The sequence below is a fragment of the Thunnus thynnus genome, chromosome 1, assembly GCF_963924715.1.
Source record: "Thunnus thynnus chromosome 1, fThuThy2.1, whole genome shotgun sequence".
Taxonomy (NCBI): domain Eukaryota; kingdom Metazoa; phylum Chordata; class Actinopteri; order Scombriformes; family Scombridae; genus Thunnus; species Thunnus thynnus.
The window spans coordinates 32,426,291-32,568,912 of NC_089517.1; the positions used below are offsets into that span (position 1 = coordinate 32,426,291).

At 40.1% G+C, this 142,622-nt stretch overlaps 7 protein-coding genes across 15 annotated transcripts; 5 read left to right on the plus strand and 2 right to left on the minus strand.

Moving 5' to 3' along the window:
* Positions 1-2,536: 2,536 nt before the first annotated feature.
* Positions 2,537-47,935, plus strand: kif13ba (kinesin family member 13Ba). Of its 3 annotated transcripts, none has more exons than XM_067595897.1 (40): positions 2,537-2,614; positions 3,322-3,492; positions 3,716-4,051; positions 10,465-10,558; positions 21,349-21,361; positions 21,900-21,960; positions 22,276-22,368; positions 22,451-22,631; positions 23,480-23,567; positions 23,966-24,100; positions 30,150-30,262; positions 30,712-30,823; positions 30,980-31,192; positions 31,277-31,387; positions 31,603-31,737; positions 32,013-32,143; positions 32,274-32,360; positions 32,665-32,855; positions 32,947-33,226; positions 33,361-33,523; positions 33,620-33,775; positions 33,865-34,014; positions 34,430-34,552; positions 34,930-35,103; positions 35,212-35,369; positions 35,527-35,659; positions 35,861-36,016; positions 36,102-36,201; positions 36,390-36,516; positions 36,650-36,705; positions 36,945-37,069; positions 37,173-37,448; positions 37,553-37,705; positions 37,867-37,944; positions 38,052-38,102; positions 38,393-38,549; positions 39,299-39,429; positions 39,633-39,692; positions 40,287-40,881; positions 41,934-47,935. In XM_067595897.1, the coding sequence occupies exons 3-40, from the start codon at positions 3,982-3,984 to the stop codon at positions 42,137-42,139; spliced, it is 5,436 nt and encodes a 1,811-aa protein (XP_067451998.1). In that variant the 5' UTR covers positions 2,537-2,614; positions 3,322-3,492; positions 3,716-3,981; the 3' UTR covers positions 42,140-47,935. The 3 variants fall into 3 exon arrangements, with proteins under 3 accessions (XP_067451998.1, XP_067452011.1, XP_067452005.1); XM_067595910.1 differs by having other exon boundaries at positions 39,332-39,429; XM_067595904.1 differs by lacking the exon at positions 2,537-2,614 and adding an exon at positions 2,634-3,112.
* A 1,219-nt stretch (positions 47,936-49,154) lies between these two features.
* Positions 49,155-66,631, minus strand: LOC137186887 (homeobox-containing protein 1-like). Of its 4 annotated transcripts, XR_010929120.1 has the most exons (11): positions 66,450-66,631; positions 60,025-60,528; positions 59,304-59,389; positions 59,095-59,205; positions 58,101-58,257; positions 57,903-57,985; positions 57,066-57,161; positions 55,491-55,585; positions 55,068-55,151; positions 53,468-54,940; positions 49,155-53,338 (listed from the first exon to the last, which is right to left on the minus strand). XR_010929120.1 is itself a non-coding variant. In XM_067595934.1 (10 exons), exons 2-10 carry the CDS (start codon positions 60,525-60,527, stop codon positions 54,617-54,619), a joined length of 1,533 nt encoding a protein of 510 aa, XP_067452035.1. In that variant the 5' UTR covers position 60,528; positions 66,450-66,631; the 3' UTR covers positions 49,155-54,616. The 4 variants fall into 4 exon arrangements, 3 of the variants coding, with proteins under 3 accessions (XP_067452035.1, XP_067452033.1, XP_067452022.1); XM_067595934.1 differs by having other exon boundaries at positions 49,155-54,940; positions 55,491-55,579; XM_067595932.1 differs by having other exon boundaries at positions 49,155-54,940; positions 55,491-55,582.
* A 2,090-nt stretch (positions 66,632-68,721) lies between these two features.
* Positions 68,722-76,791, minus strand: tdp1 (tyrosyl-DNA phosphodiesterase 1). Its single transcript, XM_067595936.1, has 16 exons — positions 76,632-76,791; positions 75,355-75,975; positions 74,975-75,018; positions 74,591-74,646; positions 73,820-73,916; positions 73,634-73,668; positions 72,997-73,089; positions 72,615-72,785; positions 72,308-72,386; positions 71,982-72,158; positions 71,611-71,659; positions 71,325-71,391; positions 70,903-71,010; positions 70,489-70,591; positions 70,123-70,228; positions 68,722-68,960 (listed from the first exon to the last, which is right to left on the minus strand). Exons 2-16 carry the CDS (start codon positions 75,971-75,973, stop codon positions 68,887-68,889), a joined length of 1,878 nt encoding a protein of 625 aa, XP_067452037.1. The 5' UTR covers positions 75,974-75,975; positions 76,632-76,791; the 3' UTR covers positions 68,722-68,886.
* A 2,414-nt stretch (positions 76,792-79,205) lies between these two features.
* LOC137186961 (trichohyalin-like) lies at positions 79,206-85,431 on the plus strand. Of its 3 annotated transcripts, none has more exons than XM_067595940.1 (4): positions 79,206-79,302; positions 80,867-81,624; positions 81,815-82,360; positions 82,556-85,431. In XM_067595940.1, exons 2-4 carry the CDS (start codon positions 80,976-80,978, stop codon positions 82,777-82,779), a joined length of 1,419 nt encoding a protein of 472 aa, XP_067452041.1. In that variant the 5' UTR covers positions 79,206-79,302; positions 80,867-80,975; the 3' UTR covers positions 82,780-85,431. The 3 variants fall into 3 exon arrangements, with proteins under 3 accessions (XP_067452041.1, XP_067452040.1, XP_067452042.1); XM_067595939.1 differs by having other exon boundaries at positions 79,229-79,316; XM_067595941.1 differs by lacking the exon at positions 79,206-79,302 and adding an exon at positions 79,340-79,982.
* A 999-nt stretch (positions 85,432-86,430) lies between these two features.
* eprs1 (glutamyl-prolyl-tRNA synthetase 1) lies at positions 86,431-109,639 on the plus strand. Of its 2 annotated transcripts, XM_067595937.1 has the most exons (35): positions 86,431-86,646; positions 88,612-88,696; positions 88,873-88,972; positions 89,104-89,260; positions 90,524-90,660; positions 91,083-91,183; positions 91,407-91,533; positions 91,809-92,001; positions 92,089-92,260; positions 92,417-92,650; positions 92,766-92,850; positions 93,172-93,231; positions 97,093-97,203; positions 97,731-97,867; positions 97,951-98,158; positions 98,257-98,369; positions 99,064-99,181; positions 100,450-100,641; positions 100,738-100,905; positions 101,178-101,441; positions 102,652-102,876; positions 103,003-103,233; positions 103,325-103,584; positions 105,169-105,220; positions 105,392-105,601; positions 105,766-105,838; positions 106,024-106,103; positions 106,258-106,359; positions 106,543-106,698; positions 106,933-107,130; positions 107,363-107,536; positions 107,686-107,846; positions 108,007-108,085; positions 108,178-108,242; positions 108,562-109,639. In XM_067595937.1, the coding sequence occupies exons 1-35, from the start codon at positions 86,604-86,606 to the stop codon at positions 108,710-108,712; spliced, it is 5,022 nt and encodes a 1,673-aa protein (XP_067452038.1). In that variant the 5' UTR covers positions 86,431-86,603; the 3' UTR covers positions 108,713-109,639. The 2 variants fall into 2 exon arrangements, with proteins under 2 accessions (XP_067452038.1, XP_067452039.1); XM_067595938.1 differs by lacking the exon at positions 101,178-101,441 and having other exon boundaries at positions 86,434-86,646.
* Positions 109,640-110,652: 1,013 nt separating this feature from the next.
* Positions 110,653-116,817, plus strand: glo1 (glyoxalase 1). The gene is made up of 6 exons (XM_067595942.1): positions 110,653-110,810; positions 113,664-113,746; positions 113,986-114,126; positions 114,257-114,324; positions 114,795-114,884; positions 116,364-116,817. Exons 1-6 carry the CDS (start codon positions 110,742-110,744, stop codon positions 116,453-116,455), a joined length of 543 nt encoding a protein of 180 aa, XP_067452043.1. The 5' UTR covers positions 110,653-110,741; the 3' UTR covers positions 116,456-116,817.
* Positions 116,818-135,287: 18,470 nt separating this feature from the next.
* On the plus strand, positions 135,288-140,085 carry LOC137187013 (gonadotropin-releasing hormone II receptor-like). Its single transcript, XM_067595943.1, has 4 exons — positions 135,288-135,577; positions 136,309-136,905; positions 138,848-139,052; positions 139,202-140,085. The coding sequence occupies exons 2-4, from the start codon at positions 136,357-136,359 to the stop codon at positions 139,747-139,749; spliced, it is 1,302 nt and encodes a 433-aa protein (XP_067452044.1). The 5' UTR covers positions 135,288-135,577; positions 136,309-136,356; the 3' UTR covers positions 139,750-140,085.
* The last annotated feature ends 2,537 nt before the right edge of the window (positions 140,086-142,622 follow it).

A 142,622-nucleotide genomic window follows, 5' to 3' on the forward strand; every position in this document is an offset into this window, starting at 1 on the left:
GTGTAGTGTTTTTTAATGAATTTTACTGTATGTCCACACATCTACAAATTCCTGTTTCCTGTTTTTAGATGAGCCTTTAACTGCAGTTAATAGCACACAGGGTATCTCTTGTCTTTAGATTTGGCTTCCAATAAGAAAAACTGAAGAGAAAATGAGAAAATGATCCCCCAGAGTGCCTTACTTTACACAATTAATTGTTACGTTAAAAAACCTACACAATAAATCTTAATTATCAAGCAAATTATGAGACATTTGGAGGTCTCATTTTCTTTAATAAAAAGATGAGAGAAGAGACCAGTTCCTATTTGCAGTTGGTAAAAGCTGATTGAAATGGTCCTTTTACAGATTTTGGTGAAGTTCTGTTTGGTAAACTCTGATTGTCCATTCTTCCTGAAGACACACTTATACATGTCTTAGCTTAGTCTTCAGTTGCATTATAAATGTATTATGTGGGTTTCTCTAAAAGCTGTAAAAACTTTATTGAAGGTATCCGGTGTTGGCACCCAACTAATTTTTAATCACAGGTAACTCCCTGGTTTAATGGCCTTTGATCTTTATTGGATGCTTCTTACTGTAGAGAGGGACAGGAGACACAGGGGACACAGAGGAACATGGCCTGTGACAAAGGCCCATACTGATACAGTGGTCTATAATCTTTTATTATGAATTATCTTTTTACTACAGTCCAGTGCTTCTTTGGGGGGCCTAAATACAGAAGTGTATTTAACGATCCATTTAAAGTCCAAACTATAGCTGATGGATTCTATCATCATCCTTTTTTTTCATTTTTCAAACTTAATATAACCAGCTCCATCCTGCTTCACATCCAGACATTTCTAGGAGCAGCATAAGGTGGAGGTTAAGTAACAGTTAACTGTTTCAACCTTTGATCCCCAACCCCATAAATTTATATGTTTGGGCACACATGCTTTCACTTTCTCAGACACAGCACAAAATTGGCATCACTCCCCCACAAGATATTGCCTTTTGTATAATAATATAACAGTGTAATATTGTAAATAATACACCAGTTGTTACATATATAATGTAATATAAATTTTGAAGTGAGGGCTCACACAACTTTATTTATTTTTTTAAAGATGCTTCATGGCCTTTTGCTACTTTGCCTGCAGTTCCAGAAATGTCCAGCACGTGGCAGAAACCTTCCAGTCTTTAAGTCTCATGGTACAGTCAAATGAAATTGACAGCAATCCTCTGTTTCCCTGAACAAAGTGTCTCTATTTTCAGGCACTTGCTTTTTACAATAATAGTAATATAGTCATTTTTGTGTCTGTGTCTCCTTTATCACAGTCATGGCAATAAAGAGCAATAAGATTTACAGAAGTTAAATATGTAAAACATATTAAATATGTTAAATCTTGTCAACCATGAAGCAATAAATACCAATAAAGGCTTATTTGTTTATGTGTAATAAACAACACAGATGATGAACTGCTCATTTTGGTGAATCCTTGGGAGTTTTACTTGTGGTATGTTGTGCAAATTATTACATAATGTCAATATGCATAAATCTATCCGTCACTAAATCACGGATAATAATGAAGTATTCGTTGATTCCTCATAAACTCGTAAGTGATTAATCACAAAGTCATTGTTTACAGATACCAAACACGGAGTAAATATTCAAACTTGTTACTGTATGTTTTATATGGCTGCATGAAATCATCAGATGGAAATATGTGTCTTGTGCATGATTCTAAAAGGATTTCTCCAAAATCCACCCTAATCTACTTGGTATCCTTGTAAACTTTGGAACTTAATGGGATAGAGTAAGTTTGACAGCCAATGGTGCAGTATCATATTTGCTATTACCATACTTTACCATTTCAGTTGAGTCTTCTTTTGGTTGGCTTAAAAGCATATAAAATGGACTTTTGCCTAATTAGTAGACACCATTCCAGATTGTGTACTGTATGTTTAGTGATAGGCCTATATGTTGCATATTTTTGTCAGTGTAAACGATGCAATATATGGCATAGTTCATATATGACATATTTAATTGATTTGTATGGCTGCATTTATGTCTTTAAAGTAATATTGCAATCGAGATTTGTACTTGAGTGTACAGTTTTTTTGTTTTTTTGTTTTATGTTTTGTTGTACTGTAGTTTCTTGGGTACAGTGCTGGAGTGTTTTTAACTATGCACTTGTGTGAGGAGGAATATAATAAAATTAAACTGGACTGAGCTGGATTGAATGTAATTGGACTGAATTGATGTGATTTAGCAAATATAGTGTGATGTAATTTGATTGGATTTTCCGGGTTTATTCTGACAACTACAATCGGAAGTGTTAATTTTATTGTGTTTAGATTGATGGTGGACAGCGGAAGTGTCGCCTAGCTGACTGGCCTTTTGTTCCCACCTACATTCCGCGAAGACCCGCCTTACTCTGCCTCTGATTGGCTAGTACTCGTCACCTTCGTTGGTTTGGTTGGATAGGTTTAGCCACGAGGACAGTGATTGGTTAGAGTTAGGGTAAGAATATCGGGATAAACCAATCAGAGGCTGAGTAGGGCGGGTCTTCGCGGAATGCGGGTGGGAAAAAAAATATGCGACTGACTGACAGACTGACTGGGGTCTTGAACACATCTGGTAACAAGTGCCTTTTCCCTTTTTTATTTTTATCTAAAAGAAAAGTAGTTCTAGCTGTTATTTGCTGTATTTCTCGGGGATAGCCTTTAAAGTTATAAGTGGACTTCTGACTAAACTGACCGGCACTTTTACTCCTTAACTTGACGTTAACGGTCCGGCTTGTGTAACGTCCCCCTGTGGATACTGGCATAACAACCGCAAAAATAGCTCAACTTTAAGAATACGAATAACGTTAGACGGATTTTGTAATGTTTAAACAAATTGTTTAAATACAATAACACGAACAGGTTTAGTGTCTCAGAGTGAACAAGTGCTTTTTCTATAGGTGCACCCGTATTTATGGTCTGTAAAATGCAGCAGGAGCAGAAGTGAGACAACCATGCCAGTAACGTTAAATATTAGCTAATTTCGACTATTTCGATTACCCAGCTAATATAACTCTTAAAACTAGATTTAACTCTAGATGTGTGAACGCTTGAAATCGGTCCCTGGTTTACGGTGATTTAGTTTGGCTACAAAAAACACGATAGCGGCGATAAACTAACCTAAACGAAGCCATGTTTTAGCTGTAAGGCTAAAGTTAACAAATAACGGTTACAATAGAGCGTCGCCACATTTTGACACAGCTATGTGCTTATTTGTCTTGGGTAAAAATGATTGTAATGTGGTTCGCCGGGTGAGTTTGACAGATGAGTTTTAACTTGAAGGCAGGACACGGAGGCGGAAGGGCGGATGCTGCTGCCTGCTTCAGCTGGACACAGGGAGGACATTGTGGACTGCGTTGGGAGGCTGTAGATCATCGCCAGGCGGTTCTCTGGGGATCTCTCTCGGCTGTGCATGTAGGGTAACGGTGTCACCTCTGGGATGAAAGCAACACGGTATGTAGCTCGAAAGCTGGTCAGTTTGTCTGTTGATGTTATGTAGACAAATGGTAAAAACTTGTCTCTTTGCTGGCGCTGCTCCCCTTTCAGTTTGCCTGGCAAATTAGCTGGCTAGCCCCGTTTTTGTTTTTTGCCTTGCAGATAGCATATGTTTGCTCAGTCACATCCACCAGCTGATGTAATATATCACTTCATTTACATTTCCTTTTTCCATTTTCAGCCTCCACACCTCTGTGGATCCAAATTAGCCAGGAATATGAGCAGAAGAAGAGGATAAGCAGCGCGGCGGCTTGCTTCCTGCGGGATTTTTGTCCAGGCTTTTTGTTTTTCCGTGGACATGCCTGGTCTATGGAGCAAAGCTGAGCGAAGCTAGCTGGCCGACTGTCCGGCTAGCGCACCATTTCCAGGCTTTTGGATGATTGTTTAGCTGAAGAGCTGGTTTATTTTGGATCAGCGCTACCTCCACCCCGTGGTAAAGGAGTCAGCATGGGGGAGCCCAGCCTGGACGACTCCAATGTCAAGGTGGCTGTTCGTGTACGGCCCATGAACAGGAGAGGTGAGAGGGCTTCAGTCAGGGCTCAGATTTGGATTGTTGCTGATACACTTACTCTCATCTGTCTCAGGATATAAAAGACTCGTATGAACCTCATACCAGGCACCCCATTTTTGTGCACAACCCCAAAAACAATGCACTCTAAATAAGAAGGTTACAGTTCCTCAACATTTTTGAATACCCCGGTCTCATTTAAAGAGGCAATCTTTAAATTTTAATATAAATGATCCTGAAAATATTCCCACCAAGGCTTAAGTGGGACAGTGTCGCTTAACAGGTTAAGAGTATTCCCATAATAGACATTCTCTGATGAATAGTATACAAACTGAATATCAGATTATCATTATGAATACACTAAATACAGATTAACATTATTGGTCATGGGCCATCTCAGACTAACTCAGGTTAGAAACAAACTGCATCTCACAATAATGTTATCCTCAGGACACTGCCTTGGTTTAAGCACTCCTGTTTAATTTCCTGGCAGTGGGATGCCAGTCAGAAAAATCACCACCCATTAGTGGAATGAGCTGCTGCAGAATTTCAAAAAAAAAAAAAAAGCTGTAGCCTGGCTGGTCTGGATGGCACATGTGTGCACAGTGCTGCCACAGGGCTTCCCTCATGGCTGCAGGCCATCCAGCTAGATTTAAAAGCCGAGCTGCTGTGTGAGATCTACTGTAAGAATGTCTAGACGCTTTGTCTCTTTCACTGGCCGATACACATGCCAACAGCTTCTTGACTTCATGTGTCACTTACTGCAGCAGTCGGCCAAGTCAGTAGTTTTACAGGAAGGCTATTGGTTGATAGGATTTAATGAAGATTATAGCAATATGTCACAAAAAGTCTTCTCAGGGACATCAGTGTACTCGGTTACATGATGTCATTTGCTAGACATTAAATGTCACACTGATTTTGTCTGTTCTAAACAGATGCTTTCTCTTCATCGCTGCCTCTAACATTAGGCCAACATGCATGTATTGTCCTCGGGCTGCTAAATGTCCACTCACATCTTCATCTCTAATTTTAGAAAAGCCAACAATGACACACTGTTACACAAATCTACACGCTCAACTGCTCTGGTCAATTATATTGTAAATTTTCAGTGCTGTACACAGGAAGACACGGATGACATTTTCTGGTCAATCACCAAGTTGTGTTTTTGCCGTGGGAGACCATGTGTCCCATGAAAAGAGGAGGAGGAGAGCCGCTGAAGCAGAGTGGTTGACCGACAACCGGTTGTCAGAAAGAGTCACGTGTGATTTCCCCCCCCCCACCCTCACACACACACACTCTGAGCTCAAGAAGTCAGTCACAAGACCAAGGAAGTGGATTGCCACACTGTTCCCATAGGCAGGGATTTACGATGATGTAGAGAAACTCTGCAGTCAGGAAGGATGATGTTTTTCAGTGACTGCTCTGTGTGAGGTTAGACATTTGTTTTAGACACATGTGTTTCTGTGAACAACAATCATGAGTCAGTTAATGTTGTTGGGTGGCGTCAGGGTTGCTGTTATGTAGATGGTGAGACAGAACGAGAGAGTTCACCAGATTAGCTCTGGTGGAATTCCTGGATTCATAGCAGTAGGGATTTACTGTAAATACATTTCTCCACCAACATGCCATTCATTTCTGATAGGAAGTTTTTGTTTCTTTGTTCTTCTACTTTAGCTGTAGTGTGCAGCACTCTGAATGATTCATTAGGAGAGTTTCTTCTCAACTAACCTGCTAGGTGCAGGTGTTGGCAACAACTACCACTTTTTTTGTGTTTTTGGTTAATACCACTTTTAAAGAAAAAGCTTCAATCTGCTGTTTCAAAAAAGCACAATTCCAGTGTTATTTAAAACCCCTCTACATAGATGAAAAATGGTGGTCTTGAGTCTTGTTTATTAAACTGTCAAACCACCAAAAAGCTGCTTTCAGAAGTATATGTGTACATGTGCATTTATTACTGGTAACTGTAGGCTTAGCTTTGCTATTGCACAATTTCAAACATGCAAGACCTCTGTCAACATTGTAATCAAATGCCTGCATGGGTATTCCATTGCTTAGCAAGAAAAAGCAATCATGATTTTGGTGAAAAAGAACAAGCAGGCAAATTGATGGCTTGCTGAAGGCAGTGGGAATGGGTTTGGAACCAGCAGTGCCACGTTTCCAGTAGTGCCTTTCTGATGGTTTCACTGTCTGAATAGGGCTTCTGTCCACTTCTAGCAGTGTTAATGGAAGACTTCTACAATTCTTAATAGCCACCCAAAAGCCAAAGCAGCTCTTAGTGGATGAATTCTTCAATCACGTCATTTCAGAAGAATTGACTCTCAAATGCCAAATCTTACCATCCCTAAAAAAATTTCTTTTTGTTGTTGCTCACAACTTTCAGGTTCAACCACAGCTCCTCTTCTGTCTCCTGCTGTCAGACAGTTGCTTCAGGACACAGTAGCAGTAGTGAGTAGTAGAGGAGTACTCATTCAATTTCCTCACTAACATCCCCCCAGCTGGTCCAGTGATTAAGACCTGTGACACTGAAATAATAAGTGGGCTTCTCTAACCTAGCGGCCACTGTCCCTGTGTATCCCAGGTTGAGGAGGAGAGGTAGTGTAGCTGCTTAGCTGGACAAAGGCAGGAAGGGAGTGAGTCTGAATGAATATTTGCTAACGTTGCGTAATGCTCCATGTTCCCATGGCTGTGGCCTTCGAAGAACAGAGCAACCCCAGGCGTAGCAATGGCAACACCACGGCCAATCAGCTTCCTGGCTGATGTGTCAAGGCGGTTGTGCCAAACCTCAGCACCGGTAGCCGAGGGAAGGACCAGAGAGAGGGCCAGTGGAAAGTGGGAGCTGGTTATGGAGCAAGGAGAGGAAGATAACAATGGGTACATTTATCCTCCAAACCACACAAAATCACACTTTCTCCACTGCTAAGCAGGAAGTATATCTGCAGCACAAGGGGCGTGTGGGTAATGTAGGCATCAGCGGAAAAGATGGCAAAACAGAAAGTTTTTTTTTTTTTTTTTACCCCACGCCACTATGTCTGTGTCAGTCCCTTGTTTAACTTCATCTTGTTCTCTGGCTCTCACTGTCTTTTTGTCACTCAGTCTCCGTTGGCTCACCCTGCTTTTTTTGCTTTGTAGTCTCCTTGACAGCAGAAGAATTGGACAGTGATTCAGGTCCTCTGACCTTTGACACCAAGTTTCCATAGCACTACCCCTGTGTTCCTCCTGGCAGAACAGCAGTGTTGAGGCTCTCTAAACAGACAATTTAGCCTCAAATCCCCAATGTTCCTGGTTTGCACAGACACAGCTAGTTGTTGAAATTCATATTTGTATCTCAGGAAGAGAAATGATAGATTTTGAGTGGGGCTGGTAAGTTTGAGCAGTCTACTTGAGCAGCCACTGTTATAAAAGGTAACAAAGGTGATGTAACTTGTGATATTCTTTGTTCTACCAGCCATCATGGCCAGATAAAACTGTCATTTGCATGTGTGTTTGTAGCATCATCCTCACTTTATCACCACAGCAATAAGTTGACATCAAGTGGAATTATTTGCATGTTGAGGAAAGGTTTATTTCAAATTGCTCCTTCTCCTCTGTAATCCACTCTGAGAAATGAGAGCCTCGTATCATTTTTTTTATCAAGAAAAAATGGCAATGCTTCACTGTGACAAGTCAATTTGACTATATATGTGCATGCCTTGCCTGCTCCACAGTAGTCATGCTTCCATCATAAAAAGTAGCTGAAGGAATAAAGATCAGTGTTGATGATGTATAATACAGCTTTAGACGGCTGTAAAGGAAGGGAATTTAAACCACAGAATGTTTTTCCTGTCCTAACACATTTGCTGATCTTCAACATCTCTACTTGCTCTTGCATGCCCGCTGTATATGGAAAAAATGATTCTGGACGGTAATCTGGGGCATAATAGTCTATTAAAAATCTTAGCAGTCTACAGGTAAATACTTGGCCAATTGGTGATGCTAAATATGGGGATAAGATACCTATCACACCTCTGAGGTAGAGGTTAGACCTGGAAATCTTGGGAAAAATACTGGTGCGTCTTCTATATGGCCATTGAGCGGGATGGATTCTTGCTTACATGAGTGTCTGAACCATGGCCTGCAGTTGAAGGATAGTATTTACTATCAGTAAGTGTCCTCACTGCTATAATGTTCTTGAGCAAACACTGAATTCCAGCTGAAGGAGTACTGTTCTAGTGCTGACCTCTGACCTCCCTGTTGAAGGGGGCAAAATAGAAGAGGATATCCCTACCAGGGGCAACACAGGAGGGCAAAGAACCCTGAGTCCCATCCTTATCTTATCAACTAGGTTAAATAGCAAGAATTTGTCGCTGAGCTTTGTTGCCTGCTTTTACAGACAAATTTCCGGACAGCAGAGAAAATCACGTGGGTAACATGACCTGATCCTGTGTTATTGATTAGCCTGATGTTCACACCTAGATAGAGACCATTTTCATTAAAAACAAATAGACATGATCATAATTATGTTTATTCAATATTTTGTGGCCCTTAACAACACAATTTTATTTTAGATTTTACCACCATAATAAAGTGCAATAATATAGTCTATAAATTGCACTAATGGCCATAAGTGGCCATTAAAAAAGATGCAGAATTTCAGTGGCTTTGTTCCCAGCACTGACCAGCAGCCAACAGTAAAATACTAGTAGTCTGCACCTCCCCTACAAGTAACCAATGGATATATGCAGTACTGTTTGAACACACTAATTAGGTGTACATCACACTTTTGTAGGGTATAAAGAGCTCATCTTTCAAATGGAGAGTGTTTGCAATATCCCATCTCTTAAATGCCCCTGACAAACTGGCAGCACCTAGCCGGTATGTAGACAACTATCATTAGGTTTCATTGGCAAGACATATGAATGGAGAGACTTACCAGCCTCATGAATTTCCAGTGTGGTTCATGTTATTTTCCAATGCCTCTGGTGGTTACTTTCACAGCAAAGCCTCTATTAGAAAGTTACAAGACTGACTCAGTTATGAAAACAAATATACGTAGCACTTTATACTTTGGAATATTATGAGACATCTATTTTCAAGTGTTTTCGAGTAAAAAATTGGCCTTTTTTGTGATGGGACAGTGAAATTATAGTAGGCACAACTACAACCTTGATCTTGTAACCCCAGTGTTCAAAATGATTTGCTGACTTACGCGGCCTAACAACATAAATACGTGAGTGGACAAAGCATAAGGACCACTCCTTGTGCTGAGTTGGAATTGTCCAGTTGGTGTTGTGAAGGCCAAGTGTTGCATCATGAAACAAACAGGCCAGGGTCACTATGGGAGGTCCTTGGTCGTGTGTGTGTGTGTGTGTTGATGTGTCAGAGAGACTGATTGCCTGGACCAGTCCTGTTTTATTGATTACCTACTGCTCACTCCAAGGTAAAAGGTCATTTTCAGACTCTGTGTTTCCCAGTCTGCCTACACAATTGTTTGAGCTCGATGTTCCACAGGAAATTATTGAGCTATTACACTATTTAACTTCTGCTCTGTCCATAATACAGAGCAGGCAAGGAGGAAGCCTTCAAATGAATGCTTTTAGTGTCAGCAAGTTAACCTGCTCTGCAGGAAACTAAACATTTTCTGAACATTAAGACGGCTGGTAAACAGTATAAGTGTCTTGTAAATTTTGGCAGTGTAAATTCTATGCATCCACACCTGTATCAGTCTGAATCCAGTCGCTGTGTCCTGTAGAAATCACCTGAAGGTCGCTATATCTGATGTTTAACTTAAACCTGCTGCAGACGTGCTTTAACAGAGGTTGAAGGTCATAAAGTTCAGTATAAGGACAGATGATATTCCTAAAATTTCAAATCTTTTTCCATGTGTGTTGTTAGGCAACACTGTCATAAAATGTCAAACCTGCATAATTGTGTAATTACAATGGAAGGTGGCACATCTTCCTTAATTTGTTTTTGATGCCAGAAACAGGATTACTGATTACCTGACAAACATAACAACCAGTTGTTAATGAATGCACCTCCACGTGTTAAGTGCCTGCAAGGAGGACATGCGGTCAGTTTGCCAGTAATGTCACAGAAAGGAATAATCATATACAGTGGGGTCCAAAAGTCTGAGACCACTTTCCCATTCACTTGAATTGGAAAGTAGTCCCAGACTGTTAAAGCAATCCCAGACAGTTAGAGCAATCCCCAAGCAGTTGTAGGGTAAGTTAATACTGTATATTTGACAGATTATTGATACTCCTGTAGATTGAAAGGAATGATCGATGATCACAAGTGCAAGTAGACTATGAATTATAAAACATGTTCTTTTAAGATACCCATTCTAAACCGCAGCTAAGCTAATCAGATGCTAAGTGACACAGCAACAAATCCAATGGGTTTTATTGCTTTGTTTGTAACACTTTGTATTATTTGATCCACAGAAAAGGAATTAAACACTAAATGTGTCGTGGAGATGTTAAAGAACCAGACGATCCTCCATCCTGCGGGGACCAACCTGGGCAAGGGAGACTCCAGGTATGTGTGTCAGTAGTGTCCACAACACTCATTTATTCTCTTTAAACACATGTAATTCGGTGCCCATAAATGCATTTACGCTCCCTTGACTTTTTTCTGACGGGTGCAGTGTATTACAGCATGCCTCCTGTGCAGCACCACAGAAGTAAAAAAGGCAATTTCACATGTAGTTTTTTGTTAGTTAGTTTGTTTTTACACTGATAAACAGAACAAATTTTGAAATACTTAAATAAACACAAGATGTTAATCTGAATCAATTACTAATATAATCTACTAATCTACAGGATTCCACTGGTGCAAGTCCTTGATACCAGTGGAATCCTGTAGTTCCTTATCAGCTGCAATGGGCCTCTTATGACCTCCCACGCTATTGCCTTTTTCTCACATGAGCACTCCAGCCAGATTTACAGCTGTGCCATATTCTTTTCATTTTTTAACCCTACTGTGCACTGCGAAGCATTCAGTGCCTTGGATCCTTCCCCTAATTGCTACTTCTCAATATGTTTCGGATTTGTTTGGAATGTCCCTTTGTCTTCATGATGTAGTTTTGGCAAGAAACTGACTAACCAGCTGTTGGAACGTCCAGAAGCAAGTGTATTTCACCTCAAATCCCTTGTCACTTGTTTCCCCTTCTTGGCTTACATTCAGTCTCCATCCTGTTAACCAGCTGCTGTTTATGGGTCTCACTGACTGGACTGTGCTGTCAGTCTGTGTTGGGAGTCTTGAGTCACCCAATCCCTGCACTGACAGGCATTAGGACGTGTTAGCTTTGGTTGCATTGAGCAGAACAGGAATGTGTGTGTTGTCAGGTCTGTGTCTGAGTGAGTGAGGGCTGCAGAAGCAATCAGACCCAGCAAACTCTGTTGGGAGGACAAACTGTGAAGTTAATCACCTCATCTGTAATGAAAAGGCTGTAATAATTAGTTTTTTGTGTAATTTAACTCTGCAATGGTTCCAAATCAGCCAGTAGGCCTTGCTCAACCTTACTCGCCATCTTGGAGGAAGCCAGCTGTGTCGGAAGAAAGATCTACTTGTGGAGCTGACTGCAGACTGCCAGATCAGACGAAGTGTATAACGCTGCCGTCAGGCTGAGATTCAGGAGCAGCAGCATACGTTTGTCTGTGTGTGTGTGTCAGAGGTGCCTGCGCCTGGAAGAAACACAGCAGCAGCGAGACAGACGCAGACAGAGACAATCGTACATGAAAAGACAGACTTCACTCCACTCCTCTCTTCCCTCTCTCTGTCGGGTCGTAACTCCCCACCGCCTGGCTTCCTCCTTTTTTCTCGGCTCTTCCGTTTCCGTGGCAACACAGGGGGAGGTTAACTCCAGGTCGCCGTCGGTGACCGTGAAGCCCCTTCCTTGAGTGAGGGGACGATGGAATAGGGGGAAAGACCCTCATTTACTCGAGCATCTGTCGACCATAAACTTCCCTGGTGACTTTTATGGAGGACTGAACAAGAGCAGAGCTGTAGTTTCTCTCTCTGTCTCTCAGTGACAAAGGACTGAGGAAGCAGCAGGAGGATGGGGCTGACTGCTGCCCTCAGCGTGCAGATGCTATTTTCATTTTGCTTGTTTGTGTCCTGTTTACACTCACATGGTGTTTACGTTGATAGAATATGGACATTTTACTTGAGAAAGTTTGGAATGGGGAGCGTAGGAGAAGTATGCAATAAAGTGAGGATGTTGCAGGTGCATGTTGTTTACTTAGCTAACTCAGCCTCTAGGATGCCTTTAGTTTGAATTCGGGAAGACAAAGCTGATGAAGATAATCCATAAAAAAGTAAGATAGTGCAGTTACTAGGTCATTAAATTGACAAGACTTTTAACGGAGTGAATGAATGTGAAACAGCTTTCACATTCTGTTGTTGGCATTTAAACAGCAGTCTACTTTCCAAAACAACAGTTAACAGGCAAGTAGTTTATAGGGTTGCATACTGTGTATAAAACATTAAAGGAACAAAAGGAATATGAGGAAAAAGTTTGTGTTTTGAATGACCAATTACAAAAACACAAATGTGGAAATAGGTTATTTGTAGATGGGTACGCAGTCCATATTATTAAATACCTGTGAATCTTATCTGCTATAATAAACTGATGTCATAAGCCTTTTCTTGGTTTTCTCCACTTTTTCAAATTCATAAAAAATTTAGATGTTTATTGGACACTATATCTTCAATTAGTCTTCATCTCCTAGATCACTAAGAACAGACAGCTGATGTCCTGCCCTACTTTCAGGCTTTTGCTCTGATCCTGCAGCTGCCATTCTATGTTTATTTTCACTTTCATTTGCTTTCTCAATTATCTGTATTGATCTACTCTAAATTGGTATCTGCTACTGTCTAAATTGATCTACTCTAAACTCTAATTGCTACTGTCCTTGCCATAACAATCATGTAGTTTTACCAAAGATATATGAGTAATTATTTTGTTTGCATTAAACCACTACTACTACCTATGAGGTTTTGACAGTGTCAAACCTCACAGGAGCTAATATAGAAATTGGGCAGGAAGTTGGCTCTCGATGCAAATAAGCTCTAGCCAGGATGTCCTTGATCGGAGGTCATGTGACCCCAACTAATAGGTGCAGCAAATATTCCAGGTCATGAGAGTTGATACATATTGTACTTCAGGGTAGGAGAACAAAAGATAAATAGCACAAAGTGATTGTTCTGGAGGAAGACTGCTATGTGTTTTCAGTTGTTGAAAAAAGTTCATAGTCACCCTCAGCAGCACTGGACTCCTGATCTCTGTAGCCGGACATACAGATTTTAAAAACGTCTGCATTGGTATTTTTGTTGGATTTGTTGTCAAAGCTAAGGATTAGTTCTGTTTAAATACAAATGGAGGATTTTCTCTTTCACTTGGGCTGTCAGAAACAGCTTTCCATCCAAGTAAATGCCACTGGCTCTGATCTGATATCATCTCACTAAATGGTTTGCGGCAGCTGGGAAGTGTTGACTGTCTCTGCTGTAGACTCCTGGTTAGTAAGTGCATTCAGCCAAACTGAGTTATTGGTAGATTATGACTTTGGCTAAATGCCCAACAGCTAGTACATTAGCACATATTTGCTATTTCAGTTTTGCACATACAACGCCCATTTATCTAATTTTTTCTCATCAGAGCTATTTTTTTGCCCCCGTCCTTTCTGTTTTAATGCTTACAACAAAATTGGGAAATTATCCTCCACCTCCAGACAGACGCCAGGACAGTATATCTGTTGCAGTTTCCACATATTCTTCTGAAACTCTGGAGTTGTCAGGCACATGGTCGTCATGAGAAGTGCGAGACACGTGGACACCAACGTACAGTACATTGTTCTTTCCCTTACTTGTTTCATTACAAGAGCTATAAACTAGTTCCTTTTTAAAGTTGACTTATGTGGTTTTATTAACTAGCTCGACGTTAGAATAGGGCTAAATGATGGTTAGTTACCTTTTTGAAGACAAACTTTCCAGACATAGCTTAATATTTATCAGTTTTGCCCGGTGGATTATGGTTATCAGTGTTTCCCCTACAATTTTTTTTAGGCCCGGTGGTATGCACCGAAAAAACCCTAAAGAGACGAGGCGCTCACATTGTGTCAAGAGTTTCCCAGGCAACAACACAGAGGTTGACTCACGTTTCAGAACATAGCCGCACAGAGGCTCCTAAACGCAAATGATTATTGATTTCCGAATTAATGGATATTTGGCGTTATTTTTGGCATTAAAGAAAAGATTTTTTTGGCATTAAAGAAAAGATTTTTTTGGCCCGGTGGGGCCTCTCGTTGGCCTGGTGGCCCACCAGGCGTGTACAATTACAGGAGAAACACTGTTTATTTCCTAAATGGTCTATGCTCTGGTGTAATCTGATATAGGAGTCAGCAAATGTAGGGGAGAAGAACTTTCAGAGTTATGCTTATAAACATATAACTGTACATTGAGTGTACAGAATGTTTTTCTCTGTAATTTTTGTGACTTGCCTGCCTACTTAGCTGCACATCATTTACTTCATGTAGAAACCTCATCTACTCTGGTATGGGAGCAGTACTGTGTCCACCTATCCCTGAAAGCAGACAAGGCCATGTACAGGATTTGTTTAACAGTGAGCCTTGAACAACCCAACACACAATAAGAGACCATACATAGAGCTTGTCCATCCAGTGTGTAGGCCGACTTGCTTCCTCTCTCCTTTTACATTTACATTCACATATTGCCTGAGCTGCAGAACTAGAACTTATCAGCAAATTTGAATTAATTATTTGTTGGAATATTAATTTTCTTTTAAAAAAGCAAAGCTCATCCCATAACAGTGATGAACAAGTGTTTCTACACACTAATTGAATGTTAAAGTGGCATACCTAAGTTACGTTGTATGCTTTACCTGGCTATTTTTGCAGTTGATTTCCCCACTATGAGTAATTGGAAAGGACCTCACTTTAAGGTCATTTCCTTGTTGTTTTTTTTTTTTTTTTCACTCCTGTCGGTGGTGTGTTCTGCTTGTGTGTCTGATTCAGTTTTTCCACCAGCAGCACACACTGGGCAGGCCAGACTTTAGTTCCTCACATTTCCACTCTCAGTGACTCACTGTGGTGGTTACATCAATCTTGTTTTATAGATTTTGTGTATTTTGCTTTCTGTAAGCACTGCTTTATAGAGGATCATCAAGGACACATTATTGCTATGATGTAACTCTCTGACAGCCCAGGTTTACTTTTATTTTTCGCTGTCTCATACTGGGAATCTTACATTACATATTGTACAGATTTAATTTGGGTTCCTCTGTGCTTTTGCACCTGCCCTCTCTGAATCACTTTATAACCTCCAGGGATGTGCTAACCTCCATAGTTTGAACTGCTGAGTTAGGGCACTGTGTACTAGTCTGTCTGAACCTCCCTGCAGCCGTGTGTTCAGACACTACAGTTTGCATGATGACCCGAGGCTGTTTGCATTGGACTGGTGAAGCTGGATGTTGGCTCACTCTGACAACGATCTGTCTCCTGTCAGATGTCAGTGAGGCAAACACAAGCAGCTTGGTTTCCAAGACAATTCACAAAAGCGGCTGCGTGGCCCCGTATGTTGGAATGATGTTGGACATTCTGTGTGTGTATCAACATGTATGTGAAGGCAGTTTTTTGTGTATGTGTGTGTGTGTGTGTGTTTGGTATATGTGGTCTTTTTGCTCTTGCTAATATGATTCAACAATGAATCAACATAACAATGAATCAACGGTATTTTTGTTAATGTAAAAATAAAAAAGTAAAGCAAGCATTTTGCAGCACATGCTTGTAACAGTATGTGGTGCTTTCATGTGGTAGCCCGTATCAATCTATACACATGGAGAATGTGCCAAACTGTGGGTGAGCGTTCCTTTTGAAGCCCAGTATTCGTGTTAAATGTTGTTTTGATGTATCACTCGGCCCCGTGTTGAGTATCAGGCTTTGCTGTTATATATCTACTGAGCTTTCAACCCTACTCTCACCCAAGCAAAGAACAGGTACTTTGGGGCTTAACCAGGCTTTACAGTACATGTGCAACAAGGAAGCAGTCAGACAGTGGCCTGGTCCATCTCACAAACATACGAGGAGGTTACCATAGTCACCACCACCCGTGTAGTGTGCTTTTCCAACCATGGATCCATCATAGTCAGACAGCGACATAACCCTGACTGTGTGGGCTGGTACAAGTGTATGAAATTAGCATCAAGCTCAGGTTTAGCAAGGGACCGTCATCCTTATGTGTCTCAGGCCTAAACATCTGGGAAAGAGGGCCTGACTGCAGCCTGAATTCTATCCCCGTGCAGAGCAATTTAATGCCCAGTTCACACTCCCATCATTAGGAATTCCTGCAGAATTAACCATCGTTTGGCTGGTGGAACAGTTAGAGAATGTCTTGCTTATAATCTTACTTATAGGTTACATATATATTGTTTCGCTGTTCAGTTGATTGATGATGACAACACTGTAAACAGTAATCATGCAAGCTATTAATATTTTCTAGGTCAGTTCTTTTTGTCTCGTTTCTGTGAATAGCTTGAAAGAGAGCATAACTATCAAGAGATCCAGTTAATGTACATCACATGGATAAAAAAAAAAGTAAATGTATATATTGAGGTTTCAGTTCGAGGCAAAGCCTTAATGTCAAAACACACGCGCTCTTGCACGTTCCACTCGCTATCAACTCGGCACAGTCGAAATCAATTAGAGAAGGAATTACTGATAAATACATTTATGTTGTTTTTGAAGACCTTTGATATACTATTTTCGAATACATGTTAGTATTTCAATTTTGCAGTAGACTATTTTATAAACCTTGTACATACTGTGTAACTGGATTGATTTTCTGCTTAGTTGAAACTATGTTTAACTGCAGTGAGAAAACAGAAGTGAAGGTAGAAGTGAAAGAGCAGACTAGTCTTGAATTGCATTGTATCAGACATCGGCACTGCACCCTATCTTAATGCATGCAGACAAGCTTCATTTTAATTTTTTTTTTTTTTTAACTTGAATTGTGGAACAGTGAACCGGTGAATCTCACCAGACAAATCAGCCTCAGACCGGGTGGTGTAACATGGCCCTCTTGACATGACATCTGTGGCATTTGAAGTTTATTTATTTTAACCTCAGTAGGTGTTTTACTTGCTTCTAGACCACATGCAAGTGTAGCATACTGGACTTTGAATGTATGTGTCCTAAATGCAGAATGATATCTCCAATCCAGATTGTGCAGATTAGAGCAAAGTCACTGTATATCCAGGATAACATGCATGTCTATCATCTTCACTGTATGTGAGGACCAGTTGTCCTGTACCAGTCAATATGTGCTGAACTCCTGTATGTCCTGTTGTCTGTTGCCATCAGTATGTAGTGTTACTCCGATGGTGATTCTGCTTCAGCTTAACATTCCAGTCTCAGTCCCAGCCTCCTTCTTCCCCCTGGCTACCTTCAGCCTCCTTTCCATCCTCCACTCCTCATTCCACCCTACGCAGCCGTGGATGGTACAGTCCCAGAGAGAGAGAGAGAGAGAGAGAAAATGAGTGCAAGAACAGTAGAGAAAAAGAGGAGGAGGGGTGGGGAATCAACCATGCATTAAGTTATTTTTTAAATGACGGTGATCAGAGCAGAGGAGCAGGCCGAAGGGAGGAGGGACGAATAGAAGTGTTCGAGGACCGAGGGAGGCGGGTTCACGGCTCTCCTGACTGCCTCATTCTTCCCTCTCATTGGTCAGTCGGGGGCGGGGGGCTTGATTCGTTAATGGGCGTTTGAGCGCAAGATATGGGTGACCCTTCTCGCCCGCAGCCTTTGAAGCAACCATGACAGCTGTCATCACTACGTACGTCAAAACCTGCCACGCTGATTTCCCCCCCTAAAGTGTTTGGAGATATGACTGTGGGAGGTTGTAGGCATGTAGGATGCTCTAAAAGCTCCTGAGATGAGCATTCAGAGAAACCAAAATATCAGGAAATCATGGATTCACTAACAATTTAATATCAGAGCCTTTTTGAATCCAAGCAACCTCATCTGTGAAGTTTTTTGTTGATAAAATTGTTTGTACGGAATTGCAGAATCATCCTGTCATATCCTATTTTTGTATATTTGGAGAGTAAGGTGCCTTCAACTTCATTTTTCATTTCATTTCATTTTTAAAGACAGTGAAAACCCTTAAAAACACCACTAGGATCTTCTCTTCTGACACTGGAAGCTCTCTGTAAACAGTGCTCTGGATAAACAACAATGCTTCTTAGGGAGGTCCTAATTGTATCCTGGTCTGAATAGCTACTGGAATCAATTAGGCTGCAGATAGGCATTACTCTGCATGTATTTGCCTTCAGAGTGCAGCATGTCAGTAGTGGAACGTCAGTGAAATATGAAGTGTTACAGATCGGACTGGATGCTGGCTGCTTTGTGCAAGAGCTGCAGCTTTAGTGGTTTATGAAGAATGTGCACGGGTAAAAGGAAACAGGTGTGCTGGTGGGTTTGCGTGTGTGTTCCTGTACGTCTATCTTTATGAAGGCCAGTTTGAGTTTTAGACATGGTGAAGGAGGACTTTTTTTGAGGGCTTTGGGTCAAGGGATATGGTGTTAAGTCAAGCATTTACTATTGATAGTCTGCATTACTGAGAAATAAAATGAATGCAGTGGAGGGTCCTCATAAGGGTATAAGTATAAGTGTCTGTGTGTGTGTGCATGTAAACCACTAGTGGTTTCTAACCTCTGGCCTCATCATCTGACTTGAAGCAGCTCTTTGACTGACAGCTGCCCTCTTTTCATGGGTGGAGCCAGCACTGCACACATGGAGAGGGAGGATGACTAGGGATCGCCTGTAGTGAAGAAGAACAGAAAAAAGAGAGCAGAGAAGCGTGTAACGTTTTAGATGTTGCAGAAAATGTTTTATTGGAAATGCCTGACTGGCCATAAGACAAAGAAATAATTGAGAGTAATGCAAGCTTTGTATAAGTTAATGCAACACTAACACTGCCAGTGTTATGGATTCTGTTCCCTCGGGGAATGCCAATCCTAACAGTGTCATATTGCAATAAGCCTATTTGACTCAGCCCACCCACCAAATGGTTGACGTTAATGCCCTGTTCTCATAGAACATGGCTGTGGCTTGAAAATAACACATTTCAACTCTAGTCAGTGTCACTATTTTTCTATCAACTAAATGCTTGAAGCACTGGCATGCTATCTTTTTGCAGGCCCAGATTTAACTGTAATGTGCAGGTAAGATACGGTCCATGGACCATGCTGTGATGATTATCAGATAAATCATGATGATGTCGACTTAAAAAGTTGACATGTCAAAATAGAGACAACCGACCAGTATTTGTTTTGTGCATCATGTGGATTTTCCACTCAGGAGCATGATGTGACAATGTTTCCCCTATAATTGTAGTGGAAACACAAGAACAAGAAGAACCCCGCAGGGCCGGAAAATCATTTTTTTAAATGCCAAAAATATTGCCAAATATCCATTCATTTAGAGATCAATAATCATTTGTGTTTGGGAGCGTCTGTGCAGAGCTGTTCCGAAATGTAAGTTAAAGGTTATCAGTAAGTTGTTCAGTTCAGACTACAGTCAGTCAGTTAATAAATACTGCAGCTTCTCAAGACCAAGAAAAGTCTCTTCTGTATTTCCCCAACTGCTGGAAAAGTGAAGGGCGTTAGCCCTGAAGACAGTGGGTTAGCCTAACCTGACCAATCTCACTTAAAGTGGACTGACCTTTAAGGTGGACCAACTATTCTCATTTTACTGTCAAACTCAGCTGCTCCACCCCCCCACCACCCCAAAGCAGTCAACTTAGTGGAAACACTGCATCTTATATGTCCTGCACATTAAAACAGATGCTGTGTTTAAAGGCGGATTAATGCTGAGCTTGGTAGCAGAATAAAAACACTCTGTGTCAGGCTGGTACAATGTTGAAACTAATTAATGGTTAATTAAAGGTGTTGCAGGAGCCTGACCTTTGCTCTTCAAATGCACTACACAGTAACTGAGAGCTGATCATTGTGATTTGTAATATCTGTATTATCCCATCTCTTGAATACAGATCAAAAGCAAATATCAAATATTTAAGTTGTAAAAAGGCTGAAACACCCAGGCTCGAAAACAGAATATTTTTGCACTTCGTGACAGCAAATTCTTGCACACAAAGACACATACAACTTCAGCTTATTGTAACAACTTTTATAGGTTATTGAAAAACCAACCTAGTAATTTACTTGTGGCATACTCTATTGTCTCTATTCTGCATATGAGGCCTTATGTTTCTTTAATTTTCTGTTATTGTTTTATAGTTTCAATTGCTTTGTTTTTCATTTTAAAAATAGACTTGACAGAATCAGATTAGGCTGGTCTGGATGCTCTGACATTCCTCATATGCCAGATATAGCCAGATGGAGTGACCGTCTGTGTGCTGAAGAGATGAGTTTTAAAGGGCATGGCTGTTGGCTAAATGTTCATAATACTGACATGTTCATGTGTGTTCTTGTGTGTTGTGTGTTTGCCTGCTTGTACATGTATTTGCTCAGCTTTTCTATAAAGAATCAACACAATATCGGGAGCATTTTCCCTTCTTTTTAAATGTCAGTTTTATTTTTGAACTTACAGAGGCATTTTTCCCTCATGTCCCCGCTCATTTCTGAGCGTGACCTCAACCCAGTAACCTCTCTAGACCACCATCTGATTCCACCACAAACTACCTCCACCCTCTGCCAACTTCAGTACCAACCCACACCACCAACACCACCACCCGGTCCCTCACACACACACACATGCCCACACACAGACATTCCCACAACAATTCACCCAGTCTCAGTGATCTTCTTTTGTCTTTTTTGTCTTTTTTGTGTTTTGTTTTGGTTTGGTTTTTTCTGGTCACAGACACACACCCTTACCAAATCCCTTGCAAAGTTGGTTTTGACACGTGACAAACAAACAAGATGTAAACAAGCTTTACACACACACACACACACACAAGGCTGATATTCAATCGAATGTGTGCTAAAGTGACTGGTAAAAAACATGGAAAGCCTGAGGCCTTTGGCTGTAGCTCTGCCCCTTTCAACTCATGTATTTATGTCTCTCTCTTACTCTTTCTTTTTTCTAATTTGAGGGTCACATGATTATTAGAAAAAGCGTTGATAGACAGATATCTAGAGGAAGATGCCATTCTCAGCCTGGAACAGATGAAACCTGAAGCCTGCTCTGTATCCTGTAACATACTGTATTCTCTCAAACACGCACTAAATCTCATCCTTCTATCTTTCCACATGCTCCTGTTGACCTTCATCATCACCTGAACTTCATCAGGAGTCAGTCCAAGGTAACAGTCTGCACACACACACACACACACACACACACACACACTTCTGTTCTGGTACAAACAACAGTGTTTGGATTCTCTTAACAGTGGGAGCAAAGTACTACGATATATAAAATGCCAATAATATGTAAAATTATGGCAGTATTAATATACCAGAACAACAAAATCACATCCAAAATGAATTCACCAATCATAAGGTTTAGAAATTACATTTTTTGAATTAATTCCATGGTTATGAATCCTTGTTAAACAAAGACGCCACTGTCTATCACTTAAAATCCCAGAGATATCTAGATTATGTTTATCAGTTGACCTTTAAAGAATGAGATATTGACCTTTTTAGAAAGAGTCTCTACATTAACACATTAAGCTATCATTTAGTTCAAGCTAAAAATGGATTGCATTCAAAGCTGAAAATAGTCATTAAATATTAACATAGCTGGGCTACAGCTGGCCATACTGGAAAAGTTCTGTCTGCCTGTTTGTTCCTTGTGTTGTGAGGCTAACTGTTTGTGCTATGTCTCCATATCTTCTCCAGGTCTTTGCCTATGATTACTGTTTCTGGTCCATGGATGAGACGGATAAGGAAAAATTTGCCGGTCAGTTCATATTTCACATTTACAAAACGTTTTGACATTTAATCACCAAAGCATTTCAAAGATATCTTGAGATATCCACTTTAGTAAAGACTAAATAAAATAATATGTACTGTTTGTGTGTGTGTGTGTGTGTGTGTGTGTGTGTGTGTGTGTGTGTGTGTGTGTGTGTGTCTCCGTCTCCGTGTGTGTGTGTGTGTGTGTGTGTGTGTGTGTGTGTGTGTGTGTGTGTGTGTGTGAGTGTGTGTGTGTGTCTCCGTCTCCGTGTGTGTGTGTGTGTGTGTGTGTGTGTGTGTGTGTGTGTGTGTGTGTTTCCAGGCCAGGAGGTGGTGTTCCAGTGCCTTGGGGAAAGTCTTCTCCACAATGCCTTCCAGGGCTACAATGCCTGTATCTTTGCCTATGGACAAACTGGTAATTGTATTTTAATTTACCGCCACTAGTCTGTGGTCAACATGATACAAATTTATTGTGTCTGTGTGTGTGGTGTGTTCAGGTTCAGGAAAGTCATACACCATGATGGGTTCAGGGGACCAGCCAGGGCTGATTCCCCGGCTTTGCAGTGCTTTGTTTGAACGAACCCAGAAGGAACAGCGGGAGCAGGAGAGTTTTACCGTTGAGGTGTCCTACATGGAGATCTACAACGAAAAAGTCCGGGATTTGCTGGATCCCAAAGGGTATGACCTCAATCTAATCTTTCAACCCTTTCTCACATGTATGGATGTTTCCCTCTGCAGGACATTGTGAAACTCAGCACACAGCCACACAGATCTGGGTTTTATAAATCCAACATGGGCTGCTTAGATGTTTTTTTGCAATGTTAGTGTCCTGTTAATGTATATTCAGCCACTCTTACAAATGATTTACAGTGAAATGCTTCTACCGAAGCAATAAGATTGTTGCTTTTACTGTGAAGCAGCAGCAGGAAATTTTAGGTCACACTCTCAAAGAGTAGCTTTGCGTAGGTATAATTCATTATGGTTCATTCTAAAGTGGGCCCTTTGGACTCTACTACATGGTAAGTTAGTTTACTTTTACTTTTCCAGATACTGGTTTCTGTTTTAAGCCTCAACTTAGAGAAAGTTAGTGGTGGATTCTGGGTACCATCAGCTGCTGTCAGTGAATAAAAAGATAATCCTTCTGCCTTGCAGTCACTGATATAGGGCAGTTCATGTCCAGCAGGTCAGCAGTAAATCAGGACCATAGGCCTGTGTCTGCTGCCCCAGACACCATAACCTTTGACCTTCACTCACTACACGACCTTTAACCTCAGTAAAACGGGCCAAAGAAGAGCAGACCATCTGACAGCCATATGGGCTTTGCTGTGGAACAGAGAATGATGAAGTTCTCAGGCATGAAACAAGCTTGGCAAGTCTGTATGAACTGATATCTTTTAGTTGTGGCCAGAACCACTAGTATCTTTAATCAAACCAGCTGAGCTTATCTCACCACTGATGTACCAGATGATATGATGAGCTTTACAAAGAGTGACATTATTGTTTTGCTGTTTGTATTTTCTTTCCAGGGGCAGACAAACTCTGAGGGTGAGGGAACATAAAGTTTTGGGTCCCTATGTGGACGGCTTGTCTCGGCTAGCTGTGGCTAGCTACAAGGTAAAAATATTTATCTTGAAAAGTCTAATTTTTTAGTTTTTGTCCACTGACATGCGCACTCTGACCAATGAAGTCCACTGGACACTGTTATGTCACATTCTGGCTGCCACATCCAATCGCAGTCACTCTGTTAAGTGTGTCAGTGTCCAGTAGACTTGTTAGCAGAGCATCTTACTTGCATTCCTTCTCACTTTGATCATTGAGGATTTGTAGCAGTGCTGCTCACATGACGGCAGCAGTCTGCTTAGTGGTCCTACCAATCACACTGGAAGGAGGCTAGTTACAGTATAAAAATTCCTTTCCAGAAGAATCAAAGCTGCTCTTAATCAGTTGAAGAGGTCACCATGTGTATAAACAGAATAGAATCCACCAAATCAAACATCTGTTTTCTTTAACAGGACATTGAGTCTCTGATGTCAGAGGGGAATAAGTCTCGGACTGTCGCTGCAACCAACATGAATGAGGAGAGCAGTAGATCGCACGCTGTCTTCAACATCATCCTCACACACACACTAAAAGACTTGCAGTCTGGGGTAAGACACAAGTACACAGATACACACACATATGCATCTTACCTGGTTAAGACACTTGACATCAGAACACATGATTTGTTTTTATCTCTTCAGAAAATCAAAAATTCATATCTGAGATGTGGTACATCTCAACACAATGGCTGATGGCTATATGTGTAATTGATGTTGATAGCGAGTATAAATGAAAAGCTTGTTGAAGCTTGAAAAGATTTTGGATGTGTTGTGTGCTCTGCTGTCGGTATGTTCTCTGGGGGATCGGGGCCAGCTGTTGTGGGCACTTGTGTCATAGAATGACACATCTGGGTTGGTGAGGATGTAAGCAACTTCCTGGAAAGGCCGTACTTAGCCTAAAAATTTCTAGCAAGGAGTCCTAGCTTAGGAATGACTTAGGAAAATTCTCAGAGCAACTCTGAGACAGGAAGGGACAGAAACATTTACTGTATTGAGGAGGTGTGATTGACCCCGTTGCTAGGTATGACTCATTCTTTAAAAATGTGTGATTGGTTGATCAAAAAAAACAAAGAAAAATGCACTCTTAGTGATAATGGGCATGGAATGGATTGTGAAATTGTTCGGCCTTATCATAGGATTTAGTTTCTATTAAGACATGGTTTCATTATAAATACTATTTTATGTAATGAACATCTCTGTTGAATAAATTGTGAGTCATACTTTAAAAGTAGCCTATGAAATGTCAGGTCTACTTGTGCAGTAGCCTGTTCACATGCTGATAGTTGTTATATTTGTTTTCTTATGTTTATATACCGTGCTGGTTATTTTAGTACTTAATCTTTTTGTGATTACCGGGCGGGGGAAATGACTCAGCTTTCATCAATTGCTGTGATTGCTAGTCAGTCTATATAAGTAGCAGCGTTCGTTGGCATGTAAATCTTTTTTTCCAGCAGCCAGCAAATTCCAGATGTTTCCAGTTGCCAAATATCTTACTGTTGTGATCACTTTAATTTCAAGCGTTATTACGTTATTGCGTTGGATGGGAGATGTGGGTGTGTCTCTGATAGGATTGACCACAAACATTATCCTTGCACGATCTAATCTGTTTCATTAACTCATCGTCATTCAGTGTTTTAGAGAATATTCCTCCTGCCTCTTTATCTTTCTGCCATTTTCTCCTCTGCTTAAGAAACTCTTAAACCTCTTAAAAGTCCTCCTCCCTACTCTTAATAGTTTTTCACCTTAGGAGCTCTCTTAAGGACTGAGATGCTTTGTGAATAACTTTTATCTTTACAAGGATCTAGTTTTAACTGTCAGGGGAAATTCTTTGAAAACAAATTTTCTTTGAATTTCGTCACTAGAAGCAACTCTTTGTACAAGGAAGCTTTATGAGTACAGCCCCCGGATGTTTCGTGAGCTTGAGGCAAAACCTCACTTCTTCCTTTTGCTGTCTCAGTCGGCTGAAGAACTGCTCCAAGCAATGATTTTATCCCTACTGTATCCAGCTGCTGTTTCATCCACTTGCTTCTGAGCTCAAGGATATACCACAGACACAGCACACAGTTGCTTCTGAAAATGAATCCAGTGTGAAGTATCTTTAAAAAAAAAAAACAAAAGACCTGAAGACGTGCATTACTTTCTTCTTGGTCAGTGATCATGGATTTAAATATTAAAAACTTTTTTCTATATGTCGCATATCTTGGCCTCCCTCCCTACTGCACCACAGGTTCAGCCTAGTTTGCACATCATCAGACATTAAACATCATCCCTCCCTACTCTGTTGTCCCAGATCTTACCTGCTACGTATAGTACAAGTGACACTGGTGAAAATTTACCACCGTTTGTTTTAAGGTCATTTCTAAACCTTATGATTGGTGAACTCATTTTGGATGTGACTTTGTCTTTCTGTTATACTAATATTGACATAATTTTACAAATTATTGGCATTTTATATATTGTAGTAGTTTTGCTCCCACTATTTATAGAATCCAAACACTGTTGTCTGTACTTCGGAACAGAAGTAAGCGCGTGGGTGTGTGTGTGTGTGTGTCTTGCAAGGTTTTGATCAATCATCCGCTGCAGCAGCTGGCAAGTGAAAAGGCTGTTATCAAAAGGGTTGATCTCATAAAAGATCTAAATGACTAATTCTCTATCTTTAATGACGATGACCCACTTAGTCTTTCCTGCTCCTTTATTTCCAGACGAACTTGCAACCAACGAATGCTGTTAATAATTCACAGGCATGTCAGTTAGTCAGCTGATACAGCCTGCTCTGTTTTCAAGGCACACCCAGAGTCAGTCACTAAGTTGGTCAGTCTGTCAGTAGGTTCATCAGGCAGACGGATAACACACACTGTGTAGTCAGTGAGTGAATCACTTAGCTGACACGTTCTCTATGTGGATGAGTCAGTCATTTATTGTCTCTGTTGCTTTATTTGATTGTTTCCTTTTTCTAAATCAAAAAAAAAACCCAAAAGGACAATGGAGTGAAAATCCTAAATTAGTTTCCTTTCTTATAGGAAACTCCCCCTTAACCTCTGCAAGCCCCACTAAACCAGATGTCAGTCCATTTCAGAACAATTTGGGCTCAGTGGTTAGTATGCAGTATGATTACATGTTCATATGTTCCACAGTTGTGTCGCTCCGTGCTGCTCTAAACAACAAAGCAGCAGTCACACAGGATGCTGCATCTGCTCTCACTGTGCAGAAAAGCTGAATGAAAGTGACAAGCAGTGCTGTGCACAGTATGCAAAAACAACTTGACTGTTGAAAAGCAGTTGATCAGTAGACTGCTTAATAGTGTTCTCAAGGTGAGAAACGGTAATTACAGTGTAATCTAACCAGTAGGGAAGTTTATATGTAAACAGTCTGTCTTATGTTGATGTTTCCCCATTTTCTTATCTGTAAAAAGATGGAAAGCAAGGTGGTAAATTTATAATAAAGTGATAGCATGTTTAATTTTTTAATTTAAATAACTGGATTTAGTGTTAAGTTACTTTTAAATGATATGCAGACCTTCTTCAATTTTACAGTATTATCCTAGAAAACAGAAGATAGTCATCTTAAGATCTCATTACATTTGCTTCCCTGTGGCTCCATTTGGTTGGTGTTTGTCTGTCGTACATTTCTTGTATCTATTGCCAGTATCTCATCAATACAGAAAGCCTCATTTTAGTATTAATACATAGTCTTTTACATGCATATATAGGTGAGTTTTACAGTCTCCTTTTTCTGTAAAAATCTTCCCATCAACCAGCTTTAGGAATAAGGAATACTGATTGTAAGTCGTAGCGTTGGAGCTCACAGTGCCCCCTGATGGCTCAGTCTGTGTTGTGAGTAGATGAACTGCGGTAAAGAGTGTGCTTAAATAAAGCCACTTAATGACAGGTGGTAAAATACCCCGTGCTGGATGAGTCATTCTGACTTAACAGCTCACCGGATTTCCTTTGACTAACGTGGCCTGCAACAACTTGTTGTCTGAACACTTCACTTCATTGAACTTTGACCCTATTTGCAGCCAACTCTCATTGGTTTGTTCTTTTGTTCTCTGCCCAGCGTAATCCCGTCAAGCTTTGTTTTTCCCAGTCAAGTTTAGTTTTCTGTAGTGTTCCAAAGTATATTCTATAAATTCTATTGATATTTTTCTTATTCATGTTGACAACTTCTAGATTGCTTGCCATGAGTAGCAGTGTGTTGATGCCCTGACACTTGTTCTGTGCTGGTACCTTAAGGCTGCTGCCAAGTAGGCCGACAAGCTGCATGTCCTGCCTGCTGATCTGGTTACTAGTGGAGGAAAATGACCCTGGTATCGTCTCTCCTGATTACAGAATCCCTCATTAAGCAGGAAAAAGGCCTCAGCGGCTGGTATTTCCTACTTTTCAGTGTTTCACCAACTAGCTAGATGTTGAGAATTGAATAGGAAACACAGTCTGACACCACCAGGGAACAAGACCTGGCATTGTAAGTTACACTATGGTCATTGAAGTGAGGAGCTGTAACAATTGAATTACAGTACACTTGAGTAGTAGGTTCCTGTGTGCTGGTGTTTGCAGTCACCACCTTTGCCTCCTCTCTTTCTAGCTCTCGAATTTACTGCATATTCACCGCATTTAAAGACATTTGGTCTATTTTGTTCCAGATAAACATCTTGTTTGTTTTAATAATTTGATTAACTATGGGGGATTTGAAGAAATCCTGGTCTGAGGCTAATCGATCGACATCAGTGCGGTCTGAGGTTGATCTTTATCAGTTGACCAGCTTTTCTTAGGATTCAGGTCTTGGGTTTGCTGCGCCTGAGATTTTAGGATAAAGTGAGATGAAACATTTTTGAGATCGATTTGAATGTTTGAGATTATATCTGTACGTCTCTCAAGTCAATGTTTCCCTTGGAAACCCCCGTGTGCAGGTACACACATACTCATCTCAATACATACACATTCTTTTCCATCACACAAATCTCCCTTTCTAAAATTTGATATTTGAAATCACAGAATAGGTCTTTGTATGTAAAAGAATAAGGTTTGTGTGTCTGTGTCTTACAGCGACTTTTCCAGTGCTCGTGAGACCTTAAATTTCTAATTTCAGTCCGATTTTTTTTTTTTTTTTTTTTCCTCATCTTTTAATTTCTACAATCTCAAGTAGTAGTAGCTAAATGTAAAGATGTGGAGTGTCAGAGGTCACAGAGTTCTTGTTTTTGTGATTAAGGAACTATCAAGAAAGAGCAGAAACTTTAGAGAAATGCAGAATAAGAGCTAAGGAGTTCTTCAGTGGGAAAGATCAAAGGTCAGACCGCTGAACAACAAAGACGGATAAGTGTAGAATTCAGACTGATTCATGGAGGTATGAAGATGTAGGAGTAAACCTGTTTTCTCTCCAAAAAGGGCAATATCATCGGATCTGGGCAATGTCAGGCACCTCATCATTTGTCTCACACTAATGGGAAAACTATTTCCAATTGGAGTCATATCATAAAGACGCCTGGCAGAGGGAGCCTTTACACCAGACATGTTTGAGCCTCAATTTTCAGTCATCAGTCTGATGGAAGTGGTACACGTTGAATTTAACCAGTACAGCTGGCTACACTGGCTACGCAACTGGTTGTACCATACATGCATACATACATGATTGTGTATTGGGCTGTTATCTCTATCAAATCACTTCCAAGGACACTGCGGTACTGTGGCTGAACAGGTCCACTGTAAAGACTGACTGAGAACTGCATCTGCTGCTACTGCTGAGCTGCTGATGTTGTTTTCACTGCACGGCTAGTGTAGACGAGGTGTTCCATTCAGCCTCGTCAGCAGACTGACCTGTCACGCTTGACGGGAGTGGATCCGGCCCAGTACAGATACAGATTTGATTATCCACATCTTCAACAGCCCGTAGGGAAGACAAAGAGGGAAGCTGTCAACAAGAAACTGAGAGATGAGAAACTTAACTCTGGTTTCTCAGAGCATTTTGGTATCCTCTGATTTCTGTTTTGTGTCTGTGTTGCTCTGGTACTTACAAATCAGGGTAAGGCTTGGTTGAAAAGCTGCTGAGAACCCAGCAGGAGATTGCCTTGATGTGGTGCCTCCTTGTTGGTTAATATGCCATCACAGTTTTGTCTGACCTCATAGATTTATAGAAGAGCCTTTCAGGAATGTCAGTAAGTGTTGTTGATTCAGATCCACAAAAATGTTCTTGTGTACAGCTCCAGGACATTTATATGTTCCAGACAAGTTGGACATTGTGATTTTCATTGCCATATGGCTTGCTACCCCGAATGAGATGTGTCAGAAGACATTCAGGAAAACAAAAGCTGATTGCATCTTGTAGAAATAAAAATCTATGTCAAATGTCAAGTGTGTGCTTGGCTGAAATGTCCAAAAAAAAAAGGAATAAAAAAAAAATCAAGTGATCCATCAGTAAAATGTAGAAGCTGAAATTTTGCACACAAAAACCAGAAACCAGAAGGAGATTCTAAAAAAAAAACACACACACACACACACACAATAATGTTAGGAATGAATATAAGCAAGTTGTTGGTTTTGCGGTTGAATATAGTGGCTGAGATGATAATGTGGTTTTCTTTCTTTCCGTCTTTCTCTCTCTGTAGACGAGTGGTGAGAAGGTGAGTCGGTTGAGTCTGGTAGACTTGGCGGGAAGTGAGCGAGCAGCAAAAACTGGAGCAGCAGGAGAACGACTAAAGGAAGGAAGCAACATCAACAAGTACGCAAAAGCAGTTAAACAAAGATACAAACATACACAAAACCATGATTGGGTGTTTTTCCCTACATGGCTGTTTAGCTGAGACTGAAACTTACATTGTCTGCAGATGGTGTCACTCTTGCCTTGTTAGTTTCACTGCGTTTGCAGATGATTAATTTTGTTGTTATTTATTCTTGAAACTGTAAACATGAAAGAAAGCAGATACTCTGTATTTCTGGTTTGATTTTTGTGAATTTGGCAGCTTAAAAAAGGAGAAGTTTTGCAATCACACAGGCTGATGTATTTTGTGTTTTGGTCTAATTCATGCATTCACACCACAAAAACTGAGGTCATCACAGTGATCCTACATCATTGACTTTAACAAGCACATGAACAGTCATATCAACCCATTAACAGGTATATGAAAAGTGCTTGACCTTGGTTTGTTTCTGTGTATGTTTGTTTGTCAGGTCTCTGACTACGCTGGGTCTGGTGATCTCAGCACTGGCTGAACAGGGAACCGCCAAGAACAAGACCAAGTTTGTTCCTTACAGAGACTCTGTTCTGACATGGCTGCTGAAGGTACACAAGAGACAAATACATTTCCTCTTGCTTAACTATTCACTTCATGTTCTTTATTTTCTTTTAAAAGAATGTTTTTTTTATAGGAAAATATAATTTCTCCCTTCTTCTTTCCTCTCTCCTCCTTGCACTGCTTGCATGCCTGCTTGTCTGCAGGACTGCCTGGGGGGAAACAGTCGCACAGCGATGGTTGCAACCGTGAGTCCTGCTGCAGACAACTATGAGGAGACGCTTTCGACTCTGCGCTACGCCGACCGAGCAAAGAACATCGTCAACCATGCTGTTGTTAACGAAGACCCCAACGCTCGCATCATCAGAGAGCTTCGAGAGGAAGTAGAGAAACTACGAGTACAACTGACCCAGGCAGAGGTGAGACATTCAAAATCTTCAAAATCAGCCTGCAGAAATCTTCCCTGCTTTTTCCTCCTCTCATCTGCTGTTTTTTTCCTCCAGTCTTTGAAAGCTCCAGAGCTGAAAGAGCGTCTGGAAGAGTCAGAGAAGTTGATTCAAGAGATGACCATCACTTGGGAGGATAAGCTTCGCAAAACTGAGGAGATTGCACAGGTAAGACGCACGAGAGGTCTCAAAGTCTTCGTCTAATAATTGAACCAAACATATTTATCTACTGTACAGTGTCATTCCCCGCTGGAATTTCTCCTTCTGATAAAGCTGCTAAAAATGAAATTGTAGAATCGGTGAATGGAATTGCTTTTTTCCCAACATCTACCGTAGATATTGGATTTGAAAATAAGATGTTTGTCTTTGTGTCGTATTTGTAGGAGCGTCAGAAGCAGTTGGAGAGTCTGGGTATTTCTCTCCAGTCTTCAGGGATTAAAGTTGGAGATGATAAGAGCTTTCTTGTCAACCTTAATGCTGACCCTGCTCTCAATGAACTGCTGGTGTACTACCTGAAGGTAAACACACACACACTTCTCTATATGTGGCCACCTCATTATCCTTTATTTACTAGCTTGTAATAAAATCTCCCTATTTACACAGAATGCCAAACAATATTATCAAAAATGTAATTTGCCTGCTGTGTTTGACATTGCAGCAATCTTCTCTGTCCTCAAAAACATCACATAACGGATACACTTACCTGTGTGCATGCGTGTAGGCTTTACTCCACTACAAATGACTGACTCTCAGCTTTTAACTTCTTGTTAATATCTTGTATATTGTGTCGCAGGAACACACAAAGGTGGGCTCAGCAGACTCTCAGGACATCCAGCTGTGCGGGATGGGTATCCAGGCAGAGCACTGCGTCATCGACATTACAGCAGATGCTGCTGTCATCCTCAGCCCCTACCGCAACGCTCGGTAAGGAACGCCAGCAGTGACCATGCAGCTGCCATCGCTGTATTCATCCTGTATCTGTAAATGTTTTTTCTTTTGTTTTGTTTTTTTTTACAGTAAATTAATGTAGCTACTTTGTTTATTGGTGTTACAGGACATGTGTAAATGGTTCTCCAGTAACCAGCGCTCTGCAACTTCACCACGGTGACCGAATCCTCTGGGGAAACAACCACTTTTTTAGGTAATTTTAGTCAGACCACCATTGTTTTAAAGTTGTTTACAATTTTAATTATTCTAACCTTTTTATATCATAAAGTATTGTTTGTATTGTCTTGTTTATTTGTGTCACTGTGTTGTACCATATTATTTTACACAGACCAGAATTATGCTTTAAATACATGTACTTAGTGTTTATATTTAACAAACCCAGTTGGTCCTTTTTATCTTGAATTTTTCATATCCTTTCAATTGGTTCAGTGCTATTTTCTTACATGAATTATTCAAGAAATATGAAATATAACCTCATTACTGACACCTTTCCCCAGGATCAATCTGCCTAAGCGACGCTCTCGTACAGCAGAGGATGACGATGGTGAGGGTGGCGTGATGAAGAACAGCGGAAGCAGTGAGCAGCTGGATGCAGACGGTGACACGGCCAGTGAAGTGTCCAGTGAAGTCAGCTTCTCCTACGAGTTCGCCCAGACAGAGGTCATGATGAAGGCCCTCGGCAACAACGGTAAGTAGGCGTTAGGAAAATGAAATGCCTGCATGTTCTGCATAGACAGAGCATCAGTTAGTTGAGTTTCATCTCCATTGTGTCCCATCAGACCCCATGCAGGCCGTCCTCCAGTCTCTCGAGAGGCAACACGAAGAGGAGAAGCGCTCCGCTCTGGAGCGACAGAGGCAGATGTACGAGCAGGAGCTCCAGCAGCTCCGTCGGAAGTTGAACCCAGACCGTCTGTCCACAGGCCAGTCTGGAGCGCCGGCTTCTGGCCAGCAAGCACCGGGACAGCAGCCTCATTACCGCAGCCTGGAGAGACTCAGTACAGGAAGCATGTGCCATTCGACCAGTGCTCAGAGCAGACTGAGGCAGTGGAATGAGGACAGGTGTGTGTGTGTGTGTGTGTGTGTTAAATGCAGTTCCATCTATAAGCCAGTTTTGATTAAAATGCAAACTAAAAACCTCCTCTCTCATCCTCTCCTCTGTCTGCCCTTCTCTGCCTCCTCCTGTCCTCCTGCAGGGAGGTGGTGTTGGTGAGGAGTTTGCGGAGGTTGCGTGAGCAGATAGTGAGGGCAAACCTCTTGGTGCAAGAAGCCTTTTTCATCTCTGAGGAGCTGGAGCGACACACAGAGTACAGAGTCACCCTGCAGATCCCGTCAGACAACCTCAACGCAAACCGCAAGGTCTCACACATAAACATGAACACACTCATTCACCGCTCTCCTGTCTTCTGCTTTTAGCGCAACCCATTCTCTAACCACATCTGTGCATGTGTGCAGAGGGATGCTGTACTCAGTGAACCAGCGATTCAGGTTCGACGTCGGTGTCGAGGGAAGCAGATCTGGAGTTTGGAGAAGATGGAGAACCGTCTGGTGGACATGAGGGAGCTGTACCAGGAGTGGCAGGACTACCAACTCCATGACCATGACGACCCTGTGAGTCAGCTCAACAAATCTGCCATGTGAAGTCTTACAGGGACCCTGCAAGGTAACCATCTATGTATTCTCTTTTCTTCCTTGGTCAGGTGATGCGCTCATATTTCCGTCGAGCAGATCCGTTCTTTGACGAGCAGGAAAACCACAGTCTGATTGGGGTTGCCAATGTCTTCCTCTCCTGTCTCTTCTACGACGTAAAGCTGCAGTATGCTGTTCCCATCATCAACCAGAAGGGGGAGGTAGGGAGTCACACACTATTGGGGTATACATATAGTAAAACATTGAAAAAAACACAATTGAATTTCTATGCCGTCATACACTAAATAATCTCAGTCAGCTGAAGTTTGGTGCCTCCTTTTTTTAGTCCAGTTACTTCCTCCTTCATTCCCATTTTCCTGTCATAACTGAAGCAGGTTTAGCAGATAAAGCAAGGAAAAGGCACTTTCATCTGAATTTCTCTCTTCAGGTCTTCTCTCTGACACCTTTTTAGAGTGACTTTTAGTAACTTATAGTAAAATATAACAGAATGATAAAGAAGTTCAGGAACAAAAGGCAGAAAGACATTTCAGTGTGATGTTACATTCACATACGGACATCTTCCAGGCATGTTTGGGGAAATGCAGTTTATGTTATCCCTCTTCTCCTTGCGATCAGGTGGCAGGGCGTCTTCATGTGGAGGTGGTGAGGGTTGGAGGGGGTTTAGAGGACAACATGGCTGGAGGAGATGAACCTGACAATAACCAAGATGAAATCCAGGACCGCAAATTAGTCTGCATGGTAAGATGGATAGACTCCTGGATCTTTTTTTCATGCCGCAATGAGTACAAAGTGTGTGGACTTGACTAGACCAGGAAGAATCAGATTTACACGTTTTCAGCATAAATTAAAGTAAAGATATCCTGTATTTAAATGCCACTCACCTGCTGCTCCAAGCAGGGTAACATAAGAACCAAAAAAAGGATTTACGAGTACTGACTACACCAGGTCATATGTTCTCTTCAGCCAAAAAATGCAAGGTAGTCTGGCAACAAAATTCGTTTCTATAGCCAGTTTGTGATCATATAGTCATGCACTTTCATATCATTATCACACTTAAACCATGTGGATGTGTCATAGTGTTGACCTATCATCTGTGACCTGTGTACCCTCTGTAGATTAAGATCCTGCAGGCCACTGGTCTGCCCCAGTACCTGTCCAACTTCGTCTTCTGTCAGTACTCATTCTGGGACCAGACTGAGCCCATCATCGTGGCCCCTGAAGTTGACCCATCGTCGTCATCACCCAGCACCAAGGACCCACACTGCATGGTGGTGTTTGACAGCTGCAAGGTGAACCTTTGGAGGGAAAGAGAGGGAACCTATGAAGCTTGTAAGGGGGGGGGGGGGTTGTGTACGGGGATGAACCAGCCTGACACTGGTCTCTCTTGGGTCCTGTAGGAGCTGGCAGTGTCAGTATCAGAGGATTTCATTGAATACTTGACTGAAGGAGCGGTCGCCATTGAGGTGTATGGACACAGACAGGCTGATGCAGGCAGGAACCCTGCCCTGTGGGACCTTAGCATCATTCAGGCTAAGACGCGTACACTACGAGACAGGTAGACACACAGACAAACATACCAAACTCTTAACTAAACATATTCTTTGAAGTACGCAAACTATTAAACAGATATCTCTCGTGATGTTTAGCAGATGAGCTTAAATGTGGCTTGTGAGACTAACACTTTAGATGTGTTTATAATTTTCTTCCTGCAGGTGGAGCGAGGTTACACGTCGTCTGGAGCTGTGGATTCAAATCTTGGAGATTAATGAGAATGGAGACTTTGTCCCAGTTGAGGTGATTCCTGCTAAAGATGTCCGGACCGGAGGAATCTTCCAACTTCGGCAGGTAGGGATAACCTCATCCTGCTTCTCTTTGATATGATCCACACATTTCATTTCAACCAAAGTCCACCACTGGCCACTGGCAGTTTTCTAACACAGTCATCCCAGTTACAGCAGGAGGAATCAGCAGATTTCAGTTGATATCCTCAATCTTAAGAATCTTAAATCCTTCTTCTGTGTCCTACCCTGCTTCCTCCACCTCCAGGGTCAGTCAAGGCGAATCCAGGTGGACGTGCGTTCAGTTCAGGACTCGGGCACCATGCCTCTGATATCAGAGATTGTGCTTGCAGTGTCAGTGGGCTGTGTGGAGATCAGGCCCACCATAACCAACCAGGAAGGAGATGAGATGGACAGTTATCAGGTAGATCAGTCTTATTCAACTACAGAAAGTCTTAAGATCAACTTGAAGATGATGATGATGATTAAATGACTGCTTTGTTGTACAGGAAGGAGATCTGGATCGTTTACGACGTCAGTGGTTAGTTGCTCTCACCAAGAGACAGGAATACCTGGACCAACACCTGCAGAGCTTGGTCAGCAAAGCAGGTAACACACACATATCAGTATACAAATGTCCATGCAGACTCTAAACACGCATACATAATCTGTGACACTGCTCTCTGTTCCCGTAACTCTCAGGGTTGTTGTAGTCTACAGTTTGTAGGCGTCTTCAGTTAAATTCCAGTGGTTTCTAGTGTAGGAGGTGTGCAAATGTCTGAATGTTTTGTGCACAGAAAAAACAGAAGATGACATGGAGAGAGAGTCTCAGCTGCTGGAGTGGCGCTTAACTCTGACAGAGGAGAGAAACGCTGTCATGGTGCCCTCTGCTGGCAGCGGCATTCCTGGAGCACCTGCTGAATGGTAAGGCTTATCACAGGGTGCGTCTTTGTTTGTCTTTTCTTATATTTCACTCTGACTATCTAAACTGAATGACTTAAATGAGGAACAAAGGCTCCAGAAAATACACATGATCATAAAGTGTGTTTATTCACAGGGTTCCTCTGCCAGGCATGGAGACTCATATTCCTGTCCTCTTCCTGAACCTCAAACGTACGTCAGGTTTTTGTTTGTTTTTTTTTTTTTTACAAAGAACAAAGAACAGATTCATTCTGATTCATACATCAATTCTAAAGACTACAATGTTACTTAACTTTTGAATTGTGATCTCTATTGTGAAAACACAGTTGAACTTTCAAAGAATAATATTTTCATTGGTTGAGTAATTCTGCTTTTTTTACAGTCAGGCTACTTCACCATTTACTACTTTTTCATTTCTGTTGTTTCTCCAGCTGATGACCTCAGCTCTCAAGACCAGTTTGAGGTCCCTGAAGCTGGAGGTTGGGATGCCACCTTGAGTGGAGAGGATGAGGATGACTTCTTTGACCTGCAGATTGTCAAACACTACGATGGAGAGGTGAGGACAGACCTTAATGGGGTATTTTTCTAAGGAACCCAAAAAAAGCATTTGAGGAACCATTTCATTAGCCGGTAGTAGTAACTTTTTTGTTGATTCTCAGGTGAAGGCAGAGGCGTCATGGGACTCCACCGTTCATGAGTGTCCGCAGCTCAGTCGCGGGGGAGCTTGGCCAGAGCAGCGGGTATACCTGACGGTTCGAGTAGTGGTTCAGCTAAGCCACCCCGCCGACATGCAGCTGGTGCTGAGGAAGAGGATCTGCGTCAACGTTAACCCTGGGCGTCAGGGTTTTGCCCAAAACTTACTCAAAAGGATGTCCACCCGCAGCACCATACCGGGCTGTGGGGTCACCTTCGAGGTGGTCTCTAACATACCCGGGGTACGTCCAGGGATAAATGTCAGACATTCACTTTTTGTGCTCAAGAATATTTTGAGCAGGGTAAATTATTGAACACGAATCTCTGTGATGTTTTGACTCATCAGGACGCCCCCGGTTCAGAAGACAGAGAGATGCTGGCCCGGCTCGCTGCCAGCGCTCACAACAGCCAGTCAGGTGATGATGAGGCTGCCATTGAGAAATACCTCCGCAGTGTCCTCAGTCTGGAGAACATCCTCACTCTGGACAGACTCAGACAGGTGAAGTACATGAAATACATTGATTAACAGGCAGGCATGCAGTCACAGCAGCCTAGAAGATGATCGATGAAGGCCTGTAAAAGTCTGAAACCACTATTTATATTTTTTCAATGTTGCATTATCCAATACCTTGAAAATGTGTGTGTGTGTGTGTGTCTTAGGAGGTGGCAGTAAAGGAACAACTGACTTCAAGAGGGAAAAGCAACAGACGAAGTCTAAGTTCTCCATCTGTCCACAGGGTAAAACACAAATGCAATACCATCATACTGATATAATGTACTATGAGATAATATCATATAATATAATATGATTTATCTCAATATGCTCTCTGTCTTACCATCCTTAGCTGTCTGGAAGTAGACAGGACCTGTCCACAACCTGCCTGCTGGACGATAAGGTAACACACTCTTTTTTTTGCATCTTGTATCTTCATGTTGACTGTTTTTGACAACAGGTGTTCAAAATGACGAGTTCAAACACATTGAGATAGATTGTGGATCCACTGGCAAACAAAACCTACCTGTCACTGAGTGTTTAGAGCAGCAAATTTGAAATCTTTAATAAACTGTATGTCATTTATCAATCTGTTCATAAAAAGTGACACATCTCTCTTATTATATGTTGATGTATTTTTTTTTAATTTTTCACCTCCACCATTTTTCTTCTCTGTGCCTGTCTGCTTCTCAGGGTCGATGGGAGAGCCAGCAGGATATCTTTATGCCCTCTCAATTTCACCGCACCCTCCCCCGTCCCGCTTCCTCTCCTTCCACCTACTCTACCTCCCCTTCTTCATCCCCTACTCCCTTCGCCTCGAGCCCACCACAGAACCAGGAACCAGAGCAAGGTAAACCTCCCTCTGCCCCCCTCTGCCTCTCCTCTCCACTTCTCTCTACCTCCCTATAAATGCCTCTCCTCCATACTCCAACATCTCTCTCTCCTCTTTTTTCATCTGCCTCTTTTACATCCTGATCTAAAGTCTGATCTCACTGCACTACTTCATTCTGTGTATCCATTTACATTATAAAGTGCTACGTCTTCGCTGTTTCCTTCTTTCCCAGCAAACATTATGTTTAATCTCTCCTCATCCCTCCTCCTTTTAGAGTTCTTTACATCCATTTCTATAACCTGCTTTGTCTAACACAATGTGAGCTTCTCTCTCCTCTCCTCTCATCCTCATTACAAAGCTTTTTATTGTCTGGACAATTTTTTTTTGGTCTGATCAATCTGAATATTTTTCTGTCTCTGTGATTTCTTTTCCATTTTAGTCAGAATTCATGTTATTATGACATCCTTTAGATTAATTCTGTTCATTAAAGAACAGAATTAATGATTTTTTTTTATTAATTTGTGTTTCATAATCCATTGATTAGAATGCTTTTTAATCACATAGTAATGATTAAATCAATCATCTGTGTGTTTAATGGCCGGCTGATGTCTTCTTCTGTCAGTCTATCACTGTGTTTGGGTTTTTGCCATTTCCTGGACTCGCTTTCAACTTCCTGTCTTAATCTTTCATGCCTCCTCTGCCTCCCACACCTCCTCTTGTTTTCTTGCTTCCTTCCTCTCTTCTCGCCTCCCCATCCCCTCCCCCAGGTCGTTCAGGACTTGCTGCCTCTTATCTTTCAGTTAAGGCGCTGGTTCCTCAGATGCCCAAACTGCTCAAGTCTCTGTTTCCAGCGCGAGATGACAAGAAGGAGCTGAGACCTTCGCCGCACAACCAGCAGGTCAGCAAAGATGCTTTAGTACAGCTCAGAGCAGTACAGAATACTCATTTCTTTATTTAACTCTTATACTGTCTGCATTCATTCATGTATAGTATTAAATTACCGCAAGTGAATTTGAAGCTCTGACAGAGAGGCCGGCGTACGTTCATGCATATATGTGCAAGTGTTTCCTTGTCATGACCCTGTTTGTTGTTATTCAACAGCACATGCCTCGTATCATGCCATCATCAGGAGGGGACGACAACAGAGTGAAGGCTGAGACGGTGAGAATGTCCCCTTTCCCCTCCTTGGACAGTGTTGGTTGATCTAATGACACTCTTGGCTCAGATTCAGCTTTTATGTAAGAGTTGGATATCATCAGTATAGGATTTTGTTTTGACACAAAACAGCCCCCCCCAAAAGAATCTATGGTATTTTGTTTATTTATAACCACCACAGCATTTATAGATCTTACGATAAGTATTCATATTCAAGGTGCACAACATTGACCCCAGTTTCAGTCTGGAGTCTGATATCATAAACTTGTAGTTCTGGATCTGGTCAAAGTTGAAGTTTTGATGTAGTAACATAAATGTATATGCAGTATTTTTTCAAAGACCTTTACTCTTTTGCCCAAAGGGAGATTAAGTTTGTACAACCGATGTGGCTGCAAATGTCAAAAGAAAAGATTAGCAGATGGTGCAACTTGTCCTACAAAATTTATTTGCTCTGGACATAACATATTAGACTTTGTAGCACCTGATTGTATAATTTTTGGAAAGGTGATTATTTTTGCTGTTAATCGTTTTGTTGTTTTGCCTTATCTGCATGCTCTCGTCTGTCCCTCTGTTCCTGCGGCAACCGTTGGTTTCCCATAGGCTGCTATTCTACGGCCCCCAACCAAAGACAGGCGGGCAGAGTTCCCAGAAGTCCCTCCTCTTCCTGTGCATGACCCGCATGACACCACACCCCTCAGCCCCCTCAGCCAGTCGTCAAGCGGCTACTTCTCCAGTAGCGTCTCTACAGTTACCCTGTCTGACGTTCTCCAACCCTCCTCCTCGTCCTCCTCCCTCCTGGCTGCTGAGACTACGTTACCCACAAACCCCCAGCACCAGAGCGCTGACAGGAACGATGCTATGACCGCTCCTTCTCAGTGTGGCACCAAGATGGCCACCGTCGCTCCTCCCACCACTTCCCACAGCTCAGCCAATCACAACAATGTGACCGCAGAAAACTCTTTCTCCAAACAGAAGCTGCTCAACTCAGGAGGAGGAGGTGGTGGCGAAGGTTTTGAAAGGCTGGAGATCTTTGTGGACGATGAAGAGCGTAACCATGACGACGTGCTGCCTGAGTGGCTGACGGAAGGCGTGTATGTTACAGTAGGGAGCAATAAGGCGGGGACAGTGCGCTACGTGGGAACGACGCAGTTTGCTGAGGGAGTGTGGGTGGGGGTGGAGCTCGACACTCCTGTAGGTAAGTTGGCCTTTACACTCGGCATGTATGTGAGTTTGTGTATGTGTGTGCGCCTACGCCATAAACACAGTAATATAAATAAATATAATAAATAAATTGTGCAGACTCATTGTATTATTCACAATCTTAAAATGATGAAATCCACAGTCAGGGATTTGAATGCAGCATCAGGATGTTCATTCCATCTTGGTCCCATTCCTGATTCAACACAATCATGCATGTGTCTTTGATTATAATATTGTAATCTACAATAAGATGCAGCATTCCAAACAGCTCCACAGTAAAGCTCTGTTTCTATTTTACTAAATCTAAAGGTTTGTTTACCCAAATTACAAAAAAACCAAACATTCTCCCATAATATCCTTAGTGAAATCTCTCCATGCAGATAGTTTTGTTCCAATCTTGTATTGGTTGTTTTATTTGTCCAGGTGTTGAGATATCCCTCTCTGAGATTTCAGCCACCACCCCAGTACTTAATGGAATTTTGTGAGTGAAAAATAATAATGACCTAATCAATTAATAATTACATTAACAAAAAAACAGCAATTCTTCTCTCCAGAGAGAGCGTCCCGGTTACCCACAGAACTCAGTTTTTATTGACTATTTCTTATGTATCAGTTGGCTCCAATGAAAGTTGTTCACAGCAACATCTGTGGATTATCCAGAGTAGCTGGGAAACTATTCACAGAGAGATATTTTTCAGTGTATTTTTCAGTGTTGTGATAAGAACATTCCAAAACCTGAACAAATAAAACCAAACTATCTGCTAAATACAACTAGAGAGCAAGTGAGAAAGCATCAGAAATAAACAGCAGGTGTTGATGACAGCAGCTTAGTGTGAAACTGAAACTTCCTGTGACATTTAACATCTATATAATGCATGTTTTTCCTAATGGCCACAAATAAATACCATATTCAAATTAGAGTTTTTTAGGGATTGTGCTATGTGAGCTGTTATTGGCTCTCCTGTCACTTCATTGCTTCTTGTTTATCGTACGGTACTAAATGACGTCCTTTCGGTGGTGGTGACCTTCAGTGTTTCCTCCCTACAGGTAAGAATGACGGTTCAGTCGGAGGCCATCGGTATTTCCAGTGTAAACCAGGTTACGGGGTGCTGGTTCGCCCAGACCGGCTGTCTTGCCGTGATCGCACCAGTCGGCGGACGGGAGACTTCGCAGCTCCAGCCCACGTCCCCGTCCTGCGAGGAGAAAGCATTGTTGCCCGCCGGGGGGAGAACCGCAAGTCCTGGAGCAGTTGAAACAGGGAAACAAGGAGCTGGTTGGGAGAGATGAACTCCCCAAAGCCCTCCTCTTCCTCCTCCTCTCTTCTTCCTCCTCCCAGCTATGCAACTGGCTCACACATCAGAACTGATATACTGCCTACCCTCTTATAGTTGGAAACTACACTCACTACATCCGTTCACGGTTAACAGATGGAAATAAAATCTTTATGATAAAGACAGTAAAGAGACTATTCAGAGCAAATGCAAGTAAGTCGATGAAAGACTATGCAGAGTATATAGAAGTCCATGGAAGGACTGTTTATCATAATTACGGTAAGTGGGGAAGATAAATGAACAGCAGTCAGTGGGAAGACTGCTGAGAGTGAATGGAAGTCATATTGGGAGTGTCGGAGCTCTCCTGGGTTGTGGATTGGATGCCTCAGGGCTGCTTCCTATATGCAGGGATGCAAACTAGTCACGTTTTAGGCGGAACTTTTTTTTTTTCCACATCTGTGAATTGTCTAAATTTGAAGATAATTTGAGTGAGAGTCTAATTAAGAGCAGGATAACAAACATGTTTATCAGCATAAAAAAAATTCCAGTTGGATGCTGGCAGATAGACTTCTCCACATTTTCTTCATCATTCATGATGGAAATCATTCATTATGAGGGAATCATTACTAGAAAATATCAAGAATATAAAAGAGAAATCAAATAGAAAATACCTGAAAATGGATTGAACCTCAAATCACAGCAGACTGCATTATTCTGACCTGTGATGTGTTTGCATACCTGGATATGGGACACCCATCTGTTCTTCAGATGTCCCAGAATCCCCCTGCTCCTGCTGCCACTCCCCTGAACTCTGCAGGTCCAGTCTGTGGACTGACACTTTGGCTCTTTATGCGAGACCCGTCTCTCCCTCCTGGACTCCCGTTTCTTTTCTTCTGAAGATGGATCCTCCCAGAATGTGCCTTCACCACGGCTTGGTTTGCATTTGTTTTTCTTCATATTTAATTTCTATTAGCTGTGTTTGTGTTTTAAGAGAATGCCTTGTGCTAAGTGTGAGGTGATCTCAGGGACTGCAGAGGGGAAAAGGACGAGAAGGTGTGTGTGTGTGTGTGTGTGTGTGTGTGTGTATTTGTATATGTTGTACAGTGTTGCCCTGTGTGCACAAATAAGGTTTAAGTGTCGTGTTATTGTTAAAATGTGTGGAGCAGGAGATGTCGTGTCCTCATTGGACCCAGCCACTGTGGGAGCGAGTCGCTTGTACTGGGAGGCTTTAAAAGTTTATTTTTGCACTGGAGACGTCGGGAGTCTTTCCACAGGGATGTAGGATAAGAAGTGTCTGTATGTGAACAGTTTGGTCCGAAGTCACGATGCAGCGAGACAGAGAGGTGTCGGATACGTTTACAGATCCCTCGAACCAACCGCGGTAATGTGACGATGGTGGAAATAGAATAGATTCTCCATCTGTGTGTGCCATCTGGATGTTGTTTTTCTGTTCTCGTAAGCACATTTGCTGGTCCTTCATAAGTGGCTGATGACATTCGGACACAGGGAGGCTCTGTGAGAGTAATACTGTTGGTGGTAAAACAGGCAGGTGTACATGATGAGGAAAAGAAAGTGAGAAGGACACGCTGAAGCTCTGCTGGGTGCTTTATGCTGGAGAGTTAATTTGCTTCTATGCATTTGATCAGTTTTTAAAAGAATCTCGGTTTAATCTTTGATTTCTAAATGACTGACACAACTGGGAGAAGGAGCTGTACATTTTGGGAAAGTATTGATCATGAAAAGCATTTCTGACTGATTTATTCCTGACACGTCTGTTGAGGAAAATGTAATGTGATGATGATGTGATGTGATGTGGTGTACTTTGCTTTGTTTTTTCTTTTAATTAGATTTTTTATTTTATTGAACATCACATTCCAGAGGGACTTAAACGTTTTATAGTGACCTTATCCCTTTTTATTTATACATGGAAAAGCATTGGCAGTTTCTTACTTTATGAATTCCATCAATTCATAAAGAATGTAGACAGAGCGCACATGTGCCTCCAATACTTTTCCAATAGTTAAAGGGGCACTCGATTTACACATGAAGTAGAGGTTACTGTTGTGTGACGTCTTGTGTAGCTCTGGAGGGAGTCTGATAAAATAACCCTGATGATGTCATCAGGGTTACTACAGAGAATTTAAAACAGAGAGTCAGCGTTAAAAGTGCAGAGTTTGATAAACGTGGGCTTTTATCAGGTGGGGAGGATCTAACAAAAGATGCGATCAAGTTGCATCATGGGAAATGTAGGATCCAGTGTTCCCAGTGAGCTTGAGTCATATCTCAGCCTCTGCTACTTTGATTTTGACTCTTTTGTCTGTCTCTCGTTAAGTGCTATTGCTGGAGTGTCCTCTGAGACTAGACTGAGGTCTGAGTAAAGTGTTTGGTTCGAGTCGATGTCTCACCATGTGAGCAACAGGCGTGTGCTGAAAGGTTGATTTCATGGTGGAAAATGAATATTTCAACATTATTTGGGATACTTAAGTACTGTGTCCTCATATCCTGACAAACCTGAACATTTTAGCTGTTTCCATGGTGACATGTAGTTTATCTGTGTATACTAAAAAAAAAGTGTCTAAAGATTTCTGATGTGATGAGATGACGATGCATATAGATACATTATCTGGAATACATGTGCATGTAAAAGGCACTCAGTATGTCCAAACACTATCATTGGATGTTTTTCCATTCCTTATCATCACACGTCTTCTTAATCTGAGAGGCGTGAATTTACTATTTATATTTAAACGCTTGTACACATGCCTTTATCGCATGAAAATTGATAAAAAAGCCTTTTATATTTTAATAAATGTTGCACAAATGATTCCATGAAAATTGCTGCTATTAGCATTGTAAATTTACCTGTAAATGGATCAGTCGAATCATGGAGTCGTATGTCTTACTGTGTGCTAGATTGGAATTCAAATAGTTTGTTTTTGTTTTTTTTTTAATTCCCAGATGGAGAAACTAAACTTTGGTTCGGTGGCCAATGTATTTTTTATGAAGCAGTAAAATTCCTAAAAATGAGGCACTTTGTGGTTTGAGCCTTGAAGAAGAGATGCTGGGTGAAAAATCCCTCCTGCATTGGATTTTAAAGAGGAATGAGAGGAAACTATAATGTTGGATTTGCATTGAAGTCTGAGAGGAGGAGATGATATATCATCATAGTCTAGTTTATTATCTGTGTATTTATTATCCAGTATCTTCATGGCCTTAAAGCCCGGGACCTGGGAGTCCTCTGATTGGTTGGTTACTGTAGGTGGTTGTTGGCAGGTTGTGAAGTGGTTCGTTGGTTCGGGTTTTTTTTTTTTTTTTTTTTTTTATAATATTGTGGTTCATAACAGTTATGTGGTAATAAAGGAAAGGAGTAAAGTTTTCTCGTGTGTTTGGATGTATGTGTGTGTGTGTGTGTGAATGTTGGGTGGAGCAGGTTTTGAATCAGTTGTGTCCGCGCGTCTTTGCCAAGATGGGAAATGACCACCAGCTGCCACTTTACATACTTACGACACACAAGCTGGTAGCGACAAACCTCCTACACATCCTGCCAGCTGGTCAAACTGTGGAACTGGCTGCTGGTTTTGAAAACGTACCAGTTCCTGCGGCCGGTGGACTTTCCCATCCTGGTGTTTGTCCCGGGCACAGTTATAGGGGTTTGAGATCACTTCAGGCTTCTGGATGTTCCTTTATGTTATTGTGCCTCAGAAACCATGTGACCATGTATCTCCCACACACTGTTTTCATATCAACGCTTCAGTTCATTTGCACAAAAGCCTCCAGACAGAATTGAAGAGTTCATCTCTGGAAAACTTGTACATGTAAGATGAAAAATCCAACCTGGATTTTATGATTCAGTGTTCTCAAGTTACCTGTTGTTTGAATTTCACTTAAATGGTTTTCATTGTCATCCTTTCAATACAACAGTTTGACTTGTTTGGGGTTTTTTTTTTTGGTCACAACAAACACATTTGTTGTACAATCCTGCAGCAAACACTCTCCTCTGTCATTCTCCACAGTTTGCAGCATCATAAATGTATTTCTTTATTAGATGAAGTGTGACATTAGATGGAAAGCTTGTGGGCTGCATGATGCACACATGATCCACAGAGCTGTAAAAAAATAAGAAACTATAATTAATAATAATATTTTGCTCAGAACAGACTAGATTTGGTAACTTTGTTTCAGTGGTCTCATCACCAGAGATTAAAGTGATACTTTAGTGAGTGTATCAACCATCAGAACCACATTTAGTGCTATTTTTATTGATGTGATTGTGTCCAAGCATTTCCAGACTGCATATTGATCTGTACAAGTCTTCTGCTCCCAACAATGTTTCTTTTTTTTTTTTCATGGTTTTATTTTTGTCTGTTTCTTTTGTTGTCTTAAGAGTTCCGGTCTTGCTCAGAATCGGTCCCATATCTTTGCGCCTAATGTTGCATTTCCTGCAGCTCTGCCAACCTTGGGATCGCTGGTCTGGAGCTAAATATCCTCCGCCTTAACGTGGCCTTCCACCTGGAGCCAGACTGGTTTTAGCAGGAATAATCCCAGCTCTCTAACTAAACACATTACTGTTAGAGAGCGTCATTCCAAAACAATACGAATCCACTCAGTTTACTGTTTGAAATAACATAAAAATACTCCCATCTTCTAAAATAGCCATTTAGTCGTGAGTCATTCGGTCGCGGGAGCTGTCAGGTTTTATTACTGCCTTTTCAACCGGAGGGAAGGTCATCGTGTCGCTTCCCGGTGACTGCTGTCAAACCTCAGAGTGAGAAAAAGCCCGACTTCCAACGCAGGGAATTTTATATAAAGGCAGAAAATCATCCAAATCTGTGAAATGACACCCCACCACTGCCCTACAGCAGCGTGCCTGTCAGCTTCTGCCTGCCTGGGATCAGCATGCTGCCAGCCACAGATCTGAGGTTAAAATAACATAGTAACAGCAGCAGGATTTTTTTTTGATTGGCCACTTGAGAGATAAAACATTTTCCTGCCTTGGTAGTGAGTGTTTCACCTTTTTTACTACCTCTTTCTCGCCTGTTCAGAGCGTTCTGCCAACTTCTTCCCTGCGGAGGCCTTGTCTGGCTGACACCTGCTTGAAGTGGCTGCACCCGCTTCCCTTTCTGTATGTTCTCAAATATTAGAATAAACCACACAAACAAGCAATACGCAGCCTTTCTGCAGCTTCTTTTTAGCACTGGGATCTGCTTTCCAGGAAAACTACGATTCAGCTCCTCCTGTCGGTGCGTTTTAAAGGCAGTCGGTATCAGCAGTCGTATTAAAGTGCGCTGCGTCATGGTGGAAGTAGAGAGGGGTTTGGTGCTTGCTTGTCAGGGAGTTTTGTTAGAATTATGTTACTCCTCCAGTCCCTGTAACCTTTCAACTGCAGGGAATAAAGAAACCTTTTAATAATGGAGCATGAGGTTAACGTTATTCACTACGAGTCCCTGCCTCATCCTGGACAACAGTATTATACCATGATCATCCTAACTAATCGTTATCAATCATGTTTGTCGGCTCTGTGGAGCGGGTTTGTCTTGATGTGTCATTTGTATGTGTGAGTGCACCGTTGGAATGGTTCTATGTATGTATGTATGTGTATATATGCGCATATTAAGACTTATAAAAAGAAAATCTGAGCACAAGTGTGGGTTTTGATTAATTTAATTGTTTTATGTAATATGCTGCAATCCAAAGAATAAACATGTATTATATAATACATTTTTTATCATCTGAACAGTAATCTGGTAAGAAAAAAATAAAAAAGAAAGATTAACAGAGTATTTGTTCTTTATTTGTACGGAACTGATTTAGTGTTTAAAGAAATGTGCAGAGTTGTGAGACTGTAGTAAAAACTGACAAACTGACAACTTGTAGCAGCTCTGGAGGTAAGTGGTGCCTCATGTTAACTGTTAGTCTATTTTTTTTTTTTTAGCTTGGTGAGATAAATAATAAACACCTGACAGATTTCTGTTCAACATCGTTCGCCCAACAGTCCAAAACCTAAAAACATTCAACTAACAATGTTGTATATTTAAAAAAGGCAAATCTTCACAATTGAGAAGCTTAATTAGTTGATTATCAATTGTTGCAGATTAATTTTCTGTCCATCAAACAATTGATTGACTTATTTCAGCTCTAAAATTCATGAAATAATCAATTAAATGTTGACAAAACAATCAACTCAAGGTCCACTTGTCTGTACAGAAGCAAAGAAAGATCATTAACTTTGTTTTTTAAAAACGGTCTGAATTTCAGATTCCAATATGAGCAACTTGGTTTTTTTACTTGAATTTTCAGATCTGTAAATGATTTTTTGAATATAGAAACACTTAAACCTTCCATCACAATTTGTAAACCCTTAAAAAAGTAATTAAATCAAATTAAACAGAATGATGTCAGTGATTTTACATTTCAACAAATATTCAGTAAAGATTAAACTGGACAGTTTGTATTTCAGTTGCTTCACAGATTCCTTACAGCGTCTTTGTTTTTGTGTACCTTCTTTACCGGAGCTTTCAAAAGTATCACTTGGTCTTTACTGGTGGATGGAGTCTGCTCAGTTTCCATGGAGATGGATTCATTGACGTAAGCTCAGAGGATCATAGTTAGTTTGGTCATTTTCCATGGAGCTAACTTCATCCGCTGATGAGGGCTGTGTGATACGGTTGAAAGACCTAGAAAAACCTAGTAAGTGGACCTTGAGTTGGGATTATTATTCACATAACGATGTTGAAGGTCAAGAACTAAAGTGAGATTAATCAAAGCTCATTCAAGGCTGTACAGCTGACCAGATCATTTTAAAAAGCACAAAAAATATATTTTCAGCTTCTTGCTACAGTAAATGTTCATTATGTTACATGAACACAAAATTATCGGTTAAAGTTGGCACCACTTTTGTTTTTCTCATGACATTTTTTCTCTGCTTTTCTCGCGGCTTCACCAGCAGAGTTTGTGTGTAGACAAATAAATCTGAGACAAAACACCAAGACTCACTGCATGGACTCTGATCAGCTTTTATTCCCTTGTAAATAGAATATCAATAAAAACACACCTTAAAAATAACGAATAAGGTTTATCCAACAGATGAAAAAGTAACAAAAGGCATATGTAGTTTTTCTACATAGCGGTTACAGAACAGTCTACCGTCCAAAAAAGGCACTAAATCTTGAAATAGAAGAGAACAGGAAGGGATTAAAAATCAATTCAAACTGATACAACAAATATCCTGCTGAGGTTTATTTTTCATTTCATAGAGAATTATTGAAGAGTTTATTGCCAAAATGAAATACTAACCACCAAGAAAATCTAAAAGAACATTTTGAACCAAATGTTCCTTTTTTTTTTTTAAGCAATACTTCCAGTCATTGGTTGACTAAAGGAGAACATCAAGACTAGAACGTCTGCATTTTATGTTGAATGCATGAATGATAAAAGTCCTTTTTTTCTCAACTAAATAAAACCAGTATTTTGGAATATAACTCTTCAAATGTCATACTGCATTTCATGTGTTCACAATGACAAAGGTAGGAGACAGACAACTGCAACATTCACATCTGAGGCCTGAACAGACTGAAACCACGATAACACCAGATCCACAGACTTTCTCTTTGTTCGGACAGCAGATCTCAGATCAGATCAAATCATGAGCGACATGCACCCAAGCAGCTAATTCTGTCACATTAACAACCGCAGTGACAGTGGATGCATCTCCGATCCAAACAGTGTCGTTAATATTTACTGTTCTGTCTGTGTTGAGGGACAGAAACACTGCCAGAGGAGGAGACAGTACTGGCAGCTGGATTTGGCAGGAAAAAGACAAACATGATTAAGATACAGTCAACGCCAGGAGCTGCATCCACAGGTATTTCAGGTATCAAACCCAGTCTGAACTGAAACATCTGCTGCTTTGTTTCTGTGGAGAACCAACGAACCGTCCTTTCAGACAAGAACAGTACAACAAGGCAACAGAGGACAGAAGGCCGATAGTAAAACTGCATTTTAACTGATAAAAAGCAGACACGCTGCGTCAGGTCAGTGCTGTCAGAAGCAAAGTGCACATGAGTAGCCTGACACAGTGTGAATACAGCTGAAGAACAAAGGCTTCGTCTGATAACAGAAAAAATGGAAAAAGAGTGAAAAATGGTATAATTGAGTTTCTAATTCATGATAACTTTGAGTTACTATGCATTTTAAGTTGATGTAACCAGATTTTCTGGCACTCTGTTGTTTGTACAAGTATGAGGCCAATTTAGGATTAAAAAGCACTTTTCATATTTTGTCTTTAAAATGACTAAAAATTACACTAAAAAACTACTTTTTCCACTTCACAACAATTTACTGCTTCAGAACTCAGAAGTACAACTTCAGGAGAGGACCATGAAGGCAGCAAGTGAAATGATTTAAAATAATCTCAAAACAGCACATTGTCTTAAAGGAATCAATCGATTCCCTTCAGAAAGGCTTCTGCCAAGCAGATTAAAAAGAACGAAAGAAAAAAAAAAAAACATTTTCTAACCCTTACTGGGATAGTATATTTGGATATTTCGGTGTAAAGAATTTAAACAGATGACAGAAATCTTCACTAACTAGTGATGCTTAAAGCAAAGACACCCAGGACAGCTCAGCTGCCGTACAATTAAAGAGACATTCCACCACAAAACGTTAATTCTCAGATATTTAGTCTGAAACCAACATTGACAAATTTTTTTTAGTATTCCACCGCAATGAGGAGGGAAAAATATTTCATAAAAGGATTTCATGGACTCTGGTGGAAGCAGGAACTTACAGTATGTTAATAATTCTATTTTGAAGTGGAATTTCCCTTTACCTTCTGACTTGATGTTTATTGGGTGAAGTATGAGAAGGAATTTCCCTTTTTAAAAACGGACACTGACATGTCTGAAACCATCTTTACAGCCTCATCACAGTTTGCCGTCAGTGTCCTCTGAACAAATGAGCCCCACAGTTATTTTTACTGTCCACAGTCTAAACTTTGATTCACATTGAAGCAGCTGTGTAGGAACCTGCGGGGTGTAGCTTATAGCTGAGGGGGGTTAACGTGAGGTATTTGTGTCGAGTTTTGAACTCTGAACTAGTAGCTTAACCTGTAAAGCACCTGGTGATGAACAATGACAAACTGGTTTGAATGAAGCCGCTTTAGCGTCGGCCGTTGCAGACCATCATGTGTTTATCTTGCATTAGTACTGATACAGTAGTGTACAGCCACTGTAGAAGTCACTGATCCTGTTAGTTCACTGTAAAAAAAACAAAACATACTAAGGCACTTCAACTTAAAACCATAAACTACATTTCATGTGCTGAACAAAGAATGAAACATTACTAAAATGGTTCTGGATACTCTAGCTTGTGTGATATTCCAAACTCTAGTAATATTTATTTTTTAACCAGTGAAAAATGTTAGCGTCACTGTTAAAAGTGTCACAAAATGTTCCCTCCATACAGTAAAATGTATTCTGAGTGTGTACATTTATCCACTATATCGTGCCCTCGAAACAAACAAAGGAGTGTCATGTTCACCGCCCACAGAGAATTATCACCAGACTGCGGTTCCTCTGAGCTTTCTTTGCCTCTTCTAGCTCATCGTTTTGTTTTCAGAAAAAAAAAGCTGGTTAGATAATTAAAAGCAGCCAGCAGACAGCGCTAGCTAGCTTGTCAGTACTGTGTTTACAGCGAGTTCTGCTGCCCCCAAGTGGCCAAAAAAAATTACAAATAATGCAGCCTTAAGATACACATATCTCTGACTTTACCCAAACAATTGTAAGTATAAATTAAATGTATACTTACTGTGGTGTGATGTATACCAATAAGCTAACAATGTTTCCTGATAAATGATAAACTAGTGAATTAGCACTTTGTTAAGACGTTTGTGAACTTTCTTTCACATTAAAACAAAATTTGGATATTTTGAGACAACATTCATGTGTCTCTCAACCAACCAGTTATCAGATTGTGGCTAAGTATCCCGAGTCCGAGAGGCTAAAAAAGGGCAAAACCTGACTTTTAATGGTTCCTTGAGGGGATGAAGCAAAAAAAGCAGCATTAGTTGAACAGAAATGCAGGACTTCTACAGTGGCTGTACTGAGACAATATTTCTGATTTGAGTAGTGTGATCAAATTAATGATCACTCGTCGCTACGTTTAAAGAGGATCCAACTCACTCACTAAATGTGAACTATCAGCTGTTGGGGAAAACATCAGTTTCCCAAATATGTTTCTCTTCTTACTGCCTCAGTTTTACTAATTAATGAAATGCTGAAACAGCAGGGACTCAAAGCACCATGATATTGATCCAATAAAGTGTCATTTAAAATGAAAATACTATTGAAACATGACAGTAGGCTATGTGTTTACAACACATGGCATATCAAGCACAAAACAGATATACCTAAAAAGCAAAAAGATGCATTTTGCTTGCAACAATTTGACACATCTGATGTGTCTTTGATTAGCATATCTTTAATATATAGTTCCATCCGTGACTATCATACACTCAGAAAATACACAAAATTTAAACTTAATACTTTGGCTAATGCTTCACTCACCTTTCACCACCAATGAAGACTCGTACTGATATTTGTTTCTTTGTCTCTCATTTGAAGCTAATATGGTCTACAGTCTATATACTGTAAATAGAAATTAATTAGGGTACATATATATACCCTCACAGTCTATATAATATACTGTATGTATATGTGTGTATGCATACATACACGTGTAGTATATGTATGTATTCACTTTACACTTATCTGTAGTATCTTTATTACACCATTGATTTCCTCCAAGCTGACTGATCTGTATTGATAGAGATCACTCACAGTGATCAGTCGGTCTCCCTGATCACCCATTAGGTAAGACCTGGACGTCCAAGTTTCTAATTTCTATACAAAATCTGCCCACAGTTTTGGCTACCTTCAATAGTTATGTATTCAGTAACTTTTTTTATTACTTGTTATTAATATGGAGGCAATGAAAGGCTGAAAGTATTTGGATCTTTTAATCTTCATTGTCAATGAGGGCCAGCCCTCAATGATTAATCAATAATAATCTCTACTGAGTACTTATTTTTGAAACTGAATTACCAACTGAATTTAGAGCATGGACATATTTCACTCTGAAAAACATCTGTTTATGGGTTTGAACTCCTCCCATTGAAATTTCAAGCTGTGCAATTCAAAAAAAAATTTTTAAATCAATTTTAAGTTTTGTTGTTTGTTTTTTTTAAAGGTTCATAAACAAATTCCGGAGTCCGATATTCAACCAACTACATCAATCTAGCTTTGGATGCAAAACTTGGGAAGTGAAAAAATTAAGCTCATGTTTGATTGATGACATTCAGACACCAAAATTCAATATGAAAGAATCAAACTTGAATATTCAGGCTGCCTACAATAAACTATTGATCCTCAATGGAATCGATCAGGTGACGTTCTGTCAGTCACATTAATCAAGAAAGAGAAGTTCAGATGAGTGACTGAAAACCCCAAACAGTTGAGTTTTCTATGTGAATTTGTGACCCCTAAAAACAAAACAAAAAAAGGTTGAAATCATAAAACTTGATAATGTTTTCTGGAAATTTAAAAGACGACTTCAATCACGCAAATTCAGATAGATGGTTTTCAAATATTTCAGTGCAGTAACGTCAGTGGTATTTAAATTTCAACATCAAGTATTTACTGATGATTAAATTTCACAATTAGGTATTCAGCTGCTTTCAATTATTTTGGCCTTTCTTTGCTTCCATATATTGAGCTTATTTTATCAGGGCAGGGAGGGAGGAGTGGATCGGTCTATTTTTCTTTATTGTACATTTTTTTCATCATTATGAGGTCACAGGAATATTACCAACTTGCTGTGAACCTCCATTTTTGTTAAAACAAACAAACAAAAAAAAAACCTAAGCTTATTCTGCTGTTCTTCTCACTGGAGGAAATCAACAGCAAAAATAAAATTTGAAATATAAATTGACCATGATGAAATGCGCTACATTTTTTTTTTTTTTTTTTTAAACAATCACTTTCTAAATTCATGTATTATATTTGAGGCTGTTCAGTTGTGTTGTGATCACAGTGCAAGACCCTGAAACTATTTGAACCCCGCGTCAAATACAGTGTTGTCCTGCTGTGAAAATGCAGTTTCCAATGAAATCTGCACAATGCATCATGTCCTGTTAGACAGTCTGCTGGGGAGCACTGGAAACAAATTAAACTATCATTATTATTATTAGCATTATTATAATATACTAGTAATGCCTATAAGAGCGTAGCAGAGCAGGTTGGTGGTTGGAGGTAGGGTTGGGAGGTATCTCAGGGTTGGAGTTTACACGACTTTTGGTCTTTTTTTTTTTCCACTTGTTACATTGCTATAAAATCTGCTTGCATATTAACACACCTCTGATCCTGTTCATTCATCACTCTGACAACTCCAATATCCACCGCCCCTTCAGTCATCCTCCAGCGTTTCCGTCTTGATGTCATTCCCCAAACTGCACCCTGCCTCGTCCACCTGATTGGCTTGGTTGGTGTGACTGACAGCCGCCTTCTCCAAACCGATTGGGTCCTGGGACTCGGACAGCGCGCTGTGAATGGTGGGTTCGTCCTGGAGGGATGGGGAGGGGGGGGACCAGGACACGCCCGTCAATCTGGAACCTTCTGCCTGAGGACCCGCCACTGACACCAGGGAGCGGCCAATCAAAGAAGTGCCCCGTTGTCCAGACAAGCCTCCTCTGCCCAGGGCAGAAAACCAGCTGGGGAGCAGCGTGGGGACCTGAGCGAGGAAAGGAGAAAAGAGGGGAATGGTTGGTGGATTTTCATGGTTTCTAGTGTAAATTTGTCCTCTTTTCTCCTCAAGTCTTTGGTAAAGGCAGTTTAGTGCGGTGGCAGTGTGTGTGTACCTGGGTTGGAGAGGACAGGTCAGCTCGACTGAAACCAAACGGCCTGGCTGAAGCTCTTTTGTCAAATAAGGTCACCTCACAACCCTGTAACAAACCAACAGGCAGGTTATACAATAACCAGGATATTCTACTGTCACAGGAACATTTCCCAGCTACTGGTTACGTTACGTTAGTGATGCACAAGTTTATGCTTAATCTACTGCTGACCACAGTGAAAGCCTCTCTGAATAAAAAGGGGTCAAATAAATGTCTACAATGTAAATTTAAACAGGTTACACAAACAGGAAACTAAATTAAATACATTTTGTGAGGTTTTGTGCACTATTTAACTTAACTGACCAAGCCATCTAGTTTTCTCTTTATTATTCTGCAACACATGCTGAACACAGGACAACTTTTTTGTTACAAGACGTCACTGGTCACCTGGTCAGGGAAGTCGTTGCCATCCACTTCATCACTGTTGGACTGACCGCCTGGACTCTGAACCTCGATACCGTGGCTCTCCAAGATGGCTGCTTCTTCAAAAACACAAACCTCATCATAGCATATCGATCTCAAAAACAGCAACTCGCAGAGAAGACAGCAAAGTTACACACTGCAAAGATGAATGAGTTTGGAAGCTCCTCTGCTGGAGCAGAACAGCCTCTTACTGTGTAAAAGAAAACTGAATCACAGGTTATCATTTGATGTATTTCTTCAATATATCATACATGTTTCAGACAGTGTTTAAGTTCAGTTTAGTGTTAGTTAGTGTTTCACACATGTTCTAAATTCCTCTGTGCTATATATATTCTAAACTTAGTTCTTTGCTGTGTAAGATGAGGCAGTTGTGTGTTTAACAGTTAAGTCTATTCTGTTATACCCTTACCTGAGCCAGTGATAAGATAAACTGTAGTTATGTAGATGTTTATGTGTAAAACTGATAAGCTTTAGAGGATAGTGTGGTTTGTCCTTAATTTAATATAGCAGGGATGTTATTTTGTGATGCTACTTGGTGCATACTTATGTACTGTCATATATGGTCGTGAAGAAAGACTGTTCCTAGGTTAGCTGAACTTTTGACTTATGTTTCTATCTGAGGGTTGGTTGCTGACCTGTAAGGTTAGTAAGCAGATGTCATAAATTCTGTACAAGTAGTATTTAAGGGACTGGTTAAGTGCCAACCTTTCAGACAAAGAAAAGATAGTTAGGTGGTATGTATCTTTGTCTCCAGAACTATGATGCATTACACTTCTGATTGTATTATTTGATTACACTATTTCATAACCTGACAATGCTCTCTTGTGTGTTTATTGAGTGATCAGCAATTTCCCATTACAACTGCTACTGTTGTAGGAGTCATTATTCCTCTCTGGCGCCCGTGTGCATGTTTGTGTTGGTTAGGTAACATATACCCCTCTTCCACCAAGGCAGTTAAAGGGCCGTTTCGGAACCGGTATCTAATTTTGAACCATTTCATTGCATTTCGACAGCCAGACAGAGAACAGACAAAGAACTGGTTCCAGAGCAGCAACGAGACTTTGGTGGTCTAGAATGAAGAACTGCTTTCGTCAGGGGCTGGGGGCAAAATTATAGTGACCAACCAAAACCAAAATGCATTGCATCTCTTTAGACTGCACAATCGCTGTTTTATGGTGGGTGGCAACCAGCATTAAGGTGCATTCCCGCCGCCTACTATGTTGGAGTGTGAAATTCTTAAAGTTGACATTAACCACAGTTTCCAGGAAACCAGAGGTTACAGTTACATAATGACTTAGCTCTAGCTCGTGGAAAAACAAGCTGGTTCTTAGAAGGTTCGCATGTTGAACCAAACCAGCACCAGCCCAAGACTAGGACTAGGGTCACGTTGATGGAAAGGGGGTAGAGAGAGCAAAGAAAACACTGTTGGTCAACAAGGATGTGTGCTGGGGACTAACTGGCTGGAAGAGCTCCAGTAACATCCACTACTGTACACATGTAAGTCTCACTAACACGCACACAAACAGAGGTAGACATTACCGATGTTGGCACGCCTCTTGATATCTTTGCGGCGGTTGGCAAACCAGTTGTAGACCTTCAGAGATGTGACCCTCTCCAAATCAGACAGCTTCTTTCCTAAAATAATAATAATAGTTTATTTATAGTGAATTTAAGACAGCTGCATGAGATAAAAGTAGCAAACAAATATTTAAATAATTAAAATTCACAATAAAATAAATAGAAATGTATAAATAACATATAAACACACATATTTCATTTCGCTGGTCAGTAAGTATCTTGGGCAATGCAAAGTTCCTCTTTTGTCGGATATTTTTTGTTTTTTTTCTGAGAAAGGTTGACATGCTGCTTGCAGATCTCAATACTGATGCTTTGAGCTGCATTGATAATTTTACTAAAGATATTCACCATGTTATACTCACCCTTCCTTTCATCAGAGTACTAAGTAGCAATTGTAATAACTGGAAGCATTATTACACTTTTTGAGGAGCCCAATATAGAAAATACTGGACCTGCCAGGCAGAACACCACAGTTCTATGAGACCATGAGACCCATATCTCATAGTTACAGTCATCATTAATTTGCAGTTCCTATATACCCTTAATGATTACGATATATACCTCATAAGCATATGACATTAATAGGAATATCCATATACTTACATTTGCACCATGATGGAGACTTTACTTAATATTTTACTTTATTTTACTTTACTTTAATATTAATTATGTGGCCGTTTGCCTTAAGAGACGATCCCATACATAAGTTTTAGGTTTAATTAAAAAAAACCCACATTTAACAGCCAACAGTATACTGTGCATTATCATTTTATTCAGAGTGCTTCATCCTTTACCTACCTGGTTTCTGAATGACGGCATTGCAGGCAGTGGCAATCTCCTCTCTCTTCGCTTCATCAGGGTATTGGTTATCACTAAAGTAGCTGTGGAAACACATGTGAGACGTTTTGTGAAAGCATGTTTTAAGATCTGATTAAGCTTTATACTAAATATCATTATTTCTATATTTTCAACAGCCAATCAACATCTCCTTCTCACCTCTCCATAACAGCCAGACACTCCTTCCTCCAGGTGAATCTGCTCCCTCGTCGCAGGCGGAAGCCCCCGGGAGCGGGGCCAAATTGGGGCGGGGCTTGGTGCCAGTCCATCACGTCCTCCAGAGCCAATGGGGCAGCTCTCATGGCCAAAGTGGCACCTGTAGACAGGAAGACCACATAGTGTGAAAAACGATTATTTACATTTCATTATGTCACAGTTACTTGGCTGTGTGCACTTTCATTGAGCTGATGCACTTTTCTATTCAGTGTTTCTCCACTTGTGAACATGTTTGAATTATAATAATGAAAAAAAGTCATTGTATATTGTATATTTACTATGAACCTTTACTGTAGCTACACTTACATTCACATCATCATCATGTTGAAAGGACAAAGAGTAACCAGTTACATCCTGATGTTCATTTACTCAGAAGCATTAAGGCAATGAACCAAATCAGCATCAAGAGATTCCCATTAAAGCATTGAGCATCTTTTTTTTCCAACTAGACTGTACTGATCCTTTCATTCAATACATTCCACTACGTTGGTCTCAACTTAGCACAACGTAGTCATTGTTCAAAGACAGGAAAACTGTTTACTGTCTTTATTTCTGTAACCAGCGATGTCTCAAGACACCCATAAAAATGCAAACACATGCCATGGCTTTCTTTTCTTTCAAAAGTCTCTTTGATTACAACTTACTGTATGTTTTACAACCATGAGTTTAACAGATAACAAACTCTTCCTCTCATTATGTTGCCGTAGTGATTGCCCTCTTTTTAGTGGAGGTCTGAATGGCCTGAGCTTTGCCAAGTCAGTTGAAGAAAAGGACTCCAGGTGTTACTGAAGTCAGTAGTGCCAGTCATGCATTCATGCATTTAGGGCAGTTGAACGGTTATTGCAAAACTTTTTTTTTTTTTTTTTTTTTATAGATGAAAGATTGGGAGGGAGGTTGAGGTAAGAGATGTGAGTGTGGTGGAGGAGGGTGGCGTTACCAGGGTTAGTCTTCTCCAGCTGGTACCAGCGGAAGAAGGCTCGTTTCTTCTGTTCGCTGAGGTCCGACCCCTGCTGTAGGAGCCAGTGGGAGATCCGACTCTGACTGATCCCTGGAGGAAGAAGAAGAGGAGGAGGAATGAGATGTTTTTTCTCTTTTTGATGATGATTTAGTAACCCAAGTTGGAGCACTAATGTAGCTGATACTCACCCGTTACCTGAGCAACCACAGCCTGGGAGATCCGCCTGTTGGCCAGGAAGGACTTAATCTCCTCTTTGATCACAGCACTGTCTCTTCTACAGGCAGAGGGGAGAAGCTACAGTAAATGTCTGACAATAAATGTCTGACACTTATAACACATATGGCACAAAACAACAGGCCTTTCACTACACTTAACCCAGCTGTAACTTGCATATCATTGGCAGTAGCTGCTGAAGCTGAACGTGTTCAAGAATCTCAGATCCTGCTGTAATATTCTCGGCTCTCCTGCTACTTTGATTTTACCTTCACACACCCTCAAATCAATACCGCTCTGATTGCTGCTGTCTGGCTGCAGACTACAAATGAGAGGCAACAGAGGGTGTGTGTATGCGGCGTGTACAGTGTGTGTGAGTGTGTGTAAGCACTAATCCTCACATCATATTCAGATTCAGTGTGAGCTGCAGGCAAGAGTGTCGACCATCAAGCCTTCTGTATTAACACTTGTTCTCTAGGGCAGCGTCTATATGTTACTGACGGGTTTGAAAAGCATATTTATCGTTTTCATGAACAAATTATAATAATTATAATTATTAGTACCGATTAGTTTTCATAATACTCAGTGATTTAGCTAAACTCAGTCTGCTTGGAGCTGGTCTGGCCTGGTTCATTCTGGTCTAGTCAGTTCTCATCTAACTTAGTCTCCCACGAGACATGTCTAGTCTGGCCTTACCTCATCAAGTCCTCCACCTTGTCGTCAACGTCCATGTCTTCTTCGCTGGTCTCAAACCCATATCCTGGTGCCGCCACGCCACCACTAACCACACCAAGAGGAAACCGCGGCGGTGACAGCTTCCCATTGGTGACGGCAACTAGACCATTCTGGGCTACTGCTGCCATGGCGACAGGTGAGGCTACTGTAACCGGGAGCAGTGGGGAGGTGGTGTCAAAGGTGTTATTCGGTGACAGCGTTAGTCGGTTGTCGGGGAAAGTTGTCTGAGTGGCGGTGGACATCATGGAGGAAGAGGCGGCGGCGGTACTGGAGGAAGACATGGAAGACATGGGAGGCAGGTAGGAAGGTTTATGGGCCAACTTGTGTCCATGTTGGCGATCCAGGTGGTCCAGGGTGTCCAGGGCATGGAGGACCTCCGCCTGGGTGATCCCTGTCCTCCTTAGCCTCTGGAGGAGGTCAATCTGCTCGATGGTGAAACGAGGCTCCTCACACTGCTGGAACATCCTGGAGGAGATCATAACAAAACCTTTAATGTCAAAGGAAGACGTAAAGAAACTCAAAAGCTACACTTAAGAGAAACTGTAGAGGTTTGTTGACTGGTGGTTGACTTAACCAGTCACTTCACTGGTTTTAGAACATCTTGACAAAGGACTGCAGTTGAAAACGAGCCAAATGGCTGATACTGGCACATCTAAAGAAAGGTTTACTAATGTGGTTTAAATTAAATTGAATTAAATTAAGTTAAATTAGGTATTCCGACATGGTAAGAATTTGCTTCGAATTCATTTCGGTGGGAAATGTTGTTCATCTTAAACCATTACAGTCATTTGACAACTGTATTTAATAGTTACTTCGCAGAGTAGGATTTGTTGGATAGTTACATGAGCTACACCATTAAAATAATGATTTTCTCTTGCAGGGTGCAGCAATGAGAGTCTCTGGTAACCAATAACACTCAGTGTATTTCAGACAGCTCACTATAACAGACATGGTTGAGTTTTAATAATACAAGTCTGCACGTTCTGTTAGAAATAATACATATATTGACCACTGAGGGCAGGAAACAGCTGAGAGAATTCACCACATAACATGTTTAAACTAAACTCATGATCGAAAATGTTGTCTGCTGCATTACATGAAATGTGGGCATCCGTATCACATCCACTATGTGCATACGATGCTCGAAAATGTGGACTGATTACAGATTACAGACGGGAGAGCCAGCTCTATGGGGGGCGCAACTGTTCTTCTATCAGACCACTTCAACACCTTTTTCTCACTATTTGAGATCTACTCTGCCTACAGAAACACTAATGTGCCAGGACTCCAGGAACCAGCGCCTCTTCTTCCTCAGGAGACTGAAGAGGTTTGGCATGGTATGGGAGCAGCTCCAAGCATGACCGCAAAGCCCTGCAGAGAGTCATCAAAGCTGCTCAGCGCATCACCGGGTCTCAATTGCCATCCATGCAGGACTTCTATATCCAGAGGAGCACGAGGAAAGCTGGAGAAATCATAAAGGACCCCAACCACACCAGCTACACACTTTTTTACTGCTTCCATCAGGCAAACTGTATAGAGCCAGATCCAGCAGGCTCAGAGACATCTTCTATCCACAAGCCATCAGGCTGTTGAACTCTGGGACTTTGTGAAAATATTTCCTCTCCTACACACACACTCTTCTCTTCTAGGTACTATTTATATTTTTAACAGAAGTATCTATTACATATTTATCACTTATGTGCAACATACTTATTAATTATGTACATTTCCGCCCTTGGACACCCAATGTGCAATATAATGTTTATTTACTCTACTCTCTCTCTATTTTTTTTGTACAATTGTAAATATTTATTTTGGACTGACTTGGAATTTGAGCTCAAAGAAGCCAAATTTCGCTGCCTTCAATGTTGCCACCCGCTGTGTTGCTGTGACAATAAAAGCTCTTGAATTTTGAATGCCTGGTGTGTGCGCAATTTAAAGCAGCCACCAGTAAGAATGAAAACTATTATAAATGGTAGAGAGGCAATTAGAGAATACAAATACATTGAATAGTGAGTGCAGAGAAAAAAAGCCTGCCATAAGTTGTGTCAAAAAGGGGTGTGATATGGTGAAAATCTGTAACTGTAAGGATCATTTCTGATTAATCAATACATTTTAGCTCATTAGTGACCTTGTTCTACCCGCTGAGCTTCAACTCCCCCCCAAAAAAACACCACCAAGGACACAATCACTGAGCAAAATGAAAATGTACAGTCACGTCTGTTAGCTTCCTGCCTGCAGATTTACAGCACACACACACACACACACAAAAGACATCCGAGCTCAGCAGCTGCAGCTGCTATCCAGATATGAAGAGCATTCCTTCAGATTCAATAAGGCTTTTATTAAAGTGGATTTTTTTTTTTACACCCCAATAATAATATAATGTTACCCAAATAACATTATGTACTCAGTTCATCATGTACTATTGTACAATATGCTTTCAAACCAGATACACCCACTTCCTTGTTGCTTTAGTATATCAATTGTTAATTCTTATTTATGTTTCTATTTCAACATGCCATGTAGTTTCAAACTATTTGCGTAAATTCTAAAAAAAAAACTATGAACTGAGAGAGAAAAAGGGAGAGCAAGACAGGAAGATAAACAGAGAAAAGAGATAACACATCTGTCTTGATGCTTTTCTCTCTGTTGCCGAGAAGAAAAACAGGCCACAGAATCAAAGTCAGCAGACATGTCAACACTTATATAGAGAAGGCGGGTGAGGGTGCATCTGTGTGTGTGTGTGTGTGTGTTTTGGGAAAAATGCCAAGAAAAATCTACATCTCAGGCAGCCAAGCTCCATACTTTTCTCCCTCTGCTGCAGAGGATGAGTCATGCTCTATAAAGTTAGACTGATATACAGGATCGATACAGGGCCACAAAACTATGGCAGAAATGATCATATTTGTACATGTGAACAATTACATATACTGTGTTTTCACTGTTTCATTTTTTCCATGTGGTATTATTGTTTTTCATCAGTTGTACATGCTGTGGTCAAAATCATTGTTTGCTAACAGAGTGAATAACTTAATTAAGCGTGCCCACCCTGCCCTCTGCTGCCTCATTAACTACCTCAGTACCTGGCCTCCTCTTGCCCCTACTTGAGTCTAGCCAAACTGACTGCTCTAGAAAGAGAACTGATGGTTCCAAACCTCCTGCTTATAATGATATAATGATTAGGTTCACTGTAGTCCTGGAAACTTTAAATGCTTTGGTCGTTGCTAACGGCTGGGTCACTCAGTCGGTCCACCACTTTGGTCCAGACTGAACTATTGCAACAACTCTTGGATGGATTGCTTTGAAATGTTGTTGGGTCACTTTGTTGATCCCCTGACTTTTCCTCTAGTCTCACCGTGAGGTTGATGTTTGCGGTCTGATCCACGTAAGACCAGGGGCAGCCTTGCAAACCATGCATTCAAACTGTGCCTATTTGAAATTCAGGGCAGAGTAAGGAGTGCCGACTAGAGAGGTTTTAACTTTGTGAACACCCGACCTCAACTGCATTGAAAATGTGGCAACATTTGTTAACGGAAAAACATACTTACTACTAAAATGCCGAAGCAGTGGATTAACAAAACACTACAGAAATGTGACTTTCAATAAACTTTTTTTTTTTTTTAATTATAAGCCAATCAGTGAAAATGTAATTTTATTTTAAAAGGGTCATCTGACCAAAAAATCTGGACTACCTTACTAATTTATGAAATTCTAAGACTTTTTTGAGCCTCAGCCTTTATAAGTGTGGTTATTCATAAAAGACAGATTGATTCTTTACAGAGGACTGCTGCAGTCAGATACAAACACCTGTGAACATGTCAGCACAATTACACAGCCTGCCAGGTCTTAAACTAAAGCCCAGTCCACTTACACTACTTGACAAAACCTGGGCCAGGAACACAGCTTCACTTACAGGGTGAAACTTAAAAAAAGTGCAAACATTGTTACAAAACAGTCAGGGGGAGTTAATGTTGCAAATTGTCTCACTTATTTAATCTTTTTTTCTTGTTTGCTGTATTAAGCGTTATATTATAAACCAAACCTGGTATTGCAATCAAACCCAAAATTAGCTGTGAGTTAAGTTAACGAATGTTGGACCGATGTGCCACCATCAGACAGTAGATATGAAATGAATACTAGATACAGATAGATTAGTTATCATCAATCATCAAACTGTAGGAACCAACTGGCTTATCAAATAACTTCAGATTTCAAGAACACAATGACTGTTGAAAAGATATGATGTGGTCTAACTCTCCAGCTTCCTCAATGAGGCCAAGGAGGGAAATTTCATTACAACAAGCCACCAGGCAAAAACAAGAACATTTTAACCTGCCAAGTTAGTCTCAACTAGCCACTTTGGCAGGAAACCAACCTTCCTTTAGAAAAGGTGTTACTATTATAAAAAGACTTTTTTTGCCCGGATGCACAGTGACACTAAGACCAAGACGCAAACTGAACTTTTCCTTCCTGATATGATAAAAGAATCAGACAATTTATTTATAACAGGCTTGCAGACCAGAGTACATCCCACCAAAAATGCATCTCAACAGCAACTTTATCAGGGCAGGAAAACAACTCGTATGTGCTGTGCCATAAATTTATTTGGATGCCATAAAAAATTACATGGTCAAGTTTCTAATGGATGTTGTTGCTACATGGCTCCCCGTGATCAGGCCAGCACCTTGTATGACAGGTAGCTCGCTGCCATCGCTGTGTGAGTGTGTGTGTGTGTGTGTGTGTGTGAATGGGTGAATGAAAGTCAAATTGTAAAGCACTTTATAAATATTGTCCATTTAACTCTTTGAGAGATCTTTGCCAAGCAGGAACGGCAGGAAAAGTGTAGGTAGCGTGGACACACATGATAATACACAAACACACACAACAACTAGTGCTTTGACAGTTTCTCTCAAAAAGTTACTTCATGAATCCAGGTCAGCGTGTTAGTTTATAAGTTAAAGATTGCGGCCTTTTCGGTTACACCATCCTTGAGCAAGACAGTGAACCTCTACCAGCTCCAACAGTGAACTTGACCTCTGACCTCCTTAGTGGAGCAGAGAGCTCCCCAAACGGAGGTGTGTTGCAGCAGGGAAACATCTAAAACATGCAGGGCAGGAATGCCCCAGGACCAGGATTGAAGAACACTGTTCTAAAGGATTACATTGTAATATATCAAGAAACTGTCTCAATGTGTCTTGGTTTGTTCCTCAGACTTCCTGGACAAAGCACGCACCATGTCAGACAACACTCACTCTTTGTCTGTTTGTTGTGAATTATGTTTTTATCCACTAATGTTTTGTTATTTGCTGTACTTGCTTAGTTTTCCAGCCAGTTAGTTTTTATAAAGCTGACTTCTAAGAAAGGTCTGTTAAAGATAAACTGCATTACTATTACTGAACCCTGTGACCAGGAGCCTGACAAGACTCCTTACCAGGCGTGGCATAAAAACCGTATCCTAACTGTAGACATCATTACCAGCTGAGCATAAACAAAAGCCATTTTAATTACAGTAGGTCAGTGGTTCTCAAAGTTTTTCACGTCAAGGACCCCAAAACTGACACAAAGTAAACCACGGACCCCCATCTAATAAGATATTTGCTTTTGGATGTTTTATTACAGAAAGTGTGTGAACCCCATGACCAAAATAGTCATACATTTTGGCATTGTGTTACTTATGGATGAATTATAATGAAAATAAATTATTACCCTTTTGTCTGGGGCCCCCCTGAAATGCCCTCAAGGACCCCTGGGGGTCCCCGAACCCCACTTTGACAACCACTGCAGCAGGCAACTTTTTAACTGGCCTTGCAGCCCGAAATTAAAGCAGTAAACGAGCAGCTGGCCCATGACCTGAGACTTCACTGATAGCCCCCCAGTGTCAGGCACTTTGACGCTGAACCACGTTGAAGAAACTGTTAATTTTGACGCGCTTGGATGAAGACAGGCACGTCAGACAGAAGGTGGTTAAACACGTTTTGTGGATTATGAATGCCAACTCTTCGGTTCGTCGTATATCTTATAAACCAACCCAGTGTATACACAACAAAACAGTTCCGTTCACTACAAGTAGTTCGCCTCGTATTTGTCAGCTCACTACTAAAACACAGTGTGCACGGAGGGGAGAGCACTGCAGACCAACTGGAAAAAGTTGACATTGTGTTTGATTAAGTGTGTCCTGGTCAACTACGTACACGCCGAATTAGAGACTGACTCCTAATTATCGCGAAAACACCGTGAATATCAGTTTAGTGAGCATGTATCTTTCCCGCTTAGTAAAACGCCGCAGCACTGCCCAAATTTTTAAGGAGTTTTCAGTTATCAGCACACAGAGAAGGAAATGTGTCGAGCCAGCAGCACCGTTAACACAGCAGGACTTAACTTACCTTAATATCCCAGTCTAAGAGCCTCCACTGGTGTTTATTTTACCATATATCTGTCGCCTTGGGGCGCCGAAACACACGGACGCTGACAGTTTTCCCAAAATGTCTCCTCTGTTCCTAATTGGGTTTCAATCGTTTCAATCCACCGTCAGACAGATTCGCCTTTTGTCCGGCGCCATGTTGACATAATGACGCAGGGAATGATGGGAGTTGAAGTTTACAGGATTGACTGTTACTGTAAAATTAAAATTGTGCATTTTCCTTTACATTTTTTAACCCTTACTATGTTTAGCCTTTTCTACATGTTGTGTACATGTAAGCTGTTTTTGTCGGAAAAATTGGAAAAAACAGGATTGACTGTACAGTTTAGGTAGTAGTAGCAACAACAACAACAATAATAATAATACATTTAATTTGTACCGCACTTTTCATTCATAGTGAAACTGAAAGTGCTTCAGTATTAATAACATAGAACACACAACATATAATAAGAGTTAAGATGAAAAAGCCTTTCTGAAAAGAAAAGCCTTTTTTAAAAGACTCTAGGGTCTGTGCTGCCCTCAGATGGTTAAGAAGGCTGTGGTGCAGCAGAGCAGACCTCCCAGATCTTAACACATTCAGTATCCCTGAAATACTGCGTATACTTATTCATGTTTTTTGTTGAAAACATGTACTATACTCTTCTAATATTTTGTCCACCCCAAATTTATGTTCCTTAGTTTGTTTATGTCTCAGGCTGGTCATATTACGCAGCTCCAGAACCAACTTTCCAACTGTTTTATTCCAGCTTTTTCCGCACACGCTCAAAATATTCCTGTTCCTTATTTCAAGTGTAACATTTTATTTACAGTGCAAACATTTAGACGATTCTCTTTTATCCACAAAAAAGTTCATTGTCACACTAAACTTCAGAAAGATAGAAAACAAGCCACCCTGCTGAAGTTAACATTACACCTGATCATTCTTCAAAACCCCCCCAAAGTGCACCCCCTTGTACCCAACAGAGCTGCAAAACACAGGTCCTGAAAGTGGATAGTGTTGATCTTGTGACTTTTTAGTAAAAGGAACTAACATGTCACAGATTTCCTCATGTGCATCAGTGACATAAAACAGCTGGAGTTAACTAAAAATATGCTGACAATCAGTGTTGTGCACAGGCTGTCTGAAGAGCAGGAACAAACAAGTATCAGGGCACCTGGGGTGACTTATAGTTCAAATATGTCTCAATAGGCCCCTTTTAAACACAATGTATACTGGTAAATACAGGTTTGAAAAAGTACATTTCAGCACTCGGAAAAAAAAAACAAGTGCAAGGACAGTTACCCTACTTACATTACTAAGTTTAATTACTAATTACTTACTTTACTAATTACTTAGTTTTACTTAGTACTTGACTTCTTAGGTGTAGCCCTACTGGAGCTCATTACACAGAGACCTGTTGGTTTGTTCTAACTGCTTAATCAGTGACTAATTTAAACCTGAGGGACCTGAGGAATAAGATTATCAACTTGGTGAGTTTGAAAAGCTGCAGTGGGTACTGATGGCTGAGACTGAGAATCACCACTTAATGCACTTAGTGGTAACAAACTAATAGCACATACAACGGGCTATTATGTGTTTGTGTGTGCATGATAAAATATGGTAGTATGGACACATTTCAAACAGTTGTGTTCTCCATTAATTGTGACTTTAGGCCCTATAGCTGCCAACGAAAACTAACTTCATGCTGATATTAAGGAACAGCCCTTACTGCTGAATCATCATATTCAGAACAGCATTCAAAACCAATAAACTCTTTTCTCTGTCATGAAATTTGCTGTACAGCGATGTTGAACTCAAAGAGCTGGTCTACACTAAGCTGCCACTTTAATTTATTTCTTGCAGGACCTCAAAGTATCTCAGTAAGATGCTGTATTCGCTGCATTTAGACAAAATCTTGTCCTAGACCTCTGATATGAGTTTGATCAGTGGGCATTGAGTAAGCTGACTTTGTTCCTTCAAATGTAATCCTTTGCGGTTGTATCTTCAAGATTGAGGGAAAAAAATGAAGGAAAAATTACCACAAAAAATTTTATCAGGAAAATATAATGCTCGTAGTGTTGACAATTTGGTGACCTACTGTAGGATCTTGATGCTTTGTTGAACAGGCCTTAAGTGAAAAAAATGAAGAGATTCTAGTGGGATCCTAATGTGAAGTAAAAATAATACACATATAATAATGAAGTATGTCACATGACATTTAAATCCTGTTGGATTATTAAAGGAGACAGCAATATGAGCTGGAAAATGTTAACATGTTTTATTTATTGTCTACAGAACAGTAAAAAAATATAAAAAATATAATGTTAATGACAGCTAACACATAGAAACAGTACTGACAGTTACAACCACAGCAGTTATAAAGTAAGAGAGAGAAATCTGTATGTGAGTGTGTGTGCATTCAGGAGGGAACCCAGATGTTGCCGTGTGTGTCAGGGGCCTGGTTGTACGGGATGTTCCAGATCCAAGGCTGATCTGTCAACACAAAAAGAAGAGAGGTCAGTAAAATTAAGGTAAATACTTTGATTTACCTTTAGAGAGATGGACATGTCATTACATTAAATGACAGCATTTGTGAAAGAACACACCTCACATGCCTCTTTAGAGCATGCATAAAGGGGACCTACTACACTCATTTCAAGCCTATATTTTTATTCTGGGACTCCACTAGAGTAGTTTGCATGATTCACAATTCAAAAAACTCCTTATTTATCTTAACCTGGCCCTTTATGCAGCCCCTCAGTTCAGCCTCTGTCTCTAACAGGCAGTTTTTGCTCCTGTCTCTTATACACACACACACACACACACACACACACACACACACACACACACACACACATACACATATACATACATACATATATATATATATATATATATATATATATATATATATATATATGACTGAAAATAAAGAAAAGCATAATAGGTCCCCTTTAATATCGAAATGGTACCTCTTAGATCGCATCATTCATTATTAGAGTGCATTGATTATAAATTATGCCCAAATTTTCTGCTAAAAGTTTCAGAAAAAAATGTAATATATTACTAAGATATGGCTCAGTGACACTCAAACCCTCTATTTCTTGACTGGGGTATGGAACAAAAAAAGCACAACAGACAAAGAAGGTGGCCTTGACCTAAAGTCCTTCAGTATGGCTGCATTCTAGCGTCTCTGGAGAACTGCGGTGAAGTACTACAGGAAAACTACTAACCCATTCAACAACTTTTCTGTAATGTTCGTATTTCCATGATTATTCACATTGAACAAAATATAAAATATGGTGACAACTCAGCAGAGGCCCAGCAGGGCCACAGTGCCCCCTATATGTTAATTCCAAAACAGCACTTACTGATGCTGACAGTTTGGGGTACAGGTTTTGTTGATGTCCACCATGCATTAAGAAACTTTGTACAACCACTCTAAACTCATTGCATTGCTTATCTAACCATGATGAGCTTGTCAAAATGAACCAGGTTCCTTTGTGTTGTTACAGTCACTTACATGCCACTAGAGGTCACTGTGACAACACTTTAGGCTTTGCCTGCTGCACGGTAGGTTTAACTGAGGTTTAAAACAACAGAGTTCAGTATAACTCTGAAATCAGACATGAAAGACACACACATACTCCTGTACCTTTAGGAGAGTAGCGTGTAGGAGGTAGGTCAAAGGGCACAGGAAAACCAGAGGAGGACGAGGAGACAGGAAATGGATTTTTGTGAACAGGGAAGGTCTTCATGTTCTGTAATGAGACAATCATCACACTACATACACAAGCTCTGCAGAGTCATACACTTCAATAACATTTAGAAACCATTGAGAACAACCTCTGTTACTTAAAACACTTTATTTTCTGTACTGTCCTTCATATTTCTACACTTTATATGTTATAGTGACGAAAATGTAAAGAGGTGTAGATGGTTTTATTTATTATATTCTTTTCCTCTTTGCTGCAGAAGAAATGGGTATTGTGTGTCCATTGTGTGTGTGTGTTGTTCTTACAAAGGCGGAGGGCAGGTAGAGGACTCCAAGCTCATATGATCGAACCATCACCTGAGTGTTGTTCTTTTCTAGTGCACCCCATGCTGCTTTAGACAGGTTGGCACTAAAACACACACACACATACACAGAGAAGGTGTAATCTTGCAAAACATCAGCGTGGATAAAGAAAGGATCATTTTGGGATGAAAATGATCTGATCACTGTCAGTAGGGTGAAGTTTGACCTTGAAACATGACAAAACTTGTTTCTGGTTTTAGATGGTATCATTTCTCAAATCAGTTATCACAACAATTTCAGCTACAAGAGTGAGTGATAAAGTAAAAAAATAATGTCCAGTACTGTATAAATAGTATATAGAATGAAAATGTGCTACTTCTTACAAAAGAACAATGAACACATGTGAAGCACACACACCTTGTGACGAGGAACCAGGCAAGCTGAGTGAAATCTGGCGACACCCTCAGGTAGGTCTTGATGTGTGGCATCGCATGAGTCCTCCCTGTCATGTTAGCCTTCCAACGGCTACACACACACACACACACACACACACACACACACACACACACACACACACACACATAATGGTAGACTTGAAGATTAGAGGTTCAACAGAATCTATACTAAACTACAGTCATCCTGTTCATAGCCATCCAATATTAATGGTCTACCTGCAAGACACTGTAGTGTAAAATTAAATAATAACAAAAGTGTTGGTTAATCTGAAGGAGACATGATGAGTCAAAGAACTGTAGGATCAGTTAGCCTACTGGTAATAGTGTAAGTACCACTGTATCCTTACAGTAGGGCTGAATTTTGATTAATAGAAATGGACTTACTGGAAGTAGGAGTGGAGCCAGAGCTGTTTCTGAGCTGTCTGGATACTGTAGGGAAGAGATCCTCCCGCTGGAGGACAAAAGAAGATGTACAACACAACCAGAGACATCAATTTAAAGTCAGTCAGACACTTAAAGTAGATAATTATGAGGCTGATGGGTAAATGGATAAATAATAAAGAAAACAAGCTTCCAAAGTTTACCTGCATTTAATGATGGGGTGTTCCTATATGTAAGTTACCTACAGGACACATGACTTTTTAACGAATGAATGTTTCAAAATACTCACCAGGATAACCTTCCAAACTAGTCCTCACATCATCTACTGATGGATACAGCTGCAAAAGATCAACCAGTAGTTACTTGTTTTAGAAATTCAGAGCACTCTAATCTTAGTTTATACAGTACGTTATATTTACAATTAACCAGAAAGATAAGAGATCAGTCAGCAGAAACCATTTACACATTGATTTTAGGCAATCAAATGTCCAACAGTCAAAAGTGTAAAGATGTAACTTTAAAATGACCGCATTTACCGTTTAAGAATATTCAGTCATAGACAACAGTAGTAGCATTAGAAGTAGTGGAGAACTGTTTACATGGCCTTATTTTGTATGTCTCATCAAGGATCCATATAAAGTTTGTGTTTGTGGAACGTACTAAGTGAATAGGGGGGTCTGGGCGAAGAGAGGTTTTCCCCAGTGTAGTCAGGGTGCGCTGAAACTCCGCAGCCAACCATTTGGTCTTATCCAGTCCCATGGAGCCTATGCTGGAGAACTGGCCAACCACAGGCCATCGTTCCTCACCGGGAATAGGATCTGTGTGTTCATACAGCAGCTGGAAACAAAATAAGAGAAGGAGAAGAGACCCCAGTAAGAGAGTAACGTCATGAAATGTAATGACGCTTGCAGTTATCTAAAATTCATGCTAAATGAGAAAGAAGAACAGGAGATGAGGAGAGCAGGGGAAAACAGAGAGAACCTAACCTTCCTCAGCCTCAGGTGGCCCCAGCGCTCCATGTCTGCACCAACATACCTCCCTGGGGTTGAGCCGACCAAATACACCCTGAAGACAGAGGCTAATATTAGGGTAACTTGTGATCCATATTTTGCATTCACTAACAACTGCATTGTTGCAGGACCATCATATAGCAGCAGACTAATGTAAATATTACCTACTTATTTGCTACCATGTCATTATTATACCTCCTCATATTCCAACATTGCTACTTCCATCACAGAGGAGCAGAAGCCTGTATGTATCAAATATGCATGTGTGTGTAACTTTACGTGCCTTGTCTCTGACAGGTCGTGCTCTTTGATTCGTTGGATCCACTCTTCGAGCTCTGGTGCGCGGTACGACGCCAGGTATTCCAGCAGGTCTCTCTTAAAGAAGGTGGGCGACTCACCTGCGCTCGCACTGCTGCCCTTTGGTAACCGTGGAAACAGGGGGCTCATCCACATCCTGGAATGGGAAAAAAAACAGATTATCGTCCCCAGTCCTTACATCAGGTTACCATGCAACAAATATGTAAATACTGTTTCTCTCGAGTCAGACAATCTCTTCTTTTAATGTGGCTCATATTCAGCATGTTGGAGTTGTAAAACACTTCCTTGGTTATATGAAAGTTGTTTTTTAAAAAAAAAAAAAAAAAAGGTCAGAAAGACAGATTTACCCTTGTGTTTTCTGGTACCAGTCAGCTCTGATGAGGTTGGAGGTGAGAATGATGACTCTGAAGCCTTCCTCATACCACAGCAACATCATCTTCCTGTACAAAGACACAGGACAAATATCTGCGGTATATAACAGTAGGCGATGGTTCATTACAAGACTGTTAATATCTACTATGTACACTGGGGCTTTAAAACAATCATGAGTAATTGCACATTCTGCAATTAACCACACCACCGTATCTGCCAGTCAGTAAAAGTTGCTATAGAGTGCAAACAGTGAAATAATACACACACACACTGTGACTCGTTAATGACATTAACAATGGCTCAGTTCAATTAAGTGTCCCAGTAAGCAACGACAGTAACAGGAGCATTCAGTGAACTGGAACTGGCTCACCCACATGTAAACAAACGATACAACAATAGACACTAGAATAATATTAGGGATATAATTATTATAATTATATATAATATTAAGGACAGATAATTGCTAACACACCCTCCCCTTGAATGAAGGATTTTAGACAAGAGTCCCACAGACAATTTCTGACTGAACTCCACTAGTGTCAAGCCCAATAAGTTTCAGCTAGAGATACCATCAGGAAAGCAATAACATCAGGCAGGAAGAGAAACGCTTACGTGTGGTGAGTTCCAAAAGCAATATCCAGCTTGGCCTGTAAGAGAAAATCAAACTCCTTAGTCCCATAAAAGGGTGATCCAGCATGAATAAACTTTAAAATAATTTACATGTTTGAATGCTTTTTTTATATGTTTTTAATGTGTTATAATAAAAACACATGTTTCCCTGTGGTGGTGAGTTTGTACCTGGCAGAATCGAATATGAGGGTAGGGCTGAGCCTGCTGGACCAGCCGGGCCTTGGCCTCCCTCTTATCCCCATGGACAATCAGAACTGGACGATCCCTGAAAACACAACACAGAGACAAAGGGTCAGATGGGGCATGTTTCGCCTGATAATCACCTTCCTCAACTTGTATTATATGTCTATGAATTATAGTTTCCCTTGTAACTGAATATGTGTAGTGTGTCATCTTGCTTTAACATCTGCTATAAGTATAAAAGCATCTGGTTGTTGTGGTTTGCAATGGGGATTTTTAGTGTCCCATTATTGATGAAAATGTACTTTGCAGAGCCTTTTCACCCTGAGAATAAGATCTAAGGAAACATGACTAAATGTTGGGAATAAAAATTACAAAAACAGAGCAGGCTTAGATACACTATTGTGATAACACCCTTGAAAAAATCATGTTGGCCAAACCCTTTAACCTAGCCATATACACAATCTCCAAAATGTTGAACATATTCATTTTTTAACTAACTAATGTACAGCTAGCTGCAGGATTATTTACTTCATTAAATTATGTTTTAATAAGAGAGCTTGTCAAAGATGTTTCTCCATTTTTAGTACATTTGTGGTACGCATGAAATAATACACTAGAGGGCGCTGTTTACTTAAATTACATAAAATTTCAAATTGCCTTTTGTGGAATTATGGATATCAGCAGCATCCTGGAAATCAGCATAATGAAGGTATGTTTGTGATAATGTGATTGTAGCAATGACGAGGCGAGCCTTACCTAAACTCTGATGGGTACTGCTGAACCATCCAGGCAATATCAAAGCAGTAGTTAAACTATGAAGGAATAGAGCATATTAATGGCAGACCAGAGTACACTGATAAAATATATGTTAAAAAAAAAAAAAAAAGTACATAAAATTGTTTCTACAGCTTTTTATAGCACAGGTGCACTGCCTTTCCTGAAACAAACACAATCTCTGCTAACATCATAAAAAACTAATATGAAACATGAACCTTCAAGTAAAAAGAGCAGAAGCTATATTTAGGCTGTGTTCAACCAACTACGTTGCTTAGAAGACAGGATGCATCAGGATCTGGGTGTCTTGCCACCTCAGCTAAACAGTTTCCTGGGAGAAACCCTGCAGTTTACGTGATTGCTCACCTGAACGGATTCTTTCAAGGTCCCAAATAATGGGGACAGGATATCTAGATGAAAAAAAAACAAATAAAATATTATTGGATAGAACTGTGTAAATGACTGGTGACAAGAGAGGATTCATCTTTTTGGCAGTGGTGTTAGACCAATCAGCAGCCAGGGTCAGAAACAAAGGAGCTGTGGTCACTGGGGGATTAAAACTAGGAGCTTCATTTTACTGGAGGGTCTCTAATGAAATCACTCTGATGCCCTTTGATAAAAATGAACTAAAAGCAACCAAAGTATTAATAGAAGGCAGAAATCTTTGCCAGTGCATTGTCTTTTTGTTCCTCAAATGTCAAACCAAACTTTCTGCACTTTCTGTAATTAAACTGAACTCATCTCACCTCTGATGTGCAGAGCTCCATTGTTGTACTTCCTGTCCAGGCCGGTGACCTTGTTGAGGTAAAACCTGTACGTGTCATTCAGACAAGGAACACTGGATTCAAAGAAGTCCTCTGGCTCATCGATATAGTAGAGCCGGCCATGGGGGCTGGGAGGGCGCTCATTCTCCACCTTCGGTTTCTTAGTTTTGGGGGCCAGAGGCTGCCTCTTTGGTAAGTTACTGACACTCTTCCCCTTTGCTGCACCACCATCATCATCATCATCACTATCTGAGAGGGCCCAGCCTGATCCGTCTGACACCTCTTTCTTCCGCTTTCCAGCCAATGAAGGACTGGACTCATACTTTACTGGATTTAACTGGTTTATTGCAGCCAGCTGTCTGGCCTCAGAGCCAATGAGAAGCGAGGATACAGGAGTTTTAGCTGGTTCCGGTTTCACCTCCACAGTGGCTGTTGCTGGTTCCAGTTTGGAGGCAGGGGGAGAATGAGACCGGTGGGAGCTGTGATTGGATTCAGCCAGTCGGTGAGACTTTGATGCTGTGGTCCCAGAGGGAGGAAGAACGTCATCATCATCATCACTGCTGGAGATGGTCCACTTGCCGTGGTGACTGCCCTGAGACATGCCTGACCAGAGAAACAGGAGGATGGCAACCAGTCACACAAGATACCAGCCTGAAGTGACAGACATGTAAAAGGCCAAGCACACACTGATAGGACTGATTCTACCTGCTTCAGTATGTCAAACATACTGTACACATTTATATCTTTGAACTTACAAGACAAATAAGCTTTGAGCCAGGTTATTCAGCCGATCTGATGGTGATCTGTGATTGTTTATATCTATGGATCTAAATCAGATTTAATTCTGGGTGCTAGAGACGTTTGTGGCTGGAGAACTCAAACTGAAGAGAGAGATATTCTGTATTTAGGCATGTCTGACTAAAATGAACGAATCAAAATAACATCGGAGACGATGCATCAAGTTTGTTTGTTTTTAATTGGGGGTGTTAAACAGCCTAGTGCAGATGTCGAAATATGAAACGTGTGAAGATCCATAAACAAAGCCTACATGCAGATGTGCAAAAATAGCAGGAAACCATGCTTAGTAGAAAAACATTGATTTAAAAATGGTCAAAATTTGAAACTATATAGCAACAAATGCACATTTTGGATGGAAAAGATATAAGTTCTGCAATGAGTAAATAACAAATGATTGAATTTGAAACTGATTTAATTTAAAGCCAAAATGATCCGGAGGTCGAGCCTGATATTTGCTTTACCAAGTCAGAGAGGAGAGCAGCAGCAGAGTGGTGTTGTGAACGTAGAGGCTTTTATCTATTGTTGTTGATCCGACGCTGAGCAAACTTTATACAACACTCGCACGAAACCATGGATGAAACCAACCAAAATGCAGGACGTGCTCATGGTTTATACGTCCGGGTCGAAACTCCCTGTTTACTTGTAGTTCCACCGCGTTGGCGCTACATCAGGCGCTGCTCGTATCGGTGATAGATGTATGAAGAGAGTAAAATACATCCTAAAAATATGATTTAAAATATATTTTAGAAAATGTGATACATCTTTTAAGCCTCGAATGCAACAATAAATGAAATTGGCATGGCCAATAATATTGGTACCCTTAACTTAATATTTTGTAGCATAGCCTTTGATGGCAATAACTGCAGTCAATCACTTTCTGTAACTCTGAATAAGGTTTCTACACTTCTCCACTGGTAGTTCGGCCCACTCTTCTTGAGTAAACTGCTGCAGTTCTCTCAGGTTTGATGGCTGCCGTCTGCCAACTCCAAGTTTCAGCTCTTTCCACAGATGTTCAATGGGATTCAGATCAGGACTCATAACAGACCACTTCAAAACGGTCCGATATTTTCTTCTCATCCACTCTTGGGTGCTTTTTGATGTATGTATGGAGTCATAAACCTGCTGGAAGACCCATGACCTGCAACTAAGATACAGCTCTCTGGCACTGGGTTGTACCTTTCGCTCCAAAATGTCTTGATAGACTTCTGATTTCATTGTGTCCTGCACAGATTCAAGGCCCCCAATACCTGAGGCAGAAAAGCAACCCCAAAACATTTCTGAGCCTCCTCAATGTTTCACAGTAGTCATGTTGTTCTTTTCTTTGAAGGCTTCATTTTTTCTTCTGTAAACATCTGGGTTGGTGTGATTTACCAAAAAGCTCTAATTTTGTTTCATCTGTCCAAAGCACATTCTCCCAGAGGAACTGTGTGCATTTTGACAAAGTCCAGTCTGGCTTTTATGTGTCTCCTTCTTAGAAGTGGGGTCTTCCTTGGTCTTCTACCATGGAGCCCATTTTCATTCAGACAGTGACAGATGGTGCGACTTGAAACTATTGTACCTTGAATTTGAAGATCAGCTTGGATCTGTATTGAAGTTTTCCTTGGTTCTTTCTCAACCAATCAAGTAATCCTTCTGTTCAAATCTCAAGCCAATTTTCCTCTTGCGACCACATCCAGAGATGTTGGCTACAGTTCTATGGGCCTTAAACTTCTTAATAATATTGGCAACAGTGGTCAAAGGAACATCAAGCTCGTTGGAAATGGTCTTGTAACCTTTATGTTGACAATGCTTGGCTATTACCTTTAATCTAATGTCTTCAGACCACTCTCTAGTTTTCCTTCTGTTTTCCATGTTCAATGTGATGCACAAAGTGGCAAAAAACAGCAGAATGAGTAATTTTCTCCTTTTAAACTGGCTGCATAAGTGATTATAAGATTGAAAACATTTGTGATACTAATTAAAACACAATAGTCTGCTTACAGTATCACTTCAAATCAATTATTTCTTACAACTTCTAAAGGGTACCACTAATTTTGTCCAGGCTATTTTAGACTGTCTTTGTAAAATAAGCATGAATAGACATGCATTGATAATAAAATATCTTCTAATTTCAGCAGTGTTCAGGGAGAATGGTGCATTATTTTAATGAAATGCAAGGGTACCAATAATTTTGGCCACATCTGTATGTGCACTGGAGGCAGTTTGTGTTAGTTGCATATTGGACCGTGGCTGGCTCCAAACTAGTTGTGATGTCATAAATCATGTTCATAGGCCCGCTCCTTAAATTTAGATTTTCTGCGGGCAAAGAGAAACTTTTTCCTCCTTCAGCCATGGATGTATAAAGAGAACTCTCTCTCTAAATCCATGCCTTCAGCAGATTAAAGTGAAAACATCCTTCTAGTGTCAAACTCTGCACAGTGAAGCACAAACATCCAAGTGAATAAACAAGAAGAAAAACACATTTTTAAGTATGATATGAAGTAACAGCAGGCTGATATTACTACAACACTCAAGTTGAGCATTCCTTTTCTAATTATTCATTTTTAATTATTTTAAGTATTCTGTAAAAGTTTATTGTGCTATCATATTCTACTATAATGATTTTTTAATGGAGAAAATAGACTCAATAAGTTTTTTTTTAATATTGTATATTTGACAAGCTTCACAATCCTATTGTTATGATATTAATATCTTCACATAGTATTTACATAATTTCTTTATAGATGTAACTTACTGGTAATTATTTCTGCTGATTAATTTACAGTTAAGTAAAACGAAACCAAAAGCACTGGGAAAATGAATATTAATACACACACACACACACATTGTTTCATTTACATGTTTTGTTTAGCAACCAGCAGATCCTCTCAAAACGAGATTTTCTTTAACTTAAATAACACTACATACAAAACACATGACATATCTCCGGTTACAACTCGAGAGAAAAAATAGTAATGAAATGAAATGAAAAGAAATATACTAAAACATTATGTGCATAGCAACCAGAGGCTCCTCCTCCATGATTCCAGAACGGTGACGTCATCAGCAGTACAGTATATAAGTACAGCCCGCGTTAACTGTCATTTGCAACGAGACGTCGGAAAGGTAAGGCCATACTGTTACAACCCATAGGTAAGTAAGCTAAGGTAAGCTAAGCTAAGCTAAGCTAGGCTAATTAGTACTAGCATTACTTATTAACTAATTATGCTGATTAGCCTAGCATTAGCGTCTTTGCTAAATACTTTTGTTGGGGAAATATATTGTGTCGAGGAAAGAAGAAACGAATTTTACTGTGTTATTCTGTAAAAAAAAAATTAATTGCTGGTATTTAGTAGTAAGGCATTAATGTTATTGAGTAACATGTTATAGTATCACAAATGACTGATTATTTCTTCAGTAACGAGTAATGTAACTAATTACAATTTGAAATTCTTTCAGTATTTAACCTACAATAACGCCTTCTCCTACCAGGAGTAATTGTGAATGTTGATTTTAATGTTTTCCTTGTGTTCAGTGGAGGGCTAGCTAACGTTAGCTGTTAGCTTAGCGCAGGTGCTCCAGTTGAAGTTCAGTTAGATGTCTAGCGTCCAGCAAACAAGGAGGAATACCTCTTCCTATACTATTCAATTGTTTTATTTGCGATTTCTGTTTTCGTATTTGGCCCGTGAAGCTTATAAAGTATTTATTCAGGGGTCACCTGGGTTTTTTCCGGAGGTGGAAGGGTGTGAACCATGGTGTGAAGCCCGCGGCTTCACTGTGAGAATGCTGCTGTGTGCAGTCCTCTTGACTAAAGCTAACGTTAGCTGGGGATGGTAAGTAAATAACTACAAACCTCAGACTGGCTGTAGTTCAACAAAATCTCATTTTTTTATTTAATTTCTACACGTTTTAAATACAGAAAATGCTACTTGTCGGTGTGGCGGGAGGCTTTGGAGTTGTTAGATATTTTTGACAGAGCTGCAATGAATAAATAACAATAATGAGTTCAAACTAATTATTTTTACTGTTGACAAATGAGTGGATTTATGTAATTACTTTGTCAATAAGTGATAAGTTATGGATACTTTTCTGAGTAATTTGCCAAAAATGTGCATCTTTTGTTGTACATAGGGAATGCAAGTTCACTTTGTCGTGTATTACGTGTAAAATAGACTGCGCATCTAGTTCTTCCTTTGTGATAAGTGACACACTTATCACTTTCTTTGCATAGTTGTGATGTGAATAAAAGAGCAACTATATCCAAAAACGTTTTTTTTAATGCTCAACTTCTATTCATTGCTGAACAGTTGAACTCATATGTGTTGGTGTTACCATAATAGATGTGGCTCACTGTTTGACCCAGTGTAAGACGGGCAGCAGGAATTAGTTTTAATATACAGATATTGAGCAGGACTGTCACTATATACTCACTCTTCGTTTGCATGTTTAAATATGCTGAAAAGCAGCGTCCTGGCAGGAATAGAGGGTTAAATGATGATGATAGGCCAGCTGTTACGTGTAAGGTGGTGGGTGTTTTGTGTGAGGGGTCAGACCCCCACAGCTGGCCAGTCTGTTGGTACACATCTTTAAGGAGTCTCTGAATGAAAGTGATCACAAAATAAAAACTGTACATGGTAGGAATATCAAAACGTGACATTTAGTTTAAAATTCATATTGCAATTACATTAAAATATTTTATTATTTCTTTATCTTTCAGAATACTACAGAGAGTGGTAGAGCAAGAAGAACTCAAGTGGATGGACAGAGGAAGAGAGAAGGAGATGAGACAAAGGCTGAGGAAGGTTGAAAAAGGATAACTGCAAAGGATGGCGGGAGAGAGATACGAGCAGGAGAAGAAAGAAAGACAAGAGAGGATGGAGAAGAGGAGGAAGAGGGCAAAGGCAGAGAGAGAAGAAGGAGAGAGACAAGCAAGGAAGGAAACAGAAGGACAGGAGAAGATGGGCAGAGACAGACCAGAACTTGAACAGCAGGACAGGATTGAAAGGAGGAAAAGGAGGAAGGAGGAAAGAGAAAGACGGGAGAGAGAGGAGAAAGAGAGACAGGAGAAGGAGGAAACTGAAAGACAGGAGTGGATTGAAAGTAGGAAAAGAAGGAAGGAGGCGAGAGAAAGACAGGAGAGAGAAAGACAGGAGCAGGAAGAGAGAGAGAGACAAGAGAGGGAGGAAACCGAAAGACAGAGGATGGAGAAGAGAAGAAGGATGGAGGAGGAAAGAGAAATACAGGCACGAGAGGAGGAGAGAGAAAGTGAGAAAAGGGAGAGGGAGAAGAAGGAAAGACAGGAGAGGGAGGAGAAAGAGAAGCGGAAGATGGAAGAGAAGGCAGAAAGCAAAGACTCAGCTCCAAAAAAGGACCTCCTGGCAAAGCTGAAAATGCGGTTCCTCCAACACCAGAAGGAGCAAGTCAGCAAAGCCATCAGCAGGACCTACCAGAAGGAGGCTGCTGCTGATGTTGGAGGTAAGAAACTTTCATACTTTAACAAAACATTTCATACATGTTGTGTAGTTACATGCTTATTGTAATGTTTTTATTAAGTTGTCAGAGATGTTTCTTTATTATTATTCTGTGTTCTGTAACAACCTGTTCAAAGAGTTCAAGATTCACATGTTTTACTCAAAGATCAACTCTGATATTTTCTGTCTTTCAGGTGACAATCCTGAAATGGAGATGAGACAATGGAGGCAACAAGCTAAGAGGAGGAAGCTGCTGCAGAAAGAACAAAAGATTGATGAGAGAATCAGAAAGAAGATGGAGAAGGAGGAGAGAGAAAGACAGAGGAGGCAGAAGGAGAAACAGGGTCAGGAGTGTGATGCAGAGGAGCAGAACAGAGAGAGTGAGGAACATAAAGGAGAGGAGGTGGTGGAGGTCAGAGGAAGTGAAGAAAGTGATGAAGAGGAGGTGGTAGAGTACAGAGACAGTGAGGAAAGCGATGAGGAGGTGGTGGAGTACAGAGGAAGTGAGGAAAGTGATGAGGAGGAGGTGGAGGAAAGAGACAGTGAGGAAAGTGATGAAGAGGAGGAGGTGGACAACAAAGACGATGAAGGAGAGGAGGAGGGGGCAGAAAGCAAAGACTCAGTTCCAAAGAAGGGCCTCCTGGCAAAGCTGAAAATGTGGTTCCTCCAACACCAGAAGGAGCAACTCAGCAAAGCCATCAGCAGGACCTACAAGAAAGAGGCTGCTGCTGATGTTGGAGGTAAGAAAGTCAATTTTCATACTTTAACAAAACATTTCATACATGTTGTGTAGTTACATGCTTATTGTAATGTTTTTATTAAGATGTCAGAGATGTTTCTTTATTATTATTCTGTGTTCTGTAACAACCTGTTCAAAGAGTTCAAGATTCACATGTTTTACTCAAAGATCAACTCTGATATTTTCTGTCTTTCAGGTGACAATCCTGAAATGGAGATGAGACAATGGAGGCAACAAGCTAAGAGGAGGAAGCTGCTGCAGAAAGAACAAAAGATTGATGAGAGAATCAGAAAGAAGATGGAGAAGAAGAGAAAAAAGAAAAATGAAGAGGAAGGAGACAAAAGGGAACCTGGTCTGTTTTTCAAAGCCGTTACTGCGTTCGCTAGCGGGTATGGTGACTTGAACATGGTTGTTCTGTAAAGCGCAAATTATACTTGCAATTTACATCTCTATGTGGTTTGTATAGAGATGTAAATGCAAGTATAATTTGTGCTTTCATGTAAAATTAAAAAAAATAAAAAAAGAGGAGAAAAGTAGAATAAGTAGTAATACTTCAAATGGTTACTGTAATACAAAATTAAGTAATTTGTCCTCCAATGAGAGGGGTGGACGAGAGTTTAAATTTAAAAAGAGAAATGACAAGCATGTAAAATAACTAGGTAAAACACACTTAAACTAACAACCTTGAATTTAATAAATGATTTAGAAAATAAATAGTTTAAAATTCAGATTAGAGTAGAAAGAGGAGAGTTAGAGGAGAAAAGTAGAATATTTCAAATGATCATTGTAATAGAGGATAAGTCCCTTGAAATGCACCATCTCGTTTTCAAGGGGGTTTTCAAAATTAATTAACATAATTACATCTAATATATATTATAGTATAGAAAATAATATAATATAAACTGATATAATCTAATCTTATAACATCAAATAAATTATTTAGAAAATAATTATAAATAATTTCAACATCAGATTTGAGTAGTTAGAGGTTCAAATTATCATTGTTATACAGAATCAAGTAATTTGTCCTCCAATGAGGGGGGTGGAGGTGGGTTAAATTTGAATAAAGAGAGAAATGACAAGCATGTAAAATAACTAGTTAAAAAACACTTAAACTAAAAAAAAACTAAAAAAAACCCTGTAAATCTGATAAATGATTTAGAAAATAAAATAATTTCACATTCAGACAAGAGAAGTTAGAGGAGAAAAGTAGTAATACTTCAAATAATACAGAATAAAGTCATTTGTCCTCCGATGAGCGGGGTGGAGGTGGGTTTAAATTTATTAATATAATTCAATCTAATTAAGTAATGTTACACGAGAGGGTGTGCTTTACCGTCATTGTTGGCACGACAGTGATGCGGTCAGGAACGAGGCGCTTCCGTAAGCATCACTGAAGCATCACCTAACTTTTCTCCTCTCTTTGGATGAAGGTAAAAAGCTTTAGCCTCTTTAGGAATTTTAGATAAGTACTTTTCAAATGATGAAACTGGGCAAAGTTCATTTCCCGGGTCTTCAAACAGCCCCTCTTCTGCTTTGGCGATCCCTTTCATGATGGTTTTTGTGTTTTTTTTGTTTCCTCGTTGAAGGTTAGTGTCACATATTTGGTAGAAATACAGAATCATTAGGCAAGTTTGACCATGTTTCTGCAGAACATCTATTATTATTATTTTGTTATTATGCTATTATGCAAGACTTTACAAGTCTTTCAGCCTCTTTGATGTTGCGCTTTGATTAACTCACCTGTTGAATCTCGTTTTATTATGATAGATTGTGGTACAAGTTTCCTCAGACCCTCCTTTCCTCTCCTCCCAAAATGTAGCTGGATGTCGAACCACACTTTATTCACCAGGCCCCGTGGTGTGTTTGGGTTCATTGTCTCTGAGTTCTTCAGTATTGTCAGGACCTTTTCAGAGATTGCTGGATGATGTTCAATTTTTTTCCTGGCTTGCACTCCTGAGAAACTTTATGAGTCCACTAAAGACATTATTTGACGTAGTAAACTTATTGTCTTGCATGATACACTGTGCCCGACTAAGAGGAGGGTTTTTCATAAAGCAATTAATGCCAGCTCTCAACCCGACGTAGCTACTGATGGAGTAGTACTGACCCTGGTTATTTCTAATTGAACCATAAAATTTGTGGAGAATCCTACTGAGATCTTCTTTTGTAATAGATGCAAAATCCACAGCTTGCTTAGTGTTTTCCAGATAGTCCAGGAAACATTTGACAGCCCAAGAAGTTGACCGGGACGTACTGGCTTCATTCCTCGACTTCTCCAATTGACTGAGGTCTTCATTTGACAATGCCACATATCTCTCCTTTTTTCATTTTGTTTTCTTCTCATCCTCTTCCAGCCATTCTTCAAAATTAACCACAAAACGATCCATGTTGTATCAATGTTGGAAGCACCTGTTTTTTTAGCTCCAGCTTTGGCAGTTACAATTTTACAGCAGTTACAATGTTGCCGCAGTTACAATGTTACCAGGATGCGTCACAGTGTGGTGTGGCATCAAAAAAAGAGAGAGAGAAATGACAAGCATGTAAAATAACTAGTTAAAACACATGTAAACTAAAAAAATAAAAATAAATCTAATAAATGATTTAGAAAATAAATGATTTCACGTTCAGATTTGAGTAGTTAGAGGAGAAAAGTAGAATATGATAAAAAATAATTCAGAGTAAAGTTATTTGTCCTCCCATGAGGGGGTGATGATGAGTAAAATATTATTTTTAAAGGAATGAAAAGAATAGTAGTGTGTGTTTTCCAACACAATCAAATCAAATGTACCACAACGATTCAAATCTTATTTAAGCTGATTTGATTTATTCCAAAATATTCTAATAGTCTTATTTCACACTCATGTTTTACACAGATATAAAAGATGTATGTAACACTTTCTTTGTGTTGTGAACTGGACAATTCAATCTATAAAGTTGAACTAAGATTTTAAAAAATTGCTAAAAATGAACAAATGTCATTGTTGTTTGTTTTGACTTGTGTACTTGTTTGGCTCACTGAGACTCTCCAATGGAACAAAGTGTTTTTCTTGTTATAAATTGTGAGCTGGGTTTGTTGTCTATGTGCTGTTTTTAACAGGTTCTTTGAATACAAAGTCACATCATACAGTTACACAGCATCATTTAAAGCAGCACAAGTTTTACCAGAGTTAAGATGATCCATGATCCAAAGCTCTGAAATTGGGAACATTTTTGTTGTTCTAGATGATTGATATGATATTTTCTGTTTTCATTCTGTTGTTAGTAAACAAAAACATGTTTTCAGGACAATAAATTGGTTTGCTAAAGCAACTAAAAATTAAACAATAAAAACAAGCAAATTATGTCCAAAATGTTTTGAGTCGCTGGTGAAGAGCATGAAGGAGAAACATCAACACTTATGAGTCATATTCTAGTCACTTGTAGCTACATTACAGACACTAATCTGGATGTGTTTCAGTGTGGAATATGTTGATGTAAATAAAATCTTTCCTCATGGTTGACCTGCTGTAGACGGCCGTCATCATTCACTATACTTACATTCAAACTAAACATGGCAGCTGCTGCTTGCTGCTGCTTCACTACAAAGCTTACAAATAACATGCATGTTGAGCTTTTATATCTTCCACTAACTTTTAGGGATTCTGGTGTTAAACTCCTGTTTACATTCAACATAAAGAAAACACACTGATATACTTTGGATTGATTATTGATTATTCTGTTTCCAAGAAAATCGTGGCCCAATATTCAACTTCTAACTGTGTGATGTGGAAACTTGAAGCCTTTCAGTGCACAAACACTGAGAATGAACTTTACATCAAAGTAGGAGACCTGCAGTGACCAGCAGTCAAACTTCTGGAATGGAATATATTTGCATATTCATAGGTCCTGGAAATTTTAACGAGGGAGAAGGAGTAGATGTAATTTTAACGATTAACGAGACACAATAATTATTCAAAGTAGAGTATTTTATATACATCTTAAAGCATGTCTGGAGGGGATTTGTTGACGTCCTCCTCTGTCAGTTCATCCTCCTGTACAGCTGGCGGCAGTAGAGTAGCAGCAGGAAGTTGTTTTTAAGTCATTGAAGCAGAAGAAGTGTTTTCTTTTCTGCACCGTGCTGCTGGTGTGTCTGCAGGTCTGCCGTAGTGTGGACAGAAGTGTCGGCTGCTGCAGGCTTCTAGCAGGGTCTCTGAAACAGTGACAAAGCTTCACCTCCTGTGTTGGAAGAAGGATTTCACAGCATGACGTTAAACCTCACCATCAACACGAGCAATCCGCCTCTAGGTGAGTTTCAGCCTGCGATACCTGAAAGAAAAAACACTGCACTGTTATTTATATGTCATCCTAACAAATGAGGCAAACTCAAACTATGTCCATTTAATGTTGTGTATAATAAAATAAAGATAGCTGTATTTTTGAACCAGTCACTGGGGATTTCCTGGTTACTGCGGCAGACACTCAGGCGATTGTAAAATTACAAAAACAATAATAAAAGCTGGATTTTTTGGGCAGTTTTGTAATATGTAAACCAGCCGAATTGAATAGTGGGTGCTTGCAACTCTAAACATGACAATATCTAGAAAGTAGCTATGTTGTTTCATTTACAAAAGAACAGTATCTGTACCTAGACCTATATATACATGGACATCGGTCTGACTGCATGTCCATATACGTTGAAACGAGGCTCTTTACTGTGAGCTAACTGACAGCTGTAGCTAGCTAACGTTAGCTGGCTTGTCGTCGTGGCACTCAAACCCACAACATGTGGACAGCTTGTTAAAATGTCCTTTTAATTACCGAAGCTACCTTAAACTTAACACGTTTCATCTGTCACTGTGGGTTCCCTGTAAGCATTTCTCCTTTAGCTATATGCAAAAAGCCTTTGTGAACTTGGAAATGACACATTATGGATGAGTTGACACGCTGACATGAGCTAGCTAACCCGGGTTAGCGGTGTGTGTGTGTAGACATATACAGCGTTACATGTTGTAAGTAATATATCTGTAACCCGACTTGTTTAGGACATGTGTGTGACAGAGTTTTGTGTCGTGCTCACTGGAGTCTTGTAAAGGATTTTAAAGGGTCAGTGTGGCAATGCTTTGTAGCAAGTTAAGCTAACCTAATGACTGTGCTCTAACAGAGGATAAACAGCGCCGTCGTGAGTTTGCAGTGGAAACAACCGGCTGATGCAAGCCTACTGACACTGAAACGTGGATAGCTGGATGAGGAGTGCACATATTTTTTTGCACACTGATTTCTGTTTGATTTCGCACGGCACAAACATCATACTCGAATGTAAACAACAACCAGAAACTGACATACTAGACGAACCGGTCTGAGGTTGTAAGGATGAGGTCCTCTGTACTGTGATCAACCTGCCAAATGGGGCAAACTGCCAAAAGTCAAAGCATCTCTGCAGTTTTACATCAGACCCATACGGTTGATTGGTTAGATGTAAGTCATACATGTGTGAGACGAAGGGCACGTCAGATATGCTGAGAGTATAAGGAAAACACTTTAAATGAATTCGGGCTTGTAAAGCCTATGATCTTCGGGTATTGCTTCAATCCACTATATATTTCAAGTGCATTATCAGAGTATTTATACCAACATTATAGATTAATCTGCAGATTGTTTTCCTGATTAATTGATTCATTGTTTTATCTATAAAATGTCAGAAAATGGTGAAAAATGTCTGCTATAATTTCTCCAAGGTGACATCTTGTTGTCTTGTTTTGTTTTGTCTGATCAGCCAAAAATAATCAGTTTATTATCATGTATGACAAAGAAAAGCTTCAAATTGTCACATTTGAGAAGCTGAAACCAGCAATTTTTGGCATTTTCTTCAAAAAATTATTATGATTATTGATTAGATTATCAAAATAGTTGCTGATTGATATCCTGATGATGGACTAATTGATTAATCGACTAATTTTTGCCGCTCTAGATTGAACGCACAGCTGTTGAAGCAGGCTGAGATAATTACGATCGCATGTTGAGAATAATATGTACTGCAATGTACTTGTGCTGCACTGTGAGACAAGTTCAACGGGTTCTCAAACGAAAATGCCTGAAGTCATGGTTGTTCTGAACTGAAGCACACTTTTGAATCAAAGATGAAACATCTGCAAGAATAAAGAAGAAGAAATGATGAAACTTCTAGATTCTAGATTTAGGCTGCTCAGCCATGTTTTACAGTTTCACAACAACAACAACAATCACTGAATTAATCTCTCCTCTGTTGTGCAGGGGCGCTCCTGGCAGCAGAGCACGTGAAAGGGAGCGTGCAGCTGTCAGTGGAGGAAGGCAAAGACACCCGGCTCCATGTGTCAGAGTCAGTAACACAGTCAACATTTTTACCTTCATCAGAATCCAGCCAGTTAAATGAGCATAAATAGTATAATGTTTTTAATGCATGATGCAAAGTTACAAGGTGTGCAGTTCAGTTGTTGTAATGTCTTTTAATATTCATCATTTATCTTAACTCTGTGTTCTCTGTCCTCCCTTCAGTTCAGTCCAGTTCAGTGATGCCAACTCTATCAGTCGCTACCTGGCCCGGGTGGCTCCCGCCCTCGGCCTCTATGGAGCTAACATGATGGAGCAGACTGAGGTGTGTGTGTGTGTGTGTGTGTGTGTGTGTGTGTGTGTGTGTGTGTGTGTGTGTGTGTTTGTATGTACGAGATTTTGTGGAACAGTTTGGGGTCTTTGGTCCTCATTCAGGATGCTGTCTGGTACCTGTAGGTCGACCACTGGTTGGAGTTCAGTGCGCGGCGTCTGTGTGGGCAGCCTGGTTTGGCTGTGGCACTGGGTGAACTGGATAAGGCCCTTTCCCTGCGTACCTTCCTGGTTGGACATGCCCTCACCCTGGCTGACCTGTCTGTCTGGGCCGCCCTCAAAGGTCAGTACCATCCAGGGCTTCTTTAAGATGCCCCCAGCTCATGGTTGATTGTTTTTAAAATTCAACACAAAACTCACATGAGATCATTCTGGCCACTCTGAAAAACTGATGAAATGTATGTAAACAGTAAAAGTAAAAAACTTTGATAGGGATGCTTGCAGATGGCTCGAGAATTACTTGTGTGACAGACTTCACTGTATGAGGATGATGGGAGCCCAGTCTGGATTCTTGCCTGTTACTAAGGGCGTGCCGCAGGGATCCATTCTGGGCCCTGTCCTGTTCACCTTTTTTATATTAATGAAATTGCGTCTTTCCTACATGTCTGCCAAACCCATCTGTATGCAGATGATACGATTCTATACTGTATCACTTATTCTGTTCAATTAGCCATCGAGAAACTGCAACATTCCTTCATTAATCTCAGAATGATACTTAACGCAAATAAAACAAAATTTATGTTTTTTTCAAGATCCAAAAACTCAGACTACAGCAATCTGCATATCTCTATTATCAATGGTGCATCAAAAGGGTTACAGAATACAAATACTTTGGCATCTGGCTCGACCACAAATTCACATTCAGTCACCATATCGAGAACCTCGTTGACAAATTAAAACAAAAAATAGCTTTTTATCCAGGAATAAATCCAACTTGCCCGGAATTTGTAGGAAGAGGATTGTTGAGTCAACTATTTTATCACTCTTAGATTATGGGGATGTAATGTACAGAAATGCTGCTGCCTCCACACATAGGCCTTTAGAGTCAGTTTACCACTCATCCCTGAGATTTATTACTGGTGATGGCTACAGTACTCACTGGACCCACTGTATCCTCTACGATAAGGTCGGTTGGCCTTCTCTGACTGAGAAACGCAATAATCACTGGTATCTGTAGATCTATAAAGCCCTGACTGGAAAATAAATTGGAAAGACTGCTTTTAGTGTTAGTACAGCAGACTCATGGAACCTCTTGCAATGTGATCTAAAACTGAAAACGCGTATACCTCTTGGACACTTCATGAATATAATTAATAACCATTCACTGCCTGTCTGTAACTGTTTGTTTGTTTTGTTTTTCCATGTGTAATCTTGGCATCATTTTAAATGAGGGAACGTCTTCAATGGTTTTCCGAGAATCTTAAATAAAGTGCAAAATGAAAAAATGAAAAACTGACACTTTGCACCATTTTTCTCCCATTTACTGTTTTGATGTGGAATATGTGTCATTAAACAAGTGAAATGCATTGTGTTTGTTTCTCTGCAGGTCATGGGGAATGGCCCAGCCAGGGCAAGTCCTTCTCCCACGTCAATCGCTGGTTCTCTTTCTTGAGCTCGCAGGTTCCCTTCACTGCTGTGGGCAGCAAGTATGCCATCAAGAAAATTCCAATAAAAAAAAACAGTGTAAGTGTAACATTAACCACTAGCAAGTTGATTTAACAAATAATTTAACATTTGGTGTATTTGTTTTGTGCTGTCCTAGTAAAATAATTCAATCCTGCAACAGCAAGTTAATGTCCGAATGTGTTTTATCATTGTCCTAACTTAAATGCTACAAGGCTGAAGAAAACAATGTTACTGGAAAATCAGTCAATTTTAAATTGTATGAATGTGAAACCAGCAAACAATCAACCACAAGCCCTGTATAGAAACTAAACTGATCACCATCCTGATTGAACCACAGATTCATCAGTTGCTTTTTATGTTTGAGATCAGTGTAATGAATCTAATTCTGCTGTTGACTTCAGGTGAGAAAGGAGAAATAACTAAGAAAACAACACAGCTCCTCTGTCATATTTCTGACTGTTTGTGTCTCTTATCGGCAGTCTGAGGAGGAGAAGAAGAAGCAGGATGTTGGCAAGTTCGTGGATTTGCCAGGAGCTGAGATGGGCAAGGTGGTGGTTCGATTCCCTCCCGAGGCCAGCGGGTAAGGCTTGCTCTGGAGTTCAGGAGAAGCTCACACTGTCTGAAATTTAATAGACACCCGAAACAAACTGTAGATTCTGTGGGTTGTAAGTTATTTGAGATTCTGACAGTAGAGAGATGACAGGAAATGGACTTAGCAGTTCCCAAGTTCCCAAGTTCCTGTTGGCCACATTGGTGCCTGATGGTGGTAATCAGGGATCTCTTTTCTGTCTCTCTGTGGCCAGATACCTGCATATCGGCCATGCCAAGGCCGCTCTGCTCAACCAGCACTACCAGGTCACATTTAAAGGCAAGCTCATCATGCGCTTTGATGACACCAACCCTGAGAAGGAAAAGGAGGACTTTGAGAAGGTGAGACATCCAAAGTCTTAGAGCTCCTGGAACAAAAGAATTGTTAAATTTATGAATTAGTCATATTTTTTCCGAAACACCTGGAAGAAAACGCCTAAAATGAGTGTTTGAGGTGAAAAGTACTGAGATAGAATCAGTGCTGTTTTTTGATCATTTAGAAGAAGTACTTATTTAAATGTGTCACAGGCTAGATAAAGAGGAAATTGTCCGTCTAGTAAAGGTGCAAAAAAAGGAGTTTTGTGTTCTTATGTCTTTATGCCTCTGCTTCTTCTCAGGTGATCCTGGAAGACGTTGCCATGCTCCAGATCCATCCAGACCAGTTCACCTACACCAGCGACCATTTCCCCATCATAATGAAATTTGCAGAGCAGCTTCTCTCCGAGGGCAAGGCCTACATCGATGACACACCTCCTGAGCAGATGAAGCAGGAGAGGGAGCAGCGCACTGAGTCCAAATGCAGAAACAACAGTACGCCCAGGAACACAAGCCACGTCTGCCAGTAGCATTGCATTATTGTTGAAGTTACAATATTACATCTTCTTTTTTCCTCTGCAGCCGTGGAACAGAACATGAAGATGTGGGCGGAGATGAAAGCTGGTACAGCTTTAGGGCAGACCTGCTGCATGAGGGCCAAGATTGATATGAACTCCAACAACGGCTGCATGAGAGACCCCACCCTCTACCGCTGCAAGGACACTCCCCACCCTCGCACAGGAAGCACATACAAGTACTTGAATTTAATAAGTTTAGGGAGGGACAAACTACATAATCTTAATTATTGTAGAAAAGAACAGTTTGTACTTGAACGTCTGGAGTATTTCCATCCAATATGGGACATATTCAAATTTTCAAGGATATTAATTGTCCCCCTCTTCTGTTTCAGAGTCTACCCAACATATGACTTTGCCTGTCCCATTGTGGACAGTTTGGAGAGTGTGACACACGCTCTGAGGACCACAGAGTACCACGATCGTGACGAGCAGTTCTACTGGATAATCGACGCCCTGCGCCTCAGGAAGCCCTACATCTGGGAGTACGCCCGACTCAACCTCAACAACACAGTGCTGTCCAAGAGGAAGCTCACTTGGTTTGTCGACCAAGGATACGTCGAAGGATGGTAGGTTTAGATCAGGCATATATAAGGAGTTTATCTGCCCCCTCCCCCTCTTTTATTTATCCACTTCCTCTCTCTCTCGTGTTCTCCTTTGACTGTTTCTCACCTCGTCCTCCAGGGATGACCCTCGCTTCCCCACTGTCAGAGGAGTCCTGAGGAGAGGAATGACTGTGGAGGGTCTGAAACAGTTCATAGCTGCTCAGGTGTGTTTGTCCGCCACTCACAGTCAGAGAGGAAGAGATCATATGTTCAACTTAGTGCCACACCGAGTCACTTAAGTCTTGTTAAAGTTCTTTAGTTTATCACATTAAAATAAAGAGTTTTGTGTGTTTGTTTTCATTTTCAAATTAGCTTAAATTGCAATAAAACCAAAACTTGCAAATTAAGAGATTGTAGCCTTTATATACAGTATATGAAATATGAGGGATGTTAACAAATATCGTAAGTATTGACCGTGTGTGTTGTGTTGCTGCTATTTAAGTGCAGTCCACTTACCATTTTTCCATTTATTCTGCACCTTCCAGGGTGGATCAAGGTCAGTGGTTAACATGGAGTGGGACAAGATCTGGGCCTTCAACAAGAAGGTACGCTTTTCTCCTTTGTCATCACACATCTCTAGGCCTGATTGTCTGAACCTACACTCACCTATACTCATGTATGATTTCAAAAGATTATTCTGACACTAAATTTTGCTCTGTTTTCACTGAAAACTGGTGAAATGTATCTTTTAGGACTGCAGCTCAATGTTAATTATCTACTGAGCTAGTTTTTGCAGGATAAGAACCATCTGTAAAACCTAGTTTGTACTTTAGAGGGACAGTTCATTGATAAGAGTCCTTTTCTTTATCAGGTTCACTTTTAGCAGCACAAACCCTACATGCATCAGAATAAATGTAATGAATGAATATGCTAATAGGCTCACACGCCTGTTATTGACAGAGGTTCAGAGAATTGTCCGTGGGTTCACTGCTCGCATGGCTTCTATCTGCGCTGCTGTTGTCTTTTTAAAAAAAAAAATTATACGCTTTCATTTTGTTTCCCTGCCTCATTACTCTACCTTCTTTCCAACCCCCAATAACCCTGAAAGCCTTAAAATCCAAACCAGCTGCTTCATTTCATGTCCCACATTTTTATTTTTTCCCATTTTCATCTGTCTGGACATCAGTGTTGCTTCATCTGTGTTGTTTTCCTTGCTGGCTGCTTCATCCTCAAGTCAGGTAGAAGGTGTGAGGCGATAAATGTACATCAACTGACAGGGGAAATGATGGTTAAACCCAGCACACATTATCTAATTTTAGGCAAAGAACTAAGCCAGACCTCATTTTGAATTTTTAAAGGACATTTTCTATACTAGTGACAGGCTGGAGTTGCATGACATCTGAAGGTGTCAGGAAGACGTTAATAAGTCAACAGATACCAGAAGAAGTGATGACAGTTGACATCAAGTTGACATTTAGGATCATACAGCTGCTTCTGTTTTTTGCAAAGGCCTTCATATGCATGTTCAACTAACCCACTCCTCCCTGTCCTCTTCAGACAGTTTCATGCCCCCAGTTTACCTTCACATCAACTTAATAGGATTGAAAGTGTTGCCATAACAGTAAATTGGGAAAAGTTAATGTGGCATATTTAAGTCCAATAAACACAGACCTGGTGTACCTATGTCATTAAATCACAGTCATAGTGCAGAATAATACAGCAATAACAATAACACACTGTGGTGTATCAATCAGTGGTTGCCTTATCCTGTGTCATCTGCAGTTTCCTGCACAGGCTGGACATTATTTGTAGTTTTAGTACATGTACACAAGTACATGCCTAACTCTAAAACACTACTCTATGTATAACGGGAAAATGTTACATAGTTCATGCAAAATGGAGCAGCCTTGTACTTTTGAATTTACCAAACAACCTCTGTTTATGAAGAGTCCTCAACTTTGTTTGATTTACCTGTCTGGCTTGTAAAGGACAGTTTGCTTTGTAGTGCTAGTAACAATATATAATATAATATATAATATATTAAATACAGGGATTAGCAGACAATTGTGGCTGAAATGCAAATGAAAACATTTTAATTTCATTGACTTTAATTAGAATTTTCAGTTAAAACAAGCAAACTGAGTGTAATTCATCATATTTTAGCTGTTGCCACTGTTTTTCTCAGAGTCTATGATTCTGATTTTTCTTCTGGTGTCTGTGCAGGCGGTGTTACATGCATTGATTCCTTGTAATGTTAAGCTATTGTCAATACAAATTCAAGACTTCAGAAGTCTTCCGTTTCCAGTGATAGTACTAGTCCCACTCAGTTTTGTTGGGCAACAGAAAAAACAGAGTAAAGAATTAGTTTTTGTATTTTATATATTCTACTGAGATTTAATCATTTTTTTGAAGTTAGAATCAGGAACCTTAGCCTGTTGGATTATGTTGCTGCTGCTCTCTAAGAGTAAAATGCTGGGACTTGGCCTGAGGTTGAATATGGGAGACAAACAAAAAACCAGGAAGGTTGCTGAGTTCTGTGGAAGATACAGCAGTGAGGGGAAACTCTGTAAACAGTCCATTCTGTGTAAATGTCTCTCTACCTCTTTCCTCTCTCTCTCTCTCTCTCTACCTCCCTCCCTTGTATCTGACATTAAACAGCATCTCACTCTTCTGTTTCCAAGCTGCCAATTAGCTGTCTGAAGGTACTCCTCTCCTCCACCTCCTCCTCATTCTCACTCCCCACTCCCTCCTTGCTTTCATCATGGGCTGTTTTTACATGAAAATCCACCAACAGCCTTTTCACTATTTTACCAGCCAAACAGGTGATGTGAAAAGAGTAGGACTTCCACGTTATGTTTGGAGCAAAATGGCAGTAAAAGGCGAGTGGCAGCAGAGTGGTGTAGTGGTCAGGGTGACATACAGTAGCACCTTCTGAAGTGTCCTTGAGCAAGACACTGTCAATAACTACCAGCCGACCTCTGATGATGTTCTTTCCCCTGCTGATTATTATTTATTTTCTTCGTTTTGAGTTCTTTTTTTTTAAGCTGTGCACTGCTTTCATCACTCATCATTCTCCTCCTGACTTGTGCTCAAACATGATTAAGACTCACTGTGAAGGATATTGAGGAAAACTCAGTTGTCTTTCAGACTGTTTGGATTTTGAGGACTTTGAGCACCCAAAAATCATAGATATCAGTAACCTAATTGTAACTGTTGGGGGAGGCATTGAGTAGAGGAAGTGAAGAGGTCCAGACAGTATTTGGAGGTCCAGTTTTTTGTCTCGTCTACATGCTGCTGCATATGCTTATGAACTGAATAGAGAATGAAAAAAGATGAAATCATGAGGACATAAAGTGTCAGAAGCAGTAGTTACCAAAATAATTTCAATCAGAATAACCTTCATAATCTTAATCACACAGGAAACATAACAAGATGTCATATTTGAACCAAGTCAGGTCTGATGTAGTGATCTCTGTCTTCTACATGAGCGTTCAGAAACAGAGAAGGCAGATTTCATTTTGCTCTGTAGTTTGGTCTTTAACGTCCAACCAAGGACTAGTGGGTAAAACAACAAACACATAGTTCAGTCAAAGAAGTCAGTAGAAAAGTTATCAAGTCAAAGCTCTTGGAATTCATGTTTTGCAGGACATTAAAGCTCAGTGTTACTTCCTCCTCCCTCTTGTCTTCTTCTTCACCTGTCCCCCTCCTCTTCATCATTCAGTCCATCGCAGCTTTTGTAGCAGGCTGTTGAGAAATGTTCGTTTCATATACTCAGCATTTTCCTCTAAATTTAACCTGGGCGTCATTTATGTGAGATGTCAAATATAAAACTAGATTATTTTCAGACATTTTTCTGTCAGAAAAGGCACCTACGAGATAGATCTGGAGAGAAACGCTGGATTATTAAGGTGTAGTATTAATCTCACTGTGGCTGCATACATGAAAACATGAGGGTTGTTTAAAAGTAACTCTTCTAATGTGAAGATCAACCTTGCTTAGATAATGTGCATCATGAAACACTTGGTTGATCTACCTTGCTAATAGCTGATCATCTTTTGGATCTTAAAGCATCAGGCTGGCTGGTTGAATAGTGAGTTGATGGTGGACTGAATAAGCAACTGGATAAGAGCTGGTTTCCCTGACCTGCACACAACCATGATTCACTCATGAAGTCTGTTTTGCTTTCCTTTCTCCTCACCCGTCTTTCTTTGTGTGTTGTCACTTCCTAAGTCGGTATTTTACTTTAGTTTTTTTCATTTCTCTTGTTTCGAAGAAAACCATTTTTAATAAGGTTGCATCATTTTCTGCCTTGTCCTTTTCATTATTCGGCATTTTGTATGTTGATGTTGGTGTAAATCACTGGTTTGCTGTTTTTCACTGACCTGTAATTATTTTCTGTGTGTATGTTTTTGTCTGTGTGTGTGTGTGTGTGTGTGTGTGTGTGTCTGTGTGTGTGTGTGTGTTAGGTTATTGACCCCGTCGCTCCCAGATACACAGCTCTGTCCAGCTCCTATGTGGTTCCTGTTTCCGTCCCAGAGGCTACAGAGGAGATGAAGGAAGTGGTCAAACACCCTAAGGTTAGTGCTGTTTCTCTCTCTCTTATACTGTACACACACACACACACACACACACACACATATTGTATTCCTTGTTTGTTGAGATTGATTGAGGGAAGAGATGCAGGAGGATGGAGGTCACATGCATCATGGTTTTATTGATCAGGTTGATCAAATATGTGAGGTTTTTGGTATTTGTAATAGCTTACATTTATACTGAGCCTTTGATAAAACTTACTTCAAGTCTTCTTCATGGATCTGTGTGTAACACTTTATTTATGTGTGTGTAACAGTGCTTAAGGGAAATAAGATTGTAAGAGCCTTGTATGAGGGTCTTGTACACCAGACAGAACGGTAGAAGTCACTAATCTGAAAAAATATATAAAAACTAACTGAAGGCTGAAGAAGCTCAGTGAGCAGTAGTGTCTTTGTCACGTGCTGAATAAATGGAGTTTTTAAAAGTCAGGATGATGTCATTCAGTTGTCTCTGAGTACACGTAGCAGCTGCTGCCATACAAGTGCTGAAGCTATTCTCTGTGTCCATCCAGAACACTGATGTGGGCATGAAGGAGGTTTGGTATGGACCTCGGGTTCTGGTCGAGGGAGCGGATGCTGAGACGTTCTCAGAGGGAGAGGTGGTCACCTTCATCAACTGGGGCAACCTCATCATCACCAAGATAAACAAGTACGTTTGATCATAATTCATACTATTGTTCAGAGCCACTTGATGTGACATTAAAATAATCATGTTTTTTCCTCACTTCTCAGAGGTGCTGGCGGTAAGGTTCTGTCCATGGATGCTCGTCTGAACCTGGACAACAAGGACTACAAGAAGACTACAAAGATCACTTGGTTGGCCGACACAAACACAGCACCCCTGCTGCCCACCGTCTGCATCAACTACCAGCCCCTCATCTCTAAAGCCGTCATCACCAAAGACGACGACTTCAAAGACTACATTAATAAAAACAGCAAGGTCTGCTCTTTGCTCAGTGTGTGTTGGGATGTGCATCTGGTGATTTTTGCTGTGGTCATCTTTTAAAACATCTTCTGTTGACGGTCTCATTCTCTCAGTTGGAGGAGAAGATGCTGGGAGATCCCTGTCTGAAGACCCTGAAGAAAGGCGACATCATTCAGCTCCAGAGACGGGGCTTCTATATCTGTGACCAGCCCTATGAGCCAGTCAGGTGAGGGGAAAATACCTGTTTGTTTGTTTGTTTGTTTGTTTGTTTACTTTATCTAGAAAAAAAAAACATTTCTCTTCTCCAGTACACCATGCTTTAGTCACCAAACACTTTCGGCTCTCTTCCCTTCATCAGGGTGGTGTTAAAACTCGCTTCCATTTCACATTTCAGCAATTCATCATGTGACTAATAAATCACTATAAATACCATATATACAAAACATCATAATCCATCACCTCTTCAAAATGATCATATACAAGATTGTCAATAATTCCAAGAGAAATGTCGATGACCAGTTAACCAGAACATCTAATCTTTTCACAATGTCATCCAGAAAATGTACCTTTTCCCCTCTAAGCCATCAATCCTTAAAAAGAAATTAATTCATCTTCCCATTCAGGCAGTCAAATGCTGTATTCACACTACAATGTCGAGGCAATTCACCTGTACATTGAAGTCAATTTATCCATCTACGAGCAAAATTTCCAAAAAAAAAAAACAAAACATTTTTTCATTTGAAAACGTATATGACATAGTAGACTCTACAAATCTAATTACTCATTTAACCCTCTCAGCCTAGAAATCCACAATGCCTTCCTTTTAAGGAGCAATTTCTCCAAACACCAGAACTGGTACTTTTATGTTCTGCGATTCTTCTTTCTGTTTGAGTCTCTTGATTTTTTTCCTACATCTGCAGCCCCAACAGCTGTAAGGAGAGTCCCTGTGTCCTGATCTACATTCCCGATGGTCACACTAAGGAGATGCCAACTGCTGGATCCAAGGACAAGAGCAAGAGCCAGGCCCCCAGCAACACAGTGAGCGCTTTAAAAGAAAACCTCCTATCCTAGTGTTTTTAGATATATATCAGTGGCTTTTATCTCGACTGTGATCTCTAAATCAGAGCTGTTATTTTGTGCGGAGGCCGTCTCTTAAAAGACTCGACTGCAGCACTTGAGCTATAGTGTGCTCAAGTTGAAACTTGTCCAACTGTAAGCCAAAAGCTCTACTCTTCACCTCACGGCAACTTGTTAATTATTTAGACACTAGTGCACTCTGATCTGTTTCTTGGTATTTACTAGTTATGGATGTGAAATGAATAATGTAGACTCAAACTGAGGAGAATTTCAGAAATGTAATAGATACAGGGTGTTACCCTCTACCATAGAGCTGCTGCAGTTACCACATTACTGCGGTAACACAGTCGCGTCACACCCACCACAGAGTCAAGCTGCTCACTGCTGAGTGAGCGGCTCAAATGATGGACATGAGTTATTCTGTCAGGCTTGATATAAAGAATGACGCCCTGCCGAATGCTGACCAACATTCCTGCTGTACAGTCGGCCTTTTAATGACAACACTGGAATAAAGATAAACATTTAGACTATAGAGACTATAAAGAATAGACTCCTACAGGAATAAATGCATTTGAAAAGTTTACTCAATTGGTCCGAATATAATACAGGTTTTTTCCTGGAAATACATCAAAAAAATGGGGTCTTCTTATATTCTGGATCTAGACAATTATGTGTTCAAAACATTAGATCTTCTTTTTGAATGGATAAAGTAGCAGTGTAAAACCGACTCCCACACGGAATGTTGCATCATGGGTTGATTGTAGCATTAATGTTGCTAAGCTAGCAAGTGTCTTAAAGTCTGTTACCACGACAGATTGAATAGCTTTGCTAATTTGTGCGGTAAGGAAAAAATCAATACCGTGGCAGCTCTATTATACCAGGATGTTCATGTTTGAGGTGAGTACAGAAACAAAATGCACAGCACAACACAGTAGGGGGAATTAGCCAAAAAGTCTGTTTTGGCACACCAACAGCAATAGCAGGAACAGGACATGGTGATCACCAAGCAGTTATGCAAATGTTGGCCAGCTGATAGAGAATAAATGTGCGTGGTGCCAAGATTTAAAGACAGCAGAAGTGCTTGAGTCTTTGATCACGACAGGAAAGCTATTACACAGAAAGGCTAAGAGGAACCTGCAGTTATCTCTTTGATGTCTGGGATAAATGGCTACTTGTCTGTTTCTTGCTCTTCTTCTCTGTCTCTAAATCTGCCTTACCTCTTGTTTTAGTCTGCCCCTGCAACCAAGGCTGCCCCTGCAACCAAGGCTGCCCCAACCTCCGCCCCAGTGCCTGCCTCAACCTCAGCCGGTGATGTGTTCTCAAGCATTGTAGCTCAGGGTGAAGCTGTCCGCCAGCTGAAGGCTGCCAAAGCTCCAAAAGACGAAGTTGACAAGGCAGTTCAGCAGCTGCTTTCTCTAAAGGTATGTCAGCTGTAACTAGAGGCAGTTAAACAGTAAATAAAGAGTTAGTTAATTATTCAAATGATTACAATATCGTTGTTTTTTTCGTCTCTGCAGGCTCAGTTTAAGCAGCAGACAGGTATGGACTACAAGCCAGGTATGGCTCCTCCCACCTCCGCCCCAGCTGCACCTGCCTCATCAGCAGACTCCGCCCCCTGCCCATACACCCGTGTAGCCCAGCAGGGCGAGCTGGTCAGGAAGCTGAAGACAGAGAAGGCACCTAAGGTACCTGGACATTTGTCTAATCATTAATCATGTCTATCTGTTGATGTCCACGTCACCGCTCACCTCTCAAGTCTTTTGTCTGCTCGTAAAGTCATTTTGTTCCGTCTCGTGTCCTAATGCGTTTGAATTCTCACATCCAAAGTCACATGTCTTGTTGCACGCCGCTCGTGTCCCAAATCATTTGTCCGGTCATTGCTCGTGTCCCCTCGTCATTTGCATGCCAGTCAAGTTTAACTTCCTGCAACTATAAGCTGATTTGTTGATGATACCAGGACCAGATTGACGCAGCAGTGAAGCAGCTTCTCGCTCTCAAGGTGGAGTTTAAAAAGCTGACTGGTCAGGATTACAAACCAGGGATGGCCCCGACCGCTCCCGCCTCCCCTGCTCCTTCTCCTGCGAAATCCTCCTCCTCCTCCTCCTCCTCCTCTTCCTCCTCTTCCTCCTCTTCCTCCTCCCGCTCTTCTTCAGGCCTGTATGAGCGTGTTGCACAACAGGGAGAGGTTGTGAGGAAACTGAAGTCTGAAAAAGCCCCCAAGGTATTCAAATGCAACATCGCGAACAGTAGAAACTAGTGTCCCTTAAAGCCCAGAGCATATTTGTGAATATCAATGTGATTCTGCGAATGACTTATCAATCATCATCATTGATGGGTAATAGCTCATTAACCACACAGAGACCATTTTTAAAAAATGACATCACTGACCACCAAACTACAGAGAAATACTGTTAAATTTCAACAAGATAGAGCTGAGACAATTATTTGATTGATCAGTCAATCAACATAAAATTACTCTGCAACTATTTTGATAACTGATCAATCCTTTGAGTCAGTTTTCGAGCAAAAATGGCAAACGTTCTTGTTTCCAGCTTCTTTGATGTCAGGATTTGCTTCTTTTTATATGTTTTTATTCAATAACACTGGGTTTTGGACTTTTGGTCAGACAAATCAAGACATTTTGAAAATGTCATTTTGGGCTGTGGGAATTTTTATAGTCCAAATAATGTGGTGAGTTCTGGTCTACTCTACCTACCACTGTGACAGGCAACCGGCACGACTACTCTGTATTAAAACCAAACATTCTCCCTGGTGCTAAACTCAAAATAACTTAATTATTACTGAATTTAGGATTAATAAAAACAAAAAAATCAGTTTCACTTTCAGTGTTTTATGTAGGATAGTCTTATTCACCTGTAACACCCCAAGCTGCCTTGAAGCAACATGGAGAGACGTGTGCAGCTGGGAGTGTTTCTGGTCTTGTCTTAATGTGCTCGATTTAATTATTGTAACCTAGGAATATATAAAAAAAACAAACAAACAAAGTCTTAGTAGAAGGTAGGAGACTGGATAGCCCTGCTGCAAGGATGTTAGTTGTTGGAACAGGTGTCTAGAATAACATTATTGTGTATTAAAGTATATATTATACATTAAAGTACACATTGTAAATGCCAGGACCTTTGGCTGAAACAAAATCTAGTGGGAGCATCAACAATAGTGGAAAGAAACTAATAGCTACTCAAACATTCCTCTAAAAAGAGTCCAACTCAACACCAGCAGTGATGAAAAGAAAGCTGTCGTGAAAATAGAAAGACTGTGAGCTCAGATCAAATGGCACCAGTGCAGATACAAAACAATATTATATGCTGAAACAAAGCTTCTTTTTAATTAAAAAAATAGTTACATAACATTTGGGATATCAGTATTTTCATCCCTGGTGAGTGACAGTATCCTTGTTCTCGTCTCTCCAGGACCAAGTTGACGCTGCAGTGAAACAGCTGCTCGCCCTGAAGGCAGAGTACAAACAAGCCACCGGCCAGGAGTACAAACCTGGAGCAGCACCAGTTCAGAAAAGCCCCCCTCAAACTCCAGCCCAGAGTAGCCCCAGCTCTGCCCCCGCTGCCACCGGCCTCTATGACAAGGTTGCTGAGCAGGGAGAAGTGGTCAGGAAGCTGAAGGCTGAAAAGGCTCCTAAGGTGAGATTGATAATAGTTCCGCTGCTAATACTTCACCTACTTTTAAACTCTTACAGCGTCGAATAGTCCTTCACCTGTTAGTGATCCTATGACTGAATGGTTCTCTTCTTACTGGCTGCTTATCAGGATCAGGTAGATGCGGCAGTGAAGCAGTTGTTGGCTTTAAAGGCAGAGTACAAACAGCAGACCGGAAAGGATTACAAACCAGGTTTACAAACACCAGCTAGCCCTGCACAGACCCAGTCCAGCCCTGCCTCGACCCAGTCTAGCTCTTCCCCACAAGCCCAGCAAATGTTCTCCCAGGTTGCCCAACAGGGAGAGCTGGTGAGAAAGTTAAAGTCTGAGAAGGCCCCCAAGGTAAGGAATCCATCACAGAGTGGAATAAAATACAGTTTGTACTGGAGAGGAAAAAACCTACATCTGAACAACAACTGTCCCTCTATTTCAGGACCAGGTGGATGAAGCCGTGAAGACTCTACTGGAACTGAAGAACAAGTACAAGACGCTCACCGGGCAGGACTACAAACCAGTGGCTGCTACCGGAACCATTGGAGGGGAGGACAAAAACCGCAAGGAGAGGGAGAACAAGTCTGAGAAACAGGGAGGAGGAGGGAAGAAGGGCAAAGGAGAGAAAGGCGGCCAGGGCAAGGAGTCCTCCGGAGGATCAGGAGGCTCAGGAGAGGGTCAAGGACCCAAGAAACAGACACGGTGAGAGACTGGGAACAAGTGAGAGGAGAGAGGTGAAGGAGTAGGTCCAGATCATGAAAATGTTGCTTATTGAAACTTTTTTTTGTACTGGCAAGTTTTCTTTGGAGCCAAACTTGAAGATTTGGGGTAAAATAAATATCCTTATCACAATAATTACTGTGATCATCATAATAAGGATACAGAGGAACAAAGTGTTATTTCACTTTTTGCATCTAAAGTCAACTTTTCCACTTTGTTACTGTTCTACTCTTTACTGCAGTCTCTCTCTCTCTCCATAAGTGCAGATTTAACCTCTCACATTTCAAAAACATTGACTTGTTCTCACTCTAACTGAGGCTGGAAGTATTACTGCGACCCGGCAGGCTGAAGAACAGTGTCCTCATAAGCTGTTACACAGTATGAATGCATCCTTTGCGGTTACAATTGGTTGTACTGAAAATTATTAGGGTAATAAAAAGCCTTTATACTGAAATACCTTCTCGGAATTCTGTTTAACAAGCACATTATAGCCACTTAAATTAGATGTTCATTTGAAAAGATACATAATTTAGTATGGAGGTGTTGAATTGTTACCACAAAACACTTAACATTCAGTAAGTTGGCAGTTGGTGGAAGGTTGTATCTTGGTGTGAGCACAGTCCCATCCACCTGTTAGTTACTGTGCTTCGGAGCGTTGCCGCAACAGACCCACATACTTGGATTTGTTACTGGGACACTGAAGATGGATCATCTGTAAGCACAACCCTCTTCTACTGTAGCTTAACGACTGCATGGGGTTGTTTTGTGTTCAGATTTGGTGAGTTGAAATGGCTGCTGTGGTTCTCCGATCCGTTTAAGCAGTGCTCGTTGTCTGCTGTCAGCCTTGACGATGAAATTCGATGGCTGGTTTTATGGTAGTGCTGCACTACTAACTATATATAGTCATGTTTTGGCACATTAGCACACTTGAAATTAAAATTAAGACCTGCACAAGGTGAAAGATTTTGACATAAGATGCAAAAATACAGAAAATAACTTTTGTTCCTCAGATAAAGACTAATGATCATGATCCTAATATCATGCCAATCATGGGGTTTTTCTTTTTTTTTGCCCTGATGGTGCAGCTCTATCTCTCTGTGTGTTGTTAGTTAGTAGCAGAAAGTTGGTTTGCAGTGTTGTGGCTTGTGCTGTGAGCTTTGAGTTGCATGGTTGATTAGACTGGAAATAGCTGTGTGTCCTGTCCTGTTGTTTTTATTGCACTCCGGAGTCACGATCATTGTATCTGCACTTGGATTTACCTGTAGAGTAGATTTACTAATTGGGCATGGCCTGACATATTAGTGTTTGTTTTGTGGTAATTTCCCTCACTGTTATGTTACTGTATTTGAGCAGTGTTTCATCACCGCTGCCTCTAATAACACAGTCCAATGAGACAATGCTCTAATACAGTAAAACAGTCAGTTGTGCTTCTTAAAAAAAGTGATGCTGACAAACAAAATGATAAATACAAATTTGTGAAAACTCTTAGCATGTATTTACACTTCATATGTGTTATATTATCTCAGAGTTTGCTTCACACTAACTCAGTCGTCTTCCTCCTATCAGGTTGGGACTGGAAGCCAAGAAAGAGGAGAACCTGGCTGACTGGTACTCACAGGTGACTTACAGACACTCTTCTTTCACTTGAACTAAAGCTTCCAGACAAGCCATGATACAGTAAACAAGACACTTTAAAAACCACTTTCTTTCACTTTTCCTGAAAATTCCTGAAATTTCTTTTAAAGATTTCAGTCTCACTTGCAACGTACTGTTGCTCCTCCCCATCCAGGTCATCACTAAAGCCGAGATGATTGAGTACTATGATGTCAGCGGCTGCTATGTGCTGCGGCCCTGGTCCTTCGCCATCTGGGAGGCAATTAAAGACTTCTTTGACCGGGAGATTAAGAAACTGGGAGTGGAGAACTGTTACTTCCCTATGTTCGTCTCTCAGGCCGCTCTGGAGAAGGAAAAGTCCCACATTGAAGACTTTGCTCCAGAGGTAAACATGACCCTTTAGATGGAATCATCCTATGTTTGAAATAAAATAATGGGGACAAAACATGGAGTCCAGTGCTGAGGATAATAATAATAATAATAAAAATAATAATAAATACCAACACAACAAAATGTCAAACATTTAATGGTGCTGTTGTCGTCTTTCAGGTTGCCTGGGTGACCCGGTCAGGGAAGACTGAGCTGGCAGAGCCCATTGCAGTCAGACCCACCAGTGAGACAGGTCCGAACCACAGCTGCCTTTTAGGCTAAACTCTTTATATCTCAGCAGACACACACAGAGCATATACAGTATCTCGATGACGAGTTATAAAATATTTCTGTTGCTTCTCAGATAGCTGTGTGTGTAGTTTTGCTGCTCTGTCATGTTTGATATGAACCAGCTTGTCTGTTTGCATTTTATTTCAGTGATGTACCCAGCCTACGCTAAATGGGTGCAGTCCCACCGAGACCTGCCAATCAAACTCAACCAGTGGTGTAACGTTGTGGTCAGTATCAACACCCTCTCTGTGTACAGTTCCTGTTCCATACCTCTTAATTTTAGATCTTTGTAATGACAAGCTTGTGGAAGGTGAACAGAAGACACCCTGAAGTCTTTTTCTCCCTTCTTACCTCTTTTTCTCCTCCCGCTCCTCCCTTCAGAGATGGGAGTTCAAACACCCCCAACCCTTCCTGAGAACAAGAGAGTTCCTGTGGCAGGAGGGACATACAGCTTTTGCTACGAAAGAGGAAGCAGCTGAGGAGGTAACATTCCTGTATCCACCATGTTTAATGAAATACACAAGAACTACTCTTTGATGCATCAGTCTTAGTTGAAGTGACACAGATATAATAGTGCAGTACTTTCACTGCTTAAGTTAGTGTAATTGTTTTTAACTGATTGTTGTACCAAACAGTTTGTGTTCTTTACACATCATGTGCATGTAGGTAATTCAGATACTGGACCTCTATGCCAGAGTGTACGAAGAGCTGATGGCGATCCCCGTGGTGAAGGGAAGGAAGACGGAGAAGGAGAAGTTTGCAGGAGGAGATTACACCACTACTGTGGAGGCATTCATCTCTGCCAGCGGCCGAGCCATTCAGGTACTGAAAATACAGTACATTTAGATTTCTTCACTTTACATTTATGTCCTTGCTGGTTCTCTCATCTGTTGACACCAGCTGAACAAAACACCGATGATAAACCGTAGAACAGACAAAGATTCATGATAATTATCTTCCTCATTCTTGTTATTTTAGAACAAAGTCAGCATTTCCCTTTTATTCACAAAAACAGGAAGTAATCATGCCCCTTGCCATTGTTTTGTGCTTCTCTAGGGTGCTACATCCCACCACCTGGGTCAGAACTTCTCTAAGATGTTTGAGATTGTGTTTGAGGACCCGAAGAAGCCGGGTGAGAAACAGCTGGCTTTCCAGAACTCCTGGGGCATCACAACCAGGACCATCGGTGTCCTCACCATGGTCCACGGAGACAACATGGGACTAGTACTGCCACCCAGAGTGGCCTGCCTGCAGGTAGACATAGAAACACAGAACATGAACTTAATGGAAGACTTGAATAAATATTCTACAAAGATCCACCATTACCTCAAATACTCCACAAGACATCTCTTTTTATTCTATTCTTACATTTCTATATGAAATAAACAAATTGTAAATGAACAACCAAAATATGATCCACATTGATACATGCAAAAAAAAATAAAGAATACTTTCTTATAGTTAAAACTTGTTGTTCCTTTCCCAGATTGTCATCATCCCATGTGGCATCACAGCATCCCTGCCTGAGCAGGACAAGGAGGCACTGATGGCCCAATGCTCCAAATACCTGAGCATACTGCTGGAGGCTGGCGTCAGGGTGAAGACCGACCTCAGAGACAACTACTCCCCAGGATGGAAGTTCAACCACTGGGAACTCAAGGTCAGTAGTAGTATTAACTTGATGCATGATGTTATCTAAACATGGTTTACAAAGAGCTTTCTGTGAAGGAAGAAAATGAAGAATAATAAACAATAACAAAGATCCCTTAAGAAGAAATGGTTAAAAGTGGATGTCTGTGTCTGGCACAGGGCGTTCCCATCCGTCTGGAAGTAGGTCCTAAGGATATGCAGCAGCGTCAGTGTGTCGCAGTGAGGAGAGACACGGGCGAGAAGGTGACAATTCCAGAGGCCGAGGCCGAGAAGAGGCTGCTCGCCATGTTGGAGGACATCCAGAACAACCTGTTCAATAAGTAAGATACAGTGCTACTGTCAGACTCAACTATATACTTAAGCAACTATGAGCTTTTAGTACATGATGTATGTAGACTTGGCGAATATATAAACATACAAGAAAACTAACTAAAATGTGGTATGTGTGTGTGTGTGTGTGTGTGTGTGTGTGTGTGTCAGAGCTTCAAATGACCTTAAGACTCACATGGTGGCTGCAGACTCTATGGAACAGTTCCAGAAGGAGCTGGACCAGGGCAAGGTGAGGAACACAGCCCAGACTCGGCTCAAGACCTTTCACTGTCCGTCCCAACCTGAGATAAAAACTGATAACGCGTTTGTCTTGCTCGATAGATTGTCCAGATCCCGTTCTGTGGAGGAATTGAGTGCGAGGATTGGATCAAGAAAACCACTGCCAAGTACGTTCCAACTTGTCTGTCGTGTTGAGCAACACAGGAAACTGTACTCACACAGAAGATTATCTAATAATATACACATGGAATAACCTTTGAGTCATATTTTGCTGTTGCATGACTTTTTGCACATTTTGCAGCTCCATGGAGTCAAAATGCCTGTGTTTAGGATTTTCAGTCTGGGTTATATGTAGTAAAAGTACTATCATAATTTGTGCCATTCACAACAAAGTAGTAGTTTTTTCTGCCCACTTTCCTCTAATTCTGCCTTTAGTACTTTAATTTCAACCAGTAAAGATTTTTCTGCTTGTGTCCTCTGTATCAGGGACCAGGACCTGGAGCCTGGAGCGCCATCTATGGGAGCTAAGAGCCTCTGTATCCCCTTCTCACCCCTGAAGACGCTGCAGCCTGGTCAGATGTGTGTCAGCGGCAAGGAGCCTGCACAGTATTACACCCTGTTTGGACGCAGCTACTGAAGACCTGCTCTGCTGGAGCACGAGGATGAACATCGTAGTAGAAAAGGGCTTTCCTTCCTTCTCTCATGTATTTCTTCTTTTCTGATCTCTTGTGGGTGACTGGACTGTGGGATTTAGAATGGGGAATATGTTGTTTTGTGTTTTTTTTTTTTTTTAAACATATGTTAACATTGTTATGATGCTGACAGGAAGTGGAGTTGAGAGAAATTCCGTTAAAGTGGTTGTAGCACTGTTTCTTTCATTCATGGCTGATACCTCTCGAAAGGCCATGTCGGAGAACACTCACTGGCCAGCTGTGGTTTGTGCTAGCACTGAAATAACCAACAGAAATTAGGCAAATAATGAATCTTCCCATGTCCCAGAGTTGTTGACATGTAATAAATCAACTTTTGGAGTTCATCTAAACATCGCTGTTGAAATTGTTTAAGCAGCTGTTGGATTTTGGAAACCACTTAAGAATTTATATATTTTTGTAACTCCCTACTGTCATCTCAGACTAACAAACCTCACATTTTGTTTTTAATTTTGACCTACATTCATGAAATGAGTGGGGTTTATGACACGTGGGATTTTGAAATCTGGCAAAACTGTCAAACACAAGCACTGGAGAGAATATTTCCTGAGAAACATACCGTCTACCAGTGTCTGGGGAAAAGTACACTCTGCCTGCCAACTGTCTCAGGAACCCTGTGGGTATTCAGGCTTCTAGTTGTGTTCTCACAGCTTTATAAACCCTCCTCTATCTGTATAACTGGTTATGTTGATCGTGGCTCACAGCTTCATGCAACTCTCTCCGATCCACCAGAGCCAAATGAACAGCTGTGATGAACTGTATATGGTTGATAGCTGGTAATGTAATCTTCTGTCACCCCTCTCCCATTAAATAACTCTACAACTTGTCTATAATAAAGTTATTTCCATGGCAAACTGTGGAGTAATAATTGATTATTCATGAATCATGAATCATGTAATGATCTGAAGCAAATTGAAGATGGCACTTTGGCTTCTGGATCATTTTTTGGCATTTTCTTTAAAACCACAATCGATAAATAATTAATCAGTAAAATAATGGATATATAAATCAATAATGGAAATAATTTAGTTGCAGCACAGCAGTCAGTATTCGCATATTTAGCAGTCTAAGTGAATCCAGTACAACAGCTCTGCAATAAAGCCTGTGTTTATTAGATCTATCATGTTTCAGGTACAGTTAGGTTTTGAGACTAGTTGGTGTAGATATTTTATTCAACTGCATAATATTTTTAAAGATGTTTCTCTGTTTTGTACAATTTATTACAAGGTTACTGTATTGGAGTGCATTACTATTTATTACTGTATCAAATAGCTTGTAAGCAGTGTATAAATATAGTGAAAAGTGCAGGGTAACAGAACATAGTGCACTCTGCAGCAACTCTGTTACATAATGCAGAGACAGCAGATAAAGCACTTCCTGTCTTTATTTTCAAAATAAAAGTAGTATTCTTACCTGCACCTTATTCTTTGTCCTCGCAGCTGCTAATCTAATTTTTCAAGTAGATATTAAATCAATCAAAGAATTGATATGTCAGTGACAGGCCATTATGAAATATTAAACCATGCGTTTTAATTTCATATAGCATCGCCTATCAAATGTATTTTAAATGGGACAAAAGTCCTTACATGGCTTTTTTTGACGTGTCAAAACAAAAGTTCAATTGATTGTCGTCAACGTGCCTTTTACTTTGAAAGTTGCTACAGGAAGATGTTCTTGTTAAAGTTCCCTCACAGTGGACCTCTGATTGGCTCTAACCCTGACATTCTTACCCTAATCCTAACCAATCACACTCCTCATGTCTAACCCTAACCAATCTAACCAACGAAGGCAACGAGTACTAGCCAATCAGAGGCAGAGTAGGGCGGGTCTTCGTGGAATGCGGGTGAGGAAAAAAATAAAAAAAACAAGGCGAGTATCTGTCCCGCTCCCTCCCTGTCAGTGTCTGTCCGCCCGCAGAGCTGCGGTACTACCTAAAAACGTGTTGTTTTAGCAAAAATGAGCGACAAAGGTCTGTCAGACGAGGTAGCGGCATCAGCTTGTAAAGATGGAGACCCAATAACTAAGGTAAGATGGTCGTTGCCCCTATGAAAGCTAAAATCTACTTTACCGGACCCTGTGAAACCCTCAAATCCAGCCGACCCAGCAATAGGCCAACAACGGCTGCCAGACAGGCTGGCCAGCTATTCGTAATGCGTCTATTATCGGACAGGGGCATGTTTCTCCATTAACTGTGGACCTGTCCCTTGCTGACGAGTGATTCGGTCATGTTGAACCAGATTACTAATGTTTACAGTGAGCCAGGCTTCAAACACAATGGTGTATCACTAACGTTTAGCTAACTTACAGCACTAAGTTAAGCTAACTTGATGTTATAGCTAAAGTTTCGCCGGTAACCCACGTTCTCGTGTGGAGACAGGTTGACTCCAAATTTGACGGAAAAGTGGAGACGTCGTTTATCAAAAGCATGCGTTTAACAAGTCTGTACGTAACAAAAGAGCTGCACAAGAAAGTATGTATTTTAGGCGCGGTCATCCCAGAACATACTCATGCATGTTGTGGTGAAAGGCAGGCGGACTGGGAATAGCTGATGTGGGCAGTGTTGCAAGCAGAAGGCGCTGGATATACTTGTCCAGCTGGCTAACAAAAACATCCATAAATTTAAGATAACGTGCATTTTTATTGTCTTCACTCTATCTGTCCCTGAACTCACTGCCAACATCCCTTCTGCTCTGCTGCCTGTATCCTCTCTCTACACATATGGAGTATAAACACATGATATAACAAACAATACTTAGTGGAAGAGAGGTCTGCCTGAACAATTGTCTTTATTCTGTGGTCCATTGTTCAAAAAAATTGAACTTGGTGAACCGGTAACAGTTTCTGTGAATATTTGCTCCAGCTGCCATTCACTTCAATTGCAGTCCATGCTAAAGACTTTGAGGAATGTCTTCACAGTTCATGTGTGAGCGGAGCTCTGGCAGCTGCAGCAGACTAGCAGGTTAAAGTTCACATTTGACCTGAGAAAAAAACGAATGAAATAATACTGGATTGACGTCCTTAGAAACCTCCCAAACCAACCACAAGTTGGCAAAAATATGAATATTTGAAACATATGGATGTAGTTTAGTGGAGAAATGGATTACACTGCAGCAGTGTTTTAGAAACTTGTATGGATATGTTGATACGTTTTCTACTGTGAAAACTTGTTGGAGGAAGTGCACAGGAAAGGGGAAGAGTCACAGAGATAACACCCGGCTGTGAAACATACACACACACAGTAAAAGTTATACACTTAAAAATACAAAATATCAACATCAGGTTAAATTTAAGGACATTGTCAGACCTCACCTTCAGTCCCCAGACATCATAGAAGACAGCATCATGCCTTGGCTGAAAGGCTACAGGCCACAGGAGGAGACGATGTTGTACTGTAAGATTGTACAGCTGGAGCTCCTGTACCCTAAGGGAGAATGTGTTGCACTTGCAAGAGTGACATTTCCACTTTATCTTCAAAATACTAGCTGGGACATAACTTCATATGTGTTATTCATAACTGCAGGGGCCCTATTTTAAAATATGCCATTCACAGTACTGTCTAGATTAGATACTATAAATGGACATCTTCACTGGTAATTTGCAAGAAAATGTCAAAGATTAGATTCACGCAAATATTTAGACCCTAGAAATTAGAGAAAAAACATGGTATGACCTCAGTGTCAGAGTCAGAGTTGGCATGTAAAACTTAGTTTTTGCATGGAAAACAAGTAAGTAAATGTGAACTAATCCGAGCGGGACCGTATGGTAATATTGACCGAAGCGTAGCTCAAACAGATGTGCTGATCGTTGTGACTTACGTGTGCTCGGTTGCACACAGGTGCAGTTTGGCTGAAATCCTTTTTTCACGAGTGAGTGCAAGGATACAAATGTAACTTCGAGTTCAGACACAAGCAACATAGTCAAAGGGAGACAAATGTTGTGGAGGATCTCTGAGCTACTTTACATCTCTGATATTCTGTGTATTTGCATTCATTGAACTCTTGACAATATGATGTTTTTGAATGTGGCAGCAGGGTCTGGATTTTTCATGCACACTTGGATTGCACAAGAAGAGCATGTAGCTCGAAACGTCACTGGCGGATGTCTCAATAAACTGCAGTGTGCAGACCTTCATCTTTGTCAGATATGCACATGTACCCACAGGAAATGTGCATAAAATGCCAACCAGTGACTACACCACTAGCCTCTAATGGTGACTAATACATGAGCTTTTGTAATTGTTTGTGTGCAATAGTCATCCATTTTTTTCGAGTATTGATTTGTTTCAGAGTATCCCATTAGCTCTGCAGCTAACCAGCTGTGTCTCAGTTTCTCAGCTACATTCACAAATTATCTGGCAGTGTTTCCATCTCACCGACCATTTTGTGGTGCAACACATCCACATTCACACTAGAGCTGCAAGGATTAGTCGAGCAACAGAAAGTTAATCTGCAACTGTTTTGGTAATCAAATAGTTGCTGGAGTCATTTTTTTTAAGGAAAAAATTGCTTGTTGAAGCCTCTCTAATGTGAGGATTGAAGCTTTTATGTGTCATTCATGATAGTAAACTGAATATATTTGGATATTGGACTGTTGATCATTCAAAACAAGACATCTTGGGCTATAAGAAATCATAACAGGTATTTTCCTATATTTTCTGACATTTTACAGACAAAACAATTCATTGAGAAAATATATGTTAGTCGCAGCCTTAATTCACACTTAAAAACCTTGTTTTCTGCTTTTTGGAAGACCTGTTTGTAAAATGCAGTGTGGTGGGAAACTTGAATTTCTTTTATAATTTTTATAAAATTATAATTAATTTCTTGTGTTATGCATCTAAAAACTCAGTTATTGTGTTTGTGTCTCTTGCTGCTTTAGGATTTCATGATGCAGCAGACGATGCTGCGAGTTAAAGATCCAGTTAAATCCTTGGATTTCTACACCAGAATCCTCGGCATGACGTAAGTATTAGTGTGGGCTTCAGTTAAAGGAACTGTTTGATTTTTTTTTTTTTTTTTATTGAATCTTTATTAGCCCATTTGCAACGAATCATCACCAAAACATGACACAATAAATCCTTTGAACTGTTTTTCGCTACTGTGTGTGTGTGTGTCTGTCTCTCATTGAGATAGTTTCCTATACATAAACTGGACTTTCTAGATGAAGTGACGATTTCTCTCTGGTGTGCAAAATCTTCCAGGCTCCTGCAAAAGTTCGACTTCCCCTCCATGCGTTTCTCTCTCTTCTTCTTGGGCTACGAGGACAAGAAGGAGATTCCCACAGATGTGAAGGAAAAGACGGCATGGACCTTTTCCAGAAGAGCCACCATCGAGCTGACACAGTAAGGGTCTATGTCCTGAGTTTAGGGCTGTGTGTTATTCTCATCCGTTCTTCTGTTATTAACTTGAGAATTGTGTTCTCCATCCTTTTTTGTATCTCTTTTCTCTCCTTCAATCTCTCCTTTCTTTCAGTAACTGGGGCTCTGAGTCTGATGAGAGCCAGTCTTATCATAATGGAAACTCTGATCCACGTGGCTTTGGTAAGATTGCGTCCCTGTTTTACAAACGAACAGTTGGGACCAATAAAATTGAAAGAAATTAAAATTACAAGTTTCTTGGAAAGTCAGAGGTTTACAACTTTGTGACCTTTTTGTCCCAAATGTTAAAGTTTTCTTGCATGTAAGCATAAAATATATAAAAAAAATAAATGCAAGAGCTCAAAATAAAGGAACGTACAATAATATAATTAAACATACTTTTGGATTTATAGTAACATCTTAGCTGTTATGATCAGTTTTTCCATAAGTCTCAAGTGTTTTAATCCACAGCACTAATCTGTCCACCATTTCATTCTTCTTAATACATATTTTTGATTCAACTATCATGTTTCTGTCTGTTATTATTGTAAGAAACATGCATGTAGGTATGTATAAGCTCAGTGGCAGATTCTGGATATGTGTAACTGTAGTGCGGATTTTAAGTCTCTGTTTGTCCACCTGACTTTTGACAGGACACATTGGAATTGCAGTTCCCGACGTCTATGCAGCCTGCAAACTGTTTGAAGAGCAAGGTGTCACATTTGTCAAGAAGCCCGATGATGGTAAGATGTGAATATGAGGGTCATAGACAGGTTAAATAGATAAATCATGACAGCCTGTTTCAGTATTTTTTTCACCTTTCACCTTTCTTCATTTACCTTATTTGTTGGGTTATGTGAAATAGAAATTAGGGCTGAAAGTGTTACTCAAGGAACTTGAGTAAAAAGAATCTTTGATTCAATTTCTCAGTTTCAAATTTTACTAGAGCTGATGCTTTTTATTGTTAGTGCAAATTGAGAATGGAGAAAAAGAAATAGGCGTGAAGAAACAGGCAGTAAGTGTAATACAATACAGTGGCCCCAAAAGAGTCTTACACTGGGCTTTGTTTGCCCCTGCGTCAACTGGTCTCCAGCATTAATGTTTCTAAACTTATGGCACAGTGTTGACCCCCCACTGTAGTCGTCAATTGGTAAACTGTGGCTACACCGCTGCATTCACTGACTCATTAAAAAAAACATAAACGGTAACTACCAGCGCCTGCATTTGGCATTTCCATGCAATAACATACATGTACACCAAGTAAATTATTTCATGACTGCAGGATCATCAAAACTAGCTGGACCACAATCACTGAGACTCCTGATTGGTTGTTAGAACAGTGTAATCTGTTTGTTTTGTCTCTTTGTTTAGGTAAAAAATGTTCTTTATTTTTCGTTGCTGTAAAAATGTCACAAGGACCAAAAAAGTTGAAAAACATTTTAACAAAATTTTAAATGTAAAATAAAAGGAAAGATAGCCTATGTCTTTTTGGATTTGCACTTTTACATTTTCTTTTGTTCATTTGGCTCTTGAAATGATAAGTAAATGAGGAGGTGTCACCTGAAGGAACATGTTGAGGATATGTATGAAATGTGATTCCTCTTTAAGAATCAAACATGCAACACAGAATAAATTCACATGGGAAAAAACATGGAAAGCACTGCTCAAATGAAATAAAGGGTTAATAAAAAAAAACAAAACAAAACAAGGCATAAGCTTTTACAGGCTGCGGAGGTTAAAGAAAAGACAACATGAAACGATGTAAGCACGTGATTTTCTGAAACAAACATGAACATCACAAACCTTTCCAAGAGACAACCAGAATCCCCTCTGAAGTCCTTATAAATTGGATCAGGCAGGACCAGGCCTCTATGTCATCAGGCTTTTCTCCAGAATACACATACTAAATGTCAATCTGACTGTTATGGAAATAGAGAGAAGAATGATGGACTGTCTTTAGAAACACATGTAACACTATGAGCCATTCAGCTCTTTTGTTCAGCCTAAGCTCTGTTGCTCTCTGTAAATGATTGCACAACGAACCATACTGAACTCTGGATCACTCGCATGCATGTACAATACAAACACAAAGGAGACCCACTCGTAAAAATATTGCTCTATAGGGTTCTTAACTTTTCACATTTTTCTACCTATATATTGTACATGTGTATTCATATTTACAGTTACTTTTCTGTCCCCTCTCTTCTCTTATTTTCCCTCAGGTAAAATGAAAGGATTGGCCTTCATTCAGGACCCTGATGGTTACTGGATTGAGATCTTGAGTCCCAACAATATGGTGTCCATTACCTCCTAAAACCTATGACGACATGCTACCGGCTGCAGTGCGTACAGGCCAGGCCTGCTGTGGCTTCATTGGGAGAGAAGAACACTGAGGTGTAGCGAAGAATTTAGCAACGCACGCTGAAGAGCTGAGGGAAAATGGAGCGGGATCACTTGCACAATGGCAATCAGTGTGCCTGGGCATGGGCTGGACTAACATTGGACAGTTGATGAGTAAATAGATTAGATATGCAAGTTATTGCTATGAAAAGCAAGTACTTTGTGTGGCTGTTGAGTTTGTCTACCATCATCAGTTTGTATGTGTCTTCAAAAAGTAATGCTAAAATGATGTGGCATTCATGTGTAATAAATGTGAAAGCAACCGTTCAAATAAAATGGATTTGTAATTTCTTTTAGTTTAGGGAGACAAAATGGAAAGTAATGGCATTTTTAGCTATAACACTTAAGTTCAAGGAGTAGAGGTGTCAACAATCTCAGTCAAAGTGGTGATTATAGCAAGACACGACGAGGTGACCTGACTCCTTTCTCACAGTGTGTTTGAGATTCAGATGGTTGCTGTACCACTACCATCTAAGACCTGACTACCACATTTGGCATCATTTTGGGTGAGACTAGACCGTTCAGAAATATAATACAAACTTTTATGATCATTTAAAAATCTTTGCTGAAAAAGAAATTAACAATCGAAACATTTCCATTTGATGTTTTCAAAAAGGAGACTTCTCATATATCGGTACAAAATTCAAGATTTCATCCCAAAAGTTTCAATTTAATGGAATAAATTTACCACAAACTTCCACATGTTCTCTTACATGAGAAGGAAAATGTCTACAGTAACATTTACAGTCACATGTTTGTGTATGAGCAGAAACTTCAATGAATTTTCAAACCCATCAATAAAATTATTTGATGAGATCTTAATATAATGAAAAGTAATGTATGTTAAATTTGAACTAAACAAAAACGGGTAAAAGTTTGAATTACTTTACAATTTGATATAATAAGAACGATAGATTTCATATTTAGAATAATTTGATTTCATTTAGGTTGAAATGAATGAAAGGTTCTCTTCATTAAGGCCTACTGTCAAAACTGTACTTGATTGGTATTTAATGTATTATGAAAGTTTGTAACTTGAAGGGGAAATCAGATCACATGGAGTATATCCACCCACTTTGCCTTCAGTGGTTCAACATGCCTAACCATCGTTGGCTTGTATGCAAGCTAAAAGCCTGTATATGTCCTCAGTATTGTTACCAACGTTGAAGTCATGCTTGATCCTGTTATTTGATAAGCGCTAGGAAACTTCAGTCTATCTGATATTTGATCCCCAAAGTATTCAAGGCACTAGTTTTTAGACCGGTTCTACATGCAGGCACTGCAGCTTCATAGGTCAATGCACCTGTCTTATAAACAGAAGATTCTAGGGTTCAAATCCCAGCAATGCCCACTTGACAGTTCTGCTTCCAGTATATTTAAGACTCTTTAAAGCAATGATAACAAACTCTGATCTTCACTACTCAAAGTAAGGCTGCTTTTCATTCTACCCATCTAGTCTAGGACTGCTATACATCCCCCTTACAAAGGAAGTGCAATTAATAGCACGATAACATAAAACATTTGCACTCCTGCAGGTCTAAGAGATTGTGAACCAATGCTGTAACACAGCAAGTAGTTCTGTAGATTTGTAGATGTGCTGAGTAAATTACTTGCTGTTTGTGGCTGAAGCCCACTAGAGATGAGACTTTACTGTATCATAAACCTCTGAAAACACTTTTCTTCATCTTAAAGTTCAGTTTGGCTGCAGTATTTGTGGATTACACACCATTTCTGATGACCACTTGCACCCTGGCAGAGAGGTTCAACCTTAGAGGTTGGTGGTTTGAGTCCGTTCGAGGGTGATGTGACATTATTTTGTCACAAGAGCATTGTTAACGTCCATGAAGTTACAGTTATTCCTGCAGTTGAACTTCTTCAGGGCCTCTGTGAACCTACCGATAGTTATGGTCTTTGCAGCATTGTCTGTTCTTTTTACCTAAATTCTGCAGACACATTTGCAAATTCATCAAAACAAGGCCAACATAACAGCTCTGTGAACAACATGCTAACATGCTCACAATGCCCTATGTGGTACTGACCTCTCAACTACTTCAATTAAACACAGTACAAGAGTTGTCAGTGCGATGACAAGGAACACAAAACTCACATTACATGTCAGGTCAAGTTGTTGCAGCAAATGCGTCACTGCCAGAATTTTACTAACCATGGTAGCATGAACTGTAGTCATGGATCTTTTTTTTTTTTTAAGGTTATTTTTCGGGGATTTCTGCCTTTATTTGTCAGGAAACAAGGTCAGAGAGATGGGTGTGACATGCAACGAAGGTCCCCTTTGGGATCAAACCAGGGACGTTGCAATTATGTGGCATGCACACTAACCATTTGGCTACTGGGGCGCTACGTAGGCATGAATCATTACATTGTTTGAGTTCAGTGAATTAATTCTTGTAAACAAATGAAAAAAAAAAAACTACACAAACTACATGCCTTTGCATTGGAGGTTTACCGTCTGGACTATGACTGCCTCAGTGATTGGAGACGCTGCTTTCAGCATGTCAGTCAGATGTATGGTTGGTGTACATCTTGTATTAACAATATGCAAATCTAGACGTAAATGTAAAAGGCAAAAATAGTGCTTGTTTTTTCTGTTGATGAGAACTGTGGACACAAGGATGCTCCCTGGTCTTGCCCTGCATGCTTTGCATCACCGAATACATTTGCTTGTGAGGATTAAGGTGATTAAAGATATTGTTTGTTTGAATGTGTGTTTGGGTACTGGAAGTTTCTCTGTATTCAAACTATGTCTAGGGGAATGATTCAGACTTATGATATCTTAGTTGTATTTACGCACTGCTCTGATTGGTCCGTATAATATGAGGGCTCTCACTGATAATGTGGAGAGAACCTGTAACCAAAGCTCCCACATAATACATAGTCAGCACATCTGTCAGCTTTGTCTTTGAATAAGGAGCATCTCCTCTCTTTTCAAAAAAATCCACTATTCTGAGCTTCCTGCATTTGTCAGTGACATAATTTCTGGTGAGTGTCAACATAATTCAAATTGCCCCTTGAGGGATGAATGAGGTATTTTTAATTGAATTGTAGTAACAGGTTTGGTTGTTTGAAAAAAGTTGCTAAAAGTGTCAGGGTTATTGTTTAAATCCCCCATAGTCATCTATACTAAACTTAAGCATATTGCAAAGTGTGGAAATAACTGTAAATGAAGTGCATGGTTTTATTTTCAATTTGTAAATTTTCTGTACTTTAAAAAGAAAGCTCATGTTCCTCAGTCAGTCTTGTGAGTAAGTGTAAATTAAGGTTGAATGAATAAGCTCTGCACCCTGTTGTGATAGCATGATATAATTCAATGATACATATTTACTATAAGGTGGACTATAAAGCGCTTCAAAAATAATGATTTCAATCAATATTCATCTTATTAATGTTTAAAGCCTTTATTTTTAAATGTGTGAATACTGAGAAAGATCAGTTTATTAATAAGTGCTCATAACATTTCAGCAAAATTTGACTCTACAGCCACCTTTAATGTGGTTTTGACTGCGATTGTTTATTGTGATGCTGCTACTGACTGACAGTGGACTTGTATGAATGAATGAATGGATTGATGGATGGATGAATACATAAAAAAGCAACAATATGCCTGAAAATTGACCCACATCTACTTTGAAGCTTCTCTGAAGAAATCATGGAGAGAAACGTCTACAGTTTTCTCCTCATCCACCTCCTCTTCTCCGTCATCCCTGCTCTCCAGTATGCGGAAGCTTCAAGCGTGATCATTTCAAAGGTTGTCCACGTCCGTTTTCTAAAGACCTGGTTGTCTGCTCGGTACTACTGCAGACATTACTACACTGACCTGGTCACCATGAGAAACACAAGGGAGGCTGTCAAGCTTGTGCCATATGAAGGCTGGATCGGTTTGTATCGACAGGCTTCAGATGGTGTATGGAAATGGTCCAGAGGAGACGAGAATGCGAGCAATGTCATTTGGGATTATGGTGAGTCTGAAGGAAAAATCATATTTACTGAGTGCTGTACTCAAGTCCAGTTTCAATCTGCACTTTCTACTTTTAATGTACTCCACAATTTAAGGGATTTAAATGTCATTTAGTGGCAATAATGAAATAACACTGTTGATCTTATATACATCCATTCTTGATGCAATTGAAATTTGAATGTATGTGACTTTTTAGCCACACCAGTGGCAAATGAATCACAATGTCGGTCTGCTGATTGTCAGACTATTGCTTTAATCCAGACTGAAATATCCCAACTAATAAATGGATTACCATGAAGACTCATAGTCCCCAGAGGATGAATCCCACTCACTTTTCCTCTGGCGCAATTTGTGTTCTTTAGTGTTTTTTCTTTTCACTTGAATGAGAAAGTGTGTCCAAACTTTTGACTGGTACTGTATATCCACAGCACCAATACAATGAATCTTAATAATTTTGGTGATCCCCAAACTCTTCTTTTATCACCATCATCAGGTCAAAATTTAAAGCTGTCCTATTGTTGGTTTATGACTAAAATACTCGCAAAAATAATAACATTCCCATCAACCTCAACTGAACTTTGTGTTTAGTTGTAATTAGCAAATTATGCATGCTAATATGCCTAAGCAATACCTGTTAAACATTAGTGCTGCCTATTGCCCTTTAGTCTGGAACCCCAATAGTTCAAAAAATGTACTATTGGATCCAAAATCCATTAGTCCGCTGGCCCATTATCCCGAAAACAAATGCCCATTGCTCCAAAGGCCCATTTTGGGGAATGGGGGGGATGAACACACTGCCATTAGGGCTAAATACACTAAAAATCAAGCATTTTGTAAACAGTATCTTCGTGTTTGCACGTCAAAATATACTAAGATAATATGGGCAAAAAAACTTCAGGGAGAGTGTGTATTTTCGGAGCAGTGGGCGTTTGTTTTCGGGATAACGAGCCCTCGCTCTAATGGGCTTTTGGTCCGATGGGAAGTTTTCCAAACAATTGGGGTTTCAGAATAATGGGCTGTTGAACATGGTAGTGGTGGTTGAGCATCAGAGGTCATGGCAGTCAAAGGCATGTAACAAATACTGTTGGATGAGTATATTTTATAGAATAAATTAAATTATTATTAGGTTTACTAGAGTGCTGTCTGTGTCATGTCAGTCTCTCTCTCTTTGTTCTTGTAGATGAACCAGACAGTGGTGAGGATTGTGTTTTGAAGTATATGTCATATGAAACACTGGAAAGCGATAATTGCTCTCATCTCCACTATGCCCTGTGTACCGATGACAGACTGATTCTTGTCCAGGAGATGAAGACATGGGAGGAGGCCTTTCAGCACTGTAAAAAGCTGCAGTACAAGCTTGCCAGCTTTTCAGATGCAGATAACGCTGTCTTGGACAGGGAGACAATAGGACAGAGTGCAACCACTGATGAGGTTTGATTGTTTTCTGCAGACTGCGTGTGTGTGTGGTCCAGGTATTCCTCATGTTAGGATTATGTTAGGGTTAGGGTTAAGGTTAGGCATGTGGTGGTTATGGTTAAAGTTAGGATAAGTCTCCAGGAAATTAATTTTAGTCAATGTAAAGAAGTGTCCTCTGAAGTAATGGAAACAGAAGTGCGTGTGTGTGTGTGTGTGTGTGTGATTTTATGAGGCCAGTTTGTCATTGTAAACTTCTGTGATGTTAAAGGAATAGTTTGACATTTTGGAAAATATGGTTATATGGTTTCTTGCCAAGAGTTAGTTGACAATGTTAATACCACTAACATATCTGCACAGTAAATATGAAGGAACCGATAGCAGCCAGTTAGCTTAACATTAAGACTGGAAATGGCGGGAAACAGCTTAGCTTGTTGCTGAAAATACGCCTTCCAGCAACTCTAAAGCTCATTAATTAACATCTTATCTTGTTTGTTTGTGGAATATGTGCAAAAACTGTGGTGTAAAAACAAAAATTTGTGATTTAATGGGGGGTTATGTAGCAGGCTATTTCTGCCAAGAAATAATCCGGCATATAACAGCACAGTTGTCCTCAGATCTACAGAGTAGCATGTTTTTTAGCTCATTGTTTTAGTTTATGGTCTGCCACTTTACTGTTTAGATTACTCTCATCGCTCTCTTCAAAAATGTTTTCTACTGCAGCAGAATATATCATGAAAACATAAATATCTCACTCTTGCCAAGAATGACCAATTACCATACTTATAGTGTAACCAGCAAGTCTAGGAAAATGAATGACTCAAACAAGATCATCAATGGCAGGAAAGCCTACATATGCAGATAAACTGTGTATGTTATACAGGAGAAATCATGACTCTTGTTGTTTCCTGTAGGTATGGGTCGGAATGCGTTTCCTGGCTGGCGAGTGGTTTTGGATGGGTGGACAAACAGTGAGCAGCTCCTACCTTCCTCACTGTCCTGCCCATCAGCAGCACTGCGCTGCCCTGGTTCACAACGACACACAATGGAAGATAATGGACTGTGCTGAGAAAAGGAACTTCCTGTGCTACCAAAACAGTAAATACTGGGGGTAGTATCATTTTTAAATCTATAGAGTCAAAGTCATGAAAACAGAAATATGATTGGTGATGTAGCCTAACAAACTGAGCTCAGGAGGAGATATGGAGGAAAATATTATGGATGGAAGGAGATAAAACACCAACTTTACTGTGTGTTCTTTTGATAAAATTATGCATTCTCCTGAATGAATGTTTGCTTTATCTGAAGAAATATTTGATGAGGGTGAAAGTGCTTTCAGTCAAATTAGTAAATTAGTCGTGCAAGAAGATGGAGACTACAACAAATGTTTTTTTTAAACATTTTTTTTATCCCTATCCATGTAGTTTTAGTTGTTTGACTTTTAGCATAGAAGCTGTCACACAATGCTCATATGGTTAATTTTAGAGAGCACTGACAAATTACCTATTTTGTTTAGGAACAAGGTCTTTTATTATAAATTCTACAAATCAATACTTTAAGTAAGACATAAATCTTTATAAATTCATGACATAGGCCTAAAATGACAAATTTAATTTCACTCCAAGCACTGATTTGATACCTTTGTACTCTGAGCTAAACTCCAGTTAAAGCTGTGAAAGTTTCTAAGAATGTGACCCTGCAGTACAATGTACGTGTGTTAAACTTTTGAAGAATATCAAAGTTGTTTTTCTTACTTTTTGAGAGAGAGAGAGAGAGAGAGAGAGAGAGAGAGAGAGAGAGAGAGAGAGAGAGAGAGAGAGAGAGAGAGAGAATCCAAAACTTAATAAAAATCAGGAATATAAACAAATCTTTATGATTGTCAGAAATCAGTAACAAAAGCCATTGTTGTTTGTTTTGTCTGTCCTTGTTCTGAAAGATGATCTGTCAGTCAATGTGGGACTGTGTTTTGACTTTTAGAGTTCTCTTTGTTTGCATTCATATGATGTACCTTTAAGTAACTGATGTAACTTGAATACATTATGTTTTGTTGAAACTAAATCATAATTAGAATAGTGTCATAATTCTTCATTTATATCACAGAAAGATAAAAACATCACCACCATCCACTTTGCTTTGCCTGCTTAATAAAGCATTACAGAGACTGTTTTGTGTCCACCAGTGTCAACTTTATTGGCTTTTTAGTACAAAATTGTATGTTTTTTTTCCCAAAGTAAGTCAAAATTATGTGATTGTGATTAATCCCATCAGAGAGTATAATCACTGTAAATTTGCAACATTTAGAGAAAATGACTGAGTTACTAAACCTCGACAGTGACTAACAAGTTATTAGTCTTGTTTTCACTTTTTCAAATCCATTTAAATTGTATTACATTCTCTCCCAAATTTGGGTCTGTAGTTAACTACCTGAGAAAGTCTCTACACACTCACTGTGTGCTCTCAACAAAGCCTTGTTCTCCCTTTCATTACAGAGTATGCGACTCTAATTGCATTATTATTGTGATCTATATGTACAACAGATAAGAGACATGTATGGAGATGGACAGTATGTAATGTGACATTCTCTCTATTTTGCTGCTTTTCAAATATTCCCTGTCTGTGTAAGTTTGTTTGCCACTAGAGGGTACTCCTAACCAAATCACAGTGGCTTCATGTTAAGGTTTAACTGAGGGACCATTTAGTCATTTAGAGCATTTACTTTGATGCAGAGATCTGCAGTACTGTTGCTAATTTGTCATAATTTCTGTATGCAGTCCTTGAATATTAATTTGGCTGATTTGATTATTTACATGACTAAGCATGTAATTGTGGTGAAATATGCAACAACGGGCTTAGGGCAGAGTTCTGTTAGTGTAATCTTACAAACACACCACAGTGAATATTTCCAAGAGTCAGTCTTACAGATCTCTTTTCCATTTTTAATGATTTTGGATTGTAATTTGCCATAATCTGCCTGTAAGTATAAAAACAATCAAATACATTTTTTCATACCCTTCTCAATTTAAGAGCTTTCTTTCAAGACTCAAGATTTCGAGTATAGACTGGAGTTGGCAAAACTGTGTATCTCTTATAGCTAGGATGTGTTGGTGAGCTGAAAGTCACAGAGTTTTTCCAATCATAATGCCTTACAGTTCCACTATAAGATCAATCACCTGACTAACTGCTGATATTAGCATTTAGCTCAAAGCACTTTGGTGCCTCGCTAGTGAGGCTCTCAGTCTTGTCGACCAATTTCATCTCTTTGCCCAGTTTTGGATTGTACATCACTGTTAACGTATTATATATGATATGATATCATAATAGTGGATAAGAGAACTTTTTTTGAAAAAATAAATTAGTCACTAAACACCAATTTTCTTGAAATTCATGGATTTCCCCTTTATGGTAAAAACACTACATCATGTTACTTTTCATGTGTTGAAATAACTTGAATAAAATATAGCAGCATCATCTTGTAACTTCTGAGGATAACTCATTTACCACTGCTTTGCTGTGGCTGTGCTTAGATGAGCAGAACTAGAAGTTAAATGAGGAAACTCACTTTTTTGGAAACCATTATCTGTACCTGCTGTGTGCCTATTAACTTCTCTTGCTATGGGATCTTGCTTATGGCTTCAGACAGGTGAAAATTGAAGTTAGGTATGATTCATAAAGGCACATAACCAACCTTGCTTGGTAGTTCAAAATAATTGCACTGGAGACTAAATTTAACTGACATCACACTAATAAAAACTGACTTGTATCCACCGAGAATCCTGAAACAGCCACATCATTATTATTTCAGTCCATCATTCCCCCTCATCTGCCTGATAATTGGATCCTCCTCAGCCTAAAACGCCACAACATTTCTCATTCATGCAATTTTAGGCTGACTTGAACTTTATTTGCATGATGTCCAGTGTGACTATATGACTGACAGAGTGGACCAGTGGAGCCACAGTGACTTGATTTTCTCTGGACAGAAAACATCCAGTAGAGTTTTTTGTTTTCTGTCTCAGTGAACCTGAGATGACAAAGTCTGTCTGAGTTATCCTTATATATTCCCAGAGAGAGAAGACAGCGGCGGACAAGCTGTGGCACTCTGAAGGAAGAGAGATGGGAATAAAAATATTTTAACTGGGTTTTCTAATTCATAAACCTCAACCGCCCCCTTTACTGCTCCACCTACTGCAGAACAAACACTGGAATGGTTTCAGTGCAGGGTTCATTTATTTGTAAATGTGATAAAAACACATCTGTACATCACTTTACAAGTATAATGACATGTAATTATACTATTCATTAATTATTGTTTATTTGGATCCATATGTTACAGTTAAGTACACTACACTATTACATACAATCAGTACATTAAAACAACATATAAACTATCCTACCAGACCGGTATTGCTTTCATAAATTATTGTGATGAAATCCACAGTTTCACCATCCCTGAGACAACCATCTGTCTGCCTATTTCTTATTCGGTGGTTATTCTAAATAGAGCCTTTTCAAACATTGATGTGTTTCCATAATCTCTCGCTAATTCTGTCACAGGCGGTGGGTCTATTTAGCCTGGTTCCAGACCTCTGGGTGACCTCTCAGACTTTCAATTGAAGGGAAAACAAAATGGCAATTCAATCTGATCTGATTATAGCGACGGCCTATTATGGATTCTCATCCCATTTTCAAAGCTGCATTTCAAAAACTGTCTTTCTGTCTTGTTAAGTGCAAACTGCAATCTGCATTTGTCAGTGCGGGCTGCACTGACCCACGCTGTGAAGCTATACAGCGACTAATTTGAATAAATTAAAATGTGGCCTCTGATTTGCATATGTTTCAGTAGATGGAAATTAAGTTCATCCAACCAACCCTGCTGCTTTCATCATGTTTGTGTATTTTGGGTTGAATTTTGTATTTTAATTCTCATTAGTTTCTCTTCTGTGACCTTTTCAATCAGAACTACATGGATCAGGTTCATTGATCTTCATCAGTTTAATCAGTTTGGTTGTTTAGTTTGGAGCATTTGTTTGGAATACGGCAGGTAACTTTAAAGTACTGCAGTCAAATGTTTGGTAAAAAAATCCAACAAGAACACAGAGAAATAACTTCATATGATTAATTATCTTACTTGTTAGATGCCTACTTAGGTTTAATTCTTTGACTTACTTTTTTCTTTTTTAATTATTATTATTATTTAGTCTTGTTCAGTTAAGTAAAATATTGTTTTCAGTCCACTACGTGTATATTTGAGTTCAGGGTAACCAGTTGTGTGTCCCATATTTGGGGTTATGAGAGAAGTTTTCCACAAAGATGAAGAAGTAAGTTCTTCAGGTCTGCAGGTAAATAATCCAGGAAAGGTGACCAACCTTCAGAAACAGCTCATCTTTTCCTTTTAAGACAGTCTGTAATGTTTCATAGGAGGGTGTTAAAAATCTCTCAATACCAGAGGGTAACACTTGGTGGGAAGTCTTTGATCCAACTGTGCAAGATACACTTTCAAGCAATTAAAAGGAGATTTTCAATAAGTTTGTAGTGTGATGCAGGCCGATGCAATTCCCTGGAGGGAAGCACCAAGGTCTTTTTTAATTTTTATTTTAAATATCCCCCTAATTACCTTGGAAATACATGCCCCAAATCTGGAAATTAACTTACACTCCCAGAAGCAATGGAAATATGTCCCCCTATCAGAATGGCACTTAATGCACAGAGGAGAAAAGGAACGATTTATTTTGTGTAAGGTAACAGAGGTGATATGCAGCCTATATGAATCTTGTACTGAGTCTCCCTCAGTCTGTTGCATCTGAACATGGATCTGATGAAGCTGCCAATCATCTTCAGTATACACAGTCCCCAAATCTCTACATTCATTTTTAATCAATCATGGTCATTTATTTATTCTTTTTATTTATTTATTTCCGGTGTCACTTTTTGGCCTCTATAATGTTCATGTTTTTTTGGTAGTATATGTGAAATGCCCTCACTAAAGAGTTTTTAAGAAACTATCTAATAAATACTAATACAAACTAAGTATTTTCTGTCAGTTAAAGAAGTGTTTAAAGTGTAATTTATTAAGAATTTTTAAATGAACGAGTAACCCAAATACAATGAGTGGGTACCAACTAAACCAACTCAACACTTTTTCCCTTTTTTCTTCCTTTCTAATTTATAGCAAACATCATTTCTGTAAAATATCATAGAAATTAACTGTTGAATACCTGCAAATTACATTGATTATTTCCAAGAATTTGTTATAAAATTAAAGGGCCTGTAAAATAAAGCTCAACTCCATCAAGTGCAAGAAATGTCTGAGTAAAATTGCAGCGATAAAACAAAAGAGCAGAGCCTTAGAGAAAAACAGCCATGTGCTAAGAACTGTGACAGAGCCTTGTCCTGTTACAGATAATGTATTGTTTTATAGTTTTATAGTTGAGTCTTCTAACTATATATTTTTTTTATCATTACAATTTTTAAGGGTTAAATATTTCTAATATTTGGCCTATTGAGCAGAAAATGCAAAATCATTTCAGTAGATTACAATAATCATTATTTTCCCCCAACACAATGTGCAGGATATACTATGACACATAATACCCTCACAGTTGATACTAACCCTCGCCAAGATCCTATCACCATCTGCACAGGTGCCCCAACCAACCAGAGAGACTCACTGTTACAGCGTCATAGACTCAATCCCTCACTGCCTTCCTGCACTGCCAACTGTGAGGGAGGAGTTGGTCCCTGCGGTTGTTGGTGAGTGTTTTCTTTTGTGACAGCTTGGTGCTGACGTCTTGGAAAATTGCCTTTCTGTGTGAAAAACACTAGATTGACATTGTTGAGGTGAGAAATGACCACTGTCTCCAGGGTTTAATTCAATATCCTGTGATTGGGTAGAACAAAAACAACTCTGGTAGTGGTAAAAAGGTTTTCTTGCAGGTATGACTTTATGCTATAGACGGAGTAAAAAATTTATATTTGGTTGTAACCAAGTATACCAAATATAGTGAAATTTCTTACTCTAGTTTTCACGCAATCATTCGGTGCTTCTCCTCTTGAATATTACGTTGTTGGATGATGCCAAGAGTCTTCAAGAGGGCTCTTGACATGTGTGATGATGCAGTTACCCTTAAGTGCTCTTAAACATTTCAGTGAGTGGAGTTGGTGCTTCAGGCTGTTTTCAGTCTTAGTCATTAATGCAACATGAGACGATTAGGATTATACACATGACTGTGGTGATAGAAGTGGAGCAACCAAAAATCAAGAGTTTCAACTCCAATGTCATTTCTCACCATATATATTAATCCATTTGATGAAACTTGGAAAGTGATTCATCTTGGTGCTGTGCTATGGTATTTGGAAATAAATGTTTCCTGTCAGGAGAAATAAAAGCTGTTCTGCATGATGTATAATGTTAGTCAAAGTAGCAGGATGTCTCTGCAAGCTGCTTTCAATGTATCGTTAATAATAATAGCAGCCTCTGACTATCAAGAGTGAAGACAGCATTAGGAAATTAATTTGGACATAGAACATTAAATGGACATTAATTACAACATTAATGTCCATTAACTGCAGGCAGTTAATGGACATTAATGATGACAGGAGGAGAAAATTTACATTGGTGTTATATTCTCAGATACAACTTGCCACACTCATTCCTCTGTCCATACAGATTAGACTAAGAGCCATAATAGAGATGCTATCTTGTTATAGTAAAGGTCAAAATGTGAAGCCTTTGTACACAGTGACACACACCACCAGTCCGATGCTGATTAAACTCAGAGAGACAATGCATCTCATCTCTGACTGGCCCAGCGTGAGACATGACATTACATATTTACATGTTTGCTGTCTGCTGGCTGTGTTTAGGATGTCTAAAGTTGGAATAAAATCATCTGGCAATATTGTGTAACAATGTGTCTTTCAAAAATGCAATTCAGCGGTGTGCATTCTTTGTCCGTGTAGATTCATCATCATTATGGTTTCATTTCGACTTGACACTGCCTCGGCCACTGTCTTTGCCTCCATCACAGGCTTCATGCTCACTTTGATTGATATCCCCAAAGCAGCCCATAAGCCCTCGTACTGCCTGTGCCTGCTGTCGCCTGCAGCTAAAAAGCCACACAATAAAATACTCCATATGCCTGAGGATTTTCGTCTTTATCATTTCTATGTGCAGATGAGCCTGTTGACTGTGACTGTGTCACAATGTGTCAATTATCTGTCTACCATTCTACATCTGGCTGGGAATTATTATGGAGGGTAAAGTGCTTTCTTCTTCATGTGAGCTGTAGGAGCAGCCTAGTTCAATCCAGCCTATTATTCAAAATAGCAAGTTGTAAGAGAACCCTTGCTGCCTTTAAAAGCTTGCACATGTGATGCTCATTACAACCAGTGTATAATTTAAATTAGGTTAAATGGTTAAATGCAACATTTTGCTTCCTGACTAAATTGAGTGACTTTATATAATGAGGGATGTAGCTACAAAATAATAGGATGGCACATATTGTACAAACATTGAAAATGAATATGACAAAAGAGGACACACATGCCTCTAAAAGATATGAAATACAGTTTGTGTGTATTTACAGACTCTTTGTTTTGTCAAAATGCCTGCGTGAGTCACTCAGGGTCACTTGCATTACTGTTCTGAGCTTCTCTGGATGAGAACATGAGACTGTCACAAAATACTTTACTGAAGTATATGACTGTCCGGGTAGTAAGCCAAAGTCTTTGGTCGTAAGCCAAAGAGTAAAATGTAGAAGTACTGCGTACCGGTGATTACCGGCCCACTTTGAGCACTGAGCACTCTGCAATATGTTAAGAAAAACAATATTAGTGACCTATTTTGAAGGGAGGCCACTCTGGATATTTTTAGCATGCACTCACTATGCTCTTTACCCTTCACTGCCCATCAGAGACTACTAACAGCTTAGACTGCCGGCAGGTAGACCTATTGTTTACCTGTCCAGTCTGTTGTCTATTTACAGGACCGTGGAACAGAATATACAATAATACACTGTTTACATATATATATATATATATATATATCACTATATGGGATCTGTATTCACTGAGAGGATTTAGAAAAGATAGACTTTCAAATCCTGTCAGCTTTGAGTATGTGGTGAACATTGGTTGGGCAGTCAAACTCACTTCATTTATATCAGTGGAACAGGACAAAATATGAGACACACTTTTCAATATAAAGCAAACATTTCAACAGCAACACTAACTATAGCCTTCAAAATGTAGAGTTTTAATGAATACCTCAGCCTCAACAAAAACTGAACATGATAAACCTCATACAGTAATCACAGGGCTGTTTAAGATTGCAGATGTAGCTACTGAAGGTTTACCTGGAAAAAGTAACAACTCAGTGTGTGTTCCCTAGTTCTGATACTTATATGGTGTTTTTTTTATTATTACTGTCCAATTATTCTTCTGATACAGTCACCTCATCAAAGGTCATTACTGCACTGAGTACTGAGATGATTAGGAGATTCTTTAATAATTACTTTCAGTTTTTATTTGTTCAGCTTTTTTTTGATTATTCATAATCAGTGGATTATCTTATTCAACATTCAGTTACTGTAAATAAACACCATTACTAGCAACTAGTAGTTGTCAAAAGTCAGAGGTCACTGCATTATAACTGATGATATTGATTGATTGAATGAAGACATAAACAGAGTACCTGTCGGGCTCGTCCTGGCCGGACATCTCTTCAGTGTGATTACACTGCAGCCTAAAGCAAATCTGTTTACGCTGAGTTTGCTTTCAGTATCTCAGTACATGTCAGCACCGCTTATAGTCAAGGTTGACTCTGCTGCAGTAGTGTTGAATGTAACATTGATTCAGGTGACCGTCAATTCAGGAACTGCCTGCCCAAAGATAATGAACTGTTCAGTCACTGACGTGTTTATTTATTGGATCAGGGCAGGTTTTAGCATTTATAAAGGTGAGTGGTCACTCTGCTGTTCTCAGGTTAAAAAAAAGACATCACTGCTGTTGCAGCATTTTAGATGGTAGCAAAAAGTGAACATGGCTTGATTCAATGCTGTCAGATTTTGTGGCACCACCAGCTAATATCTATTAGAGGATCTGCAGTTTACAGCACATCAACTCTGTAGCTAAACTATTTGATCGGTGTACTGAATTTTTAAAAAAAAGTGTAACAATTGCAAGGTTTAATTTCCTGTGCCATTTACTTTTCATTTTTGTCTAACAACTGCAATGCCATGGCTCATTAGCATGTAATTATTTTATTTGATTGAATTCTGATGACATGATAGTATAGTGGTTATTTCCCCTAACACATGTATCCAGTAAATGACAAAATATTGTAGATGGATTACCGTGAATAGATGAAGATTTTTTTTTAATTGAAATTATGTCTGCAGGTGGAGAATATATATGGCAGCTCTGCATCTTCACACTAGATCATTTATAAAAGCTTTTTTGCAATCTGTAGGGAGATCTGATTCTCAAATGCTGGTCAGGTTAGCACTGGACTCACCACTTATACTTTTACAACATGTCTGCACACATCCTGCCCCTGTGGCAGAGATATAGTATCAGTACTTTGTAAATCAGCTGACTGTCCTGCCAGCACCTTTTAGCCTGTTAAATTACATCTGATCCACATGGAGGCCATTATTACAAAGACTTGTTGTGTGCCAAGTATTCCTCAGACCTTTATCTTCGATTCTACATCACAAAGTGATGTAGAGGTGAGTATATACAGAAGTGAGTTACTGTATATTAAACCATTTATAAGCTCTTGAATTTGGTGTAATGATGCAGTCATAAAATATGATACTAATGTTGCTTCTTTGAATTCCTGTGATTTCCTCTCTATAGGTTTTCAGTCAAAACAACATGTTGTGCCTATATAGGGTCAACATGTGGGTTTAATGAATCCAGGAGACAAACCAAGTTGTCTCTGGCTTGTGAACCAGCAGGTGCAGTAATATTTGTTGGTTGTGGAAGTGGAGGGATTGTGGCTGGATCACAGTGAAGCAATGAATGATAATAATACTCAGCCTCAATACAAATGCCAGAATTACTGTGGATTAACGTGAAAATGAGTCTGATGTTTGTGGAGCTGAGAAGGTTGTGACCTGTTTGGATAGTAGCCCGGACTCTGACATCTGCGTAAACCAACAGCCAGCACCAATCAGCTGCTCCATCACTTTGACCAGCTGATAATCCACCATCGTAGACTGAATAGATGAGAGTGTGCGGCAATAACGAATAGTCACAGAATCTGTCTCTGTACTCTTCTGTGGGCTAATTGGAAACACCTTCAGTAGCTATTTTACTGAGAAACAGACACAGGTCAGTGTCCAAATTAGCACAATAATTAAAATGTACCCGATTTATCTCGTTAATTATGAATTTTGTCTTTGTAGAAATCATATCAAATAATTGATCCACCTACATGAAAGACAGCATGATTTTATCACAGGGGGACCAAAGACGCAGCATTGACCTGTACTGATTAGCAATCTGCTTCCTTTTTATGTTTGAGAAGAAATGCATTATATATTTATTATGTAATTCAGTCATGGGTCATTTTTAATGAAGGTTTTATGTGCTGTATGTCAGTTTTTCCTCTTTTGTGGGTAGCAAGAATGATGTGGAAAATGCAAAATGATGTGAATGAATGCAGTGGTTGAGGTCCTTGTATTAAACCAAAGCAGGTCTTACATATATCATGACCTTATCTCATGTTTTGGTGCTCAACTGCTACTTTTATTGGCCGGAGGGGGACGAACAGGTGAATTTCTCTCTTCTGCTAAAACCTACCTGATTGTGTTGTTTAAATAATCATCCTGTGACAAAAGAGGAGCACGATGATAGCTTAGCAATAAAATATTCATTCATGAATGAATTATTTTGACTGATGTCATGTTTTTCGTTATTGCAGGTTTTAACTTACTTTAAACAAGGGAAAAAGAGGGACTGTGGTTTATATTTGGATCGGCTTTTCAGCTTGTGATCAAAAGAAAAGAATTTGGCTTATATCAGCAATTTTTCAATAGGAGTTCTCCTGATGCAAAGTCTTTAACTCCTGACTCTGGGACTTTGGTGTTATTGGTAATGACTTCCTCTCAGCTTTTCTATGCTGTATTTCTGTAATTTTGTTTTCTCTGTCTATTCTGTATATACAACACCTACTGCACATCTGTCTGCCCTATGAGAGGGATCCCTCCTCTGTTCTTCCTGAGGTTTCTTCCATTGTTTTCCCGTTAAAGGGTTTTTTAGGGAGTTTTTCCTTATTCGAATCAAGAGTTTAAGGATAGAGAATGTTGTATTGCTGTACAATTGTAAGGCCCCCTGAGGCAAATTTGTGGTTTATAATATCAGGCTATACAAATAAAAACTGTCTTGACTTAACTAAGCATCTTTCCTCTTTTTTTTTGCTCAAGAGCCTTTATGGAAGCACACATAAGAATTGTTTTGTTACCTCATATAAAGAGCTGAGATTACACCCTCCTCCACAGCTGACATAGGTATAAGAGAACAGGAGTATACAGTGTAGGTGTGTGATTATGTGCCTGCAGAATGTTTGTGGATCTTGTACTGAATGTTTGGAAACAAGACTGTCTATAAACATATGAAGGATTGTATGAGAGTGAGGTCAAAGTCAGGATGTGCACTCAGGATATTGTGGTGTACTTAAAGGCCTATAGTTCACAGAAATAGTCAAAAGTCAAAGTGATTCTTCATGCTTTGAGCACCACAATGAGATTCCATTCACACCCATGCAAAAACCCAGTGTTAATATTAATATTAAAGCTCAGTAATAACAGTGGAAAGGTAGGAAAATGTGTAGGTTATTATTTATTTATTGTGAATTGGGTGACGTGCCCCGCCAATGCATTGAGTTGTAAATATGCCAGAATAGGCTTACAGGTAACAGTTGTTATTACTTTTAAAGCTATACTTTCTTGTTTCTTGAGGATCATTTTCTCCAAAGGTTCCTTGCATTATATTTGTGTGTTTAAGCTTTATGGAGTACAGATGTAAGACTGGAAGAAGTAGAAGAGTTGCTCCTGCCTCGACAAGGTAAACAAATAAATTACTAAATAATGCAGAGGTGGCAAAATAGGAAAGAAAAACAAACAAACAAACAAACAAACAAAACCATCAGGCCTGCATAAGTGTATTTTGTACAGATATTCTCCACTAGTATATCATTACATAACCTTGCCAGACATAATTAAGAAGTACAGTTAATAAGAGCAGGTTTTGTGTTAAAATGACGCTAATAGGGGCTGCAGTGTCTCCTTACATTTACTCTGGCGGGGTTAAAATTAGAAACTTTGCCGGAGCTCAGGGTTCATTGAATTGACGCTCCTGGGATGCGGTGATGCTCGTGGCCGCGCCCACGGAGCGACTGACGCGCACCGCGGAGGATGAACAAAACCCGCCTGAAAACCACTCGAAGGGACACTGAGATAAAAGTGCGAGGGAAGACTGGAGACTCTTCAGACCGACTACCAGACTACTCAGAAACTCAGTGCTGTACTCGTCTTGAGGGCTCAACCCGGGGGATGGAGCCGCAGCGGGGTCTGAGACTTCCATAAAGGAGAATTGCACTTTCTTTTTTCACTAAAAAACAGACTCGGACAAACATCGGACATAAATGTGAGTTTATTGTAGCTATTTGCGGTATTTATATGTTAATGCGCTTATATTTCCTCCCACTACATATAATGAGCAAAAGCATTCTGCGCACACATAGATTAAACCACACAGCCTTATGTGAAGTGTAGTATTTGGTTACTGTTGTTTTTAAGTACTTCCTTGACTTTTAAGCATTCACACCAAATATATAGTACAAGATAATCACAGAATCATTTTTTACACCATCGGGGAATATGATAATAAAACATGCAAATTAAAAGCTACAATTAATCTTTTATTTATTGCATTTTCAGTTGGATTTGTAGTGTAATATTGCTAAATGGAAACGTTTTAAATACCAGGTTGAGGCTCTCCTCAGGAAAATAAAGAGAAATAAACAGAATTTGTCGAAATGTTTGAGCCATTTCCATCTTTATTGACCAATAGAGAGTCATTGGAATGTCATTAGTCATTAGGATGTAATTAACTTGATTGGTTGTCAGGTGGTGCTGTTGGTGGTGCTGCTTATTCAATAGTCTGGAGACCCCCTATGCATATACTGTGGTTTGTTAGAGGCGATCATAGTATGTTTCCACCTCAGTGAGCATCAGAGAGATGTGCCCTACACAGAAGTCTGCTCCCTCTGTCATCCGCTGTATTACTCCATATTACTGCAAATCCATGCGGATGAATCTTCATGCATAAGGCTCATGTTGCGTATATTTTGTTTTATCTCCCTTTGGTGCCACCAGCCTCCATGTAGCTGAACAAAATGCTGACTCCTTGTTGAGGGTCAGAAAATGAATGCCTCCTCCTGCTGTGAACCTCCAGTCACTATGTATCAACAGAGCTCGGGATACGACCTCAATTCTAGCTGCGATTGGCTGGCTCCTCACTGTAACTGGACATCAGTGGACAAAGCACTGCAGCTTCCCACCTTTTCCACAGCAGCTAAAGTCAGAGTGATCATTACTTTCATCCTGTGTGGTATATCCTCTTTCTGCAACTTGGCTGTGCTGTGGGCAGCCAGTGGCCACAAACGCAAATCCCACGTCCGAGTGCTGATCGTCAACTTGACTGCAGCCGATCTCTTGGTTACCTTTATCGTGATGCCAGTGGATGCAGTGTGGAACATCACAGTTCAGTGGCTTGCTGGCGACCTGGCCTGCAGATTCCTGATGTTCCTCAAGCTTCAGGCCATGTACTCCTGTGCCTTTATCACAGTAGTGATTAGTCTGGACAGACAGTCGGCAATCCTCAACCCTCTGGCCATCGGCATGGCCCCGCAAAGGAACAGGGTCATGCTGACGGTGGCGTGGACTATGAGCGCCTTGTTCTCGATCCCTCAGGTAAGGCCAAGTGAGACTGGTTTGACATGACAGGTGTTTACAGCCTGTTTGGTTTTGTTAAACACAGAGACTTAGGATGAAGAAAGTGATTAAGAGAGAAGTGATGGGTCACAGGATACACTGTGAACTGATCTCTTATGTGTGAAGCTTTTCCTTGTATGACTGTAACCTCTACTCCATGTACAGTGTTATAGTAAGCAGGCTATAGGCCTTTATATCTGGCAACAGATCACTGGATCTGCATGTATTATCTCAGTTACAGAAGTATTAAACTGTAGGCAAACCGCACATGCTAGGAAAATCTGGCTTAATATTTACATTAAAAAAATGAATTCCTTTACATTGTTCATCATCCACTCCATTTACATATCTCTGTGCATTTGTATAAATATGGCATTTGGTAGAAGCTTAGATGCATGATTTAGTGGCCCAGAATGTCTTAGTGTCAGGGATTAGTGGCTCTATCATTGAGTCACACATGGATTCAATGACAAAGCCCTTCATCTCTAATCCTGGCAGTAAAGATGCTTCACTGTACCCACTGAAACATAGCCGCATAGCATGTAACACTGTTGATCACGTGAGATAAAAGCAGAAGTGTGGCGATACAGTCCAGCCTGCACTCTCCAAACAACACGTTGGTGTGACGAATCTGCAAAACCCTGCATTACCCTAAACAGCAATGATTTGAAATGTTAAATATCAGTGTTTTCAATCAATAATTCATACAATATGCACACATGGCAAATGCATTATGATTAGAGTGGAAAGAATTAGTTGATGAATAGATTAGTCAATCAATAGAAAATTAATAAGCAACTATTTTGATCATCAATTAATAATTTCAGTTATTTTTCAAGCAGAAATGCCAAACAATTTCTGGTTCCAGCATGTCAAATGTGAGGATTTGATGCTTTTCTTTGTCACATATGATAGTAAACTGTAAATCTTTGGGTTTTGGACTGCAGGTAAAACAAGCTAGGACAAAATGATCAGTTATTCATGAAAATAAAAGACAGATTGATTGAAAGTGAACATAATTTTTAGTTACAGCCCTAATTATGATTAAAAGACTAATCAGACATTTTGGGAAATACGTTGATAAAAATCAACTTTTTTGCAGGTAGATGAGAATATCGATACCACTCTCAAGTCTGTATGCTAAATATGAAGTTACAGCTAGGAGAGAGTTAGCTTAGCTTAGCATAAAGACAGCTAGCCTGGCTCTGTCCAAAGGTAAAAACAAGTTGTGGTTTTGCAGGGAGTTATGTGCTGGACTACATCTAAGCTGGGCCCAGAGGTCTTTCTTGAGGTCTCCTTTGCTTGCCGGGCAACATCATGACAAAAAGACTCTAGGAAGTCAATAGTCTGACACATAACCCCTCATAAAACCACTAGAACCTCACTTTTACACTTAAGTTTTTGTATGAATTAAATAAATGAGATATAGCATGTTCATTTTTGAGTTTTAGAGGTGCTTGTATGTTGATTTTGTTACCTTTGGACAGAACCAGGCTAGCTGTTTCCCCCTGATTTTAATCTTTATGCTAAGGTAAGCTAACTGTCTCCTGGCTGTAGAAACTGAAACTACTCGGTTAAGGTTGGAGAGAAAACATCTTCATGATTAAATATTGAAGAAAGCCAACATCAATTGGTAGTCTAAGATGGGATGCAAACTCAGGTCTCAATGTGTTAAATAACCAACAACCACCCCGACCTCCACACCTTTAGTTTTTACCATGATAGAAAGAGGACACAGTATTAACTGGCATTGAACATTACTACTGGACATAAATTGTGTGCTACATGAGTGTAATTCTTAGGGATAGTGGGAGGTTTGGTCAAAACCAAACCATCAGACAGGAAGAAAGAGAATATTGGATGATAACTGCTGCAGGAAAAATGTGATCACAACATTTTTCTTTTATTTTTAATTCTGCAGATGTTCATTTTCCGTAATGTGACCATCACCTATCCTGCAAACTTTACTCAGTGCACCACTAGGGGGAGCTTCGTCACTCACTGGCAAGAAACGGCCTACAACATGTTTACCTTCTCCTGCCTCTTCTTGCTGCCGCTAGTCATAATGATTATCTGCTACACCAGGATCTTCATCCAGATCTCCAAGCGGATGACAAAAAAGAGCTGTAAGTTTGAAGATGAGTCTGGTGTTTGCTTGTTCAGAATGTAATGAGACGTGACTCAATAGAAACAGCATACAGAATCAATTTGGTGCATTTATTTAAATCACAAAGGTAGCTGTTCAATAACTCCTGACTCTTTTTTTTCCCTCCAGTGTCCCCCAATGAGCCACATCTACGCTGCTCAAAGAACAACATTCCCAAAGCACGAATGAGAACTCTTAAAATGAGCATAGTCATAGTGATCTGCTTCATAGTCTGCTGGACTCCGTACTACCTGCTGGGTTTGTGGTACTGGTTCTTCCCAGACGACCTAGAAGGGAAAGTCTCTCACTCCCTCACTCACATCCTGTTCATCTTTGGGCTTTTCAACACCTGCTTGGACCCCATCATCTACGGCCTGTTCACCATACGCTTCCGCAAGAGGCTGAGGACCTGCTACCGCAAAACCGCAGTGATGTCAGATAAGGAAACCAATACCACGGTGATAACGGAGTCTTTGAAATGCACTGCCAAAGCTTCACCTTCTAAAAGAGGGATGACTTCTGGGGAAAATGACAGCAACTGTGCACAGCTTGGGCCGAAATCCACTGACAGCAGGTGTCTGACTGTGTCAGTGGAAGAGGAGGAGGAGGGCAGTCATGCCATGTCAGTACATAGAGCTCAACATGATGAGAAAAACAGAGTAGAAACAGAAATCTAACACCGTTTCTTGAACTGGTTGAATAATTTCACAACCAAACCTAACATATATGTATAAAATAAGTCTGGAAGCATCACACATCCATCTCCTTGTGGACTTATACATGTTTGTCTCTGGGTGTGTTTTTGTGTGTGTCTGCTGCGTGGGTCTGTCGATCTTACTTCAGGGTTATATAACATCTGTCATCATACGACAACTGCTGTCTGATGGTTTGTGTGCTGGGGAACTGGCTCCCATTTTGAGATAAATCTGCTATATGAAATATTCATTCAGCAGTCTGTGGAGATAGTTTCAGCACTAAATGGGAAATAGAAGTTGATTGTTGGGTTACACAACAGTGCTAAGGGAGCCTTAAATGACTTTTAAGGATTTGCAGCCATAACAACATGAGAGCTTTTTAGAGATGTATTCATCCAGTCCATTCCCTCTGGAAAATGAAGGACCATCATGTCAGTCAGACAGCATTCACATGGTGCGTTGATCTTAGTCTGCCATAAGCCACAGCATTGTTTGTGTAATGAGGAAAACTGTGATTGAGAGGTAAAAACAAGATAATGAAAGGAACTCTATCAGCAGCCTGGTGCAGAAAACTATCAAGGTCACAGACACAAACAGAAACAAAATCCCCAGATTAAATCTAATCCATTCCCTCAATCAAACTGTCACTGCAACTTTTTATTATGTGTGGATTCCTAAACAGATAAATACTTGTAACAGATGACGGATGTAACTAAAGTCGCACCTCCACATTTAACTGCACTCATGTAAAACTAATTCTGAAAGATGAGGTTGATGGTATTTTCAGAGCAGTTATATAAAACACTCTTAAAGGCATAGACTACTTTTGCACGTACTGTATGTTGGACTTGATTGGCTGGATTATGCAAATTAACTGCTGCTCTATTTGTCTCGTCAAGTGTTTTGGGTGCAGTTTAAACAAATGTAATGAAATATGTAGATTGGGTGCAAAAAAATGCGTGTTGTTACAAAAATACTCATAAACTGTACCGAATAAAATGCAAAAAGCAATCATCATCTTCATCATCTTATGTGGAGAATTATATCACTGGAAGATTAGTTATTTAGTTAACAGTAGCATGTTGTTTGATTAAATACAAATGTTTTGATCATAACATACAGGCAGTGATTAGCTGAGATACATCGAGGTTCCAATGGTTATCATTATAAGCTTAATGATTCTGTGTTTGGGACGAATGAGTTTAGCAAAACTGTGATACTAAATGTGATGCATTCTCTCCAGTTTACATAGAATATATACATAGAACATAGAAATGATGTCTCCAGCTAGCATCAGGTGGCTCCAACAGCTCCAACTCCAATCTCATAAAATTCTGTGAATTGACCCCAGAATCCAAAAACATACTAGAGACAAATTGCTGCAGCCATGCAAGAGACAGAGCCACGAATCAAAGCATGTTACACTCCCGCTACACCACAAAATGCTGCTGATTTGAACGACCTGAAAGTCATCAGTCAGATTTTGGCTTCTGATCAGCGTTTGGCTTCTGCCATGGCCCAACCAAAAATCCCCTGTGATTACACAAGAAAGGGCAGTTTGTTTCTCCTATTTGCTGCTGTCTAATGGCGGCAAACACAACAGTACCCAGGATGCTTTGATGTTTTGCCTCACATCTGCTCTGGGAGTCATTGAGGCGGCTCTGATCAAAGTGACTGTCAGTAACAAAGAACATGAATTGACCGAACTTCTATGACAGATATAGTCTTGTATAATGCAATGGATGGAAAAGATCACAGTATAGCCTACAACCACAGCGTACTGTGTGACAATATACAGCATTAATCTACATCTACAGTGTATCTACATCTGGTCACTATAAACCATTATATTTTATCAGTGGTAGGGTGTGTGAGCTGCAGTTATGAGCACATTGTAACGGACCATAGCACTGGAATGAAAACTGAGCAACAAGGCAAAACTCTCATTTAATTGGTCAGTCTATTTTTCCAGTGTCCACTCTTTGCCTGTAGCCATGAGAGTGGGGTACTGACTGAAAAAAATGAGATTGCAGATTCCTACAGCCAAAATTAGATGTCTCAGGAAACTTCCAGGGAGTTTGGAAATCCAAGAAAACCAGAGCCAGTTGAGATGGATCCAGCATCTCGGTAGGATGCCACTTGGATGCCTCCTTATGGAGGTGCACTAGACACGACTACCTGTGAGAATAATCTGAGGTAGACCCAAGATAACTTTACATCTCCCAGCTGTCCAGGGAGGGTTTGGATCTCCCCAGAGCAGAGCTGCAGAGGAAGACTAATGGATATGCAACAATATAACCTAGTATGTAACTATCCTACTACGGTATGTGATATTAGTATTCACTCAATATGTAACAAAAAGCCTGAAACAATATATTGTTGTGCAACAATGTAGTACCACTACTGTATAAAATAATAGAGATTACAAAACCCAGTATAACCTGGTTTGTCAGTTTGCTTTGTAAACAAACTACTACTGTTGTTTCACCCCTGATTATATTTGAAATGAAATGATTCAAATGATTTTTTAGCATCAACGAAAGGGTTTGGTTGTTACTGCCTTGACCAGATACAATTACGAAAGGAGCAACTTATTCAGCTTTTAATGCCTAAACAATGGCATCGTCCAAACTTTTTATATAATAGGCTTGTTTTTTAACTTAAAGTAATAGTTTGATAAATTTGAGAAATACGCTTATTTGCTTTCTTGACGTGAGTTAGATTAGAGGGCCAATAACACCTCCTCATGTCTGTGTGCTAAATATGAAGCTGAGGGTGATTAGCTTAGCTTAACATAGCTTAGCTAAAGAGTGGAAGTAGAGGGAAACAGCTAGTCTGGCTCTGTCCTAAGTTAA

Excerpts from the sequence above, each read along its gene's own strand:
- LOC137186961 (XM_067595940.1), top strand. The coding sequence starts at position 80,976 with ATGGCGGGAGAGAGATACGAGCAGGAGAAGAAAGAAAGACAAGAGAGG. Across the intron at positions 81,625-81,814 it reads GGCTGCTGCTGATGTTGGAG|GTGACAATCCTGAAATGGAG; the intron begins GTAAGAAACTTT and ends TCTGTCTTTCAG. Across the intron at positions 82,361-82,555 it reads GGCTGCTGCTGATGTTGGAG|GTGACAATCCTGAAATGGAG; the intron begins GTAAGAAAGTCA and ends TCTGTCTTTCAG.
- eprs1 (XM_067595937.1), top strand. The coding sequence starts at position 86,604 with ATGACGTTAAACCTCACCATCAACACGAGCAATCCGCCTCTAG. Across the intron at positions 88,973-89,103 it reads ACATGATGGAGCAGACTGAG|GTCGACCACTGGTTGGAGTT; the intron begins GTGTGTGTGTGT and ends TGGTACCTGTAG. Across the intron at positions 98,159-98,256 it reads ACATTAATAAAAACAGCAAG|TTGGAGGAGAAGATGCTGGG; the intron begins GTCTGCTCTTTG and ends TCATTCTCTCAG.
- LOC137187013 (XM_067595943.1), top strand. The coding sequence starts at position 136,357 with ATGAATGCCTCCTCCTGCTGTGAACCTCCAGTCACTATGTATCAACAG. Across the intron at positions 136,906-138,847 it reads CCTTGTTCTCGATCCCTCAG|ATGTTCATTTTCCGTAATGT; the intron begins GTAAGGCCAAGT and ends TTAATTCTGCAG. Across the intron at positions 139,053-139,201 it reads GCGGATGACAAAAAAGAGCT|TGTCCCCCAATGAGCCACAT; the intron begins GTAAGTTTGAAG and ends TTTTCCCTCCAG.
- tdp1 (XM_067595936.1), bottom strand. The coding sequence starts at position 75,973 with ATGTCTCAGGGCAGTCACCACGGCAAGTGGACCATCTCCAGCAGTGAT. Across the intron at positions 75,019-75,354 it reads TGGAGCTCTGCACATCAGAG|ATATCCTGTCCCCATTATTT; the intron begins GTGAGATGAGTT and ends TTTTTCATCTAG. Across the intron at positions 72,387-72,614 it reads CACGACCTGTCAGAGACAAG|GGTGTATTTGGTCGGCTCAA; the intron begins GCACGTAAAGTT and ends CTCTGTCTTCAG.
- kif13ba (XM_067595897.1), top strand. The coding sequence starts at position 3,982 with ATGGGGGAGCCCAGCCTGGACGACTCCAATGTCAAGGTGGCTGTTCGT. Across the intron at positions 22,369-22,450 it reads CTTTGCCTATGGACAAACTG|GTTCAGGAAAGTCATACACC; the intron begins GTAATTGTATTT and ends TGGTGTGTTCAG. Across the intron at positions 23,568-23,965 it reads TAGCTGTGGCTAGCTACAAG|GACATTGAGTCTCTGATGTC; the intron begins GTAAAAATATTT and ends TTTCTTTAACAG.
- glo1 (XM_067595942.1), top strand. The coding sequence starts at position 110,742 with ATGAGCGACAAAGGTCTGTCAGACGAGGTAGCGGCATCAGCTTGTAAA. Across the intron at positions 114,127-114,256 it reads GCCACCATCGAGCTGACACA|TAACTGGGGCTCTGAGTCTG; the intron begins GTAAGGGTCTAT and ends CCTTTCTTTCAG. Across the intron at positions 114,325-114,794 it reads CTCTGATCCACGTGGCTTTG|GACACATTGGAATTGCAGTT; the intron begins GTAAGATTGCGT and ends GACTTTTGACAG.
- LOC137186887 (XM_067595921.1), bottom strand. The coding sequence starts at position 60,527 with ATGTTCCAGCAGTGTGAGGAGCCTCGTTTCACCATCGAGCAGATTGAC. Across the intron at positions 59,206-59,303 it reads TGTGGTTGCTCAGGTAACGG|GGATCAGTCAGAGTCGGATC; the intron begins GTGAGTATCAGC and ends TTCTTCCTCCAG. Across the intron at positions 54,941-55,067 it reads ACCTGTCCTCTCCAACCCAG|GTCCCCACGCTGCTCCCCAG; the intron begins GTACACACACAC and ends TTCCTCGCTCAG.